Source organism: Brassica napus, chromosome C1 (genome assembly GCF_020379485.1).
Source record: "Brassica napus cultivar Da-Ae chromosome C1, Da-Ae, whole genome shotgun sequence".
NCBI lineage: Eukaryota > Viridiplantae > Streptophyta > Magnoliopsida > Brassicales > Brassicaceae > Brassica > Brassica napus.
Window position 1 is genome coordinate 44,499,173 of NC_063444.1, and position 144,179 is coordinate 44,643,351.

The window sequence follows — 144,179 nt, forward strand, 5'->3', positions numbered from 1 at the left end:
GAGGACAAGCAAAGATTCAAGTCTGGGGGAGTTGATATTCCGTATTTTTAACGGTTTTAAACTCGTTTTGGAGCAATTAAATGGTCGGTTTTAATTAATGTTTTGGTCTATTTGATGCGTTTTGGTGTTCTTAAGTGTAATATGCAGGTTACTAGATAGCTTGAAAGAAAAGAACGCATTCGGGATTTATTCAGAAGCAAGATGGACCGAACAATGGACCGAACGAGAAGTATTGATCGCACAGAGCCACAGATCGACCGATCCGGTCAATGTGGATCGACCGATCCACGGTTTCAGCAACAGATCGACCGATCCGGTCCATGTGGATCGACCGATCCCACGCTCTACGGGCTCTACACGCACAAACGAGCTTTTCACTCCTTTTTACCCACTCCCCTCAATAATGGACAGAAGGACTCGACTTTTGAGACTCAGAAAAGACCAGGGGGCGACCAAGAAGGAGATTTACAAGTTCTTGAGAGAGATTTGAGAGTTTTGTACTTGTTTTGTGTGATTTGTGAAGATTTGTAAAGGAGTTCATCTCAAAACCATTTGGAGAAGATCTTCTGAACCTTTCCTCTGTTTTAATACAATCTTATCATGTTTTCTTCATTAAAATCGTGTTGTTCTTGCTTAGTTATGTGTGAGTAGTCATCTAGTTGGGTTTAGGGGTTCTCATAGGGGATTTCTTGATGTTTTGATTCATAAAACGTGTGTAGACTAAGGGATTACGTTTTGGTTCTTCATCTAATGGATTTCTTACTGCTTGAACTGAATTGATCACTTAGTTCATGATTTCAGATTGTTTGATGCACCGAAAGTGATTGTTTGAATTTCCGAAAATACTTTAGATGAGCAAAGTGTCCTTAACCCTCGGAAGTTGATGTTATTGTGCTTTGTGAACATATTGAACCTGTTCTTAATGCTTGTTTAGAAATTGAAACTCAGCGGAAGTTAGTGTGGAGATTTCTATAACATAGAGAATTAGCGCTACGGAAGTAGGTTAATTCTAATATCGTGTTTGAGTTCTAGACGGTTCTTAATATATCCCTGTGTCTGCCATTAATTGTATCTTGATTAAAAAGAAATCCCTGAGAATTCCCAATGCCCAACGTTTGTTTTAAAATAGTTTTCAAATCGTTTAAATCATCTTTTTACAGCTTGTTTATGTTTTGTTACACTAAAGAAAATTAAATAAAAACCATCAAAATTATATCTTTGTTCGCTGTAGCTATTAACTTGTCTGCAACTCTACGTGTGATCATCGGTCCCTGTGGATTCGATCCCGCATTACTACTGCGTACTTTACTGTGCACTTGCAGTTAGATAATCGGGTTAAAACTCGACACATCATCTACTTTAATTTTAATGGTTCCAGTGACTAACAAATGCCATTTGGTAGCACCAAGATTTATAAAAATAAGCGTTGATGTCCGAGTTCTCCAGAAGTGAACACGCAAAAAGGTTTAATATATCTGAAAACTTGGATACCCATAGAAAGCAAAAGGTTTAATTTTACCTTGAAATTTAAGTTTAACAACACCAAGTGGGGCTTATTGAATTAGGGATTTCATAAAATTTTAGGATTTTACCAAATCTTCTCTTATTGGATTAGGTATTTATGAAAAGTTCTACAAATCCTCCTTTATTGAATGTAGCATTTATAAAAACCCTACTAAATCACCTCTTATTGTGAAATATGGATTTCATCACTGAGATTCATCAGAAGTTATTTTAGATTATTAAAAACTATGATTTACTCTTCAAATCCAATAAAAAAATACCATCTAAAGAAATGGAATTTAAGAAAAACAATTATTTCATATTTAGGACAAGAGAACGGATGAGAGAGAAGCATTACGGCTCCAACATCATCCGCACGTCATAGCTCTAGAACCGCTTCCTCTTCCCCATCCCTGGTCTCCTCGCTCCCCTATCCGGCGTCACCATCCGCGATCTCGATCAACTCTCTACCAAAACCCCGTCCTCTACCTCAGCTTCCCCCAGGGTCGAATGAAGCTTTTTGGAACGATCTTGTATCCGAAGAATAGATACTTGACTCTGCAATTCTTTAGAGGTGGAAAAAACGTCTTATGTGATGACTATTTTGATAACATGAAAATCATGGTGGACTGGGACTAAAGAGGAAAACCCTGAAGAATTCCGTCTTGATTTCCCTGAAGAATTGTCTCAGGCAGAGCACACAATTTAGCACCTTCAACGAGAAAAAAAACTACATAGGCAATCCTCTTATTGGTGGATTACCAACAGAGAGAAGATGTGAAGGAGCACATAGCACACAGCAGAGGAGAAGTAGAAGAGTTGGACTTTTGTTTGAACTCTGCAACCTATCAAAGAATGTTTTAATTCTTTTTCACTGTACGCGCAATCGTTACATGCTATATTTCTTTATATTGTATAGTAATATCATTGATATATATGTTTTCATATAAACCTAACAATCAGATTACTGTTATAAAAGAACTAGAATTTTATTGTATCTCATGAATTTAAATAAGGGCGAAATTTTATACCCGTGGAAATAATAACACTGATATAGAGAGAGAGAGTTTCTTATTAAGGAGAATAGAAGTGTTTTTAGGTATATATACAATTGAACGTTTTCACTCGTATATATAAGCATAAATTTACTGTGCAAATAGTGACAGCAGGCCCCACATCTTTTATATTTTCAACATAATCGGCTCCTCCTTTTTTGAATTTCGTAACACTCCCCCTTGGGGACCGGTGTCACTATCCGCTCTCGCTTAACGTCTTTGTTGCCTTGTTAAAAACCTTTCTCGTAAAACCCAATGGGAAAAACCATAGTTAGGTAAAAGGAGTACAACCACGTAAGCTCCCCCTCGAATAAGCAGTCATAGATCCTTCTGATGACGCATTCCAATGTTATGGATGTGTTTTCTGAATACCGAGGTAGGTAGTGATTTTGTGAAGAGGTCGGCTGCATTGTCGCATGATCGAACATATCTTACTTTGATCTCTTTATTCTTTTCGAGCTCTTGAGTGTATGAGAAGAACTTCGGAGGTATATGTTTGGTTCTATCGCTTTTGATATATCCTTCCTTCGTTTGAGCAACACATGCCGCGTTATCTTCATATATAATAGTTGGCTCTGTATTTTCGTCAATCCCACTGCTTGAACAGATGTTTCGGCTTATTGATCTTAGCCATACACATTCTCTACTTGCTTCATGGAGTGCAATGATCTCAGCGTGATTTGAAGAAGTAGCAACAAGTGTCTGCTTCTGAGAACGCCAAGATATGGGGGTGCCTCCAATTGTAAAAACATATCCTGTCTGGGATCGAGCTTTGTGTGGATCTGACAAATAACCTGCATCTGCAAAACCAATCATTTGACCTTTTGAACTTTTAGGATAAAACAAGCCTAAATAAGTTGTTCCTTGAAGGTAACGAAAGACGTGTTTAATTCCATTCCAATATCTTCGCGTAGGAGACGAACTGAATCTCGCTAAAATATTAATGGCAAAAGATATGTCAGGTCGAGTACAATTTGCAAGATACATAAGAGCTCCAATTGCACTTAAATATGGAGTTTCAGGACCAAGTATTTCTTCATTCTCCTCAGATGGTCGAAACAGATCATTTTCAACATTAAGTGATCTAACGACCATCGGGGTGCTAAGAGGAGTTGCTTTATCCATGTTAAAGCACTTCAATACTCGTTTGGTATATGTAGACTGGTGTACAAATATACCCTTTTGAGAATGCTCAATTTGTAATCCTAGACAATATTTTGCCTGCCCGAGATCTTTCATCTCAAATTCTCCTTTCAGATAGTTTGATGCCTTTTGGATTTTGTTTTGAGTTCCAATAATATTAAGATCATCAACGTACACCGCGATTATCACAAATCCGGATGTTGTTTTCTTTATGAAAACACAAGGGCATATAGGATCATACGTGTATCCTTCTTTTGTTAAGTGTTCGCTGAGACGATTATACCACATTCGTCCAAATTGTTTTAACCCATATAATGATCTTTGCAACTTTATTGCACATAACTCTTTAGGTTTGGAACTTAACGTTTCTGGCATTTTAAATCCATCTGGGATTCTCATATAGATATCAGTATCTAATGATCCATATAAATATGCCGTAACGACATCCATGAGATGCATTTCTAAACTTTCATTGGCCGCTAGGCTCATCAGGAATCTAAATGTGATTGCGTCCATAACAGGAGAATAAGTTTCCTCATAATCAATTCCTGGCCTTTGAGAGAAACCTTGGGCTACGAGACGAGCTTTGTATCTTGTAATCTCGTTTTTCTCATTTCTTTTTAGGGCAAACACCCATTTGTACCCAACAGGTTTTACATCTTTGGGTGTGAACACAATAGGTCCGAATACATTTCGTTTGTTAAGCGAATCTAATTCGACTTGAATTGCATCTTTCCATTTTATCCAGTCATGTCTCTTTTGACATTCATATACAGACTTTGGTTCTGGATCTTCATTTTCTTCATTTATTTCCTTTGCTAAAAGGTATGAGAAAACGTCATCAATATCATCCATCTCATTTCGTTTCCATATCTTTCCATTATGGATGTAGTTGATAGAAATCTCGTGATTTCCTTCAGATTCATGATGCTATATATTGTCGTTAGATTCACAATTTTCTTCGTCCAAAATATTTTCTGTTATTTTGGGAGTATCATGCTTTTCACATTCCTTACGTTTTCTAGGAAGTTTATCCTTTGAACCAATAGGTCTACCGCGCTTTAAACGTGTTCCTGATTCACGTGTATCAACTACCGTTCTACCGTTTTGTGGTATTTTAATACGAGCAGGAGTATTTGCAGCATGTATATGTTGTTCCCATCTTATAAAGTTCTGTTCATGTCTCTTAGAAAATTTTGGCCATGAAAGTTTTTTTTTTTTTTCTTTTTGAAAAAGGGCATAAGGCCATGAAAGTTTGTAGTTTCTTAGATTAGTATTTTTCTTATTGTTTAATTGAAGATTTAGTTTTTTGTTGTTTTTCAAAAACATAAATGGTGATTTGTATAGTATTTAAAACGGAGGGAGTATAAAAACTTACTGCTATAATTTTTCTTAGATTTTATTGTGTCTAAAATTAAAAAAAAAAATATATATATATATATATATATCTAAAGTTTTAGTAATAAAAATATAACTCCCGGGGTTTTATAAATAATACAACAAGGTACCGTAGAGATGAGAAATTTGTTTTTGTTGAAGTGTATGAGAACTTTGATTTTATATGCATAAATTGATTTTAAATAAACATTTTTGTTGAAGTGTATGAGAACTTCTCAAAAGCGGAAACAAAAACAACTTTAAAAACTAACATTCAAGTACTTAATCAGAAATTAAAATATTTCGCATGGAGATTTACATAATCATTTTTAACATAATCATAGTTTGTTTTATCCGTTTGTATTATATACTGTATTAGTTTTAATAATTAAGAAATGTCAAAACAGAAGAATCGATTATGAAGCACTAATTACGGTTTGCGATAAATCTTCAGCAAGAATGTCCAGTCATTTGGGGAGAGGTTGATAGAACTAAATGTGAAGGTGAGGACAATGATCATGGAGAGTTTCGGGCTCGAGAAATACATCGAGGAACATCTTAACTCAGCAAGGAACCACCTTCAAATATTTAAATACAAAGGCCTTGGCGATAAGACAGAAGAAACTCTGGGTTTTAAACCTCATATCGATAGACAGTTCCTCACCATACTTTGCCAGAACGATGTAGTAGACGGCTTGGAAATTAAAACCAAAAATGGTGAAGAGTGGATCAAAGCTAGGCCATCTCAAGACACTTCTTTCCTTGTTATAGCCGGAGCTTCTCTTCATGTAATAAAATTAACCTTGCTTGAGTCTCAAATTTCATCATTTAATATTCTTTAATTATGTGATTAATTAACTTGTATATAATATGGCTTTTTGCAGCTACTATTGAATGGTGGGGTGTTTCCTCCCCTTCACCAAGTGGTTATAACCGGAAAGAAAGATCGGTATGTGGCTTGCCTGTTCTCGCCTCCTAGAGAAGGACTGATCATAAATGCGCCTGAGGAGGTAGTAGATGATGAACATCCTCGTCTCTATAAGCCTTTTGATTTTGAGGCTTACGTGAAATTCAGCAACAGGACCAACACAAATACCAAGGGAAGAGATCTATCTAGTCTCAAGAGTTATTGTGCCCTTTAAACATTTATGATGCCTTCCAATTAGAAAAAAAAATGTCTTGTTTGATCACGGTGGACTTTTCCATTCAATCTCGAGCTGGTTTGTTTGTTGTCTTTACTTTGCCTTGTTGACTCGTGAGCTTGTAATAAATCCTAATAGCAGTACGGCAACAATCTAAACTGGGCCAAATGTAAAAACAATTCTCTCAACAACATGAGTAGTCTTTTTCAGAAAAAAAAACCAACATGAGTAGTCTGAATTAATATTTAGTTTTGTCAGTTTTGGATAATTTAACTTTAATGTTTAATAGAGCTAAAAATAATATGGTCCACCTTCTAGATAATCATTATTATACATAGTGCGTCACATTTTATACTCCCTCCGTTTTAAATACTTTGTTTTTTTCATGAATTTCTTTTATTTTAAATTAGATAACGTTTTCTATTTTCAAGATAAATTTTGTTAAATAATTCATGTATATGATCAATGATATAATGTGGGGGGGGGGGGGGGGGGGGGGGTGATTGGTTAGGATGATCTACAACTATATAAATTACCAATCATGTTTAAACTAGTTTTTAAAGTTAAATTTTTTTTTTAAAGAAAATGGTTATAGAAGCCTTGTTTTTTTTAAGTAAAAATAATAATTGATGTGGAAATTTTATTTATTTTTCATTTAATTTCTACAACTACATCAAAAAAATTTACATACTAAATTCTATGGTAAAATTTTTAGGATGATTGTTTAGGATGTAGCAAAATCTACAACTATATAAATTACCAATCATGTTTAAACTAGTTTTTAAAGTTAAAACAATTTTTTAAAAAAAAATGGTTATAGAAGCCTTGCTTTTTAAGTAAAAAAAAATAATTGATGTAGAAATTTTATTTATTTTTCATTTAATTTCTACAACTACATCAAAAAAATTTACATACTAAATTCGATAGTAAAATTTTTACAACTACATCTGAACCAATCATCCTTGCAACCTATTTTACTATTGGTCAAATTATGAGTAGATGTATAGATAATGATATTTTTTTAAAAAATATAAAAGTAAATATTTTTTAATCTATGTGCCTTTTTAAAATGTATATATTAAAAAGCGGAGGGCGTATTTATTTTCAAAATTGTAATAGGTAATCAATAGACTAACAACAGGTCCAATTAACTAAAAGTTAAATAATGAATCATATACATATTTTTATCAGATCATATATAAATGTATCTTGCATATGAAACGGTTGCCAATTATTAGAATACTCAATTACATTATATATCACGTTGTTATTTATATATGTGTGTATGCTTGGTTGACAATTTCCTAAATACTATGTATGTATAAAACGTACACGAAAGGTGATAATAATTAAGAATACTAATTAAAAGACTATTTCCGGTTTGTGGGTAATGGAATAGCTGTTTAGTGTAAGAAAACAAGAGAAACGAGTCATACATGATTTTGAACTTGAAGTATAGTTCGTAGAAGTGAATCCTTAAGAGTAAGCAAAAACTTAAATAAAATAAATTATGAAGTAAAGATAAAACGAAATATTGGTAATAGAATTATTGTTTTTATAAATAAATTATAAATATAAGATAAAATGATACATAAGCAATAGACTAAGTAAATATGAAAGAAACAAAATATAAGAAAACAAAATAAATTAAATAACAGACAACAAAGAAGTTGGTCGATTAAATATTGTCGACCAAAATGGCAATCCGAAAGCACAATAATTGTAAATCATACTGATACTTAGAATATTTTAATCATATTATTACCTAATTTTATTCAGAAAATGATTTTATATATTTGTTTACTTGATATTAAATAAGTGAATCTTTTATAAATATTAATTATCGTTTGTAGTTAAATATGAATTTTTTTCCACGAATGATATATTAAAGGGCTAAAGGTACACGATTAAATTAAATAATAATTAAATATGTAACTTATATTTATGTTTATTGGTTAATAAATATGTAACTTATATTTATGTTTATTGGTTAATAAATATAAATATGTAAACACAATTAAATATGTAGTTAAATATGTAAACACAATTAAATATGTAACTTATATTTATGTTTATTGGTTAATAAATACAAAAATTAAAATTAAATATAGTTATCTTATTTTCATAAACATGTGATTTTATATTTATAACTATAGTAAAACTAAAAAAATTATGGACCCCTTAAAATTTTGGACCCTGTTCGACCGCTCCACTTGCACGTGGAAAAAGACGGCCCTGCAACATACTATATATAGATCAAAATAACAGTGAGTTTAACCAAAGTAATGTCTTAACAACAATCAAGAAACAAGGATAGTATATAGAGCTGTCTTTCTGAAGATAATTATGCAAACCATAACTTGAAATTGTCTTACAGAATGGCATTGTATAAGATATATATACTACATATAACATGAGTTGGGAAAATGTTCTAAATGATCTTGGTCCAGTTAAAGGTTAAATTAATTAACCAGTCCCTTGCATCTTGTTCAAGCCGTCATATCACTCGTTTACTTCTCTAGGCTGCAGCCCAAATCCGGTAGCCTCGGATCTTTTCATAATCCTCAACCTCCTGCATGACTCTATGAACATTCTGCAAAATTAAAATACCCAAACCAGTTTAAATTTAAACTGTAACATATATTAAGTTTATAATGAAATCTAATCTAAGCCAAGAGATATGAACATATACCCCCAAGGTACATCTCCCGCGAGCATCCAATCTCCATCTTTGTCTTCGTATATGGTAACGTATTCGCAGTTATCACCATCTTTCAAGGCCACTCCTGCACATATGTATATGTAAATATTAATCGTGTGTTGATTATATTGTGATAGTTATAGAAGTCCAATTTCTGGTTTATAGTGTCTTGTTTAAAGACTATTCATTCTAAAAGAAAGAAAAAATGAAATTTAAAACTCTAGTTTTAAGACTAGGCAGGTCATGACGAGCTAACTCAAGATTTTTCTAGTTAGAACTAAACTTAAACCACCTAAATCTGATATTCACCAGATGAATAAGAAGAGACCACAACACTCTTAATTAAGTCTAAAACATGTATTAAGATTTCCATATGTGTTCCTATTAACAATTTCTTGCATTACCTATTAAAACGCTTTAGTTCTTAATCTAATCACTCGTACTATCGATTAATTAGTTATTTTCATGTGACCTAACCACTCTACATTAGTTTAATACGCGAGAATTCATTTACTAACCAATGCCATGGAAACCGAAGAGCTTATCGAGAGCAAAGGCTAAATCATCATAACCTTGGTTTGAACCAAGATCCATCTTCCTCAAGTAAGGTACACCATCCATGCTAACTTTCACATACCCTAACCCCACTTTCGTCGTCGAAACTTCCTTACAGCTGTTTTTCCTCCGGTAAGAGCAAACCGGCGGCCACCCCACCACCTGAGTTTTCACCGCCGGCGTTTCATTAACCTTCTCCACGTCAACACCAGATGAAACAACGCCGCTCTCACATTGTTCACTATTACTTCCGGAAGACGTCATGATCATCTCCGTGAAACCTCTCTTCTTCATCATCTTCTCCGTCACATCTCTCCCCGGAAGTCCAAGTCTCAGCTCCGTTATCTCAAGCTCGAGTCCATCTTTATCCATTTCTTAACTTCTTTATTATTTTGAAATATGAGAACTTTCTTTTCACACACACTTCTCTTCTTGTAGTAATGGCACTACCGCGTCGTGCTTTATATATGTTGCTTCCTTGGTCCACACGATTAAACCGATAAAGACCAATAAGAGAGTGACACGTAAAGTCGTTTGATATCTAAAGTCTTCTTACTCAATTTGTGTGGGGGAGACAAAACGGGGGCAAAGACAGATCAACTGAAGATGCGGTGGTCGGTCACATGAGAGACATAAGTTTGGTGCTTTTTTAAAATTTCTACAATTAATAAAGACAAAGACCGGCACCACAAGGTGGTTAAGGCACTACAAGAAAACAGCGATATTCTGACGGACATTCCGACGGAAAATGAAATCCTCGGAATATACCGAGGAATTTCCGAGGAAATTCCGAGGAAACACAAAATTGGGTTTCTTCGGAATTTCCTCGGAATATACCGACGGAATTCCGAGGAAATTCCGAGGAAAACTGTGTTCCTCGGAAAAAAACCGATGAATTCCGAGGAAATATTATAGCCGTTGGAGAGCCGTTAGGGGATTTTACAAAATTCCGAGGAAATTCCGACGAACTAGTTTTGTCCGTCGGAATTCCATCGGAATTTCCTCGGTATGTCGGCAGGATTTAAACTATAAATACAAGCACTCCTCTTCCTCTTCATTCACTTCATATCTTCATCCTCCCTCTTACTCTATTTACACACGAATTTGATTCATAAAAAATATGTCTTCTTCAAATTATTTTCGTTCTTGGATCGATCGACCTCATTTGGATCCGAACACGAGATTGCTTACGGAAGAATACCAACGAGGTATAACTGAATTCATGGGGTTAGTTCACCGACAACCGGAAGCAAAAACAGGTATGTTAAGATGTCCTTGCTCTAATTGTAAAAATAGAAAGGTTATTAAAGAGTGGGATGTTTGGACTCATCTATATTTGAGTGGGTTTACACGAAGTTACAAAATTTGGTATCATCATGGGGAAACTGATTATGAACATGGTAGTACTAGTGAACCTCAGCCAGCGGTTAGATTAGAAGAACCAATTAGAACGGATGTAGATTATGGTGTAGGTACTGAGCAGATGGTAAATGATCATTTTAGAGGGGAAGATTTACCCAATGCAGAAGCTAGGAGATTTTATGATATGTTGGATGCTGGAAAGCAACCATTGTACGAAGGTTGCAGAGATGGTCATTCAGCTTTATCATCTGCTACAAGATTGATGGGCATTAAAACAGATTATAATTTGGCTGAAGACTGTGTGGATGCGATTGCTGATTTTGTAAAAGGTATTCTACCCGAGGATAATGTAGCTCCTGGTTCATACTACGAGGTTCAGAAACTCGTAGCTGGTCTTGGTTTATCGTATCAGGTAATAGATGTATGCAGCGACAACTGCATGATTTATTGGAGGGCGGATGAACAGCGGGTTACATGCAAATTTTGTGGAAAGCCTCGTTATAAAGATACGAGTGGAAGAGTTCCAGTGCCATATAAAAGGATGTGGTATTTACCTTTGACGGAAAGGTTGCAGAGGTTGTATCTGTCTGAACGCACAGCGCAACCAATGAGATGGCATGCGGAGCACTCAACAGATGGTGAGATCAGACATCCTTCAGATGCAAAAGCGTGGAAGCATTTCCAATCAAAGTATCCCGACTTTGCGTATGAGAGAAGAAATGTCTACCTTGGATTATGTACTGATGGTTTCAGTCCGTTTGGCAAGAGTGGAAGACAGTATTCTCTATGGCCCGTCATTCTTACACCATACAACCTCCCCCCAAACTTGTGCTTGCGACGAGAGTTTTTGTTTCTCTCGATTCTCGTTCCCGGACCAGAGCATCCTAAGAGATCACTTGATGTGTTTCTTCAGCCACTAATATATGAGTTGCAACAACTATGGGCTCAAGGTGCTGAAACATACGATGTTTCGTGTAAAGAAAACTTTCAAATGCGGGCAGTACTAATGTGGACAATAAGTGATTTTCCAGCATATGGTATGTTGTCTGGATGGACAACGCATGGAAGGCTATCATGTCCATATTGTCAAGATAACACTGATGCTTTCCAACTAAAGCACGGAAGGAAAACGTGTTGGTTTGACTGTCACAGGAGATTCCTACCACCTGATCATCCATATCGTAGGAGTAGGAATTTGTTTACGAAGAACAAGAGGGTGTTTGACAGTCCACCTCCGGAAATTTGTGGGAAAGATTTGAAGATACAACTAAGAGATTTTGGTGCAGAAAGGACGCCAGAAGTCGGTGGACATGAGCGTTTTCCGGTAGATGCTGTTGGAGAACTACATAACTGGCACAAAAAAAGTATTTTCTGGGATCTGCCATACTGGGAGGATCATCTGCTAAGGCATAATTTAGATGTCATGCATATTGAGAAGAACTTTTTTGACAATCTCATGAACACGATCCTTAATGTTCAAGGTAAAACAAAGGATAATTTGAAGTCAAGACTGGATTTAGTCGATATATGTGCTCGTTCAGAACTTCATGTTGATGAGAATGGTAGGGCTCCTTTTCCCATATACCGACTTGATGCAGCGGGAAAAGATGCGTTCTTTGATTGGATTTCAAACGATGTGGAATTTCCAGACGGTTACGCATCAAATTTGCGTAACTGTATCGACAGAAAGGAAGGAAAGTTTACTGGCTTGAAAAGCCACGATTGCCATGTAATGATGCAGCGCCTCCTTCCGTTCGCCTTCAAGGAACTATTACCACGAAATGTTCATGAAGCAATTGCAGGGATAAGTGGTTTCTTCCGCGATTTATGCACGAGATCAGTGACTCTTGAAGGTATTGAAAATTTGAAGACTAACATAGCCGTGATTCAGTGCAACCTTGAGAAGATATTTCCTCCCTCATTTTTTGATGTTATGGAGCATCTTGTTATTCACCTGGCAAGAGAATTGGAACTTGGTGGTCCTGTGCAGTATAGATGGATGTATCTGTATGAGCGGTATATGTTCCATTTGAAGAAGATGGTGAAAAATTTAAGTAGGGTGGAAGGTTCTATAGTCGCACAGATGATCAATGAAGAAACTTCAAACTTTGCCGAGTACTACTTTCCAGCAGAAGTTCAGACCAAAAACAGAAGACCTGCTCGGCATGATGATAGAGGCGAACGGGCAACATATCATGTTACGGTTCCAGACATTTTCACAGACGTTGGACGACTTAGCGGAAAACCAAAGGACCGTCGACTTACTGAGCAGGAGCGCAGTCATTTGCAAACATATTTGCTCACCAACTGCGAAGACGTTCTTCAATATGAGAGGTAAATAAATGAGCTTACAAATTTTTATTTTAACAAGTTGAAATTTAAATCTTAATTAATTACATTATTGTCATCATATACAGGATTTTCATGGCAGAAAAGCGGTTCGAGTATAGATACGCCACAGAGGACGAACTAGAAGAAATGAAGCAGAGAGAATTTACTGGATGGATGTTTACTTATGTGAGTGCTTTAAACAAATTAAAATATATTTTATCACATATTTATACTAATTCACATTTATTGATATAATATATATATATGTGCTATTAATAGGTGTCTGCTGGTTTGGCCAGAGGTGAAACATTTGACGATTGGATACGTGAGATGGTCGTTGGACCAAACTTTGTTGTGAAGTCATATCCGAGATTTTGTACTCGAGGATATGCATTCACAACTCAGAAGAGGAGACGTTCGAGTACGACTTATGATGCTGGCGTTTGTTCTGCATCAGGAGATGATGTATACTACGGACACATACATGAGATTTTGGAAATCAAGTATTTGGGCATGGTTGGATTGCGCTGTACTGTTTTCTATTGTGATTGGCACGACAACACTCCAGATCGAGGTGTGAGAACAGATGCATTTGGTGTTACATCAGTAAATTCGAGGCGAAAGCTGCAATATTATGATCCTTTCATTCTTGCTTCCCAAGCCGATCAGGTAATTAAATGTTAATTATTCAGAATGATTCATCATCATGTGTATTACTTTATAATTTTTCTAAATGTTACAGGTTTGTTATATCAAGTACCCCCGGGTAAGGAACAGAGATGATCCATGGGTTACTGTTACAAGACTCAACCCGAGAGGCCGAGTTCAGGGAAGTTCTGAGCTGGAAGACCCACTACAACCAAGCACATCCGGCAACTGTAGTGCAGCAGAAGATTTAGCTGGAGTTGGCCTTGTAGTCGATTTAACCGACTTTGGAGAGGAAGCCGTCGTTCACGTAGAGGATGAACCAGTGATTGGAGAGTTTCACCAAGATCCAGATTCAGATTGATCTGGTGATGATGACTCGGAAACAGACTACCATTGAACTTTTTTTTTAAAGAAATACCGAGGAAATTCCGAGGAACACTTGATATAACCTCTTTCCTCGGATAATAGTTATTTGGTTTATCTAGCAAGGCAAAGCTGAATACGAATTAAAAGCTACACAAAACACAACCAAATAAAACAAAGAAACCATGTAAAAGAAATACGAACTCATAATTAAGAAACCTAAAAAAAACTCAGTTCAAAATTAACAGAAAATAAGACCATAAAACGTTAGAATAGAAAAGAAAATAAAATAGCCGGTGATAGCTCCTACTCCTCGTCTCCTGCTCCAGATGTTCCTGCATCGTTGGGTCTCTTGGACCTCTTTCTTACCCTGTGTGTACCACTCGAACCCGAACCAGAGTTGGATGGAGAGTTGTCCCGATGAACTACATCATCCTTTTGGTAACGACACGGCCTGATACGTGAAATGGCAGCCCAGATCTTGTGTAGCATGTCGTTGTTTGTCTTTATGCTCTGATCTCTCCAATGTTGTTGCTGGCGCGAAGTGGCGTTCGGTGGAAGCTCTTGCAGCTTGTACTGGCTGGAGTCTGATGGGAGTAGCTGATGGGGTTGTGAATCATCTGGAATGGCTTGTGCAGCCTCATATTGTCCTTCTTCATCAACCATGCCCTTGCCTTTGGTCTGATATTTTGGCGTGAAGAAGGATGGCTTGTCTACTAGTGCGGTAGCAAGGGGTAGGAACTCAACTGCAGCCTCTGAAAGTAGAGCAGTCAGGCCGATCTGAGGCAGGTGGCAGTAGAGTGTTTTCTTCGCTCGGTCCTGGAATACGTAGACGTAAGGACCATCCCGATCGATCCTCGAGTGGGGACCAGCTATGAACTCCTTACTTACTAGAGAAATGACATCCAGGTAGTTCCAAGCAATGTTGTTCGATCTGTCCAGTGCTACCTGCTGGTTCTCGCAGTCTACACCCACATGAGCCAATGAGGCGTGTCGCATATCTCAGTACTGGGCTCCGGATAAGTGACTCCTTTGCCTGAGAAGATCTATAAACCCCTGTGCCAATCGTTTCCCAGAAGTTCAACAGCTCTGAAGTCCAATAAAGACCATATGTCCTCTCCCCCGCACTCAATCCAAATAGTCCGCAGAGGTCTGTGAAAGATACCTCATAGTATACTTTCTGCACTACGAATGCCAGAAAACCTTCCTGATGGCTATCATCGGGACGGGTGACGTATGCGGATGCTATGAACTGGCGTACCAACTCCGGATAAGTGGGTTCCTTGAGGTTGCATAGTTGGCCTAGACCCATGTTCTGGAACAGTCCTTCAATGTCTGCTTTGATTCCCAATATTGTCATCGTCTCAGGACATGCTAGTTGTGTAGCCGGAACGGCTACCTTCTTCATGTTGTTGTAGTGGGTGGTATCAGACTTATCCCACTTCTTTGGCCTTTGCTTCTCCAGCTGTGACGAACCCTCTTCTTGTGTGTTTTTCTTTGCTGATGTTTTCGTGCGCTTCATTCTCTACAAAATAGAATCATTGCTCTCAACATGGTTATAATCAATTAAGAACTCAAAGCAACATGAAAATGAAAAGCGAAATCGAGTTGTGATAAAAAAAAACGAAATTGAAAAAAATTCTCTATCCCTAAATCATCTCAAATCATGTTCCAAACTCGTTGATCACAGACAATTGTGTTCTATTCCATGTTTAAACATCTGTTTCATGCATATTTGATCAATGAATCAACACGGAAATAAGAAATTCACAAAACCCAAAAAATTGCTCAAGAACACGATTTCAGAATGTGGAGATTCGCGGAGTATACCTGTCTTAGGGTGAAGACGAGTGTAGGAATCAGGTAGAGCTCGAAAAATCAAGTGGAATAGAGCCCAAAATTGTTCAAATCGGATGATTATAGAGAGAGAAAGGGGGGGGCGAATTATAGGGGAAATCGGAGGGGATGAGAGTTCTAAGGTTTAGATCCAAAAAAGGTCGGGTTTTGCCTTATAATTCTGTTTTCCGAACACGCATCGATCGATGCGTTTTTTTTCTATAACGCATCGATCGATCACATTCTTACGGCCCGGGCCATCTTGGTAATCGATCGATGCGTTTTTGTTCTATAACGCATCGATCGATGCGTTTTTAAAAAAACATACAAGATTTTCCGAGGAAATTCCGAGGAACAATTCAGATTGTCGATCGATCGATGGGATACTCTCATCGATCGATCACAATCTTACGGCCCGGTCCATCCTAGTAATCGATCGATGCGTTTTTATTCTATAACGCATCTATCGATGCATTTTTAAAAAAACATACAAGATTTTCCGAGAAAATTCCGAGGAACAATTCAGATTGTCGATAGATCGATGGGTTACTCTCATCGATCGATCACAATCTTACGGCCCGGTCCATCCTAGTAATCGATCGATGCGTTTTTGTTCTATAACGCATCGATCGATGCATTTTTAAAAAAACATACAAGATTTTCCGAGGAAATTCCGAGGAACAATTCAGATTGTCGATAGATCGATGGGATACTCTCATCAATCGATCACAATCTTACGGCCCGGGCCATCTTAGTAATCGATCGATTTGTTTTTGTTCAAAAACGCATCGATCGATGCGTTTTTTTTTTTAAAATTACGTTTTGAAACCCCAAACACTAGTTCGTCGGAATTTCCTCGGAATATTCCGAGGAAATTTCGAGGAAGAAGAGGGTTTCCTCGGAGTTCCCTCGGAATAATCCGAGGAAAATCCAAGGAAATAGGGTTTTTAAACCGAAAACAACGTTTTGCCGTTTGAATAACACCTATATAATCCTTATTAAGTGTCTTACGTTCATTATGAAGTCAAAAATTTGTTCCTTACCGTATAATTAACACTTTTCCGATTGTATGAACGAAATCTCGCAACATAAGAGAAACACTTATACCTTTTAATGAACGGTAAAGGGAATACTTTCAATTAGTTTTGAAATTTGTTATTTCATGGTTTATGCTCATGTATACAAAGAATCCTCAATGGTATGCATTACAATTGTATAAGAAATGAAATACGGCAAAAAAAATTGATGTTTTGAAACCCCAAACACTAGTTCCTCGGTATTTCCTCGGAATATTCCGAGGAAATTCCGACGGATATTTTACTATCTGTCGGAATTTCCTCGGAATATTTTCATTTTACCGGGCAAATATTTCGCGAAAATTGAAATTAGAATTCCGACGGAATTCCGACGGATAATGTCCGTCGGACCCTAGGTTTTATAACCACGAGCCCCTTCTTCTTCCCCATTTCTCTCTTCTTCCTCTGCGCGACTCCTCTCTTTCTCTCCGGCGATTTCCCCCTGAAATCCGACGATATCTCCGGCGATCTCCCTCTTCTCTTACACAAATCATGTAAGGACCCTATCCCACTCTCTTAGGTTCTATTTGTTAGGTTTTTGTGTAGTTTTGATAGATTTTTGTTAGGGTGATTGGTTAGGATTGTGATTTGGTTGTATAATAGGTTTAGAATTGTGATTTGGTTGAATAATTTGTTTTGTTGAATTGATTTAGAATTTTTTTATAATTTTTTTATTTTTTGTATTTATAAAATCGATTTTTGTATATAAAATCGATTTTTGTATTTTACAAAATGATTTTTCTATATAAATTCGATTTTTTGGATTTTACAAAAAAAAATTTCTATATAAATTCGATTTTTTGGATTTTACAAAACATTTTAAATATCTATAAAACTTTTTTTGTGATTAAATACTATTATTTGGGATTTAAAAATATTTTTCATATATATATATTATTAAAACTATTTTTTTGTAATTATTAAACAATTTTTATTTATTAAAACTATTTTTTGTTTATTAGAACTATTTTTATATATTTATTAAAAAAAATTAATATATATAAATTTTTTCTGTGATTAAATTATTTGGGATTTTTTTTAATAAAAAAAATTAATTTATATATTTCTGTATTTATTAAATATATTTTTTTAATTTACAGGTCTCATGATGATCAGACCCGGCCTCGACAGCGTCGTGGTCGTGGTGGTACGGGGAGCCAGTCTCGGGATTCCAGCCATTTTCAGGATTCCCCTTCGCCCCACAGCTCCAACCATACATCTCCCTCTGCTGCACCCGCTCATGCTCCTCTCGCTCCCGCTGCTGCATCCGCTCCTGTTCCTCCGGGTCCTCCGGGAGTGATGAGGGTTGCGGAGTTGGTTCAACAGCCCGGTCGTGACCATCTTCCGTATCTCACTCCGTATCCACATGGACGGGGTCAAACATGGTAATTAAACATTTTTTTTCTTTAAATTTGGATTCATTATTAACCGTTTGTTCTTTTAATAAGGTTCAACCGATCCGGGAACGGGATCAGCGCATGGATCAACCGTATGATGTACTCGGCCCTCGACAGTGGACATCCGACTTTCACTCACTTCCCAACCGACAAGCAGGTTCTGTGGTTTCGTCAGTTTGCGGTAAGTATTCTAATTTTTTACTTATATTTTTAATCTTTAATATAAATTTTCTACTAATTGTGTTTTTTTTTCAGCAAGAGTTCAACTGGAATTCCGATGAGACGCTCTTTATCTATCACCACTTCGTCCATAAAGTAATGGACAACTATGGGAAGCAGATCCACGAGTGGAAGAAGAAGTGGGAAATCAATAAGGTTCGATTTAATTTATTAAACAATTTTTTAATTTATTAAACTATTTTTTAATTTATTAAACTTTTTCTTTTTTTTTTAATTAAAAGGTCCCAAAGTCGATGAACGACACGGTCTGGAAGGAGTTGTGTGCGCATTGGGATAAGGAGGAGACGAAAGAAACTTCTTCCACCAACTCCACCAACCGCAGGAGCGACCGTAAAGGGAAGGGCATCTACAAGCATAACTTGGGTGCTCAATCTATTGCCACTCTCGGAGATCGCATGGTAAGTTCAACCGCTTTTTCTTCAATTATTTGAGTTTCAGAATTTAAATTTATTGTGCATTTCTTCTAATTTCTAATGTTTCTTTAATTTTATGTTTTTTTTCAAGGCGGAAGAAAATGATGGCGAGCCGGTCGATGATCTCGCCCTAATGAGGAGGGCGTATACCAACAAGAAGACCGGCCAGATTGATGACGGTCTTGTGAGGGACGTGGTCGACCTGGTCCAAACTCAGGTGGTAGACGAAGTGTCTCAGCTTCAAACCGAGGATGACGCTTCGACGGCTTCGACCAACTTGTCCCGGTTTCGAATCAACGAAATCGTTGAATCCGTAAGTTCTTTTTTTTAAAAGTTCAATTCATTTATTTCTTGGTTTAAATTTCTAAATTTGGCTTTTTTCTATTCAGTCGGTTCCAAAGAAGAAGGGACGTTTGTTCGGTTTGGGTCGTCGCACCCGGTCGGTTCCTCCTTCTTCTGCACCACCGCCCTTTGTTGATCCAGAAGTACTTACGGCTCAGTTGAAGGACAAAGATGATCGAATATCTTTGTTGGAGACCCAGATGGCGGCTCAACAGGCGGGCTATGAGGCACAGAGGAGGCTGAACCAGCAAATGATGGAGATGATGCAGAGGATGTACCCGAACGAGGTGTTCCCGGACGTGCCAGACCCGTAGTTTTTTTTTTCCCCAATCTCGAAATGTTTTATTTTTATTTGTGAAACTTTGAATATTAATTAATATGATTTCAATTTTACTTTTAATTTCATATTTTCGAATTTAAATTTCAGAAATTTTATTTTTTCAAAAAAATTAATATTTTTTACATTCCGAGGAAATTAATTATATTTTTCACTAGATCGATCGATGCGTTTTTGAACAAAAACGCATCGATCGATCCGTTTTTTTTAAAAAATATAGCGAGGGACATTTCCCTCGGAATTTTCCGAGGGACAACTCCCTCGGAAAATTCCGAGGAACGGATCCCTCGGAATATACCGAGGGAACAGTTCCTCGGAATAAACCGAGGAAAAAGTCCGTCGGTATACTCCTATCGATCGATGTATATATGTCCAAACACGCATCGATCGATGAACTTCCGAGGAATTATCCCGACGAAGTTCTACCTCGGTATATCCGAGGACTTTTCCGACAAACAAGGGATCCTCGGAATTTCCTCGGAAATTTATTTCCTCGGAATTCCGTCGGAAAATTCCGAGGGATTTCAGAGGAAAAAAGAAATTCCGAGGAATTATTTCCGACGACGTGTTTCGTCGGAATTTCGTCGAAATAACGATATTCCGACGAAATTCCGACGATTTTTTCCCTCAGAATCCTTGATGTTTTCTTGTAGTGAGGGACAGATCCTACGGTTGTGAAAATTTCTTGTGATTTTTCTCTGACCGTTGGATTATTGGAATCCGAATCTTACTTCGATCGACAGGATTATCGCAGGTTTTTAAAGGGATTTTTTGAAAAAAAAGTATTTCGTGGATCCCATAGAAACATAAGAATCGGTTACAGAAAGCACCAAATAAGGATCGATTTTGGTCTGTTTCTTGCACTGTTTGCGTGCTCCACCGACACGTGGCGGTTCGCGATTGGTGCGTTTTTTAATTTTTTAATTTTCTAATCCGACAAAAAAAAAGAAAAAATTAAAAAACCCTTAGTGAGTTTCATGGATAATCATGGTCTAACATCCCATGTGTGTTCTTGTTGTAACTAGTAAATCACAACTACAGCATACCTTTTCTCCTTTTTAAATTAAGTTCTCGCTATTTTATAGTGGAAATAAATATTAAGTTAAGTCTATTTGTTCACATTTCTAATAAGAGTATATGCATATTTAATCAAATCCTACCATTTTGGGATATGTTCGTTATATCTCCTTCCATACTTTTTAAATTGCCAACTAACGATATTTAGCTTAATTATAAGATATTTCAGTAATGATTTTGATTGGTCACCGCAAAAATCTCACATGGGGAGAGGATACACCAAAATCCAAATATAATTTGTATGGATGGTACCATATATAATGCGAGTTTAGTTTTGCACTAGACTAAAGTAAAATTGAATCTAGTTGCGATTAATTTGGCATGTGTTTTTATATTTTGGTTCAGATATCAAACATATTCATACTTTCAACGAAAGTAACTACTTAACTAGCTTTCAAGTTTTTTGTTCCAAAAAAAAAAATAGCTTTCAAGTTTTGGTCTGATTTGTCCCTCTCTCTTTTAAAATTAGTTTGGTTTATATTTGATTGAACTTTTGGGATATCTATGATCAAATTTTGAATCAGTTTTACTTGTAGATCGATCTTATTATATTGTTGATTGGTAAAGAGCAGATCAATTCAGCTAATACGGGTTTAAAACATCTATTGTAAAATCTTATTTGAAGTCTGCATATAAAAAAATTGGCAAAGAAAATTTATATGATAACCATGTGTTACGTCAGGGTTTTTCATGCAATACACGCATTTCCAAAGTTAGTCACAACCCAATGATTTTGAGGGGAGTAAACTAGTTTCGAATGAGTTCAAACTCAGCTAGACCCGAGTTCTTAGGTTGTCTTATTGCTAACTATCTTTTGCTCAACATCCCAATCTAACACAAGAAGTAATCATGGGGTTAGAGATGTCTGCCCTGAATTAGTCGCTGACGTAGTTGCTAAAAAAAGACGTCGTGTTGAGTGGTAAAGACCATGTGGAATCAAGGTGCTGAATAGGAGTCGTGTAGATTTGGAGAGAAAGAGAGTATCTTGGAGATATGGAAAGAGAAATAAACTTGAAGAGCAAGTTTATGACTTAAAAAAAGAGAAATAAGTGCATTCCAAAAAAAGAAAAGTTACACTTGATGTTATGGAAGATGTTCATATCCATGTTGCCTTAGAGACTAGGGTTTCAGGAAGTGGAGAATAATATAAGATAGCTATGGATCGTCCGTAAAGAGACATAGACATAGAGGCTGATCTTATAGAGAGAGAAAAGTTCTTGAGAGTGTTCTTGGGTCGTGCTGAAGCAGTTGCTGAAGTACTGACGACAGAGAGACAAGTTTGAGTAGATTAAGAATCTTTCAGTAGCAGCTGTTATGGTGTTAACAAGTTGTGTAAAGCTGATAAGCAAGTCTTGTAATAGATTGTTTAGGCGATTTCTAGTAACGCAATAGTTGGTTGCTTGTATCTATTTTGTCTCTTGATTTATCTTCTTCATTGCTCAATTGTGGTGTCATCTTTGCACCGATGATGCAGGGACACGAGCATAGAAAAAGAAGATCGACCGTGTGTGTGGGTTCACTATTGTCTACATACTTTGATTGATTGATGAACAGCAACAGGTTGGGCCACGTGAAATTATATGAAATACAACCACACAATATCCCCCATATTTCTAGTTTGTCTACTTTAATTTTAATGGTTCCAGTGACTAACAAATGACATTTGGTAGCACCAAGATTTATAAAAATAAGCGTTGATGTCCGAGTTCTTCAGAAGTGAACACGCAAAAAGGTTTAATATATCTGAAAACTTGGATACCCATAGAAAGCAAAAGGTTTAATTTTACCTTGAAATTTAAGTTTAACAACACCAAGTGGGGCTTATTGAATTAGGGATTTCATAAAATTTTAGGATTTTGCCAAATCTTCTCTTATTGGATTAGGTATTTATGAAAAGTTCTACAAATCCTCCTTTATTGAATGTAGCATTTATAAAAACCCTACTAAATCACCTCTTATTGTGAAATATGGATTTTATCACTGAGATTCATCAGAAGTTATTTTAGATTATTAAAAACTATGATTTACTCTTCAAATCCAATAAAAAAAATACCATCTAAAGAAATGGAATTTAAGAAAAATAATTATTTCATATTTAGGACAAGAGAACGGATGAGAGAGAAGCATTACGGCTCCAACATCATCCGCACGTCATAGCTCTAGAACCGCTTCCTCTTCCCCATCCCTGGTCTCCTCGCTCCCCTATCCGGCGTCACCATCCGCGATCTCGATCAACTCTCTACCAAAACCCTGTCCTCTACCTCAGCTTCCCCCAGGGTCGAATGAAGCTTTTTGGAACGATCTTGTATCCGAAGAACAGATACTTGACTCTGCAATTCTTTAGAGATGGAAAAAACGTCTTATGCGATGACTATTTTGATAACATAAAAATCATGGTGGACTGGGACTAAAGAGGAAAACCCTGAAGAATTCCGTCTTGATTTCCCTGAAGAATTGTCTCAGGCAGAGCACACAATTTAGCACCTTCAACGAGAAAAAAAACTACATAGGCAATCCTCTTATTGGTGGATTACCGACAGAGAGAAGATGTGAAGGAGCACATAGCACACAGCAGAGGAGAAGTAGAAGAGTTGGACTTTTGTTTGAAATCTGCAACCTATCAAAGAATGTTTTAATTCTTTTTCACTGTACGCGCAATCGTTACATGACTATATTTCTTTATATTGTATAGTAATATCATTGATATATATGTTTTCATATAAACCTAACAATCAGATTACTGTTATAAAAGAACTAGAATTTTATTGTATCGCAGGAATTTAAATAAGGGCGAAATTTTATACCCGTGGAAATAATAACACTGATATAGAGAGAGAGAGTTTCTTATTAAGGAGAATAGAAGTGTTTTTAGGTATATATACAATTGAACGTTTTCACTTGTATATATAAGCATAAATTTACTGTGCAAATAGTGACAGCGGGCCCCACATCTTTTATATTTTCAACATAATCGGCTCCTCCTTTTTTGACTTTCGTAACACTCCCCCTTGGGGACCGGTGTCACTATCCGCTCTCGCTTAACGTCTTTGTTGCCTTGTTAAAAACCTTTCTCATAAAACCCAATGGGAAAAACCATAGTTAGGTAAAAAGAGTACAACCACGTAAGCTCCCCCTCGAATAAGCAGTCATAGATCCTTCTGATGACGCATTCCAATGTTATGGATGTGTTTTCTGAATACCGAGGTAGGTAGTGATTTTGTGAAGAGGTCGGCTGCATTGTCGCATGATCGAACATATCTTACTTTGATCTCTTTATTCTTTTCGAGCTCTTGAGTGTATGAGAAGAACTTCGGAGGTATATGTTTGGTTCTATCGCTTTTGATATATCCTTCCTTCGTTTGAGCAACACATGCCGCGTTATCTTCATATATAATAGTTGACTCTGTATTTTCGTCAATCCCACTGCTTGAACAGATGTTTCGGCTTATTGATCTTAGCCATACTCATTCTCTACTTGCTTCATGGAGTGCACTGATCTCAGCGTGATTTGAAGAAGTAGCAACAAGTGTCTGCTTCTGAGAACGCCAAGATATGGGGGTGCCTCCAATTGTAAAAACATATCCTGTCTGGGATCGAGCTTTGTGTGGATCTGACAAATAACCTGCATCTGCAAAACCAATCATTTGACCTTTTGAACTTTTAGGATAAAACAAGCCTAAATAAGTTGTTCCTTGAAGGTAACGAAAGACGTGTTTAATTCCATTCCAATGTCTTCGCGTAGGAGACGAACTGAATCTCGCTAAAATATTAATGGCAAAAGATATGTCAGGTCGAGTACAATTTGCAAGATACATAAGAGCTCCAATTGCACTTAAATATGGAGTTTCAGGACCAAGTATTTCTTCATTCTCCTCAGATGGTCGAAACGGATCATTTTCAACATTAAGTGATCTAACGACCATCGGGGTGCTAAGAGGAGTTGCTTTATCCATGTTAAAGCACTTCAATACTCGTTTGGTATATGTAGACTGGTGTACAAATATACCCTTTTTAGAATGCTCAATTTGTAATCCTAGACAATATTTTGCCTGCCCGAGATCTTTCATCTCAAATTCTCCTTTCAGATAGTTTGATGCCTTTTGGATTTCGTTTTGAGTTCCAATAATATTAAGATCATCAACGTACACCGCGATTATCACAAATCCGGATGTTGTTTTCTTTATGAAAACAAAAGGGCATATAGGATCATTCGTGTATCCTTCTTTTGTTAAGTGTTCGCTGAGACGATTATACCACATTCGTCCAAATTGTTTTAACCCATATAATGATCTTTGCAACTTTATTGCACATAACTCTTTAGGTTTGGAACTTAACGTTTCTGGCATTTTAAATCCATCTGGGATTCTCATATAGATATCAGTATCTAATGATCCATATAAATATGCCGTAACGACATCCATGAGATGCATTTCTAAACTTTCATTGGCCGCTAGGCTCATCAGGAATCTAAATGTGATTGCGTCCATAACAGGAGAATAAGTTTCCTCATAATCAATTCCTGGCCTTTGAGAGAAACCTTGGGCTACGAGACGAGCTTTGTATCTTGTAATCTCGTTTTTCTCATTTCTTTTTAGGGCAAACACCCATTTGTACCCAACAGGTTTTACATCTTTGGGTGTGAACACAATAGGTCCGAATACATTTCGTTTGTTAAGCGAATCTAATTCGACTTGAATTGCATCTTTCCATTTTATCCAGTCATGTGTCTTTTGACATTCATATACAAACTTTGGTTCTGGATCTTCGTTTTCTTCATTTATTTCATTTGCTAAAAGGTATGAGAAAACGTCATCAATATCATCCATCTCATTTCGTTTCCATATCTTTCCATTATGGATGTAGTTGATAGAAATCTCGTGATTTCCTTCAGATTCATGATGCTATATATTGTCGTTAGATTCACAATTTTCTTCGTCCAAAATATTTTCTGTTATTTTGGGAGTATCATGCTTTTCACATTCCTTACGTTTTCTAGGAAGTTTATCCTTTGAACCAATAGGTCTACCGCGCTTTAAACGTGTTCCTGATTCACGTGTATCAACTACCGTTCCACCGTTTTGTGGTATTTTAATACGAGCAGGAGTATTTGCAGCATGTATATGTTGTTCCCATCTTATAAAGTTCTGTTCATGTCTCTTAGAAAATTTTGGCCATGAAAGTTTTTTTTTTTTTTCTTTTTGAAAAAGGGCATAAGGCCATGAAAGTTTGTAGTTTCTTAGATTAGTATTTTTCTTATTGTTTAATTGAAGATTTAGTTTTTTGTTGTTTTTCAAAAACATAAATGGTGATTTGTATAGTATTTAAAACGGAGGGAGTATAAAAACTTACTGCTATAATTTTTCTTAGATTTTATTGTGTCTAAAATAAAAAAAAAATATATATATATATATATATCTAAAGTTTTAGTAATAAAAATATAACTCCCGGGGTTTTATAAATAATACAACAAGGTACCGTAGAGATGAGAAATTTGTTTTTGTTGAAGTGTATGAGAACTTTGATTTTATATGCATAAATTGATTTTAAATAAACATTTTTGTTGAAGTGTATGAGAACTTCTCAAAAGCGGAAACAAAAACAACTTTAAAAACTAACATTCAAGTACTTAATCAGAAATTAAAATATTTCGCATGGAGATTTACATAATCATTTTTAACATAATCATAGTTTGTTTTATCCGTTTGTATTATATACTGTATTAGTTTTAATAATTAAGAAATGTCAAAACAGAAGAATCGATTATGAAGCACTAATTACGGTTTGCGATAAATCTTCAGCAAGAATGTCCAGTCATTTGGGGAGAGGTTGATAGAACTAAATGTGAAGGTGAGGACAATGATCATGGAGAGTTTCGGGCTCGAGAAATACATCGAGGAACATCTTAACTCAGCAAGGAACCACCTTCAAATATTTAAATACAAAGGCCTTGGCGATAAGACAGAAGAAACTCTGGGTTTTAAACCTCATATCGATAGACAGTTCCTCACCATACTTTGCCAGAACGATGTAGTAGACGGCTTGGAAATTAAAACCAAAAATGGTGAAGAGTGGATCAAAGCTAGGCCATCTCAAGACACTTCTTTCCTTGTTATAGCCGGAGCTTCTCTTCATGTAATAAAATTAACCTTGCTTGAGTCTCAAATTTCATCATTTAATATTCTTTAATTATGTGATTAATTAACTTGTATATAATATGGCTTTTTGCAGCTACTATTGAATGGTGGGGTGTTTCCTCCCCTTCACCAAGTGGTTATAACCGGAAAGAAAGATCGGTATGTGGCTTGCCTGTTCTCGCCTCCTAGAGAAGGACTGATCATAAATGCGCCTGAGGAGGTAGTAGATGATGAACATCCTCGTCTCTATAAGCCTTTTGATTTTGAGGCTTACGTGAAATTCAGCAACAGGACCAACACAAATACCAAGGGAAGAGATCTATCTAGTCTCAAGAGTTATTGTGCCCTTTAAACATTTATGATGCCTTCCAATTAGAAAAAAAAATGTCTTGTTTGATCACGGTGGACTTTTCCATTCAATCTCGAGCTGGTTTGTTTGTTGTCTTTACTTTGCCTTGTTGACTCGTGAGCTTGTAATAAATCCTAATAGCAGTACGGCAACAATCTAAACTGGGCCAAATGTAAAAACAATTCTCTCAACAACATGAGTAGTCTTTTTCAGAAAAAAAAAACAACATGAGTAGTCTGAATTAATATTTAGTTTTGTCAGTTTTGGATAATTTAACTTTAATGTTTAATAGAGCTAAAAATAATATGGTCCACCTTCTAGATAATCATTATTATACATAGTGCGTCACATTTTATACTCCCTCCGTTTTAAATACTTTGTTTTTTTCATGAATTTCTTTTATTTTAAATTAGATAACGTTTTCTATTTTCAAGATAAATTTTGTTAAATAATTCATGTATATGATCAATGATATAATTTTGTTTTCTTATATTTTGTTTCTTATAATTTAATTTATAAAATGATACATAAGCAATAGACTAAATAAATATGAAAGAAACAAAATATAAGAAAACAAAATAAATTAAATAACAGACAACAAAGAAGTTGGTCGATTAAATATTGTCGACCAAAATGGCAATCCGAAAGCACAATAATTGTAAATCATACTGATACTTAGAATATTTTAATCATATTATTACCTAATTTTATTCAGAAAATGATTTTATATATTTGTTTACTTGATATTAAATAAGTGAATCTTTTATAAATATTAATTATCGTTTGTAGTTAAATATGAATTTTTTTCCACGAATGATATATTAAAGGGCTAAAGGTACACGATTTCATACAATAATCTCTTACGTTGCAACCGTGTAATCAATAGGAAATATGTTCGTACCAAACCAATTTTATTATGTTAAATATAATAAATGAAGAAAGTAGACTTACTTAAAATAGATGGCTGTTATCAATAGACATCAACAATTTCATAATGATATAAAATAAAACTTCGGGAAAAAAATTTGGGATTGCATCCTATCGTAAATTAGGGCTTTGAATAGCACTTGCGACCATGCCACCTGTGAAATCCTCGAATGATATAAATATAAAGCTGAATTAAAAAAGAACTCAAGGTTTTTATACAAATAATTATAATAACATTATGATAAGACAAACTCCTAAGGTAAAAAAAAGGAAACAAATTGAGCACCTCGATATGAAGTCCAAAATTTCTGGCGGGTCATTATCGAAAAGCATTTGAGATCTTTCTGTGTTTGTAATAAATATGAAGCCCCCTAAGAAAGTAACACATATATTTTCTTAGTCACGCAACACTAACATATAACAAAGTTGTTATTTTCATATTAAGTGAAACAAACCTTCACCCATTCAATTCTCCATAAGCTTAATACACAAACCAGCGGATTAGCATTGGTAGAAATCCAGAAATCATTAAACTTGTCAGCTTCAATTCCATATACCACACACTTAAGCTGTTTTAAGCTATATTTAATAGTAAAGATTGAAAAAAAAAAAATCAAACCGGCAACGGAGTTAAAGCCCGCCATGAGTGTTGTGCTTGCAAGAATGTATTAAGAAGGAGACGGTGGTGAGAAAATGTAGCTAGAAGGCCTTGTATTTATATATGATTGGCGTGTGTATACGGTAAATAATGATTGCTAATCGCCATCTTTATTTGCGTAATTCAAATTAACACTAATTCCCAAAACTTGCCATAATTATTTTCGTAATTCAAATTCACAGCAGATTCAATGGAATATTATAGGAAACAAACAGATATATTGGTCAACGAAAATAAATTTAAAATCAATCAGTGTCGATGAAATAAAGACTATATGATTCGGTTTTGACTTAAAATTTCTATTACCAGAATTGTATAATATTAATGAGTACGTACATATTCCGAGTTAGTGTCATATTTAGCTCAAAACATTCCCAATTTGGAATATTATGAATATCATGCGTTGTCACGCACATAATGCTAATTGACAATGCCCTTACGATTTTTGGAAAGTTATAGTAAGTGAATTAATTTCATAATGGAATGTTAAGAATATATATTAATCGCGTAGTACCTTATTTTTCTCAGTCACGTAATACCTTATTTTTTAATCGCGTATTAAATTAGTTCCAGAATTAAGGCAATATTAGTTTCAATCATGCAATAATTGGAAAATATTTTGATACTAATATTCACATGCACCGTTATTGAGTATCATTTTAAATATTTAAAAACAAAGAAAATTAGGAAACTAATAAAGTTTATTATAAGATTTAAGACAATTCATAACAGATTCTCTCGTAATGACATGATTGACAATCACCATGTGTTTTAGGAAGCAATAACATTCTCTAAGTGTGATATTAAAAAACAATCGCCATGTATTTGTTTTATATCTAAAAAACGTATTTGTGTTTAAACGTTGATACACCGTGTTTACTTCTGTCACTAGGTGATAACCCGCACCCTGTGCGTAAAATTTGTCTTTAAATTATTATCTTATATACATTTAGTAGTTTATATTAGCATAATATAATATATATTTTTCTCTAACTGCGTAATTATAAAACAATTTTTCTAAAGTATAGCATATTTATATTTCAAATTTCTTAGGTATCACAAAAAGAATATTTTCAGTTAAAATTATATAACAAATTAGCGTACGTGTTACATATTTATATTTATATCATTGGAATTAATATTGGACATGCAAATTATGAATCAAATAATTATATTTTTAAAAGTATAACCATATTTGTAGATAATATATGAACTACAAATATTTGAGTTACAAGTTTGTTTTAAATTAGACCTGATATGTGAAATTAGACAAATTGTTAGCATGCCTACTCTAAACGTTTAGCTATTGAATATGAGTAAACTAAGAAGAGTTGATTACACAACATAACACTTTTTGTCCTTCTCTTACAGTGAGAGAAACTTCCCATATGTGAAGCACATTCTGATGGGACCAACATATTGTTTGGACAATTATGCCCTGAAAGGGAAATGCCCTTTTAGACTGGTCGTTATGGGGAATCAGTTGTGTTTCAAGTGTTTTTTTTTCTTTGATCAATCTTTTGAAGCATTTAAGTTTGTAGGTTCATAGATAAAAATATCATATTTATTACATTAAATTATAATTTTTTTCCTTTATATTTCAACATCCAGTTTTGATATATTTTTAAATATTTTAATATTTATATAAAAATGCATGGACATGGATGATAAAAGTGTGGACATGGACAAAAAATGTGCGAAAAAAGACATGGACATGTTCGTGTGACTACGTGGATGAATGTTTGTGGACGGTTATTTGTGAACAGTATGCATAGATATAGACGATAAAAGTGTGGGCGCAAAAGATGTAAACATGGATGGAAAATGTTATTTGTTGATACACCGTCTTTACTTCTGTCATTATATTTGAATTGCATAACAATGTTTAGTCATATAGACGATGAGATGGAGTGGAAAAAACGTAATATGAAATTTTTTGGTACTCTTCTTTTACAACCTATAGATTGATATACACATTTTTATATCTTAAAAAATATTCCAAAAACAGTTTCTTTTCATAATTATAAACACAAAACATAATCAAACAAATTAGTCACAGTTCTGCACTAATATATTTTCCTCAGCCAAAGGAACATACATGGTTTTACTAAACTATATTTTCTTGATTGAAATTCATTAGTTTTAGCTACAGTTTTCATGTTCCAACTTTAATTTGTGCACGTACTTCAATCAAGTATCACGAACGTAGATGATATAACTATCCTATAACTTTCGGCTGCTATACTTAGTTTGAAAAGAGTATACATCAAAATACAAACTGGTAATAACTCAGAGTAAAACACATTAACAAACACGTTATATATTCATGTTAACAAAACATTACGCTAAGCTACAATTAATGAATAAATGTCAAAGAATGTAATAAGTCTAGTAAAGAGAGGGCAATTAATTAGAGAGGGTGATAATGAAATACGGTGTTGTCACCTAGGAAATTGCATTCTTGTTAATAATATATGAGTATAAGGTTAGTCTCTAATAATGCTCTTATTTTAATACTAAGGGGATGTTTAGCATATATCCAAAATATTACATTAAAAGTAATTAGATAGGATTTGAAGGCCTTAAGAAACATTGACAAACCTTGAACCACATGGCACGTATTCAGTGTCATATGAATTTGGTCGATTCATTTTGATTTGATTTCACTTAAATATAAAATAATTTTCTATAAATTAATGATGATATCATCTCCCTGAAGGGGAAAAAAAAACACTTACAGAAAATAGCATTGTATATTTTTGGATTGATCCAACGTATTAGAAACTAAGTTATATATATCAGAAAATGGTTTATACTAATCATAGGTCGTACTAAGTTAGATTGATAGTTTTTCGGTGCTAAATTTAATAATTTCGAGAAATGCTAGTTCAATTTTGTAGTTTTGTAATTTCGTCATAATGACCATGAGCTTGTTGATATCCCATATATATTATTTGTGAAACATTACAATTTTTTTTAAAACACATGTCATCATTAGGATGATTCTTAGAATTATTAGAGAAATATGTTGGTCAATCTAATTATATAATAAGTTTTTTTTGTTAAACTAACCATAAATTCATTATTAATGTCATTTATTATTTCCTTAAATAAAGATTACGGAATTGCTTAATATGGCTAAAGTATATATGAAAATTAATGATTTTGAATAATAAAGATCTGATAAAAAAATAATGTAATCTTCTATCAAATTTGTTTAATTTTAATCTATTAAAATAATTAAAAAAATCACAATAACCATATTATAAAAATTTAGATTTTTCAGTATATGTTATATTGTGAATTTTAAAAAACGACTATAAATTATTAAAACTGTTAAAAGTCTCACATTCAAATTTTGCGATCCATGGTTTAAAATTTTTGTTATGACAAAATACAAATGATTACAAAATCATATAAATAAAAGTCTAATTTAATTAATCACTAAGATTTAAAATATATATGTATATATATCATTCTAAATTAAACTTATAAACCATATTGAATAAATAAATATTTTAATTTCAAAATTACTTTGAATAATTTTTTTTGATAAAAGTTTTGAACTAACATTGATAAAAAAATTTTAAATTATAAATTGCTAAAATTATTAATCCCACAATGAAGATTTTGTTATCAATAATTTAAAGTTTTTGCTATTAAAGATACACATGATCAAAAAAACACATGAGTAGAAAACTTCATTTAATAGACATTAATATTAAAAATATACTGTGTATGTTAATTTCATTTAAATTTAATTACATATCCTATCAAATTTTTTAAAAAATTGTTTGGATTAATAAAATTAATTTATACGTTCGCACCAATTTAGGTATATATGTAATAGTTACTGACTTTTAATTATTCAATATATATTTATTATTTCATAATATGTAAGAATATACAATACATAAAATAATTTTTATATATAATATTTATCCTGCGCAAGGCGCGGATTTTAATATAGTGGATATAGTATTTTCTAACTTTCGAACCCATCATACAGAGAATTTTTTTTTTGGTATTCGAAATATAATAAAATGGAGTAAGACTTAATAATCCAATTAAGGCTACCAACCTATAGTAGTATAGTTTTTTTTTTAAACACATAATAATAGTATAGTTTAAACAAAACTTTTGTGATGAACACATGGACTTCCTATATAATAGCCAACCGAGTCTTCAAAATATTCATATAGAACAAACACCACATTCCTAATTCCAAAAAAAAAAAAAAAAAACTAATGACGATAAGTTCGAAAACCCAACCTCCCCTAACCCTTCCGGTCATCGACTTCTCGATTCCGAACCTCAAGCCGGAAACTCCCGAGTGGAACTCAGTGAGAGACCAAGTCCGAAGAGCCCTAGAAGACTACGGATGTTTTGAGGCCTTGTTCGACGGAGCTTCAGCGGAGCTACGGAAGGCACTGTTCGAGGCCTCGGAGGAAGCTTTCGATTTACCACTGGAGACCAAACTAAGTACAAAAGAATCGGACGAAATCTACAAAGGATACGTTGGTCAGGTTTCGACTATACCTTTATACGAAGGTATGGGCTTTGACGGTGCAGATAGTCCTGAAGTTGTCGATGAATTGACCTACAAGCTTTGGCCTCAAGGCAACATCACCTTCAGGTTCTCTTTCTTATTCTTCTTCTTATCATCTCTGTCTTCATTTCTCGCTAGAAAGTCTATATATGTAAACTAGGCAGTCTCTGGGTGGTGCGGAGGTCCCTGGCTTCACGATCTAGCTCTCGGTAGGGGCAGATCTAGGTCGTGACCCAAGTCTTCTTCTGTTACCTTTGGTTGGTTGTTTGTGAGGTGTGGTCTTGATCTATCCAAACACCAGTTCCGCACCAATCTGTCTGCTTCTCCCTAGCTAGTCTTTGCTTCCTCCTCTTTCTTTTTGTCTCGTCGTTTTCTCGTTCCGGTGGATTTTGCGTTCTTCTTTCTCAGCTCCGCCGAGCTCCAGTTTTCAGCTTCGTTTTCTCTTTTTTTTTTTTTGTATCCAAAGTTTCTGGTTTGCTTTTGTACCAACCCGGTTTAGTCTGGTTTAGACTTATTTTCTTTTTATCTTTTATTGCCATCTATCCTGTACACTAAAAAATAATTAATATGAAAAACCTTTAAAAAAGTGGAATAAATATAAAGCATAGTCGACAAAAATATAAAGCATAGCACTTTGTATTAGAAAAAGTGTAACAAGAGAGGCTTTATAACCAGAATACCCACAGTATTTAGAAGTTTTGTGTACATTATTATAACTAGCGTCACCTTTTTATAATATCAAATTCAAATCTAGCATATTTTGTAGTTTTATAACCAAAAGCATAACTCTGTCGTGTCTACGATTTTTCAACTTTATAAAAGGTAAAACTATGATAAAAATTGATGAAATAAATATACTTTTGTAAATTTGTATTTCTCTTTCTTGCAGCAAGAATGTTCAGTCATTTACGGAGAATTTAATATCATTAGACATGAAGGTGAGGACGATGATCATGCAGAGTTTCGGTCTCGATAAATACATCGAGGAGCACCTTAATTCAGCGAAGAACCACTTTCGTTTGCTTAAATATAGAGGCCTTGACGAAAACACAGAGGAGCAGCTAGGCCTTGACCCTCATATCGATAGACATTTCCTCACTATACTTTGTCAAAACGACGTAGTAGATGGTTTGGAGATCAAAACCAAAGAAGGTGAGGACTGGATCAAAGCTAAGCCATCTCAAGACTCTTCTTTCCTCGTTATAGCCGGAGCTTCACTTCATGTAAAATTAGGCTTCCTTGAGTTTCAGTCATGTAAAATCATCTTTGATTTATTCTATCAACATCATCATCATATATGGGTTTCGTAGGTACTACTGAATGGTAGGGTGTTTCCTCCGCTTCACCGTGTGGTAATAACCGGAAAGAAAGATCGGCACACGGCTGGACTGTTCTTGCTTCCCAAAGAAGGACTGATCATAAATGCATTCGAGGAGGTGGTCGATGGTGAACATCCTCGTCTCTATAAGCCTTTTGATTATAACGCTTACTTTAAGTTCACCTACACCGATACCAAGAAGAGGGATTTATCGGCTCTCAAGACTTACTGCTCTCTCTCTAAAGAGGACTGATCATCCTTGCCAATAAATAAATCTATGTGTATATATGTATCATTTGATCACTACTCACTAGCTAGCTATGCTTGTTTAGTTTGCTCTTGAGTTGGTTCGTTCGTTGTTACATTTATTCTGTCTTGTTGGCGCTTGAGCTTGTAATAAAACCTCGACTTACCGATACTCCAAAATACATGTTTTGATCCTGGAATTAATTAATTGACGGTGTAGACGTTGAAACTGATATGGCAATGTTTTAGTTTCAGATGTTTCCGGAACATTTGACTAATCAAACCCTTCAATTATCAAAGATGAATCCACAAGCATGTATTATACTATTGGTATAATTGTAACTTCACTAATCACTACAAAGGCGATCAATCTCTAGTCTTCTTTGACTGCTTTGTTGATTCACCAGGGGAGAAAAAAAACTCCAAAAACATCTCAAGGCTCTTCTTGAGTTCGTCATCATTGCTAGGCATTTCTCGACTTACTTTACCTGGGATAGCTTTTTAACCTTTGATCATGTGAAAAGCATTGCATCACAACAAACCCAAAAGTATTACAGTAACCTTTAATGTTATTTGAAAGGTAAAAAGATTCAAATATTAGGAAAAGGAGAAATCATGGAAACCTTTATCAAATTAAAAAAGAAAAAAAGAAAAAGAAGTAATGGAAACCGAAGGTAAGATACACTTTGCAACATACCACGGCCATCTCAAACTCTATAGAGACTCTGTTAAAGAAAAAAACAAGGTTCTTTTTAATAATCTAAAATAATTTATATGTTTTTCTAACAAAATATTGTGATAATGTAGCACCAATCTATTTTTTTTAATCTAAATAACGCTATTCTTTAAGTTTGTTTTATGCAAAATCATCTCCAAATCATCAAATTTGATCTTCTCCAAAATATCATTTTCAATTACATTATCGCTATTCCATTTAATCTTTCTTGACACCTCTTTGAGACTACAAATTTTTCAGTTTTTTTTTTGACATTTTTGTATCTACAATCATGAGCCATATTCTATAAAAATATAATAGAACAATAGAACCTGGATAGTGATTGGACAAAAAGCTGTAGACTCTTTTTTTTCTTCTCGTCGTAATCTGTTTAGTACTTCTTCTTTGTGTTTGCTATTTTTTTTTTTGTAAAAGTTGGTGAATAAATTATATACTTCTCTCCCTATTTATAATCACTAATTAATAATAATTTCCTAAACATAATGAAATTAGAATATTAACTTTCTAAACTTACAATGAATATTAAAACAAACACCAACATCTATTTTTTACTTTCCAAAATATATAATTGATATAAATGCTAATTACTCCTTAACTTATTGCATTTTTCTTTGGTTATGTAAACACAATTAAATATGTAACTTATATTTATGTTTATTGGTTAATAAATACAAAAATTAAAATTAAATATAGTTATCTTATTTTCATAAACATGTGATTTTATATTTATAACTATAGTAAAACTAAAAAAATTATGGACCCCTTAAAATTTTGGACCCTGTTCGACCGCTCCACTTGCACGTGGAAAAAGACGGCCCTGCAACATACTATATATAGATCAAAATAACAGTGAGTTTAACCAAAGTAATGTCTTAACAACAATCAAGAAACAAGGATAGTATATAGAGCTGTCTTTCTGAAGATAATTATGCAAACCATAACTTGAAATTGTCTTACAGAATGGCATTGTATAAGATATATATACTACATATAACATGAGTTGGGAAAATGTTCTAAATGATCTTGGTCCAGTTAAAGGTTAAATTAATTAACCAGTCCCTTGCATCTTGTTCAAGCTGTCATATCACTCGTTTACTTCTCTAGGCTGCAGCCCAAATCCGGTAGCCTCGGATCTTTTCATAATCCTCAACCTCCTGCATGACTCTATGAACATTCTGCAAAATTAAAATACCCAAACCAGTTTAAATTTAAACTGTAACATATATTAAGTTTATAATGAAATCTAATCTAAGCCAAGAGATATGAACATATACCCCCAAGGTACATCTCCCGCGAGCATCCAATCTCCATCTTTGTCTTCGTATATGGTAACGTATTCGCAGTTATCACCATCTTTCAAGGCCACTCCTGCACATATGTATATGTAAATATTAATCGTGTGTTGATTATATTGTGATAGTTATAGAAGTCCAATTTCTGGTTTATAGTGTCTTGTTTAAAGACTATTCATTCTAAAAGAAAGAAAAAATGAAATTTAAATCTCTAGTTTTAAGACTAGGCAGGTCATGACGAGCTAACTCAAGATTTTTCTAGTTAGAACTAAACTTAAACCACCTAAATCTGATATTCACCAGATGAATAAGAAGAGACCACAACACTCTTAATTAAGTCTAAAACATGTATTAAGATTTCCATATGTGTTCCTCTTAACAATTTCTTGCATTACCTATTAAAACGCTTTAGTTCTTAATCTAATCACTCGTACTATCGATTAATTAGTTATTTTCATGTGACCTAACCACTCTACATTAGTTTAATACGCGAGAATTCATTTACTAACCAATGCCATGGAAACCGAAGAGCTTATCGAGAGCAAAGGCTAAATCATCATAACCTTGGTTTGAACCAAGATCCATCTTCCTCAAGTAAGGTACACCATCCATACTAACTTTCACATACCCTAACCCCACTTTCGTCGTCGAAACTTCCTTACAGCTGTTTTTCCTCCGGTAAGAGCAAACCGGCGGCCACCCCACCACCTGAGTTTTCACCGCCGGCGTTTCATTAACCTTCTCCACGTCAACACCAGATGAAACAACGCCGCTCTCACATTGTTCACTATTACTTCCGGAAGACGTCATGATCATCTCCGTGAAACCTCTCTTCTTCATCATCTTCTCCGTCACATCTCTCCCCGGAAGTCCAAGTCTCAGCTCCGTTATCTCAAGCTCGAGTCCATCTTTCTCCATTTCTTAACTTCTTTATTATTTTGAAATATGAGAACTTTCTTTTCACACACACTTCTCTTCTTGTAGTAATGGCACTACCGCGTCGTGCTTTATATATGTTGCTTCCTTGGTCCACACGATTAAACCGATAAAGACCAATAAGAGAGTGACACGTAAAGTCGTTTGATATCTAAAGTCTTCTTACTCAATTTGTGTGGGGGAGACAAAATGGGGGCAAAGACAGATCAACTGAAGATGCGGTGGTCGGTCACATGAGAGACATAAGTTTGGTGCTTTTTTAAAATTTCGACAATTAATAAAGACAAAGACCGGCACCACAAGGTGGTTAAGGGACAGATCCTACGGTTGTGAAAATTTCTTGTGATTTTTCTCTGACCGTTGGATTATTGGAATCCGAATCTTACTTCGACAGGATTATCGCAGGTTTTTAAAGGGATTTTTTGAAAAAAAGTATTGCGTGGATCCCATAGAAACATAAGAATCAGTTACAGAAAGCACCAAATAAAGATCGATTTTGGTCTGTTTGCGTGTTCCACCGACACGTGGCGATTCGCGATTGGTGCGCTTTTTAATTTTTTAATTTTCTAATCTGACAAAGAAAAAGAAAAAATTAAAAAACCCTTAGTGGGTTTCATGGATAATCATGGTCTAACATCCCATGTGTGTTCTTGTTGTAACTAGTAAATCACAACTACAGCATACCTTTTCTCCTTTTTAAATTAAGTTCTCGCTATTTTATAGTGGAAATAAATATTAAGTTAAGTCTATTTGTTCACATTTCTAATAAGAGTATATGCATATTTAATCAAATCCTACCATTTTGGGATATGTTCGTTATATCTCCTTCCATACTTTTTAAATTGCCAACTAACGATATTTAGCTTAATTATAAGATATTTCAGTAATGATTTTGATTGGTCACCGCAAAAATCTCACATGGGGAGAGGATACACCAAAATCCAAATATAATTTGTATGGATGGTACCAAATATAATGCGAGTTTAGTTTTGCACTAGACTAAAGTAAAATTGAATCTAGTTGCGATTAATTTGGCATGTGTTTTTATATTTTGGTTCAGATATCAAACATATTCATACTTTCAACGAAAGTAACTACTTAACTAGCTTTCAAGTTTTTTGTTCCAAAAAAAAAAATAGCTTTCAAGTTTTGGTCTGATTTGTCCCTCTCTCTTTTAAAATTAGTTTGGTTTATATTTGATTGAACTTTTGGGGTATCTATGATCAAATTTTGAATCAGTTTTACTTGTAGATCGATCTTATTATATTGTTGATTGGTAAAGAGCAGATCAATTCAACTAATACGGGTTTAAAACATCTATTGTAAAATCTTATTTGAAGTCTGCATATAAAAAAATTGGCAAAGAAAATTTATATGATAACCATGTGTTACGTCAGGGTTTTTCATGCAATACACGCATTTCCAAAGTTAGTCACAACCCAATGATTTTCAGGGGAGTAAACTAGTTTCGAATGAGTTCAAACTCAGCTAGACCCGAGTTCTTAGGTTGTCTTATTGCTAACTATCTTTTGCTCAACATCCCAATCTAACACAAGAAGTAATCATGGGGTTAGAGATGTCCGCCCTGAATTAGTCGCTGACGTAGTTGCTAAAAAAAGACGTCGTGTTGAGTGGTAAAGACCATGTGGAATCAAGGTGCTGAATAGGAGTCGTGTAGATTTGGAGAGCAAGAGAGTATCTTGGAGATATGGAAAGAGAAATAAACTTGAAGAGCAAGTTTATGACTTAAAAGAAGAGGAATAAGTGCATTCCAAAAAAAGAAAAGTTGCACTTGATGTTATGGAATATGTTCATATCCATGTTGCCTTGGAGACTAGGGTTTCAGGAACGTGGAGAATAATATAAGATAGCTATGGATCGTCCGTAAAGAGACATAGACATAGAGGCTGATCTTATAGAGAGAGAAAAGTTCTTAAGAGTGTTCTTGGGTCGTACTGAAGCAGTTGCTGAAGTACTGGCGACAGAGAGACAAGTCTGAGTAGATTAAGAATCTTTCAGTAGCAGCTGTTATGGTGTTAACAAGTTGTGTAAAGTTGATAAGCAAGTCTTGTAATAGATTGTTTAGGCGATTTCTAGTAACGCAATAGTTGGTTGCTTGTATCTACTTTGTCTCTTGATTTATCTTCTGCATTACTCAATTGTGGTGTCATCTTTGCACCGAAGATGCATGGACACGAGCATAGAAAAAGAAGATCGACCGTGTGTGTGGGTTCACTATTGTCTACATACTTTGATTGATTGATGAACAGCAACAGGTTGGGCCACGTGAAATTATATGAAATACAACCACACAATATCCCCCATATTTCTAGTTTGTCTACTTTATTTTTAATGGTTCCAGTGACTAACAAATGACATTTGGTAGCACCAAGATTTATAAAAATAAGCGTTGATGTCCGAGTTCTCCAGAAGTGAACACGCAAAAAGGTTTAATATATCTGAAAACTTGGATACCCATAGAAAGCAAAAGGTTTAATTTTACCTTGAAATATAAGTTTAACAACACTAAGTGGGGCTTATTGAATTAGGGATTTCATAAAATTTTAGGATTTTACCAAATCTTCTCTTATTGGATTAGATATTTATGAAAAGTTCTACAAATCCTCCCTTATTGAATGTAGCATTTATAAAAACCCTACTAAATCACCTCTTATTGTGAAATATGGATTTCATCACTGAGATTCATCAGAAGTTATTTTAGATTATTAAAAACTATGATTTACTCTTCAAATCCAATAAAAAAATACCATCTAAAGAAATAGAATTTAAGAAAAACAATTATTTCATATTTGGGACAAGAGAACGGATGAGAGAGAAGCACTACGGCTCCAACATCATCCGCACGTCATAGCTCTAGAACCGCTTCCTCTTCCCCATCCCTGGTCTCCTCGCTCCCATCTCCGGCGTCACCATCCGCGATCTCGATCAACTCTCTACCAAAACCCCGTCCTCTATCTCAGCTTCCCCCAGGGTCGAATGAAGCTTTTTGGAACGATCTTGTATCCGAAGAACAGATACTTGACTCTGCAATTCTTTAGAGGTGGTAAAAACGTCTTATGCGATGACTATTTTGATAACATGAAAATCATGGTGGATTGGGACTAAAGAGGAAAACCCTGAAGAATTCCGTCTTGATTTCCCTGAAGAATTGTCTTAGGCAGAGCACACAATTTAGCACCTTCAACGAGAAAAAAAAACTACATAGGCAATCCTCTTATTGGTGGATTACCGACAGAGAGAAGATGTGAAGGAGCACATAGCACACAACAGAGGAGAAGTAGAAGAGTTGGACTTTTGTTTGAACTCTGCAACCTATCAAAGAATGTTTTAATTTTTTTTCACTGTACGCGCAATCGTTACATGACTATATTTCTTTATATTGTATAGTAATATCATTGATATATATGTTTTCATATAAACCTAACAATCAGATTACGATTTTATAGTTTAATGGTTTAAGTTTTTGTTAAAGTAATTTTAAAAGATTTTACCATTCCTACCAAATTCTCCTTTTAAATCTCCATCAAAATCCTTGTATTTCAACAAAACCCTCCATCAAAATCCTTAAATTCAACAAAACCCTCTAAATCTTAAAATCTTGAAAAATTTCTCAAATCCCTAATTCAATAAGCCCACCTTAAAACATTTCGTTCAAAAGAAAAAACAACACGAAAACATTACATTTCCAACCGATTCCAACACAAAAAAATTGGGTTCAAATCGATTCCAGTTTGATTCTTTTTTTCGGGTAGTTTTGAATTTATAGATAAAATATCAGATAATTTGGGGTTTTCAGTTTAAATAGATAATTTGGGGTTTTCAGTTTAAATATTGGATAACTCAAGTTTTTGGATAAAAATATCGGACAATTCAGTCAATTTTTAATATTTTGAATACAAACTATCTAGGTAATTCAGTTAATAAACAATATTTTCATAAAATTTGTTTACCTAGAAATTAAATGTAATTAGTATTTGTAGTTATATCATTTGTATTCCAAAAATTCACGTACCCATTTGGTTATCGGTTCGGTTTCAGTTTTTCGGTTTCAAAGATATATAATCTGTTTGGCTATTTATGAAATTCATTTTAATGTTGGTTTCGTTTTTTCAGTTTGGTATGGTTCGTTCTACGATAAATGTTATCAGATCTATGCATTATATTATTTAGAAATTCATTAAAATTTTATTTAATTTCAAAAATAAATCTGCGCTTTCTAAGCGCGGATCAAAATTTAGTTCTCCTTTTAAATCTCCATCAACAACAAAATCCTCCATCAAAATCCTTAAATTCAACAAAACCCTCTAAATCTTAAAATCTTAAAAACCTTCTCAAATCCCTAATTCAATAAGCCCACCTAAAACATTTCGTTCAAAAGAAAAAACAACATGAAAACATTACATTTCCAACAGATCGAGCTAATAAATGCACTTATATAGTCATTATCTCATCTGATCTATTAAAACATAAGTACAATTTAGAATTAACTCTAAGACTTACAACTTATTTACAAATATATGCCATTGGAATCATAACTAAACCTAAACCTAAATTTAAGCAATTATTGTTTTTCCTAATTTGACAAATAATATCCTAAATCTAATACACAATCAATTTCATTATCAAAATAAATTTTAATATATATCCGAGTGATTTAGTTTATCAAATTTATTATTCTTTATATGTGTTTTAAAGCTTTAAGTACTATATACTTCTATACATTTAGGTTACCCTTATTATAACTAACAAGGAAAAACATCCATCCACACATTCTTCAAAATCATAATTGACGATTTTATTGTTACAAAAGTTTGCTATTTATTTAAAATCGTAAATAACAAATATAATAAAATTTTATCACAACAATATTTAAGAATATCTCTATTTATTAAAATTCAATCATTTGTTAATTAAATCGTAATCTTTCTATATATTTGGGTCTAAACTACTTTATATAATCTATCTTATTCTAAATGAAACCATGTACGTTAGATTTAACCTTTAGGTGATACTTTCTATAATCTAGCTAAGCAAAAAATTATATTCATAACAGTATCATCAATGGTATATATTTAGGCAGGCGACTAAATATAGGGAACATATACCTCAACTATTTTGATTGATTTATTACATATATTATACCATTTATACAAAAAATTACTTATAAAAACGTAAAAACAAATACTTGTGCGGTTTCACGGGTCAACCACCATCATCTAATCTATTAAAACATAAGTACAATTTATAATTAACTCTAAGACTTACAAATTATTTACAGATATATGCCATTGGAGTAATGACTAAACCTAAATTTAAGCAATTATTGGTTTTCCTAATTTGACAAATAATATCCTAAATCTAATACATAAACAATTTGGTTAATTTTTGTACTAACATATAGTAATATTAAAATTTTATGTCGACAAATAAAATATTATTGTAAGTTGTTTTCAAAAGCTAGATGGCCATCATCTCAATACACCTTCAATTTATATATCTCGACCATTACAACTTCACAATACACAGATTCATAACACAACAAATGTAAATACAAATTAAAATAGCAATCACTCGACCCTGCAATCGGTTCAAATCTTGCACTCCAACAAAACAGAAGAATGATTAAAGTTTCTGCCTTATTAGTATATGTTTTCTCATTTTGTATTTACATTTTTTATATAAAATTTGTATTTTACATTTTAAGATTTGCTAACCTCCTCCAAACTATTCTTCCTAATAAAACTGAATTTCTTTGCAAATGTCCACCCATGTAACTCTTCTTCTTCACACATATATGTTTTGCATTTAAAAAATGTTTATCAAATTTATTATTCTTTATATATGTGTTTTAAAGCTTTAAGTACTATATACTAATCTACATTTAGGTTACCCTTATTATAACTAACAAGGAAAAACATCCATCCATACATTCTTCAAAATCATAATTCGCGATTTTACAAAATTTTGCTATTTATGTAAAATCGTAAATAACAAACATAATCAATTTTTATCACAAAAATATTTAAGAATATTCTCTATTTATTAAAAACTCAATCATTTGTTAATTAAATCGTAATCTTTATATATATATATATATATTTGGGTCTAAACTACTTTCTATAATCTATCTTATTCTAAATGAAACCATGTACGATAGATTTAGCCTTTAGGTAATACTTTCTATAATCTAGCTAAGCAAAAAATTATGTTCATAACAGTATCACAATACTATTGATTTACGCAGACGACTAAAAATAGGGAACATATACCTCAACTATTTTGATTGATTCATAACGTATATTATACCATTTATACAAAAAATTACTTATAAAAACGTAAAAATAAATACTTGTGCGGTTTCACGTGTCAACCATCAACATATACGTTTAATTATAAATATATATATACCATTTATACAAAACAAAAATTTACTTATAAAAAAGTAAAAACAAACATCCGCTCGGGTGAGCGGGATCAATCTCTAGTTATTAGGCATGGGCATTCGAACACCCGTTCGGGTACAGGTCGGTTCTTTCGGGTATCGGGTTTTTCGGGTTTGGAAATTAGGCCTTGTTCGGGTAGTACAAAATTTTGGGCCGGGTCCTCCCGGGTCCGGGTGGGTTCGGTTCTGATGTAAAGGAACCTGAAAATAACCGAATAACCAATGTATCTGAAACGAGTTCGGATAATAGTACCCAAAGTAACAATATTATCTAATTCGATTCAGATATTGTGTATCAAAACTACCCAAATGTACCAAAAAATAACCAAAAATACTCATTAGATACGGTTTTGTTTGAGTATTTTTATCCAAACTATCATATTTTATCCGAAAATACACAAAAGTATTGAAAATAACTAATATATTTAATTTATAATTTTAATTTTAATTATTAAAACAATTATACATATAATTATAAATAATATTTGTAAATATAAATTTACATTTCGGATATCTTCGAATACTCATTCGATTCTCGGTTCGGATCGAGTTGGGTACCAATTCGTCGGATACATCAATTTAGAACCCATTCGGTTATTTTCTCCGGTCCGATCGGTTCGGAACCCTGGTTTTTTAATCGGTTTCGGGTATGTTCTTCGGTTCGAGATATTTTGTCCCGTCCTACTAGTTATCATTATAATCAGAGTGCTTCAAACATATGTAAAGCTTCGAGTTACCCACAGTGTACAATGTTTCTGTACTTTGTATACGTCGACCGAGATGCTTTATTTTCCCTTTCAAAGTCTAGAAACTCCACCGCTTGCAGTTTGAAAGAATGTCATTCAACATGGAAATTTCAGGCAGTCTAATTAAAACTCAGATCCCAAAAGAAATGCTTTAGTATAATTAATTTTTGAAAGTATATTATACATAAAATCATCTGCGTTTACTCGAGTTCTGATTGGAAAACTTTCATAGTGATTGTGACATGTCTCATGTTTCTTATACGTTGTGTCGTTATCCACGCGCGATCAATATTCTCTTGCTTATGTTTTGGGTTACTTATAATAAAATATAACAAGTCTCAAGAGTCATAATTATGTTCTAACTCTCTTATACATTGACAATACGTATCTTCAACACAAACAAAAACAAGGGGGGGGCATAATTTTGATTAAACGGACGACCAAATATATAAGGTATATTACAAGTATGTTCCCACGTCGATAAGCAGCATAAACTAAACCATGTAACCAGTTTTTTTTTAATTAATAAATCTTATATGCATTAAAAACGCATATATTGTGTATTGCTATTATTGTCAGATTTTTTAAATAATGTAAAGCAAATACATTTGTACAGTCAGAAACAAGAGAATATTTGGTTGGGAAGCATGCACGGAGATTAAAAATCAATTTTTACCATCGTAAATTCTGGTAATAATTTAAGTATGATGGCAGAACAAAAGCATATCGATTTAGAAATAGCAAATAAGTATTTATATACTGTGTTATTTTCATGAAAACAAATTAAAATTAAAAATGTAGAATTACGAATAAACAATTTTTGAAGAAAATTTGCACCAAAAAAAATTATAAAAGAAAACATACAGTATATCATTCTCATAAAAGCAAAGTAAAACATTAAGAACTTTTGATTCTTCTAGAAAATTATAAAAATAATGATTAGTCAATAAACATTGTCTGACAAATTGGCAACATGCTATAAAAGCAAAGCACGAGTGTTTGGCGGACGCATTAGTCTCGGTAATCGAGCAAATACTTATTTAACTCAACTATGTATTGCTAAGATATGTTCGAATATTTCCTTGCATAGTAGTAGTATCTTACAAAAGCTTATTTGAACAGAAAACTTTCAAAATATACAGAAAATGTGTTTTAAAGTATTCGCCAGAGCAAAACTAGGAGTCTTGGCTGCGCTTTCAGTTCGCCAGCTTATTAACCCAAGTTGAATCTGCCGACACATGACCCGTTTCTGTGGTTATAGTTTTGATGACTTTCATTTTTTTTAAATCTCTAATTTAATTATGTTATTACAACAACAAAAATATTATATAGACTATTTTACCGCCGATAATTCTACTACCATAAGTGGCGGACCGAAAACTTATTTAAATCTGGGTCATAAATAATGAGCTTTAATTGTGTAAGTAAAAGAAGAGATAAAAGGAAATAAAAATAAAGTGTCAAATGGGATAGAACTCAGGTTAAGGGGTGTCAGCCATAAAGAAAATAGCCATCAGAGTTGAAGAATTTATATTCTTTAAAAGTAACAAACCTATTTTTTATATTTAAGGTGTGTCAGCTGACATTCTTTCTATGCACATGGATCCGCCTCTGATTAGAATACACGTCTGACTGTACTATTCCGAATTGTCCTATGAAATACATGTCTGAAACGTTCGGCATGTCGAAGATTTCTTTTAACCATTTTATCCATGATGCATATATAGTTTTGACTTTGATTACATAACTGTTTTACTTTTATTATAAACAAAAAACACAACAATAGCCATTGAGAAAACCATATATAACACATGCTAACCTGATGTAATAGTCTATAGCAGAAAATAAGATTTAAAGTACTCTTGATCTTCATCGAATCCGATATGAAGTAACGCTTTTCCCGATTTAAAAAGTTTATCGACCAATTCCATTGTCGAGTAAACTAAAGCAAAAAAAAAAATATATACACGTCAAAGACTTGTATACACAACAAACAAATTGAATGATTAGTTTAAATTGCTGTTTACAACTTTAGTGGCTAAAACTTGTTACTCACCTCGCCGTTTATTAGGAGTTTCCCACCAGATTTTGGACACACTAAACAGTAGAAACACCGCCATCAATACAAAATACAAGAGCTTGTTAGCCATTAGTTAGTTGAAGATATGTTCTATAGAAACCGTAAAGACTAGATGTAAACAGAAGTAAAGAGAAGAGATGATTTATATAGACTTTTGTGCAAGATATGAGCTGATTTATTTATACATCTTCATTGGTTACATCATTATCATTGATGATGATTTTTTACTATTTCAAAACTAATTTTGTCCTTACACTTGCCCGCCAAGACACGGTAGAAAGACTTATACTTTTCTTCTTTTGTGCAAAGACTTGCTTATGTTCCCATGTTAGAAAAGTATTTCGGTTTTTTCTGTCCATTGGACCCAACTTCACTTCTACCAGTAGCGTTTTTGTTTTTTTTTTCTCGGTCTGCCAATAGCGTTTAAGATATAGAAATCAATATACATAAGAAGTAGATGAATCAAAAACTTTAAGATTTCTCTTTTATCAATACATTTGAGTATCAACACATATGAGCTTTGTCTCAAATTTTTTGTCAATTTCATTTTAAAATATTTACTTTAAAAAATATCATTGTACTAATAAAAAGATAGGAAATTCCTTATGTTAATTTGTTGTATTCTCGAAAATTAAGGTAATGAAAACAATGTGACAAAGTAATTTGATATGATCTCAATATATTGATAATTGCTTACCACTTTCACCCGTATGGATGACTTAAGTTGAACTAGATCTTTTTAGATAAATCATAAATTTATACTCAGATATAACTTGAAACCGCGTCGTTTACAAACAATCTCAATCTTTTGTTCACTTTTTTTTTTATCATGAATGATATCAAAGAGTCGGATTCTTTCTTTTTTTACTGGAGTTTTTCCACCATAAAGATATACTATTGATTCTTGGGCTGAGACGTAGCAGTTCATTTTTCTTTAGATGGATATGCTTGAAATCACACGAAATCTAGGATTTACTCAGTTAGATATGGATATGAACTACTTAGAATGTGTATCATTCAACAAAACCAATAATATGTTCTCGAACCGAATATCACAAGCCTACAGAGCCATGCGTAGAAATACAAGTTCACGGCAAGATGAAACACTTCTTGTGGCATGATATCTCTGGATGTGTGGCGATGACATATAGTCTCACCTATAGATACATGTATACAGATTGGAGCTATCTCAGATATGATGGTCCAGTGGAGTCGATTAATTATCTTCTTTCTAATGTTCTCATTGGACTTTATCCGGCTATTCTTTCTTTTTGGGTTGCTTCTTGAGTTTATTAAAATACCAAAACATGGATTTTCTGTTTTGGAGAAGAAAAGGGATAGTTCCATTAGAACCACAATTCGACAAATTTTCATGGATCATTTAGTACATTTGGAATGTAAAGAACGACAAATTTTTTGATGACACTTCTCCAATCAAAATTATACAATTTGTTTCTCTTGAAATGGAATGTTGGAGGAAAGCAAACCCTTTAAAAAAGAGAGGAGTATCTTGATGTCCTCCAAACGAACCTATTGAAGCAACCCCCTTCTATATCTCAAATCCTGACTTGTCAAATTCATGGATCGATTATGGCACATCTAGTTGATTAGGGTGGAATCTTAAGGATCAAATAGATGATGAATCATTTGGATTAAGTGGTTGCAGCAGAAGCATGTCGGCTTGATATATTGAGGTGGAAGGATTGCTCTAGGCAACATCGTATGAGAGAGATATGCAAATCCCCTTGATCAAGATCGAGACCCACTACTCAGATCGATCTAGTAAATACAATTACAAATCTTGTCGACTAATCGACCTTCACCCCAAAGATAAATGTGTTTCATCTGTTGTGTGATAATTTTGGAAGTGTGAGTTTGTTTCTTGTATGTAGGATTTGAAATGTTCGTTCAAATTCACTAGCAAATAATGCTAATTAAGACCAGAACAATTGAGTTTTTCCATGTAAACTAGTATGGTCGGATAGAGTTTTTCTTTGGAATAACCTCTACTGATCAAAACTTGTTTTAATTATACGAACAGTGCACTAAAAAAAGTAAGTAAAAAAGATACGATAAACTCTCTTTTTATTTATAGTAAATAAAGATGAATTTTACCGGGAAGAAAGTAGTAATAATATACATAAAGTATATAACGTAAAAGCATAAATGCAGATCATTATACAAAGACTAGAGACGGTACAAAATAGGCCTAGCCATTTTAACGTGGACCCGAAAACTCGAACCGGAACCGACTAAAAAATACCCGATCCGAAACCGAACCAAAAATTTTCAAGTACGTTTTGGGTCTAAATTTCTTTTACCCGAAAGAACCGGAACCGAAAGGAACCGATCCGAATAGACCTGGATCCGAAAAGACCCGACCCGAATAGACCCGACCCGATAAGAACCGATTTGTACCCGACTTAAAAAAACGTATATCTAAAACTATGATTTTTTTTGTTCTATTTTATATATATTATTTTATGATTTAGTTGAAATATCTTTTGTTAACAATATTTGTTATTATTTTGTAACATTTTTTAAGTAATATGAAGCTTTAAAATGTAAAATTTAGGGTTTAAAACTGTTTTATTTTAATTATTAATAGTTTCATTTAATTTATTTTGTAAAATTTTAGATATATATGACAAATATCGACTAAATTTGATCGCGTTGGATATGCCATGTCCTTTTCAGATACTAAATACCCGAATCCGACCCGGATCCGATATGGACCCGAAAAATTACGGGTATTTTAATTATAGACCCGAACCTATCCGGATCCGAAAAGAACCAACCCTACCCGATCCGAAAATTTCTAAGTACCTATTGGATCTAAATATTTCGGACCCGAAAGACCCGGACCAGAAAGGAACCGGTCCGAACCCGACCCGAAGACCCGAGCGCCCAGGCCTAGTACAAAATTTCAACGATTAGGCCAGGAAGATAGAGCCCAAAAAATGCAACTGATTCCTTAAAAATGTGTGTTGGGTTTCTCGATTCCTCGTTTTCTAAAAGATCACTGCAAACTGATTTCTCCGTTTCATAAATGTAGATTTTGTAGCGTTCATACATATTAAGAATCACATTAAATTACTATAAAAATGTATTGTTTTCTGTAATTTTTAATTTTATATAATTTTTAATCAATAGTAATACAATAAAGTCAATTAATTTTTTTGAATATCACATTTTTTTCATTAAAAATACAAAAAGATTATTTTTGTGAAACAAATTTTTTTTTAAAACATCTAATTTAATAAACGGAGAGAGTATTCGATAGCTATTTAGCAATATGTTTGATTTGAATTCAGATGTTGACACAACAATGTCAGTGGCACTAAATCATTATGCTACATGTCATGTTTAATTATTCAATAGTTAAAACACTCTCTTCTTCCATCATTGCAACAATGAAAATTGCTCACAAATTTTTAACTTAAGAAATTTTGATATGACTAGTATTTTAGTAAGATGGAAAAGGAATATTATATGCGTTATATGGCTCAATCAGTTCTAATATTATAGTTTTAGCTATGTCATATCTGAATTCAAGCATGCTCATTACATTTCAGAATCATGAATGTTGGTTTCATATGTATTATATAGACAGCTGTGGAATGTAAAATTAGCGTTTTCAACAAAATTTAACGATCATTTTTAAAATATGTAAATTATGAGAAATATTTCGCTGTTTCAAAAATTACAGATGAAAATCATTTATTTTTGAAACATTTTCCCTTTATGAAGAAAAACTAAGCCTACTGTAAAAACCAGGCCAATATACAACGAAATTAAAATTTGGGGAAGGAGAGCTATAAATAAACATGCAAATAAATATATCAATGGTACGTTTTAAGAACAGAGCCGCAAAAGCTGCAGACGATGGCTCTCCAAGATCTGCAATAAAAAGGTACAAGACAAAACCTCGTCGAAGTCTTCATGTCAGCGACTTTTGCACCACGACCGCACCGGGAACACGTTCCTGCCGCCGGTTTGCTTGCTTTAATCTTCTTCTTCTGGTCCACCAAGAAACAGAAACACACCATTCTCGTTCCTTCTTCAAAGGCAGTCCAAATAGTTATCTTGTAATCACACAGGATTGTGATTAATTAGATCGGTCCTATAAGATGTTTTGTTGGTGTTTTAGTGATCCACACGCGCTTGGCCTAGAAATTGGTAGTTAAGAATATGCTTTGGACATCATATTTATATAGAGAATATGACATTTGAAAGAGTTTTTGACGTGCATACGCACGTACAACCCCCAACCTCTAACTGAATTCTTCATTTTATTACAATGTTTTATTCACATTCATTTAATTCCTATTTTCAAGGAGAAATGAATTCGATGTACTGTACACATTACATTCAATTTCAATATACAGCTGCCACGTTCAGAATAAAAGGAGTTACATACGCCATGGATGAATCAGTTTGTTCTTATCGGTAATATGGGGCATGAGAATGATCCCATTCTCCTCCTTTAATTTTCTATTTTCTTGCTCTTAGACGTAAAGACCTAGAACGTAATCAAAATCGCACTCGTTAAAAGTCTGCATAATTGGGCTTATAGTAAGCCCCAATGTCTAAATTTTTTTTATTTATTCCGTTCGATTTTTGCTCTGAGTTTTTCAATAAAAAAAATAAAGGAAAAAAGTTTTTCAAGATTTCACTCAAAAGTATGGTTATGAATGGTTAGATCTAGGCTTGGGCATATTTATCCAAAACGGAAGAATCGAACCAAAACACGAGGTGTATTCGGATTTGAACCCTATCAATTATACTAATGGATGCTATATTTCTAGAACCAAAAAATTGAAACCGAATCGAGTGGACATCCGAATATCTATAATGTAGTTTATATATTTATAAATATTAATTATCTTTAATTTAAAAATAAGAAAATAGTTTAAAATAATATTTACAAGTCAAAATACCCAAAATTTTGAATTGCTATCATACTTTTTATCCAAAATATTTTAAATTATCTCAATTATTTGAATTTTTATATGAAACCCCAAAAACAAATATGATATTTAATCCAAACAACCTGATTGTTTTACCTTTTAACCCAAATTAACCAGAAAATTGAAACCGAACCGGAGATTCAAAATTACTTTGGATATAAACCGGTTCCTAACTTTGTTATCCGAACCGAACCAAAAATCGAAATAATCAAATCGAAACTGAACTGAATCTTATAAATACTTTAACGGATCTTAGACCTCTATAATCGAAAAACCAAAAGAATTGAACCGGAACCGAACCGAATATCCAGGGCTATTGCATCATTTAAAGTCAAACTGATTGAACATATATTAAAAAAAAAGATAGAGCAAAATGTAATGTCATTTTCTTGTCCGCTCTGCTTGGTCTACATTATAATTATTGGGAGTCTTAACTGTGTACTTATATGCACACGATTATTCAACTCAGATTGGTCACTTGTCTTTAACTAGTGGATAATTTTGACATAAAGCAAGAAAGTGTTAGGTAATAATAAATTACATACAAATGATAGATAAGTGACTAAACAAACAAAGTTGAGACTAGAGTTACAAGTCAACGACGTGTTAGGTCGCTACCAACTAATCAGGTTGCTCTAATTCGTAAACTATTCTCTATAAGAGTATTTAGATTCTTTTTGGTGCTGTTTTTTTAGTTTTGACGAATTTTTTTATCATAGTTTTGACGTGTTAGGTTGCTACCAACTAATCGGGTTGATGTACAATTTAAATTTCATTAGTTTCCCATGCTCTGGAGTAGATTTATTCCCGATTTCAAATTCGTAATTCCTTCTTCTCTTGAGCATAATTTTTTTATAGCAAATATCTTAGTGGAAAAATGCATGAGTCTTAAATATCACACAGAACCAATAGAAGTGTAACGACCCGGTATCTCTAAACCGGGTTTGTAAATTTATTTGGATTAATTACTGAACCAAACCGGGTGCATTTATATAAATTGTAAGTATCTCCCTCTAGCTAAAACCTAAAGCTCAGCCGCCAGCGTTGAAACATGTGAGTATAGAGAAGTTGCCGATACGTCTCACCACCTACGTTATCTCCTTCTTCTTAATGGATTTCTCTTGGTGTAAAAGGAGAACCATCAGCCGTGTATCACCACCATTGTCCACCTCTTCTTATCGCTGGATCCACCGATCATCACCAACTACCACGGCTCAACGACTTGAGTCATCACAGTCCACCGGAGAGACATGCCGTGATCATTGCCGTTACATCACAACACCACCGTTCGTCAAAGTCGTAATCAGAGGATCACCATTGTCATGATCATCTAACCGGAGGAGGGTCTGAGATCCTTGCCGCGCCGGAACCTTTATCAACCCTCGTCATGACATGGTGGAGATCACCAACCGTTACCATCAGATACATGGCTAAGGAGTGGTTTTTCGAGAGGTTTCTAGTACGATCCAGGGGATTATAAGGTGCGCGCCATGTATTTTGGGATAGATATCGTTTCCAGGAATCTGTAGCAGCAAACGGAATCGAGATCGGAGTTGTGCAGCAAAAGTTATTGCTGTTGCTTCTTGGGCAAGAATAAGCTTAAGTTGTTGCGCTGCAGAGACAGTTCCAACCAGTCTCAGCGTAAAGGTGAAATGGTCAACCTAATCAAAATATTTCAGTCTGGAATTTTGTAGGTAAATAGTTAACTCTTTTATCTATTATCTCCAAGAAGCGGATCGTTATTCCGAATTATATTCTGAGAGTTATACTTGTTTTCGCGAAGGAATCTGCTGCAATCTTTGTTTACGACCAGCCTGGAGATGAAGCCATTTTTGCTTATCAAATGATGTCCGATCGGAGTAAACTCGGTGGCTACGGAAAGAGGACATATATGAATACATTCTGACCGGAGGGATTGAAAAGTTAACGGTCAGTTCTTGAGTTATTCATCTGCTTTCTCTAGGGTTCAGTTTTGCCAGAATCATCATATTTATTTATTTTCAGAGAGTTCTGGAGTTGCTCTATTTTAGAGCCGTCAAGGTCCATTATGTGTTTCGTCAAATTATCTTCAGAACCCGTGGCAAAGGTGAGGGTCTATTCCGTAAATCTCGTACCAGTGTAGAATTCTCTCTATCGTAGTTTAGATTTCGAATCATGATCCGTCTGTTTGAATTGAGTCTTGATTGTTAGTGAGTTCATTCACTGTAAACTGGAACTAGGGGTCTAGAGGATTCAACCGTTGATTGATTGCGTGATGTTAAAAAATGCGATATATATATGTATGTACACATAGCTATGAGTAGGGACTATGTGCGCGGGCGGGGGCTCAGAGATGTATGGGCTAGCGACGCTACTTGATTGTGCGGGCAGGGGTTCAGAGACGTCTGGACTTGCGATGCTACTTGTGTGGGCGTGTGGTGCAGAGACGTTTGTACCATGGACGCTACTTGAGAGGGCGGGGGTACAGATACAAACTGTACTAGCGACGCTACGTGTTATATATCCATATGAGGAGATGCGGGGTGTATGGACTAGCTATATGCTATCATCGCATTGTTTGTGTTGTGTTTGTGTGATGCTTTAGGCGTCTTGTTTGTTCATGTTAGAGCTAAACTTCCATAGTGGAAGTTCTATTTAATCAAGTCAGTGGTTTGCGTGTTTAGCATCCCATACCTCACGGAGTAACTCCCCTGTTACTCACCCCTCTTTCTTCCCCTTTCAGATGAGACTGACGAGCAGGAGTGATTGCTATCGGGCTGGTGTTTTGGGAGTTTTATTTCCTTTCTTTTTCAGACTTGCAGTTTTTATGCATTTACCGATATTTTCGAGATTTATTATGTTATTTGGATTTATGGCTATTTATTGGATTTACGACTTTGGAATTGACTTTTGAGAAGTAATAAATGGATATTTCAGACTTTTTATTTATTTAAGTTATTTTGGAAAATACGGGTGTTACAATTTGGTATCAGAGCGGGGTTCCGTCCCGGCTCTGACCCGGGATGGCGATTTGTTGGGACGTGGTTTCGACTCGGTTTTGACTCAGTTTTAATTCAGTTTAATCGATTTTAAAAGATTTTTGAATCTGGGGATTTGGGAGTTTTAAAAGAAGAAAAATACAACACCTTTCCGTTCAATGACTTTTAATCCAATTGTCTTTTTATTGACGATCGTCATCCGCTCTTTAGCTAACAAGGTTTCAACCAGATGTTCGAGAGATGGATGATGTCACAGTTTGATAGATTTCTCAGGTGTGTATCAGCTTCGTCTGTCGTGTTCGGAGATTGTCCGCATGTGGATATGTGATGTTGTTGCCACCACCCAAACTTCAAGCCATCGCTCCACGAGTTGTTATTGGAGATTATGTGGTATGAGATGTGAGCCATGAGTTGGCATGTGTATGAGTATATTTACTGCCTTGGAGGCATGGTTATTTTGTAAACTCGTGGGGATCACTTTTGGATTGGGGTGCGACAGCTTGCGTTGTGTGATATTGGAGTTATGCTTGGTATGTTTTCCAGTTTTTGGCAGTGTTGATCATTTCAGAGATGTGTCAGTTCGGACAGCTGACATAGAAACGATGGGAGTTATTTATATTGATTGCGGTGTACCAGTTATGCTTGGAGGGCCGATTGGTTCAGAGACTCGTTAGAGATGGAGTTGTGTTTTGCGATATCATTCTTGGGATGGACTTGTTATCACGACATCGAGTACTTTTGGATTGCATGAGGGCAAGAGTTCACATTTCTAGAGTAGAGCAGATTTTAATTGCATACATGCTACATGTAGAGGAGTTATTGGATATGGGGAGTAAATGGATTTTGGTGATCATTTCGATGGTCAACATGAGTTGCAGGATCTTCCAGTTATTCCAGAGTATGGAGATGTATTTGAGGCCTTTAGATGGGCCGTCACCAGCCAGAGGAGATGTTCTTACGATCGAGTTGGAGTCAGGGACGACTCTGGTTTCACGAGTTCTATACCGATTAGCGCCAGCAGAGATGGCTGAGCTGAAAGAACATATGGAAGATTCATCTGACAAGAGATTTATCAGGCCGAATAATTCGCCGTGGGGAGCACCAGTGTTGTTTGTAAAGAAAAAAAATGATGGTGTTTCAGGCTTTGTATCGACTACATAGACTTGAACATGGTAACCATCATATTGATGAGTTGTTGAATTAGCTGCATGGAGGTTCATGGTTTTCGAGGGTTGACTTGGCATCAGGACATCATCAGATTGCTATAGTTAAGGAGTATGTACGGAATGTGGGTTTCCGTATACGTTATGGATATTATGAGTTTTGGTGATATCATTTTGGATCGACGAATGCACCGATAGCATTTGAGAAGCTTATGAATGATGTATTTCCCGAACACTTGGACAAGTGCGCGATTGTACTCATCGACGACCCCATTGAGTTATTCTTGGAATAGAGGGAGCATGATGAGCATTTGCGGATTGTGTATTGATGCATGAGGATCAGGTCATTCCATATACATTGCATTAGTTGAGACCTCAGGAGACCTACTACCCTATCCATGATTCGTAGTGGCTGCAGTGGTATTTGCGTTATAGTTTTGAGGATTGTAATTGTACAGGAAGGAAGTTCAGATTCTCTGGGATCATTGGAGTCTGAAATCTATCTTCATTCATTAAAACTTGTACTTGGATAGTGCAGTTGGATTGATTGCAGGCTACAGTTTGGATATTGCATACCATCTGGTAATGCCAATCAGATGGCAGATGCCTTGAGTAGACGCAGGAACGATGTTTCAGGAACCAAGGAGGTTCAGGAGCTGACTGGGACACTTGCTAGTCTCAGATTGTGTGCAGTTACCGCAGAGGGAGAGACTGCTGGTCTTGAAGCATTGGAGCATGCAGATTTATTATGGAGGATACGCAGATCTCTGGATAGTGATGATGCTTTGGTTAAGCAGATTAAGATCGAGAGTATTGGATATCATAAGTGTTGAGCGGAATAGTTTTGAGCAGGATGTACCTGTACCGAAACCGAGTTGTGTGTTGGACGATAAACTGTTAAGAAAAGGGATCTTACAGCAAATACATCACTTGTGTTTCTCTACCCATCGGGAACACCAAGGGGTACAAAGATATGAAGTGTTAACTATAATTGGTCTAGTAGGAAGAGAGTTGTAGCTTCATTGCGTCACAATGTCAGACATATCAGATGGCTATGAAAGAGGATCTGTTATCTATCATGTTATTTTTGAGCTTGCTTTTGCCGGAGTGGAAATGAGGCATGGTGATTATGGACATTGTTATTGGATTTTAAATCACCATAAGTGGAAAGGATGCCACATGGGTAGTCATGGATAGACTTACCAAGTCAGCCCATTTCCTAAGTAATTAAGAAGACATGCAGAGGTAATCAGTTGGAGCTGACCTACATTATTGAGTTTGGGAGGTTTCATGGATGTCAACATTCTATCGGATTGGGATTCAAAGTTCACGTCTACATTTTTGGAATCATTTTGAAGAAACTTGGGACAAAGATCCACAGGAATACAACTTATTATCAGCATACAGATGGTTAGTCAAAGAGAACTATTCAGACTTAAGAGGACATGCCAAATTTGCATCTTACAGTGGAATGGAAGATTGGAAAGCATTACATCTAGCAGAGTTTGCCTACATCGACAGTTATCATTCGAGTATTGAGATGGCACCATATGAGACACTTTATGGTAGGCATTGTCGTACACCACTTTGTTGGGGAGATACGAGAAGTAGAACCATCAATGGTTCAAGAAACAGTAGAGCAAGTTGAGATGCTTAAGGTTCGGCTTAAAGAAGTCCATGACCGTCAAAGGCTTATGCAGATAAGCGCTATAAGGATTTTGAGTTTTAGGTGGGCGACTTAGTATACATGAAAATGAAGATATTTCAAGAAAGATTTGAAGTTTGATTTGGATGAGTTTGTTTGCATGAAAATAAAGATATTTCTAAGAAGAGTCAAGAGTTGAAAGTGGAAGAAGCTTAAGTTGAGATATATGGGACCGTACCCCATTGTGGAGTAGATTGGAGTAGTGGCTTATAGATTGCAGTTATCAGCAAAGTTGTCAGACTTTCATGACGTATTCCATGTGCCAGTTTTGAGAAACGTTGGGAGAGAGCCATAGCTCATTTTGCAGCTGCCGAGAGAGAAAAAAAATTACATGCACCTTGCCGCCCAATGGATATTATAAATTGGAAAGGGAAAGAGGTTCAGAGAATGATGACTATGTTTTCAAAGTTTGTTGATAGAGGTACAAGATTCAGAAAGAGACTTTGGAGACCGAGAATCAAAACAAAATTGATTATGCAGAGTTTTGTTTTTTTTTCAGGATGATATTGGACAGCCAGCACATGATTTGAATTCGAGGACGAATTCTTTGTTAGTGGGGGAGAATTGTAACGACCCGGTATCTCTAAACCGGGTTTATAAATTTATTTGGATTAATTACTGAACCAAACCGGGTGCATTTATATAAATTGTAAGTATCTCCATCTAGCTAAAACCTAAAGCTCAGCCGCCAGCGTTGAAACATGTGAGTATAGAGAAGTTGCCGATACGTCTCACCACCTACGTTATCTCCTTCTTCTTCTTAATGGATTTCTCTTGGTGTAAAAGGAGAACCATCAGCCGTGTATCACCACCATTGTCCACCTCTTCTTATCGCTGGATCCACCGATCATCACCAACTACCACGGCTCAACGACTTGAGTCATCACAGTCCACCGGAGAGACATGCCGTGATCATTGCCGTTACATCACAACACCACCGTTCGTCAAAGTCGTAATCAGAGGATCACCATCGTCATGATCATCTAACCGGAGAAGGGTCTGAGATCCTTACCGCGCCGGAACCTTTATCAACCCTCGTCATGACATGGTGGAGATCACCAACCGTTACCATCAGATACATGGCTAAGGAGTGGTTTGCGAGACGTTTCTAGTACGATCCAGGGGATTATAGGGTGCGCGCCATGTATTTTGGGATAGATATCGTTTCCAGGAATCTGTAGCAGCAAACGGAATCGAGATCGGAGTTGTGCAGCAAAAGTTATTGCTGTTGCTTCTTGGGAAAGAATAAGCTTAAGCTGTTGCGCTGCAGAGACAGTTCCGACCAGTCTCAGCGTAAAGGTGAAATGGTCAACCTAATCAAAATATTTCAGTTTGGAATTTTGTAAGTAAATAGTTAACTCTTTTATCTATCATCTCCAAGAAGCGGATCATTATTCCGAATTATAGTCTGAGAGTTATACTTGTTTTCGCGAGGGGATCTGCTGCAGTCTTTGTTTACGACCAGCCTGGAGCTGAAGCCATTTTTGCTTATCAAATGATGTACGATCGGAGTAAACTCGGTGGCTACGGAAATAGGACATATAGGAATACATTCTGACCGGAGGGATTGAAAAGTTAACGGTCAGTTCTTGAGTTATTCATCTGCTTTCTCTAGGGTTCAGTTTTGCCAGAATCATCATATTTATTTATTTTCAGAGAGTTCTGGAGTTGCTCTATTTTAGAGCCGTCAAGGTCCATTATGTGTTTCGTCAAATTATCTTCAGAACCCGTGGCAAAGGTGAGGGTCTATTCCGTAAATCTCGTACCAGTGTAGAATTCTCTCTATCGTAGTTTAGATTTCGAATCATGATCCGTCCGTTTGAATTGAGTCTTGATTGTTAGTGAGTTCATTCACTGTAAACTGGAACTAGGGGTCTAGAGGATTCAACCGTTGATTGATTGCGTGATGTTAAGAAATGCGATATATATATGTATGTACACATAGCTATGAGTAGGGACTATGTGCGCGGGCGGGGGCTCAGAGATGTCTGGGCTAGCGACGCTACTTGATTGTGCGGGCAGGGGTTCAGAGACGTCTGAACTTGCGATGCTACTTGTGCGGGCGTGTGGTGCAGAGACGTTTGTACCATGGACGCTACTTGAGAGGGCGGGGGTACAGATACAAACTGTACTAGCGACGCTACGTGTTATATATCCATATGAGGAGATGCGGGGTGTATGGACTAGCTATATGCTATCATCGCATTGTTTGTGTTGTGTTTGTGTGATGCTTTAGGCGTCTTGTTTGTTCATGTTAGAGCTAAACTTCCATAGTGGGAGTTCTATTTAATCAAGTCAGTGGTTTGCGTGTTTAGCATCCCATACCTCACAGAGTAACTCCCATGTTACTCACCCCTCTTTCTTCCCCTTTCAGATGAGACTGACGAGCATGAGTGATTGCTATCGTGCTGGTGTTTTGGGAGTTTTATTTCCTTTCTTTTTCAGACTTGCAGTTTTTATGCATTTACCGATATTTTCGAGATTTATTATGTTATTTGGATTTATGACTATTTATTTGATTTACGATTTTGGAATTGACTTTTGAGAAATAATAAATGGAGATTTCAGGCTTTTTATTTATTTAAGTTATTTTGGAAAATACGGGTGTTACAGCAATGTCCATGAAAAATAACGTAAAGGATATATAACAGAGTCAGTCTTAAGTTTGAAAAAAGCCATATATAAACTAAATAGAAAAATGAGCCATTGTGAATTATTGAAAAACGTTAAAAGCAAAGAAAGTTTGCAGATTATTGTTTGACCCTATAATATATAAAGAGATAAACAGCTGTATTTTAGCACTAGGTTAAAAATATATTTTAGAAATTAAGGATCAGACTGTAGATTCATTGTTTGCCTATTTAATATCACATATTGCTTGCTGACGATATAAGTAGCTAGCTAAGCTTCCCATGGTGGTCACTGATCCATGTGATGTTAACAATACGTACAAAGGTCCTTACCACAATCCACTATTTTGTTCGACAACATTCACGTACTTTATAAGAAAAACTTGCGTAATCATTTCATGAATTTATTGCATCCTTCGGTGAAGTAGGATATATTTCTTGTATATAATCATTTCATGAAAATTATAGAATCAGACTAGATAAAACATCGAATAGAATTTGGATTCAATAGCCTCGGATCTTCGAGACATAACTGCTGTTGTTTTTAACGATGTTTAGTGTTTTAGGTCGTCTAAAACTCAATAGCTATCTCCTCGAATTTCACATACATAGGTCAACATTCAGTAAGATTTCTATTTTTATAGCGACATTCAAAATTAAGGAAATGATCGTTTATGGATAGAGAAGATTGCGAAACTATTGGTATTTTGTAAGTATGTTTTTTTGGACAATGTTTTCAAATGATCATAAAATAGGATTTTCACCAAAAGAGCATATAAGAAGAAAAATGATAAAAGAAGTTTCATTAAAGAAATAAAATACAATTATACTCTTATTTCAAAAATATATAAATATACATAATTATTTAAATAAAAATTATTATTTTCAAATTATACGTTTTTGAATTCGAGTTTTTTATAAACGTTTTAAAAAAAAATTTGAATTTTTACTTTATAATTTTATTTTGAAACTCGAAAAAATTGAGACTATGTTAAAAAATTTCTTCTAAAATTTAATTTTTTAAAATCCTAAATCTCCCTCCAAAATTTCACCCCTTAAATCTAAACTTTAAATCTATATTAGTTAACCTCTTAAATCTCTTTATCTCATGAAACATTTTGGTCATTTTGATATTTGTAGGTTATATTTATGATAAAAAAAAAATTATGATCATTCTAGAGAATTTTATTTTTTTTAGCAACATTTTTTTGTATGTTTGCGAAAGGAAAATAGTGTAGCAAGTGCTTCTTTGGAATGGTGGTATAGCAAGTACGTAGGAATGTGAACTTTAGACTTTCGTGTTTTAATATTTCAAAAAAAAGCATTTAATAAAGCCGGTGGGGGTAACGAAATGCTTTTCCCTTCTGTTTCCCATACTCATGTTTACGTCTGCTTTGTATTCGTCAAATCTCTGGACCCCAATTCTTAAAGTCGTTTGCGTTATATTTTTCGCAAGTGCGAATAATCAGCGGAGACAATATATTATACGTTTAAACAGAGCCGTGCGAGCCTTCTTAGCTAACATAAGCAATTAGAAAATAAAGTGCCTTAGATTTTATAAAAACTATAATTGTAAATACTATTATCATAGAGAAAACACAATGAAAAACACCATCAAACTAATTATTCATTTTAAACATAATTTTGTTCAATTCTTTTATGCAAAATTAGTGACTAAACTTTAATTTTAATTTTCCTAAACAGTTTTTATGGAAATAACTAATCGCCTGATATTTTTTTTTCAAATTTTATATCATTAAAATATTCTATGTTATTTTTTTTTGGTTATTCTACTATTTAAACTATGAAAATCTCCATAAAACTATAGCAATTAATATTTTCTTACTATTTTTACGTAGTCCATATTCAGCTTATCCAAATTACTATAGAATTTCTAACATAAATCCATATACTGCATATAGATTTCTTCTTCTAGGACTAAAATATTATAATTAATACAAATGTAAAAACAATGACTATCGCAAAATGCCCATTATTTATTTTAGAAAATGCTGCCCTAAGCGAGTGCTTCATTTTCCACAAGGGAGGCAAGGCTCTGCGTTTAAATCATTCTGCCTAATGATGATGATTATATCTTTAATTTGTATCCTATTAATATATTGAGTGCGTCGTTAATATGATTACATCAAGATAAAATAAAAACGTTATAAATTTTGAGATGGCCATGGGACATTTTTTAGTTTGGCCGTTTGGTTCCGACTTGGCTCTGGAAAACTTGGTTTTGAAACACTACGGTTGGTTGGGTGCGATCATACCAGCACTAATGCACCGGATCCCATCAGAACTCCGCAGTTAAGCGTGCTTAGGTGAGAGTAGTACTAGGATGGGTGACCTCCCGGGAAGTCCTCGGGTTGCACCCCTTAAAAAAAAGTGTTTCAAAAAAAAAAAAAAACTACGGTTGGTTTGATCGATGACCCGGTCTAAAGCTGGATTTATCCGTAATTTCGGCGATTACCATTTTTTTTTGTCAGCAAAACTACAATTCGGCAATTACGATAAATTTTTTTGTTTGGAATATTAGAAAACGGAAAAGGAATATAGTTGCTGTCTGATCGTAATTACAGAGGAGACTTTTCACGTAAACAATGCCACGATTAACGGAGAATCAACAATATTGATAAATCATTCAGATCGACCTGATAAGCGTGAGAGCGACAAATGTACGGTTATAATTTAGTGATTGAACTTACCCTTGATCCTCTACAAATCTTACGCACTGGACGCTCTCTCATTTGTAAGATCGTGAACAGCTACACAGTGTGTGTTCAGAAAAAAAAACAGCCTACATAACATCCTCGTATTATCCTTTTATTTTTACAAAGTTATCGTACTACTTCACAAAAATAAATATAAACATTTGACTGAAAACTTCTTCAGATACTACGTATCATTTGGTTTGGTCTATTTTAGTACTATAAATTAAATTTCTAAACCATACATTATGACTAGCCTATAAGACCAAATACAATGGTGATACTCCCACATGAGTCCTTAATCATATTTTAAGCTCATTTTTTTTATTTTTTTTTTTCAATAGTTAAGGATTCGGATCTAAAATACTCGTCCAATGGTGATCCCGAAGAATGAGTCCTTATGAATAAAATAATATTTTTAAAAAAAAAAAATTAAAATTGAAATTTTATTAATTGCATTATTAAAAAAAAAGATACAATGATTTAATAATATTCCAAAGAGAATTAATTATTAATCTTGATTACCAAATTTATTCCAAATATTTTCGATCAAATCATTCTTCAATCGATCATGAGTTTGCCTATCACGAAGATCATTGCGGTCGGGAAATGTATCATTGAACAATGTAGGAATTTCGTTTAGGACCTCCGAAGTTCTGGAAGATTCTCCTTCTTGAAAATCTGAAATATTAACCCGGTTTGTATAACCATCTCGTTCATCTTCAACTATCATATTGTGTAGTATGATACATGCTCTCATAATCTTCCCTATCTTCTCTATGTCCAATGTACGAACCGGGTTTTTCACAATCGCAAACCGAGCTTGCAATACTCCAAATGCCCGCTCGACATCTTTTCGGGCTGCTTCTTGCCATTTAGCAAATAACGCTTGTTTGGGACATTGAGGGAGTGTGATAGATTGGATAAATGTTGACCATTTTGGATATATACCGTCTGTGAGATAGTATGCCAACTTATACATGTGTCCGTTGACCATGTACCTTACCCTCGGAGCTCGACCTTCTAAAATATCGTAAAAAACAGGAGACCGATCGAGGACATTAATATCGTTTAAGGTACCTGGAAGACCGAAGAAAGCGTGTCATATCCAAAGATCTTGTGAAGCTACAGCCTCTAAAACAATCGTCGGTTTTCCGGATCCACGTGTGTATTGTCCTTTCCAAGCGGTTGGGCAGTTTTTCCACTCCCAATGCATACAGTCAATGCTCCCGACCATCCCTGGAAAACCGCGTTGCTCTCCAATATAGAGTAGTCGTTGAAGATCCTCCTTTGTGGGTCGTCGTAGATACTCATTGCCAAATAATTGTATAACTGCGTCAGTGAAATGATGTAAACAAGAGTGTGCTGTGGTGTCAGCAAGTCGGAGATATTCGTCAACCGAGTCAGCCGCTGTACCATAAGCAAGCAGACGAATAGCCGCCGTACACTTTTGAAGTGATGATAGACCCCACCTCCCGGTTGCATCTTTTCTCTGCTGAAAGAATATAAAGTTCTGCTTGAGGGCTCTGACAATACGCAGGAATAAATTCTTTTTCATACGGAAACGTCTTCTAAATATTTGTGCCGAGTATGTCGGGTCTTCACTGAAGTAGTCATTCCATAACTGATCATCTCCTCCTTCACGGTCTCGTTCAATATAAGCACGGTTCGCCTCATCATCGGGTTGGTCCTCCACTATGTCGTTGTAGTAATCTTCAACGATTTCATCAACAAGTTCGTCTATTCTTTCGTCTAGACCATCGGATGAAGATGATGACATTTTAAGAAGTCCTAATATGTTAAATATCTAAATAATTAATTTAGAAATATTAGGATTATTATAAAACTTTAATTTTGAACTTTTTTTAATAAAATTTATCATATTTGGAATATTATAAAACTTTAATTTTGAACTTTTTTAAAAAAAATTTGTCATATTAGGAATATTATAGAACTTTAATTTTGAACTTTTTTTATAAAACTTGTCATATTACTAATAATAAAAAAATTAAATTTTGAACTTTCATTTGATTCTTTTAAAGACATTTTTGGGTAGAAACTTCAAATTTTTAAAAATCCATTTTGGTTTGTGATTTTACTAACCGTTTGTGATCGACTTGTATGGTTGGCACTGGTCTTGAAATTATTTTGCCTGCGTTTGATATGTTAACACAATTTCGAAAAAAGACTTGTAGTATTCATGTTAAAACATAAATTAACAAAGGCAAGATTATGAACACAAGATTATTAACAAAGTCTAATATATAACACAATTTCAAAAAAAGACTTGTAGTATTCATCTTAAAACTTGTCATATTACTAATAATACTACAAGCTCAAACTTACAAGATTATTAACAAAGTCTAAACAAGATTATTAACAAAGTCTAATATATAACATAAGTTTTGATACAAAGAGAAGCTAGACTTGAACTTGAACTTACATATGATCCGAGGAAAACAATGAGAGTAGATTACAAACTCTCTGAAAACATGAACTTGACTCTCAAGAGGAAACAAGTTTCTACTACACCGCAAAGACTACAACTACTACTTATAATACATATGCTAAAGAGAGTGACCCGTGACTCATACAACTACACCCGTGCTTCCTACTCCAACACCCGTGACTTCTACAGCTACACCCGTGATTCCTACTCCATCACCCGTGAATCCTACTCCATCAGATAAAGACCAAATGCACCCGTGACTCCTTCCCACATGCGAGTAACCTGTCAAAACAGAGTGACAAGAGTTAGTAACCTGTCATAACCATTAAAAACAATCAGTAATATGATATATCTACACAAACGATCAAGTACACAAACAGTTCTACCTCAAAACCAAGATTGAAAATAGATCATATCATTTCGGACATTAGTTTGAGCATGAGGCTGTTTTCCATATCTGAGAGAGTTTCTTTCTTAGCTAGTAAACGATCAAGAAGCTTTTGTTTAGACAGTTTTTCCTTAATTTCTAAAACCCCTTGTAGCCTCGACAACTCCTCCTCCCTGCCACTCTTCTTCTTCTTGGTACTAGCTTTCGCCGCTTTAACCCCAGGAGGTCTAACTTCTGGTTCGACACCTTGGGCTTCTTCTGTATCCACCTCCACAGCTTGTTTGCGCTTCTCCTTTCCAGCCTCCTTAGCAGGATAGTGGGAGCACCATTTCTGGTCGTATCTCAGCTCCCTCCAGCAGTGATCCATGGTGAACTTGTAGCCGACCGTGTTGAAGAAAATGTCCAAGGCGGTTTTCATCACATCATCATCGTTTTGCCCACTTCTCTGCTCCCTCAGAGCCGCAAACCAACGACAAGGAACAAATACAATATCAAAAACAGTTAAGAAACGACAATCCATTGAAACCCGATACGGTTTCAATCCGTATAAGACACAGAGAGGAGATCCGAGACCGATACAAACCAAAAACGTTTCGAAACCCTATCTAAACCCCCAAAGAATCCCGAAATTGATTTATCCCCAAATATTTTTGAAACCCTAATTTGAAAATTTTCTCAAATCGGTCGAAATCCGAGAACCAAACCCTTAATACAGAACAAACAAGATGGAGAGTGATCTCTAATCGATAAATCTACGAGTTAAAGCTTCGATTTACCTTACACGAGCCGAGGAAGAGAGATCGAGCAAAATCGTCTCGAAATCGCCTTTCTCTCGAGAAGAAATTTTTTTTTTCGGTTTGGCTCGAGATTGATTTTTTTTTTGACCCTACACAAACCAAAGACAAAATCGTCCCACTCACCACGTGACACGTTGCTAAGGATTGAATCCTTAAGTCCGCTGCGACGGACCAATCCTTCGTCGATTTATCGCTAATAATAGTATTTAATTACAATTATGCTTAAGGATTTGTCTTATGGACCGGGTGAAATCCGCCGTTGTACATGGTCTAACTATTTGGGTTAAAATTTAAATCGTGCTATTTTCTTCTCATTTATAGTTGTAATTCTATAACTAGGGTCGGTTTCTGATCAAGCATGATAAAACATTCGTTTCAAGCCTCTGGAATTAAAAAAAAATATATATGGACATAGACTCTCCAATTTTATTTTATAAAAAAATTTGATCCCCAAAATTTTGAATTATTTATTAAGTCGTCTACAATTCCCAAAATTTCAAGGTTGTTACCTATCAAGTAAAATGATGTAATTCTGTCATTTTACCACTTATATACAACTGCCAGTAATTTATGTAAACCAAATTATATTTTTTTTGCTAATTATGGAATAAAAGGAAATATCATCAATTAAGTCATCTTAACTTAAGTACAGAGAAATAAAATATCATAAATTAAGTCAAAGAAGACTGGTTGTGTACGTGTGTGTTTGAAGTTTCATTTGGTGAATTTTATGTACTACATTTAGATCCTATCTTCGAACACCGTACGTGACAGAACATTTAAATTTCTTAAAACAAAGTACATGGAGACCATGTGTAAAAAATAAGTTAATTTTTTAAAAACAAAGTACATAGAAAGTTAGAAACCATGTGTAAAGAAGAAGCGCGTTCTAGGGTTACATGAGAATTCAAAAAGAGACAAACTTTAAAGTATGTATGCATGATAGGCCTGGAACTTTTATCCGAGATCCGGATTCGATCCGAGATTCGATCCGGATCCGATCCGAAATCAGGATATCCGGAGGGGCCGAATCCGGATCCGGATAGTAAAATGTTGGATCCGTCAAAGCCGGATCCGGATCCGGATATTTTAATTTTTTAGTCCGGATATCCGGATCCGTAAGTTTTATTAATAACTATTTCAAAAATAGTAATATCTATATATAAAAATTAATTTTATTTAATATACTTTCATTTTTATAATAGTATATATAAATTTTATGTAAATTTTGTAATATTATACATAGAAATAATTAAAAATATTATATATTTTTTTATTTTTAAATTATTGTTAATATTTTATATATATTGATATTATTTTTTATTTATTTTAAGGATCCAAATGCGGATCCGGATATCCGCCGGATATTACAATTTTTAGAAAGATATCCGACATCCGGATATCCGAGAACCCCGGATCCGGATAAGGATAGTAAAATTATGGATCCGCCGGATAAGGATCCGGATCCGGATACCTTAAAATTATCCGGATACCCGATCCGTCCGAGACCTAATGCATGATACATCTTCAAGATAATGTTGTCTTTTATAAATTTAGATATTACTATATTGAAATATCTCACTCTTATTCAATTGAATAGATATTAAAAAGTTTTTATTAAGCCAGTAGAGCTACCAATCAGAGACGGCGTGAGATTGAAATCCTAGTAGATATTCTAGGATTATCAGCATGCACTGTGTTGCGTAATTCCAGATCACCCTTCAATATTCATCCCTAAAAACTAGTAACATGTATATCTCTAAATAACGTTTACTATATATCGATCTAAAATTTAGTGTGAAGATGTACAAAATATATATTTTTATTTAAACTTTTGTTGCTATATAGGAGTGTATAAATAATGTTGTTCAAAAAAAAAAAAAAAAAAAAAAGGAGTGTATGAGATATAGTAATATGTATATCTCTAAATAATGTTGCTATATAGGAGTGTATAAATAATGAACCTACTCGCATGAGATATTTTAATACTTGACCATTGGCACATTCATAAACTACATCTACAAGAGGCTAACAAACGCAAAAGGTGCCTGTATAAAAATAATGAAATTAAACAAGAAACGAGTTGAGCATGATATTTGGAAGGTTTTTAGGCTGAATTTTTTATCGGAATATAAAAATCCGTCTTTTAACTTTTAACTGAAAAAGTTAAAAACTGGTTTTTAAATAAAAATTTATTAATAGAATTTATGACTTTTTGTTAGCAAAACTCTAAATTAATTTTTTATTTAAAAAAAAAAAAATGAGAAAACAGTGGGTTGAAAAAGCAGAAACCGACAAGCATAGAGTGAAAAGAAAGCGCGTGAATATGGGAAAAAAATCCCTTTCCATAATTCTCTTTTATTAGTCGTTGCCATTTTTCATCTTCTTCTTCTTCTTCATAAGTTCACTCTCTCACCATGTTCTTCTGACGATGCTCTCATCATCATCGTCCTTGATCTATTCTCATCTCATTCACCACTTCAGTTGTATTTGAATCATCTCATTCACCACTTCAGTTGTATTTGAAAGTCAGTTTCAAACTCCTGAGATCTATTTGTTTCCCCAAGAAAACAGCTTGTTTTCAACTCCCGTCGTGTCTGAAGCCTCTAGTACTTGTTCTTTCCTTTTCTGTCAGCTACAGTTTCCTTATTGGGAGTTTGTGTCACGACTCACGACGACCTTATAGATCGTTTGATCGGAACCTAGAAATATATCAAAATGGGTAAAACCGCCGGGAACAGAGACTGGGCTCAGATCTACGCTATATACGGTATTGAACAATGGCAGACGCTCGTCTTCCTTCTCTTCCATGCCTTCGTCTTCTCCCTCCTCTCCGTCCTCTTCCTCATCTACTTCGACCAGATTTGCTTCTTCCTCGACTCCTTCTTCCTCTCCGGCGCCGCCAGACTAGCCGCAGGGTTCACCGGCGCAGTCACCGCTCTTTCCGCCGTGTGCCTCCTCTTCGCCGCCGCTAATTTCCTCTACTCCGACGTTCCGCTCCAGTACAAGATGGCTCAGCGCATGGTCAGCTCCGTCGGCGACTGGTCGTGCGTCAAAACGGCTCTCGATCTCGGCTGCGGACGCGGCATTCTCCTCAATGCCGTCGCTACTCAGCTCAAGAAAACCGGTAGCTCCGGTCGGGTCGTCGGGTTAGACCGGTCCAAACGCACCACTCTCTCAACTCTCCGCACCGCCAAACTCGAAGGTACACTTCCAAAGTCAACTCTCTAGTTTCTTTCAAATAAATGAAAAAATAAATAAAATGATAATAATAATAATTGTCGTTACACAACCTGTTCATGTTTTGAAGTTTGCTTCTGTTTTGTAATCACTCAGGTGTGCAAGAGTACGTGACTTGTCGGGAAGGAGACGTGAGGACGTTACCGTTTGGGGATAACTACTTCGACGTGGTGGTCTCGTCGGTGTTTGTGCACACTGTGGGGAAAGAGCACGGTCAGAAGTCGGTGGAGGCTGCGGCGGAGAGGATGAGGGTGTTAGGGGAGATAGTGAGAGTAGTTAAGCCTGGAGGCTTGTGCGTGGTGTGGGATCTCTTACACGTGCCTGAGTACGTGCGGAGACTCCAGGAGTTAAAGATGGAGGATATCCGAGTCTCTGAGCGAGTCACGGCGTTTATGGCTGCAAGCCACATCGTGTCGTTCCGTAAACCTAGCGAACTCGTCGCCGGACCACGTGAAGTCCGGCTCGATTGGAGATGCTGACGTGGATTTTTAAAACGGCAGTGTCGGTTGGTTATATTATCAAACGGCACGTAGTACAAGTCGGGAGGTTGGAAACGATGATTGTGATTATACTGTATTATTTTAGTTACGAATATTAAAACTTAGAAATTTAAATACTGGGGAGGCGAAGCGGAACCAGATTAGCTTGTTAATGGCCGCGTTTTGATCTTTGTATTTATTTATACAAACAATACTATTAATATAATCAGATCTTTATTATGGTGCTGAATCGACCATGTTTGAAGGTTGAGTGAATTTCAAGACTTGCTTCTTCCTCGACTCCTTCCTCTCCGGCGCCACCAGATTAAAACTGGGGGAGGCGAAGCGGAACCAGATTAGCTTGTTAATTGCTGCGTTTTGATCTTTGTATATATTTGGGTCCCTATATATTTATACAAACAATAGTATTAATATAATCAGACCTTTATTATGGTGCTGAATCGACCATGTTGACTTAATTAGTGTAGGATTAAAAAAAATAGACCATGTTTGAAGGTTGAGTGAATTTCAAGATTGTCGTCTTGTAAAATTCGTTGGCCATTAAATGACATGTCTTTTTCATATTACATCGATGTGATAGATGTTCCCCCACATTATTAATTTAATTGTACGTTTGGGCCAAGGCTTTTACACATTCATAAGCGAATCCTCATAACGTCGCGAGTTGTTTAATCAACGAGTGAATAGATAACATATCATAGGAGAACATAAGGCCGTTTATATGTCATTTCTTAGGCTCATTGGAAGATATATCGTATCTTTTGAGAATCCATCAAAAGAAAGCCTTATGGTCTATTTTAGATTCTGATTAGCACTTGATTGATCATTGAAGTTACGGACTCAGTTCATCTGGATTGCCATTTTTGCCTCCTCGGCAATATTTGAACTACCCTAGGTGAGTCCTGTTTTATTTCTCACTGTTGAATTAAATAAAGCAGCTCTTATGTGTGGGAACAGTAGGTTAGCTGGAAGAGGAACTGTGGAAATCACCATTGAGAAAAGTGATGGTTCAACGTTTCAAGCTGAAGCTGAGGTAGATCAAAGAAAGAGTGGCTACAATCTAGGTATCAAAGCTAAATGGGATTTTAAATAAGGGTCAGTTACTTGTGTTTTACGCAACAATCTCTCTAGCTGTTCTTTTACGAGACAATGCTTTTACTTATATTATCTGATTTAGGTTGATATCGATGGTTATTCAGCTCCAGTAACAGCAGGGAATTCTGCAAAACTGGTTAGGTAGTTTACTTTAACTTCAACTTTTGCTAACTATACAATCTTAAACCTAAGAGGCTGTACTATGTACTCTTGAGTCTTGGGAACATGTGACACCCCAAAGCTGTTGCATCTCGCGTTGTCTCAGGTAACCAACGGTGCATATGATAGAGCCAAACTCAATACAGTGAATCAAGCTGGTATCAAAAGTTCTACACCCTTTCTTCCACATAATAGAGTACAAGTATAACATTCCGATTTGTTATATATAGTAGTGTATATTGATAGGTTTATAAAAATTGATTTGACTAACTATATCATAAATTTTATTTAATTTTACGGTCATACGTCCAAAATTTTTTGTGAGCCTTGGGCAGTCAGAGAGTTATAACAATGTTATTGGTCGGTTTGTTTCAAGATATCTGTAAATGGATCTCAATCTTAGTGGATTTCCAACATTACTAGAACAACAAAAATTTCAACTTTTTATTTACATTCAAACCAAAAAGAAAAGTTCTCAGTTATGAGAGTATCCAAATTTTAAAATCAAACTGAAGACATTCTACAGAGTCTGCTAGGTGTTGGTCGGAAATTCAACCACCGGAGATTCATCCGCCGGATCGGAGGCGTCAAAGCTCTTCGCAACACCTCTCTGCTTCCGTCACTCGGCACCATAAACCCATGCCTCACGCACTTGGACGAGCCAGGCCGTCCCGAACACGTGCAAGCCTGTCGAACTCTCAGAGCCGAACCGTGACTCCTACGTCTCACCCGTGTCGTCTCTGATATTTCACGCATCTCTGCGCCTTCTCCTGATGGGATCCTTCTCATAACCTGCATCACTTATTAATGATTTTTGCAGAAAAAGCTCTGTTTTATGAATTGTGTGAGAGAGTGAATGAATTCTCTTCTGTCTTTATATTTAAATGTGAATTGACTTCGTTTTCAATCTTTGTGTGATGGAGAGGTTGGTCTACTTTCAAATTCTGGTTGCTCAAGTTGTCTAAGTTTGACCAATTCAATCTCACCAACAGGTCAACGGTGAACTTCTGAAGAACAATAAATTAGAATATTCAATACTTTTGTCATGAAAAGAGACATGCTTTCCACCCAAATTCTAATTATTTAATTAAATAACACAAAGGCCAAAAGCTTTCCAAGTTGTTTTTTTGGGTCCAATCTACTTTAGACCATAATTGTTAGAAAATTTTGTGAGGTCCATAAACTTTCTAAAATCTTACAAGAGGGCCATCTAATTTCAATAATTGGTATTGTCATTTTTTTATCATATTGGGTGCAAAATGGCCTGCACAACCTGGATCTTTGGACCTCTCTATCTTTTGTTTTCTTCCATGGTACCATTTTGTGGTAAAGTGGTGTGTACTGTACATTTTGTTTTAAGGTACGTTAAAGAGTTGTATCCTTTTGAAACAAGAAACATATGAATCTGATCCGAGCTGCTACCTCTTCCAGTAAAACCTTGTGATCATAAGGGCAGAAGTACCAAGTTCGAGAAATCATTTAAACTTGCTTTAATTCTTGACCCGTGGAGATTATGGATTTTGGTCTGGAGCTTCTTAGCTTTCCCCTATTTATTAATCCTGGAGCATTACAATATGTTTTCGTAGCCACGTGTCATCACGAAAATGATTATTATAATTGTTAGAAAAATAAGTTGGTCTATATAAACATATACTATGTTTTTTATTAAACTAACTATCAAATTAATTAATAGTGTACAAAATAATATTTTTTCTTTCCTTAAATAAAAGATACATAATTACCTAATATGATTAATATATATATGACAATTAATGATTATGAATAATACATATTTGATAAAAAAATTTCTAACCTCTCTCTTTTTTGTTTAATTTTATACTATTAAAAGAAATTAAACAATCACCTTAAGCATATAATAAAAACAATTAGATTTTTTCTTATATGTTATACTAGGGGTTGGCCCGCCATACGGGCGGGTGAGTGAGTTTACAATAAAAGTATTTAATATTTTAATTTTATAAAACATTTTAAAATAATAAATATGTTTTATAATTTAAAATTATATTGTAAATTTTATTAAAATTTGTTGGTTTGAGTTGAAAGAATCACTAAAGGATTTTTAGTGTACATAAAACTATTAAATAAAAAAGTTTAAGGAAAATGTAATGATTTATATTTGTTCTTTTGATTTTTATTTCACTTTGATATATTTAAAGAAAATCTAAAATAAAAACAACTGATACATTTCTCTAAGAGTTTCAAATTTTATATTTACACTAATTAATTTCACACGATATTAATTAATCCATTTCCAAGATAAATAAATTTAAAATATAATGTAATGTACTAAAATTAGAAAAAATATATTTTAAAGTACTATATAAATCGTTTCAATAATGTCATAAATAATAATTTGTACATTTTATTTAACAACAAATGAAGTTTTATAATATATGTTTGTTTCACTTTATATTCGATTTTAAATTTATAATGAAATTTTATTTATTTAAAAGATTTTTTTAGTTATCTTTTTTTTAGTTATGTTTCATAAATTATTTTAGTTATCTTTTGTAAATTATTTTAGCGTTTGTTGAACTTTGTCTTATAACAAAATTATTTGTTGGAAATTTTGCTCTTGCTAATTGACAATATTTTTACAGATTAATAGTTTTATAAGTTAATAAAATATCAAATTTTAAATTGAAGTTTACTTGAGTTTCATACCAGATTATATCATATAATTTATTTCGAAAAAATTAGAATGAACCAAATCGTATTTAACCAAAATAACTAAATGTAGTGTAACCATTAATAATTTGAAAATCAAGATGAATCAATCCTTTAATATTTTTTGTGTTGGCTGTTTTGGTGTTTTTGTTTGTTTGGGTCATTTTTTACGTGCTAGTATTAGTACGATGTTGATAAAAAAAAAGTATTAGTATGATGCTGTTGGAGATCTAGAAAGTTGAATTGTCGCGGATGCTTTAGGAAGATTTTTTAATGCCTTATATTTTTAGTTTGTTTGCCATAGTCCAAAGTTACCGATCACGTTTTTTATAGCTTCAGTTCTCGTCTTCGTAATTTTTGAAAAAGAAGCTGTAGTTTAATTAAAAAAAAAATGTAGTTGAATTTCATTTATTATGAAATCTGAAATAAAAAATCGAGACCATGGAAATACATATTGTGCTCAAATTATTAAAAAAGACAAATTTATTCATTTTCTTGTAATAAAAGCATGTGTCATACCAATTGTCTAGGTTTTGTTTATAACTCAATGTCTATGATCTTAATTTGTCCCTACAACATAGGTTTTTAAAATTTAAATGTAGACATGAGTAAAAAAATATTCGAAGGACATGGTATGGAGTTAGAGTTACCATTAATATGTTTTATTTAATGATTTAGCTGAGAGCATAGAAATTAAAAGAAAATTATGTAATGTAAAAAAAATATATAATGTGAACTTAAGCTTGTAAGAAATAGAAGGATTATAAGGTAGATCACTTGAGTAACTACTCTGTGCGAGCCTTCTTGAGTGGGCAACCAGCTCCTGGAAGCTGTTGTTCATCTGCAATGATCCTGCCAGAATTGAGCTCATCACTTGCTGCTTTTGCTGCAGATGGACCCCTAGGGTTCATGGGGAGGTCATTACGTCAAGTGTTCTGGTCAGTGGCACTTGTCTTGTCACCATCTAAGCAATTGCAGGAAACTTATATCGTCACCATGCAAATCGTCATCAGGATAGTTGTGCCCACCCTGTCAATGATTTTTTTATGAATTACAACGCTTCATGTATGTAAGGAGGAGTATAAATTTCAAAATATGGTTTACATGAATCGCAAATGTTGCTGTGAGGGGACGCTGATGCGGTCAAAGATACGTGAAACAGTGAAGGTCTGATGCTAACTCAGTTAGCTCCAACTGGAAAGTGAACGTTTTTCCAACAATATTTTGCAGAAATTGTGGAACCTCGGCCCCTACAGTCTCCCACACCAACACCCTGCAAAAAGAAAATGTCTGTCAAGGCATGTTTCTTTATAAATAAAGTCTAGGCGATAAGATGTGGCCACTCAAGCATACCATAAGTTCACTGATTTCCGCCGCACGCACATTAGTCAACCATGAAATTTTGGCATAGAAAACAACAAACACTGCAGACTCTGTACCATCTGAAATGCACAGCTCCACACAATATCTTCAAGTTTTAAATGTTGCAAATGTCTTAGCAGGATATGTTGGTTGGCTTAAATGGTTTGTGCGATGTACACAAAATGTAGTTAATGGTCTGCTTATCTGACAACACCAACAGAGGTTAAGTCACTACATGCAGGAAGAGATCCCATTAGAGCAGGGTATGTAGCACCAGCCACTGCCCATTTCAATCAACTCACTTTTTTCCAGTGCACAAAACTCGGTAACCTGTGATGCAAGGAAGTGAGGGACATTAGTAATGAGACATATGCTAGAAGAAACAGTTAGGGATTTAACCTGTGGGGTCGAGTTAACCACGTATGCGTTAAGCTCAAAGACCGTCACAACTTCAATTTTCTTCACACCTTCATAGTTGGTGGAACTTGTGGAGCAGTTCACATCACCAACACCCAAACTACACATATAATTTTTATTTTGTGTTTTAATTGTGGTCTTTGAATAAATAAGATATAACTTTCTGATTGACGATCGAAAGACTTACTCGGATAAGTTCTCACTTGCGTTTGTCTTTGTCGAAAATAGAAATGAGTGCCAGAAGTTGCATTCAGTAAGAGGCGGCCTGGAAGATTGACAAAGATAGTTACAGATCACTATGGAACTGTAAACTTGTTTTAAAATAGCTGCCTCCGACGAATTTTGAATTAATGCTGGTGGCTACGATCACCTTAGGCTCGACGCCAAAAGATATCATTGAGGGAATATAGGAGACAAACCTGCTCATCAGTTTATGAGAAGAAACTGAAAGATCTAGTATTTATCATCAAGGAAATTAGAAGAGACAAACCTTTGCATCAAGGAGGAGCATGTCAAAACCCCATTAGCTCCCCTCCCTCCCCTTCTTCACGTTTCTTGTTTCCCAAAAACGCAGCAGGCGCGTGACCACAGTTTCAGAACAGCGACCGCACTTCAAATCAGAAAGAAGTATATGGGATGACACCACTGTCGTAGGTTATGTTTGAAAGGCAGCCGCTGCTGATTTCTTTTTAGTCAATGTTTCCCGTTTGCTTCCCTAACTCTGTTAAATATTCAAAATTTCTCTGAGCTTTCTCAGCTGCATTGTCTCTTGCTTCAAGAGCTTTGTGTAAGTGTAGTCTTTTGCTTTTGCACCCTATTCAGCCCTCTTTTAATCATCCCCACAAACATTTGATAAGATTACAGACAGAGATATCTTTTCAGCCATCTTATACTAATGCTACAAACTGATCAACTTCTTAGTCATAGTTCTCTTCCTGCATTTTATTATACACAATGAAACAAATTTAAAACAAAACCCTTTATTATGCAATGTGTGTAATTAATAACTCAAAAAGAATCTACCACTAACTAACCTCTCTTCCATCCTCATTGTAATCTCCACCATTAACCTCTGGCACTGACTCGTCTAATTCCTCATCTTCCTCTTTAAAATCACAACAAATCAGTGATTGGTGAACGATGAACATAACAACCAATCTATAAACAAACACTTGATTGAAACATAGTTTACCAATTTTTTGTTGCAAGGTTTCAGGTTCTTCTCGTAGTCAACCCTTGCGCTTTTTAGCCTTAGCAACATGAGGTTCTTTCTCAAGAATTATTGTGAAATTCAAGTATCATATTTAGTTTAGAACATTAAAACTGAGATAAAGTACATACAACATCTATAAGAATTTCCACTTGTCTCCAGAAGATTTTCCAACTTGTTTATCCATACAAATTTAAAGTTAGTATGCCTTTGAAGATGAACCTAAGGAGACACTCACAGCAACAACGAATTTGTTCTTGGGAAGCTTTTTCTTGAAAGTCTCACGGGAATCTTCACTTTAGATCATAAAAAGACAGCGTCAGTATTTACACATAAAATTGAGCCAGAAAAAATAATGGAAAACCAAGAAAAATCCATCATAATCAAATTAAAAAGGGGAATAAGCGCAACAGGTTTAGTATGTTCATGTAACTATTCAAATACTTCCGACATCACAATAACAATCAAAGGATTCTACCCATTTAACCTGTAACAGATTTCGCAGTTTCCAGATGAAGAACTTTTGTACAGAGGAAAGTTAAAAGTTTAATACTTTTCAAAAAAAAGTTAAAAGTTTAATCCCTAGAAACTACTGATCAGGAAAAAAAATTGAATAATTGAAAGGCCATGATTACATGAAAACGAAGAATGAACTGGCTGGCCTTTGTGGTTTATTTGGAACCTTTGCAGCAGCTTTACTACGGCATGTTTTGCAATATTACCTACAGAGATCGGAATGCAATATTGAGAGGAATCGAGAAGGTAGGAAGTGGCTTTATTGATTGAGGAGGTGGTGGGGAAGATGAACTTAAAAGCACATACTGAGAGAAATTGAATCGATAAGTAACTTAGTCACTTGGAAGCTGGAGAGACGTTTTCAACATCGGTTAGGCAGCGTTGTTGATACAAATAAGAGAATATGACTCATCCTCGTCGAATAGAATTAGATGGTGGTGGGCTTGCTTTATTTTTCAGTGCGGGCCAAGAGCAACCAGAAATCTATTAGAATAACGAAATGAAAATATAACTTTTGGAGGATTGTTTACTAAGTGACCACGTGGCGTAATTAGCCCCCATCCTCTTTGGTGACGTGGAAGGCTGTGCGCAGAGCACAAGCCTACTTTATATATATATATAAGATTTTGAATTTTTAAAAACGACTATAAATTACTAAAAATGGTAAAAGTCCCACATTAAAAATTTTGTGATCAATGGTTTAACTTTTTTTTTGTTCAAGCAAGATACAAATGATCATATATCATAGGGGTGGGCGTTCGGATACACATTCGGGTTTGTATCGGATATTTCAGTATAAAAGTATAGAACCCGTTCAGGTATTTCTACACTTCGAGTCGGGTTCGGGCATTTTATGTTCGGGTTCAGATAGTTTGGGTCAGGTTCGGATATTTAAATTTTGAAGAAAAAATAAATAAATTATCCATTGTTTAAGTTTTTTGTATTTAAAATATATTTTAACTTAACTGTTTTCTTAAAAATTTTAAAAGATTAAACTATTAATAGGTTTGGAGATAAAAATTTAAAAATAGAAAGACACTAATTTCGTTGTTGTTTTAAAATTTTAGATGCAACTTTTGTTAATGGAAGAAACAAGAACTTGATATGTATTTTAAGTGAGTAGCAAATGATTTTGTCCATAATTATATGTATATTATCTAATTTTAAGCAATAAGAATCATTAATATAAATATTTTGAATAAAATGGGAGAAATAAACTAGAAATATAGAGTTAAGTATACTTATGTTTGGTTATCTTCGGATATCCATCCGGGTTCGGATATTAACCGTTCGGATTCAGATATTACTCGAACTGGTGAAATACGTAATTTGTTTTGTTGTTCTAATTAGATGATTTTTAGACCGATTTGTGAATATATACTAGACAAATATTTATATTTTGAGTCTTCACTTATATTCTATAACAACTTGATATATTAGATTTGAACACTAACCTGTTAATATAGTTTGCCGGTAATTTTTTTTCAAAATTTTAATTCTCGGATATGTATATGGAATGAAACTAAATTTTAGAAATGTTCATTTTTTAATTGACATTTATGTAATTCACTGAATTCATAAAAGAAGTTAAAAAATAAACTTAACTCATATCAATTAAACAAAGATGAGAACGAAAGCACAATTCTATAGATGTAGAAAATGAAATCACTTATGGAGAGTCAATAGTAAACAAATCGAGAGCAGAAAACCTAATCCCCTTTCGTCATTATACAATCGATGTTGCCTATTTGGTTTTGGTGATTTGTGTCAGCCGCAAAACTTAATTTTCTTTTGTGCATATGAAGTCTTAAAAATAACTAAAATGAGATGTAATATGTTAACTCTTCAATAACGATGATATATTTAAGAGACCAACATTTGTATTCATCATTTCATAATCGATAAAAATTATAGTGTTGCAAAATGTTAAAATCATTTCATAAACAAATATTATTATAAGAACTCACTCCGCGCGCGCATGCGCGGATTATCATCTAGTACAGAGAACATATGAATCTATCAGTCAGCCAGTCCACGGCAATATGAATGTATATGCGCATCATTTGCAGGATGCTAATTAAATACAATAAGAAAAAAAACATCAGTACATATGATAAACTAAAATATTCGAATGTGATAATCTTGTATTCAGTTTCTTGTTACTAGAAGTCCATGAATTTCATCATGTTGTAATGATGACTCGATATACAACTGAAATTGTGAATAAGAGTGTTATATCATCCTCATATACAATAATAAATGATTCTATTAAATAGGTTTTGGAGGGTTTCTAAAAATTCACTCCTGTCGTAATCAAAAGATCGTAATGTAGCCAATAGAGAGTTGAAGACAGCGTTAGTTCATATTCCCCGATCTGTCCATCTTTCATCCTTGCATTTCCACTCCACCAACCAGCCCTTATTTACCTTCATTAATATTTTATCCTTGCTTTTATACATATATAAAAAGAAAATCAAATCAGAATCTATGGAAAAACTGCACCTCTCATGTTTGCAAATTAATCCAACAGATGACAAAAAAAAAAAAAGAATCTATGGAAAAACTTCTACTCCACATATTTATGTATATTTTTGTGTGTGGCAGTAATAAAATAACATTTTGGTGTTTATGAGTTAAATCAATCGCACTAGTTAGTAGTTACATACTAGTGCTGCCACTTTAGCTCTCTTTTGTTTTTACCTTTTTGTGTTGTTTACGAATGTTTTCAAAGTAATAATAGTTGTATTTTTTGTGTGGAATAACTTAATTATCTTATTGATATTGTGCGACCCATTACAATAAAATGTCACGGCTGTCTTGATCTTCATTGTGCATTTGCCTTGCATCTTGCTATATTCCTATATTATTTAGCTTGCTATTTCTATTTCTACTTCTACAAAATATTTCTTCCATATTCGTTTTTTTTAAACACCTTATGTGAAAACAGCAAGATATTACGTACGGTTCCTTTGGGAACAAGCTAGTACAAGAAGATAAGATAATATATAGATATTTTAAGAATTTGATTGAGCATGAGAGATATATATTTTGAATGGGAAAACAAATGATCATGGAAAAATATGGCAAGTGTAACCTGAAATAAAATTAAAATGTTTACCAAAATAAGTGCTAATGATGTCAAAATTTCTGAAAGGTAATTTGTACATATTATCTAGAAGAGAATGTAATTAAAGGCGGTTTTAATCACTTGGTTTAAAGGCAATGATTCATTTTGCTGATGTAGAAGCATATGGTCCATCGCTGGCCACTTGCAGCATTCTTTTATGCATACATCGTATGCCTTTCCATATCTTTCTCTTCTCTTTTTCTTAAACATCCAATTTCTTGATTTTAAGAAATTCTGAAAATTCGTGGGCGACTAGTTCTATGAAAGGGAAATATAACAACTGGTATCATTTAGTCAATAAGAGTTTTTTTAAGTATGTATCGTACAATAGTTTTATAATATACTTTATCTGTTTCATAATATAAATAGTTTTAAGGAAATATTTTGGTTTCAAAATGTAAGCAGATTTCACATTTCTAGACAATTTTTATATTTATTGGGTATAGTGTGACCAATTAAATTATATAGATTTATTTATTATTGGTTCAATTATATATAATTTATATATTAAATGATATTTTTATAAAAATAATAGTTTTTCTAATCTTTGTGATTTTAGATAAAACTATTTATATTATATTATCAAACAGAGGGAGTATGTGTGATTTTGTGTGTGTGTTTATGTGAATTTATTTTTCTAATAAAAGTATCAGTAATACTTCCATTGTACAAATATAACCGTGATCAATATTTAATTATAAGTTGTCTATTAATAAGTTTTGCTTTATATTAACGATTTAAATCACGACATGTAGGCTGGCAATATTGGAGCTAGACTATCTTCGTCCGACGGTTCTCAAGATACCCCGAAGATGTTATCTCCCGTCTGGCAATACTTTAAGACGTTATGAGACGCGTAACTTGAGTTGTGCGAAAGATACCGTTGCACTGACTCATCGAACCTAGCAGCTGCATGCACCAGCCAAATATTACGTGCATTAATTATGTTCGCTAGCAATTTTTTTTTTTTTTGAGAATCATAGTCTCCAATGGGGGGGGAAGGGGGTTCTACCCAAAATAATAGACCACATACGTACATACATATATACAATATATACTTATACACATATGAATTTTTAGAACTCCAATGGGTAGAGCTCGAAAGTTGTTTTGATACTATTTTCAGGTGGCAGATACACCTAAACTGGGATCCGATCATCAAATTAAACTCTTTATATAAAATACTCCGATCCCAAGGAAAGACAAACCCTAAATAATATTGTATAGTTTTAGTTAATTACATCCAAAGTGTTCGAATGCTTCAAACGTCAAAAGTATATATTTGAAATATTGAAAAAAAAAATATTGTGCATGCATGTGCCCTCAATAACTTTGATAATTTTTCAATGATGTAGATTATTTAATCCCCCCACGATAAACAAATATTTTGCAAAACATAGTGGCTAAATAAAGATGTCAAAACTCATGTCCAACTAATACTTGCTACGGTGCTACCTATTACCGGTTATCATTTTATTTACCAAAAAATAACAAATAAAATCTTTGAATTTAACTTTTGATCAACCCACGACGGTTGCCGGCTCTCTATTAAGAAAATAAATCCACCTTGAAATCCGTGATTTATTTTTGGTATGCTTGTAATCTAACTGTATGACCTATGATTAATGGAATATATTTTGCGATTTTTTCTCCAAAAAAAAATATATAATGTCTAAATCTAAGTTCTGAGCAGGCTGACAACAAAATATAAGAGAAAGTTATGAGTAGAAAATGACACCCACACCTGAACGTATCTGGAAGCATTCATAATTAGGGGGTTATTTGTTCAAATCAGATAATTAATTCTGACCAAGTAAAAATTTATTACAGTTTTAAGTAAGATAGTTATGTAATAGATTTTTTTTAGTAATCTAACTTTATTTTTAGATTCTATGGAAGTGTTTATCTTAAGTGAAATAACTACGTCAGTCTAATAAAATTTCAAGACTAGTTTACATAAATAAAACAAAAGCAAATTTATATGTCTCAGATAATAATAAATATCTCTTGTTATTATTTACAGTTGCTGTGTTTATTGAATATTGCTTGCAAAAGATTACGGGTTAATAGAATACAAATAGCTGCTGCTTACAAAAAATATAATAGTTTCTTACAAAACTTAGGACTACTGTTTGGTATGAATTTAATGATACGAAAATATACATAGAAAACAAATAGAAAAAATCACAATCAGTATAATATAATACTACATTATTATTATATTTATAGCTTTACAAGCAAATATTGTAATTTCTTATCATTGCGATTGCCTGATGCTTATCATTACTTTTAATCGGTTCAGCAAGTTCAGGATGTTTCCAAAGAAGATTGGTTTTCACTATTTTTATAATATAATGTCTATATTTTAGTGTTTACACTAACATATACTCTAGGCCACTTTGTAGTTTCAAAAGAAGTTTGGATAAAGCAAGTCATGGGCTTGACATAAGAGATAAAATCTATATCATCAACCAGAATAACATCTAGTATGAAACAATCATAAGAAAAAAGTATATCATATTCTATTAAAAATAACAATTTATATTCAAATCCAGTTACATATACCTGTTTAATGTTAAGATAATTACATTAGTTTAGCGGATTTTTGGGGATAAATACACAATGCTTTTAACTATAGTAAAATTGAATTGGTAAGTGAAGAAAACTCACAGTTGCACAACTATTTTTTTATTTTCAATCATTTCCTTTACAAGTAAATACACTCTCAAAATATCATTGAGAACACTATATATGCATCTACACAATCAATATATAAACATCTAAGTATATGTAATCTTTACATTGCAACATTTAAATTAAAGAAAACTGTATATTCTTTTGTTTCTATATGATTTTTGCCTCACTTCTGCCACTCTCTTCCTCTAACCCCTATGCCCCAATTAATTAACCCAAAACATATACACAAATCTCAAATTATATAATGTAAATGACCCCACCAATCGGAAAAGAATCGTACTCTGCAATTCCGACACTTGTCACCAGAGCTTTTTTTCACCCACACCCGTTTAAGAAGAGTACCAATTTAAACCAGGTAGTTGGTACGACGTCGTCCTGAATAATCCATCCCCTAACACACCACCTTGCTGCTGCATGAATGGCGGTGGCTCCTCCACCATCGATGAAGACATGTTCGAACAGTCTCCTCCTCCTCCGACGCCGTGAAACCGTTTGCTCGGAGATACTTCCTGCTCTTCATCCGCTACAGGCCAATACGGAACCGGAAGAGCTCGTTTCAGATTCGCCATCATCATCATCGGTCCAGAGGAAGAAACAGGGTTCAAACCGTTACCAACAACGTCGGCAATGAGATTACCATTACAGACATTGAGATTGACTGCATCGGCTCCGTTGCTGCACATCATGCCGCTTCCGTCGTAAAAACCGGGATCACCGTCGGAGAACATCCCGTAACCACCGGAGAATCTTCCCGGGAAGAAGTTCATTGATCTTGAGACACTGTGGTTGAGTCCTGAAGGGATTTTCCTGAAGATGTAGTCGATCATATCATGATCCTTATCGTTATCAACGTGTCGTCCCGCGTTGTTCTTCTTGTAGATTCGACATAGCACCCAGTCGTCAAGCTAGGTAACAAATAATCAAGAAATTGTCTATAAAAAAAAAACAAGAAATCAAGAACTCACATAAATTTCAAGAATATATTAAAGATCGATGAATCTTTACCCTTAGGGAGTTTTTCTTGTTGCCGTAATCACATCCTGGTGGTCTGTTGTTTGGTTTGTTGTCGATGAGACGGTACTCATGCATGATCCAGTCGCTTTTAACACCTTTTGGTGGTTTGCCACTGTAAAAGACTAGTGCCTTCTTCACGCCGACCTTTTGGTTCCCGTCTGAGGCAAGCACCGGTTTATCCGTACCCGTAGCTTTCCAGTAACCAGACGTTGCTGCTCTGTTTGGCCTCGCTCCGTTCGGATACTTCCGATCCCTAGGACTGAAAAAGTACCATTCCTGCTCTCCAAACGATGCCTTAGCTGCAACAACAAAAATTCCAAAAAAAAAAAAAAAAAGGTTAGATCATACGTCACACAGATAAAAAAAATAATAAAAAATGTTTGATCATACGTCACACAGATAAATGATCTCTGGAGAAAGTGAAAACGTTTAAAGAACTCATAAAAAATAGATTAAAACTTGGATGATCATGATGATGATGAGATGATCTTTACCAGGAAGTTCCCATGGATCGAACTTGTAGAGATCGACGTCAGCGATGATGGAGACAGGCAAAGGAGCGGAGGCGGCTTTGCGTTTAAGGTAGTGAACGACGAGCTCTTCATCGGTTGGATGAAAACGGAATCCTGGAGGAAGGTTAGGCTGCGGCGGCGGAGGACCACCGGAAGAATCTGTACTCTCCATTACAAGAACTTTCTCCGTGGTTGAAAATCTAACACAAGAGGATTTGCTAGTTTATAGGATTGTAAGAGAAGCTCATATCAAAGATTATTCCCTTTCTTTTTTTTTTTTTTTTTTTGCTTAGATATTTGTTTTTTAGGTCTGATGAAAAATGCTTCACAGAGTCGGCGTTACCATTCTTTTAAATGGCAGCATAAAACGCCAGTTTCTGGGGGCTTAATCCTCTGTTCTTTCTCTTATATATATAAATACACCCGCGCGTAGATTAGGTTAAAATTGCAAAACAACATTTTTGTTTACTACTATTACAAGATTTAATTTACCTAAATTAAGTAACTAGCTTCAAAATTAATCGAAGGGTTAAGTTATTATTATATATATGTAACTCATGAGACAATATATAGAATTTTGTTGGTAGTATGGAATTAATGTTTGTAACTCTTGCAGCTTTAATTTTTTTGTGGAATCTCTTATTTTAATAAATATCTAGATGCTTTACCACAACGATTTGTGTCAATGTAATAGATAAGAAGTATGAAAAATTCACAATGATACACCATCATTAAGAAAATATATATACAAGAGAAGACAGTTTTTGGAAACGATTCTAACATTACCACATACACTAGATAAAAAATCGATAAGCTCACACAATTAATGTTAATCAGCGATATTGTAAAGTACAAATTTCCCCAGTATTTCAGCCGATTTTAGTGTGCATTGGTTGCACTAAAGGATCCGAATGTGGCGACAATGCGACACATATACAAAGCCTGACTAATCATGTCGACTCTATGTAATTACTAAACTAACCAGGGTCGGAGGTTAAATTAGTCATTTCGACTAGATAATAGTATAGTTTAACCATATAATTAAAATTAAAAATCTATATTTTATCTGCGTTTATATATAGGCTCCTCAAGACGAACTACGACAACGAAGAGGAGGCTGCTATTAACATCGAAAACGATATTTGTTGCTATTTTTTTTATTTTCCTTTTGACAGGGGAAAATATATTAATATATATGAAAATGAAAATAGCAAAATATATCGCTTTCTTCTAGCAAAAAAAAGAAAGATATATCGCTTTCGTTAGTCGATGACAAATCACAGTACACATAAGTCCAATAACCTATATATCCTGTTATTATGCATAACTATAATTTATAAAGATCAAATTTATTGCAAAATGAATAAATAGTTGGGCAAATCTCATAGAAATTCTAAAATATGTTTTTAAGACCAAAAAAACACACAAAGATAAAAATGACTAAAAAATGTTTCATTAAAAAGTTAAAAGATTTTTATTCTTGCTTTATATATTTTGAAAATATGTTTTTTTAATTTGAAATTTTTCTTTTGATTTTTCTTAAAAAAAGTTTATTTTGAAATTCAAAGTTTTTTGAAACTTTTCTTAAAATTGCTATTTTAAAATTTAAATATTTGTTAGAAAAACATTAGACCTCTCCCCCCAAAATTCCATCCCTCAAATATAAATTCTAAGTATAGATTATCTAACCATACAAATACATTTTTTTTTAATGAAATATTTTGATCATTTTATTTTATTTTTTTAATGAAATATTTTGATCATTTTATTTTTATAGTATATTTATAATAAATATATTTTAGTGGTATCCTAGAGAATTTTTTGAATTGTTTAATAATTTTATAAATTTCATTCTGTAAGCTATAGCAAAAATTAGGTCATTCTGTGTGGGCACCGTTACTTGTTAACTTCCAAGTGGAAAGTCGACACGTGAGATTCCAAGTGGTAGCGATATTCACACGTGGCAGTCGGAGTTATGGGACCCATATAATCGCCACAGAAAGTAACGAATTGATGACGTGGAAATGGATGGCTGGGTGGGTGTGGGAAAAAAGCTTTACGTTTTTTTTTTTTGAAACTCAAAAGCTTTACGTTTTAGATGTCATATGTCATGCTTTTGCTATTGAGATAATCGCACCAATAGATTTTTTTTGAAAAAAATATTAAAATAATATTTTATGAAACAAACAAATCGGCCCATTTCATGTGATTTTTAAGTTTTTATTACTTTATTGTTGATTTATTAGTATAATTTTCTTTTTCCAACGTCACATAAAATAATTATAACCATGCATATTTTTGTCTTTCGTCGTTCACATGGATGCAGTCAATACGAATCTGTAAGAATCGATGACAAAAAAAAAAAAAAAAAACCATGCATATTTTCGACCACCAATATACTTACGGTGTGGACATTTACTACTTTTTAATATAATACCCTTTTTCAACATACAGTCATACACTCATACATAATCAGACTCCTAAGAGGAAGCTTTTGTATGACTTTTCAGTTTTAACTTCTGACCATGAGAATCCTACAAACATAACTCATATTAGATATTTTATCTCTGAAAAGTGTTATTTTGACATATTAATACAAATTAAAAAATAATTAATATATATTTGTTTTATGAATTAAATTTATGTAATCAGTAATATTTGAGATAAATAAAATTATTATATTTTACAATTATTATTAAACATAATATAAATATAAATTGTATTAGAATTCTAAAATTATATATTTTTTGTATAACAAAAAAAGTCAAAATGACACTCTTAGTGAAACAAGGGAAATATAGTTTCTTTTGGTAACATTAGTAGATTTTCTAGATCAAGTTTTAATACTTCCTGTGATGTTATTAATAGATTGCTTCCTTTGTGTTTCTTTTGTTAATGTATGTTTACTGAGAGAATTATCAAACAAGGATGAATGTTCTAGTTTACCTTCCCTTTATGTTCTAATTGACATATATCAACTGAATTTAATGTAATTCTTATTTATATTGACAAGTTCAAATTATAAGGTGAAGTTAGGTTTGACCAAAAAGAAAAAAAAAATTCTGAAAAGAATCCGTCGGAGTACTATATATATATATATATATATATATATATTCATAATATATATTCTCATATCTATATTATTATTTGAAAATTGAATTTGATTATTTGTTATGATCTCCATAATTTTAGGATTAGTCATATTTTATATTTAGTTATTATTAATAAAATATTATTAATATTGATAAATAATTTCGTGATTTAGCAGATAATTTATCATTATCTTGAGAATAATTAAAATATTCTATATATATAATATCATAGTTAAACTTATATTACATTTACTTTAGTAATATTAAATACTACATATATGTTTATGTTATATTTGGTTTAGTAATATTAAACCGATTCAATTTTGATATATATATATATATCATCACTTAAGATAGAAGGAATCATCTATCTTTCAAGATAAATTTCTTAAGACAATCAAAATCACTCATTGTGATAATTTCTGGAAATGTTGACAAAGAATTCAAAATTGTTTATACTATTATTTGCGAAATAATTTTTTCACACTAACATTAAAATTTAGAATGTTTAAGTCTTTACTAACCTTAATAAATAACTTTATTATATTTTTAGTATATAATTACCCATAATTTTTTTTATTAATTTGACTCTCAACATTATCTAAAAGATTATCTAAAAAGATTCTATATTATTATGTTATCAAAAATATTTCACATCATAATATTTTAAAATAAATATAATTCTATGTATATATTTTTATGTATATATGAATGTCTTCAAATTTATTTTATGTAATAAAAGATATTTTATTAAAATATATAAAAAAGTTATTGTATATAAAAATTAATATTTAGTTAATTATTGAAATTTTCAAAAGCATATAAAAATTTATTATAACGGTTTTTGAATTGTTAATATATCTATTTATAATTTTTTTAAACTATTAAGTCCGCAAATGCGGACAAAACACCTAGTTATAAAACAAAATAAATATTACTATACATATATATAATCCACATGTTCGTGTAAATATTTTTTTAATTTTTTTGCTAAAAAATATATATTTTAAGCTTTAAATTTTTTTACTAAAAGTTTATACTTGATATATTCAATTTTTTTATAGTTACAAATAATTAAACGATAACATTAAATTTTGGTGGTATTGGTCTATTATATACTCATACAATTTGTCTCTTAGACATTTTCGTTTTCAAAAAAAAAAAAAGGGAAAAAAAAATAAAGAAACGAGAAATGTGGACCATATTTTACACACGTTGTACCAACTCAAATGAATGCTTGCCTCTAATTAGTCAATTGAATCACATCATTTCATAGTCACATCCATCAGTTCGATAGTCAAGAGACATCCCATTTGCATTCACAGAGATTTCTAGTGCTTTACATGGTTGCACACTAATTTTTCTTTTTCTAACTTTCACAATCTCAACACAACCACACAAATACCAACTGATCCCGATAATTTGGTACATCTCGAACCCATAGTTATAAAAATATTTAATCTGAATCTATTAAATAAATAACTACAAAAAAGATATTATCCAAAAGGACACTTGTCTAGTTCTTAAACTATCTCAGCATCAACATATGTCTGATTCTCTTTCAATGGAATGATGCAGAGCCGTGCTTCAAGTGTATCCAAAAAGGCTTTCGCCTAGGGCCCCCAAAATATATAGTTTTTTTAGGGCCCCAAATTTTCAAAAATTATTAGTAGTATATTGGTTTAAGTTTGCCATTTATTATTCAATACAAATTCAATTATCTACATTGCTTTTTAAAAAAATGAGTATTTTATTTTATTGTCAATTTTCCAAATTGAAAAAAAAAATATATGTTTTATATGTCAAACTCCTAAATAAAAAGGAAAAAGTGCAGTTATACTTAATATATTTGGCATTGCCACAAGATTACAAGAGACCTCTTGAAGTTTTGAACTTCTTGAAAGGAAGGGAAGAGTGTTATCCAAACTCATGGATTGCTTATCAAATATTATTGACGATTCCAGTTTCTGTCGCCACTGCTGAAAGAAGCTTTTCCAAGTTAAAGCTAATAAAGTCTTATCTTCGATCAACCATGTCACAAGAAAGGTTAAATGGTCTAGCAATTATATCGATCGAGAGAGAATTAGTTAGGAATCTAGATTATGATAATTTGATTAAAGAGTTTATTGAAAAAGAGGGAAGAAAAATTTTGTCTTAGTTTTTTAAAGTTATTGTCTTAATATTTTTTTTTCAAATATATATTGTACTATGATAAAAAAAAATTTATAAAGGGGCCCCAGTTTTATATTCGCCTCAGGCCCCATTAAACCTTCGCACGGCTCTGGAATGATGAGTAAGCAAATAGCTTGTACTATATGTCTGTGTACGTGAAAGTTCAATGAATTAATTAAAAACCAAGTTTCTTCTTTTTTTCATTTGTTGTACGATCAAAACAAAAAAAAAGCTAATAATCAAATACTCTCTTTCTCTCGTAAACAAGAATGAAATTAAATACTAGGCTTCATTTCACTCGATGTTTCCAATATTATTAATTCACATCACAACACGTTATCAGCACGAAACTCTAACCAACTGAGGCTTATCAATCCAAAAATTCTTAAACCAGTCGAAGTAGTGTTTAAATTTATGTAGTTCAATATACTTAATTTATTTAAATTTTATTATTGTTCCGGAGTGAGAGGCTAGGTCTTTTCCATTTATTTTTCGGGATGATAGCCGCTGCCTTTCCCGATTGGTCGTTATGGTAGGCTATGCCTTCATGATCAGAGAAACGTGTGGTAGGCTTTGCCTCCGTGAATTAAAAAAAAGGTCAAAAATGGCAGACTAAGTCTCCTCGGACCTTGAAAAAAGTAAAAGTCAAAATGGTATACCATGTCTCATCGGACTTTGAAAAAAAATGATTAATATGGTAGTCTATGACTCCTTGGATCATGTGGTAGGCTAAGTCTCCAATTTTATTTATGTTCTTTAAATTTCTGCAGTTAATTTAGGCTTTTAAATTATGCATTTAAATTTCAGTCTTTATATTTTATATTATTGTTTTATAAGTACGGTTATCATGTCAAATTCGACAAAGCTCGAAGTAAATGCCCTTTTATATGATTTGGGTAGTGGGTGCAAAGATGCACCTGAGAAAAAATGAGCTTTGAGAAATCATCGATAAGTTGAAAACTATATCGGATGAGAAAAAGATAAAGCCATGATAATTTACACCACTTTAATGATGGTTTATAAGATGAGGTGTATCATAAGAAAAGATCTAAAAGATCTTTGATAATAATTAAATCCTTGAAAGAAAAGATTCACTAAATAGTCAGAGTTGATGTAAATCCTCTGAATAAACTGAAAAAAAAATGAAATCATGATACTACACCATCAAGTCGGTACTACTAGAAAAGGACGAGGGTGTGGATGCGGTTGAAACCGCTATCGTGGTCGTGGAAGAGGACGAGGAAGAAGATTCCGTCCTTATGAAAATAATGGAAACTTCCACGAAAAATGAAAGTCGTCGGGTGATAAAAGGAAAACATAAAAGGTTTGATATAGATACGGCCATAAAGAAAATTGGGTATGTAGTTGTCGTACGCCAAATATTTAGCCGATCTATATCGAGAATCAAAAATAAAAAGAGAAAGGTTAAACTTCGTCTCTTATGAGACCGAACCATATTTCATAGCTTGAATACTCATCTTGATGATTCAGATTTTATGGTTGGTCCAGAAAATAAAAATAAAATATCGATGTGATATGAGAATTATCTTCCTAAATATGATTTAGAGATTTAGGATGAAGATAGATATACCTGGCAAATATTGGGTCATCGTACATGACTACTAAAGGTAACAAATATCTCTCTTCTCTCAAAATAAATAAGTATAGTATCTAGTAATATAAAAATTACTATTGGCTCTAGAGGAGCTTATGATGAAAAAACATGCATAAGAAAAAGATGGCAAAATTATAAATGAGTGGTAAACCTGAAGTTTACTGATATATAGTCATCTCCAATAATGTTATCAACATTATTGTGAAATGTTGAAAAACTAGAAGTTTTTCACATATAGCATGTCAAGAAAATAAAGGAAACCATCATGGGTGATGAATCATCAAACAAGTTCACTATATGTGATTTTTTTAAGCAGACCCCAAATTAAGATCTCACTCTAAAGAATTTGAAACATAATTTATCCCAAATGGGAAAACTGAATATGTTATTGGTTCTAGAATGTGATTCAGTACGAGATTTTAGACATGGAGTGTCATTATTTCGAAGGGGAGAATTAAAGAATCCTAGTGAGTGGGACATTGAGAAATAATGTTCGCACTTGAAAAAAGAACTTGATAAAGTAAATTCAAGTAAGATGATCTCCATGATCGGGTGTAATGCAGTTGTGCATGTAATAAAGACATATACAATCCAAAAGGGATAAAGTATATGGATAATTAGAAATATGTTTGCAAGTTTGCTAGAAGCATATGATAAGCTGATGGAATGAGATATGTAAAATGGATTATAATGAAAAATAGGATAATCCATTTACAAAATGTCTGCTAGACATTTTGATGAAATAATGATATCTCATATTTCAGCTGAAATTCTCCAATAAGAAAATAGTGTCCTAAAAGGACGCTATATGAGTCTATGGCACGCTAGAGACGTGATAGTCCATTTTGGTTCCAGAGAGTCCTCGAAAAGGAGCAAATATATGAATAGAGGATGAATCTCGTGAAGAGACCGTTGATATGGTTAATATTACAGTCAGGTACTGGGTAAATCATTGATGATGATAAAGAGATCTCGATTAACAATATCAGTACGAATAAAAAGATTGAACCAAAGAGAAAATAGATTGTCGACAATAAAATGAAAAACGCTATATAAATAAGGATTATGAATCTACCTCTACGTATGAAGGCAGAGTGAATTGATTGGCCATCAATTCGATATAAAGCTCGTTAGAAAAACGAGAGATTTTTGGACCAAAAGTCCAAGATATATATTTCTCCAGAGAATGAAATGATAGATGACCTTGAGGTATGAAAAACGGCTTGTTCCGAGGTCATTGGAGAACATTTTAAAATAAATGCAGTATATTGAAATGTCTGGCAGGAAAAAAATGACTTGAGTTGCATATTGATATTTAGTAGTCCCTGGAGAGTTAACGATGCTTTCGGGAATGTATAAAACTCTGGAATAGTCAGAACAAGCCACATATATAAGGTATCTTGAACCAGTAAATGGTGATATATTTACGGCACGGTTTGCCGATTGCCATTTAAAGAGGATGAATTTCCAGCGTTAGGGGGGGGAATTAAAGAAATTTCTAAATAGATTACATGGTGTACACATTTGTTGTTACACTTTGGTCCCCCTACGAATCAAAGAGAGATGGAAATTCAAGAAATTGTGCATTTGCATAATTTGGCAAACCAGTTAACAAATGTGTTCACAGATACGACATGATATACCCGCTGAAAATGTTCCATCAAGAGTTGATGTTCCTAAAGAACAAACTGATGGTAACAAAATGAATGAACCTAGGGTTCAGTTAAAGAGGAGGAGACTAGCGGGTTCTAAAGATAAAAATCCCCGAAAAAATTGTTGAGCAAAGCTGAAAGGTTCGGAAAAAACCTAATATTGAAAGATATCTGAAGGAAGACATAAGTGGAAAGGTTCCAGAAGAACCTGATATTGAAAGATGTCTGAAAGAAGACATAAGTGGAAAGGTTCCAGAAGAATCTGATATTGAAAGATGTATGAAAGAAGGCATAAGTGGAAATGTTCCAGAAGAACCTGATACTGAAAATGTCTGAAAGAAGGCATAGATGAAAAGGTTAAAGAAGAACCAAATAAAGATATGGATCCAGATGACGAGAAGAGAACAGAAAAGTATGAGATTTCCATCAACTACGCCCTTGATGAAAAGTAATAGATAAAAGATATTGATCATGAAAATGATGATCCTGATCCAAGGTCCATTTTGGAATGTTAAAATACATGATTGGGAGGAGTGGTAGAAGACCATTCGAATTGAATTATTCTCCCTAAATAAAAAAAATGTCTTTGGACCCATAGTCATAACGCCTGAGAATATAAATCTTGTTGGGTATAAGTGGGTATTCGTGAGAAAAGTAACACGATATAAAGCCTGATTAGTTGCCCAAGATTTTTCTCAGAGACCGGGAATTGATTTTGAGCAAACATTTTCTCCGGTAATGGATGCAATTACGTTTAGATTTTTAATGAGCCTAACGGCGTCTAAAAATCTTGAAATGCATTTCATGGACGTTGTGACTGCATATTTGTATGGATCAATCGTTGGATAACGATATATATATGAAACTCTCTGAGGGATTGAAAATGCTAGGGGCATTGAGAGAAAAAATCTAGGGAGATTTTTTTCGATCAAGTTACAGCGATCACTTTACGGATTAAAGCAATCCGGACGCATGTGGTACAATCGTTTAAGTGAATATCTTTTGAGTAAAGGATATGTGAATAATGCGATATGTCCATGGGTTTTTATAAAGAAATCGTCATCTGGCTTTGTGATATTTGATGTATATGTTGATGACCTGAACATAACTGGAACTCAAATGGAGGTTGATGATGCTTGAACTCATATGAAAGAAGAGTTTGAAAAGAAAGATCTCGGCAAGACAAATTTTTGTCTTGGGCTCCAGATAGAGCATCTCCGAGAAAGAATAATTGTGCATCAATCAAATCATACGGAAAGATTATTGAAACGCTTTTGTATGAATAAAACGACTCCTTTGAGTACTCCAATGGTTAATAGAACTCTTGATGTTGAAAGAGATGTTTAAAAAATCCTGGTAAGATCTTATATAAATAAGTACTTTGAAGATGGTAATGGTAATAAAGCATATATGAGCTTATATATCTTGCGAGTTGTATTTGATTAAATATACTTTTAGACATTAATGTCTTTGCGAGATATAGCTCATTTCTTATTTATGTAAATTAGAACGGCGTCGAGAACATATTCATTCTCTCCAAGGTACGTATTGATTTAGGATTGATTTATCCTAGAAACCCCGAGTTTGTTATGATTTTGCAGATACATGATATTCATAAAGTCAAACACAAACTGACTATGTTTTTACAATTGGTGGAACCGCGATCTCTTGGAGGTCCCAGAAACAAATTCTTGTTGCGACATCTTCGAATCAAGCAGAAACAATTGCGCTTCACGAAGCATGTCGAGAGCGTATGTGGCTTTGGACAATGAGTCACCACATACAAGAATCAAGCGGAATAGTTAACAAGAAAGAGCCGACGAAAATATTTGGAGACAATTTGGCTTGTGTCGCTCAACTCAAAGAAGGCTACATCAAAAGCGACAGAACAAAGCATATTCCTCCAAGATTTTTCTCGTACATACGGGAGCTCGAGAAAAATCAAGAAGTGGACATCGAGCATGTATGGTCATGCGACAATCCGGCTGACTTGTTCACAAAAGCTCTCCCGACTACAACATTCCGAAAACGCATTTATGGTATTGGAATGCGGGATTTGCGTGACCTGTGACGAGAAAGCTAGGTTCACTATTCTCAGGGGGAGATTACGGCAATGTACTCTTTTTTTCTTGTCATGGTTTTTGTTCCAACGGGTTTTTTTACGAAGGTTTTGATAATCAAGGGGGAATGTTAAATAGATAACTACAAAAAGATGATTATCCAAAAGGACACTTGTCTAGTTCTTAAACTATATCATCATCAACACATGTCTGATTCTCTTTCAATGGGATGATGAGTAAGCAAATAGCTTGTACTATATATATGTGTACGTGAAAGTTCAATGAATTAATTAAGACCCAAGTTTCTTCCTTCTCTCATTTGTTGTACGATCAAAACAAAAGAAAAGCTAATAATCAAATACTCTCTTTCTCTCGTAAACAAGAATGAGATTAAATACTAGGCTTCATCATCATCATCTCACTCACTCGATGTTTACATAATTATTAATTCACAAAAGAATCAAATATTTTTCATCTAATAAGAGAAGATCTAAATTAATTTATAATACACAGAAAAATTAGTTTAGTATTAATTAATTTTGAATTTGAAATCTACGATAGTATAAGACTGTGATGTAAGATGTAGTTATCAATCAAAAACTAGGTGTCCTCCTGCACCATGTGCAGTAAAAAAATTTAAAATATTTTTAATAGATAAATATAAATTATATTTTAAAATAAAATTTTATTAATATTGTAAATTTTATTTTTCGTATCAATATTTTAATATAAATTTGATTTAATTAAACATAAAATTATATTTAAGAATATGCATGTATATATTTAAAATTATAATTTTAGATTGATTTTTCTATCTATTTATTTTAATTAAATATATTAAATAAATTTGTAAAAGTTGCATAATTACCAAAAATTAAAATTAAACAATATTTATAAAATTTGTAGATATATAAGAAAATAATGATTTTACGATTAAATTTTCATAGTTTTCTAAAAAAATTGTATACATTTTTAAAAATTTTAGTAGTAAAATTGTATAATTTAAAAATATATAATTAAATTATATTTCGAAATTTATAATGTCATATTTGAATATATTAATTTTAGTGATGATTTATGAGTTATTCCCATATTCTAAAAATATTTTCAAAAATAAAAATTGACATTAAATGTAATATATGAGTTATTGCCATATTTTAAAAAGTTTACCAAAAATATAAATTAACATTAAATGCAATTGTCCATGTCATATTAAGATATAAGATATGTCATCAATTTCAGTAGCCATATCATATTTGTTTTGTTAAATTGATTGTAGAAAAAATATGTGACAAAATCACTTTGCAAATATAATCTAGGGGATATAAATTCATTTTGAATGTAGAAGTAAGAAAGTACCAACACTAATATATAAATGACGACATGATATTCTATCTACAAATTAAGTCTGAGTTGGAAACTTACGAATCTTGACAAATTTTTCCAATTATCTATACTATTAAAATTCTTAAGTAAAATCTACTTAAACAAGGTTTTAGAACATTTCATTCGACTTAACTATTTTTTTAATCTTACTTTATATTTTTCTAACTATATAAATACTTTACATAATTTTTTCTAATTTAAATGAACTAATTTATTATTCTCTCATAATCTATTATATAACTACTCTAACAATAAATCTTCATTAATATAGGACATATTATTCAAACATATTTACACGCGACGTGACATATAGTTCCATTAATAGTATAAAATTTTCAATGGTTTGGTTATGTTTAATATAAGTTGTAATGGAAAATCTTCTGGTGTGTAACATATTTTTTTTCATTTTTACGGTGAATTTGGAAACTAAAAACTTTAATGTCAACTATGAAACTATGAAACATTAATTTAATTAATTGCATGCGATCAATTATTAAGATTTGATCTTACACTCTTATATATGAACTAAATGATTAATCTTATCATAAAAAATATTAAATGGGTCTAAACGGGTTGGAGATTTAAATGGAATTAGAAAAAAAGACTGGTTTAAATAGAACATGTTTATTTACTTTACAAATTCTAACAATGCATATGATACGTTTTATTGAATTTTCACAAATGTAAAATATCTTGCGCTTTAAATCAGATAGTTTAGGCTGTTTCAAAAAAAAATACAGGAAAATAATTCACTATTAATTATTTGAATAAAAAATATTCGAGTCATTAATTTTTTTTTGCATAACTTGGTTTATAAATAGTATTTTAGGATATTTAGTTATTTAGAAATTAAATATAATTAATATTTGTAGGTATATAATTTGAATTATAAAAATTAAGTACTCATTTGGTTCTCAATTTGATTTTTATTTTCAGTTCCAGAAATATAGGATATACTCGGTTATTTATGAAATTGAGTTTAATTTTGTTTTTTTTTTCAGTTTGGTACGGTTCAGTGCATCTGGGTAAATGTACTCAAACCTGTACATTATCTTATATATAAATTATATAAAAAAAATTTATATAATTTCAAAAATAAATCCGTACTTTCTAACCACAGATCAAAATCTAGTTTCAACCTTATAATTAATCTCTCCAAGGCCCAAGTTAATATAGACCCTTATAATAAGTGAGATGCTAGGGAGATTCGAACAAACGATGCATATTATTTAACAATAATATATGTAGGTTGGTAAATTTCACTCGGGTACAAGGTATTTGGTATCTAATAATGGTAACCTAACTTCAAACTTTATACTGTATTTCAAATTTTCCTCATTAAGAGAATTTTTATGCAGAAAAAACGACCTACTTTCAAACGATCCAATATGTGAACTTTTGTAACCATAGCTTTCATCATGTGATATTTTTATGCCATCTACACAAATATCTAAACCAAACTAGGTGCCATATTACACGGTCATTTGTGAGCCAAAACATAGGAAGATTATCAAACATTTTGATATTATTTTACCTAGCTAAAAAACATTTTGATATTTGATTTCACGCGTCTTAGCTGGCCGTTTGCCAGTAGTTTCACTTACTATATTAAACATATATGCAGTTTGCCTTTTTCGAAAAAAAAACTTTTTCAAAAAACATATATGCAGTTTGGTATTGAAATTACATATGTCTTATATTTGTTTCACGATCATTAATATAATATTCTAGCCTATGAGATGTAGTTTTGTCTTGTGATTACAACGGTCCATATGTGATGTCTTGATATCATCATAACCGAGCCAGCCAACACAATCTCTAACTCCCAATCGTTCAATGTTTTTTTTTCAATAAACATAGAACTTTATATACGAATTAGGTTTCTAGTCAATGGTCACTCGAATGATTCAGTTGTTATTAGATTTTGTAATTTGTGCATCTTACAAAATTAGTTTGTCTGAATTCATCCTTATATATTATATATATACACTCGTTATTCATATTAATTAGTTAAGAATGGTATTAGAGAGAACACATGACTCCTATGAAACCAAGAAAAACTACAATTGTCTTTTGTTTTATATTTATAAAATACAAAACGGATTTGCAAGAGCTCATTTTGCATGACCCTTTTAATTATTATTTTTGGATGCATTCTCTTGTATGTGTGTCCATGATTAAATGCAGTTAATTGGTTTATACTTTTATTCAATATAAATAAAAATTATATGTATTTAGAATACTTGATATCTTAGTCGAAAACAGTTCAAAATCATATACAAGATCTTTACAAATATATAGAATTTTATAGTTATTGTGGGAACCGAAATTCACACTGTCGATTATAATAAATAATAATGGAGGAAAACCGAGTGAACCCGTTTTTCCTTGAAAGTCCGAATTCTCTGCGTAATCACTTTAGAACGATAAAAAAGATAGATAATCGGTCAGAAGCGTTTTATTGAATAGTATGAATACAAGATTTCTTGAGAGGAGTGGAGATATGGTAACTATCGGAACAACATGACAAAAGGCGGCCAAGACGTCCTAAGCCTTGCCGTGCTAGTCTAACCACCTGAGCCCTAAGTTCTCTAAACTAGCAGGAGTTCTCTAAGTCTAAATTCTCAGATCCTAACCACCTGAGCCCTAAGTTCTCTAAACTAGCAGGAGTTCTCTAAGTCTAAATTCTCAGATCCCTTTTTCTTCTGCTCCTGCTCTCCTTATATAGTCGCTCTAGGTCGGTGGCCCATCCTTCGCCTTCGGGCCCAGGTCTATCCCTTTCGGGAATATTCCATTTTTCGTCGATCTTGATAGTTATCCTCGAATCTTTACATTTATCCTATCTCTGCGAGTTAGGACAAACCGTCATAACTTTTATGGGCTCGAATCCCTTCTGAGAGCGTAGATGGGCCTCTAGACCAGTCGGGATCCCTGCGGACCGTTCCTAGGCCTTTTGGCGTTTATACGATTTCTCGGTTTTGGTCATAAAACTTCGAGAATAACTTTAATCAAAACGAAACGAGAAGTATATGGTCCCGAAGGTCGGATATCACAGCTATACGGAAGATACGGGAGTCGAAGTAAGTCGGACAGGCCGAGATCAGGTCGAGCTCGCCGGGATCAGGTCGAGCTCGCCGGGCGAGCCGACTCGCGTGGCGAGCCGACTCGCGTGACGGCCGAACTCGCCGGCGAACACAACCACGCGACGGTTCAGCTCGCTGGCAAGCTGACCGGCGAGCTGACCTGCGTGACGGTTCAGCTTTTCGGCGAGTGGCTTTTGTGCGGGATTCGCTCGTTCGTTCATTTCTGATCTTTCTTTCAGTGAATGTTTTGCGAGAAATCCGCGAATAAAAAATAATCATAGCCGTTGATTTCGAAATAACCGTTTTTGACCCCAACAGTTTGCTCCCCAGCCCGTATGACTCGGAAACGATTTTACGGGCGAGTGATATGAATTAGAAATCGAAACCTTTGGCTCAGAATATTTATTGCGGAAATCCACGTCACCCTCATATCCTTATAAATAAAAACTCACCACTCCTCATTCTTCACACATCTCTTTCTCTCACATTCTCTTTTCTTCAAACTACCTATCAAGAATGTCTTCCTCCCCAAGTGAAAAGAAAAGCTCTGACGTCGAGATGGATGAGGCCAACTCGGCACTTCCGACTCCGGCCATGCACGAAGCTACTCCAATCTTCATCGCCGGGTTTTTTTCTTTCAAAGAGAGACTGTCCAGACGCAGTGCCGAGAAGGAAGGGGGTCGTACTCAGCCTGAGGTGCCAGCTATCCTTTCTTCGCCTGCGATGTTGACCTCGACTGGAGGAAACAAGTCCCCTGGTGATGCCACGACCCTCGCAGAATCGGCCGTGGTTCCTGTTCAAGTTCCGGAGGTCTCGGTTCAACCCTGGGACTCTTCGACCAAACCAGTCCCAACTCCTAAGGAGGAGAAGGCGACGGAGTTGATGCCTCCACCTTTGGATAGGAAGGAGATCGTCCTAGGGCTTCCCGCGTCCAGTGCTGCTCCTTTGACCAAAAGTTGCAAGAGGACCGGCGCTGCGACCGAGACCGTCAAGAAGAGGAGATGTACCGCTGGCGCGGAAGGGGAGCCCTCAGGACCTTTGTCGCAACATCGTGCCAAGGTTTGTTTTGACTATTTTCAGCCTAAGCCACCTTGTTCTACGATTATCCTGACCCTTATTTCATGTATAGTTTGTATCCCTGATTGACGGGATGCTCAGCGACTGCGGATCAGAGATAGAGCGTTCGACAAGGGGTCTGGCTGAATCGCGAGAGGCATTGAAATAATCCGAGGCCGCGTTGAAATCTACTGAAGCTGCTCGTGCTGCTGAGCTCTCTCAGCTGGAGGTACGGGTCAGCGATCTCGAGCGGGACCTCGGAAAATCGGCGAGTGCATTGTTCAAGCTGAAGAAAGAGAAGAAGAGCAAGGCTTCCAAAGTCCGTCGTCTCCAGCGTGAAATTCAGAACCGAGAAGAGTCGAGGACTGTTGTTTCGAGGGATGATTTTCACGCTCGCCTGACGAGGATGGCTGTTCTGTTCGATTCCCTCATGGCAGTCCATGAGAAGGACCTGAATCTGGCGAGCGTCGAGGGAAGCCTGAACGAGATCCACCTGCTTAAAGGCGACATGGTTCCCACTCTGGACTCCGAAGAAACCAGGCTGTTGTCTCGCAAGCAGGAATTGACGGCTTCCAACGGGGACTTCGACTCGATCCTCTCTCAGCTGCAGTTCGAGTGCACCCTCACGCCGTGTTCGGGAGAGACCGAGGGGCATGGCCCCGTTGCTGAAGAAGGTGGAGATGTTGCGAGTGGGAGAGGAGATGACGAAGCGGCCGAGGGAGGCAATTGCTGTGAGGTTGAGGATGAAGGTAGTGCTCCGAGAGGTGCTTAGGGTAATGATCCTTTCGGGGATTTTTTTTTTATTTTCTGTTTTGGCATGTTTGTGAGGCCACAGTTTGCATGTTTCGGGACTGGCCGTTGGTGGCTTTGAATCTCTGCCCTTGTTAGGGCTTTTTGTATAATGCTTGGCTCAATCTATAAAACCTTTTCGGCTTATTATAAATCGAGAGAACTCCGGGTTTTTCGAAGTTAGAGGGTGAAGGAGTGAGTTGACGTCTCGTTCTTTGCCCCCGGACGATCACCGTATCCATAGTCTGTTGTGCGCATAGCTTTTGCTATGTGCGAGGACTCGTGAAAACGTATAGACTTATGTGAAGAGACAAGTTTTGGGATCTCATATCGGGATGTCGATATTATGCCTTTGAGATGTCAGGATCCAGCAAGAATGGGTTTAGGGCAAGACCTAGGTTTACTTTCGGACTAAGGCTATGCGATGACAAGTCGGCTTTTGTTTTGCCTGTTTGCGATTTCTACCTGATTCATACCGATATAAAGTCCGCGAAGTGTTATCGGCTTATATGACTTGTCTTGGCATGAATCGAGCTAGTTCCAAAGGCCGTTTGGAGGTGCTGGCCAAAATTTTGGATTTTCTTGTATAGCGCGCTATGGTATCCTTGTCGGATGTAAGAGAGCTTATCCTTTCGAGGGCGGCTAGTGTCTTTTTAGGACGTTAGGGTTCGTTTGTTATGATCAGCAACAAAGAAGCGATGCCATTTTAAAGGCATTTCACCGTTGGAGGTATGTTGATTTTGGAAACAAGAGTGTTGTTTCCATAAGTGTTGGAAAGACCGTAACTTCAAGCGTGTTGTGACGTCTCGCAGTGCCAGATGTTAATCTTTTTAGTTTTGAGCCGCGTTTTTCTTGTGTGCTTTTTACCAAGGATGCTCTTTTTTTATGAGCATTCGTGGGTTTGTTGGTTTTAGCGTGATAGCTGATTTAGGCGTTCTGGGCGAGGTCTGGACCGCCGTTCTATCTATTTGTCGGATAGTAGGCTTAGCGATTGTAGCGTCGCATTTTTTTTTGTAAAAAATTTCGAAAAGATCGACTTTTTGAAAGTTGTGGGAGTATACGAGTATACGTACCCATTCCCCCCCTTTTTTAAGATGGGGGAATAGCTGAACTCGCTGGGCGAGCTGCCTACGTACCCTTTTTTCGGGGATCAAGCCATCTCGTAGTTCTTTGGATCTACTTTACGATTAGTGATAGTATTTCTTAAGATGCATCGCGTTTCAAGTTCTTTGGTTCTTGACGTCCTGCATGTTTGCGATTTGGTATGATCCTGGTCGGACTACCTTTATGACCTTGTATGGACCTTTCCAGTTTGCTCCCAGTTTTCTTGCGTTACGTTCGGCAGTGTTTTGGAAGACTTTGCGAAGGACCAGGTCGCCTTCTTTGAACCTGCGATGGCGAACGTTTGAGTTGTAGTATTTTGCGGCGGCATGCTGGTAATTTTGGATTCGTATGAGAGCTTGATATTGCCGCTCGTTAATAAGATCGAGTTCGTCTAGCAGCATTGCGCTGTTAAGATCTTCTCGTTTAGGGAGGAATCTTCTCCGTACTCCGGGAAATTCTACTTCCGCGGGGATCATACATTCTGTTCCGTAAACGAGGGCGAATGGGGTTTCACCCATTGCCCGTCTCGGGGCTGTACGATGCGACCAAAGAACTCCTTCGAGCTCTTCTGCCCATCGCCCCTTTTGGCTTCTAAGCGCTTTTTTAACCCGTCGAGGACGGTTTTGTTGATGGTCTCTGCCTGGCCATTGCATTGCGGATATATGGGAGTCGACTTGGTCAGTCGTATCTTCCACTTCTCGCAGAATGCTTCGAATCGGGTAGAGATGAACTGAGATCCGTTGTCTGTCACGATTTCGTAAGGGACCCCGTGTCTGGTGATGATGTTCTTCCATACGAAGTTCTTGACTTGTACGTCTTTGATACTTGCGTAGGAATCTGCCTCTACCCACTTTGAGAAGAAATCCGTGAGGACCAAGAGGAAGCGTTTCTGCTTCGAGTTGTGTAATGGCCCGATGATATCCATGGACTATCGCATGAAGGGATACGGAGACGAGATGGACGAGAGGGCTTCCGCGGGTTGATAGATTGTCGAGCGTGCCTTTGGCATTTTTCGCATTTCCGTGCGAATTTCTCGCAGTCTTTGATCATAGTTGGCTAGTAATAACCATGGCGTTTTATTTTTACGGCGAGAGATCTTCAGCCGGAGTGGTTCCCACATGATCCGGAATGAACCTCCTCCATTATTCTTCTTGCATTTTCTCCTTCGGCGCAGGTCATGAGTGTGCCGGAGAATCTCCATTTGTAGATTTCTCCTTCTACCGTTACATATCGAGCGGCCTAGGTCTTAATTTTGCAGGCCGCCCATTTCTTAGTGGGAAGCGTTCCGTTGATTATGTATGCTCGGATTGGCTCTAGCCATGGGCTGTCGCAGCCGTATTCCGACTGATCCACATTTTCTTCTGGTGAGTCTTCGAATTCCTCTGCATTTTCAATTTGTGCTAGAATCAGATTGGCGACCACTAGTGGTCCGATGCTTGGGTGTTCGATGAACTCAATGGGGATTACTCGTCTTAGTCCACAATCCGAAGTTGATGCGGGTGCGGCCAAGGCATCCGTCTGAGTGTTTTCCGAGCGAGGAATCCTAGTGAGGGCGAAGTGGCTGAAGTCTCGGGAGAGGTCTTGGATGAGTTTTAGATATGCATCCATTCTTTCGTACCTCGCTTCGTATTCTCCGCTGTACTTATTTGCGACTAATTGAGAGTCACAGTAAGCGAGAATGTTGCGGATCTTAAGCCCATGGGCTAATCGTAATCCTGCGACGAGTGCTTCATATTCGGAGTCGTTGTTCGACGCATGAAATTCCAATCGGAACGACTGTTCCAAGACTTCGCCGGTCGGAGACGTGAGCCGGATTCCGATCCCGGATCCTTGTTTGGATGATGATCCTTCGACGTGAAGGATCCAGGTTGAGTCCGGTTCTGTGTTTGTCATATCCCGTGTGGGCAATTCTACCAAGAAGTCCGCTAGTACTTGAGATTTTGCGCAGGTTCTTGGGCGGTACTCCACGTCGTACTCGCTTAGTTCGATTGCCCATTTTGCGAGTCGTCCTGACTGACTCGGACTGTGCAAGATCGTTCGCAGGGGGAAGGTGGTGAGGATTATTATGGTATGCGATTGAAAGTACGCCTGGAGTTTCCTTGCCGATGTCACAACTGCGAATGCTAGTTTCTCCATCAGGGGTTACTGGGTTTCAGTGTCCAGTAACGTTTTGCTTATGTAGAAGATTGGTTTTTGCTCATCGCGTTCCTCTCTAATCAAAACGCCGCTTACCGTTGTTGTGGACACTGCGATGTACAGGAACAAGGGTTCTCCCTCCACTGGTTTTGCGAGGACGGGAGGAGTGGCTAGGTAACGTTTTAGCTCTTGGAAAGCTTTCTCACATTCCTCCGACCATTCGAACTTCTTATTCCCTTTCAGCGCATCGTAGAAAGGAAGACAGTTATCCGTTGAGCGCGAGATGAAACGGTTCAAGGCCGCGACTCTTCCGGTTAGCCTTTGGACTTCCCGTTTTGTCCTTGGCGAGACCATCTCTATTAACGCGTTTATCTGCTTAGGATTGGCTTTGATCCCACGACACGTGACTAGGTACCCGAGAAATTCTCCTGATGCCACCACGAATCTACACTTTGCAGGGTTCAGTTTCATGTTGTGGGCGTTAAGTTTTGCAAAGCACTCCTCCAAATGGGAGACGTGGTCGTGCTCGTCAAGAGACTTTATGAGCATGTCATCGATGTATACCTCCATAGTCTTGCCGAGCTGTTCGGAGAAAATTCGATTGACAAGTCGCTGGTAAGTGGCGCCTGCATTCTTTAGACCGAAAGGCATTACTTTGTAGCAATATGTTCCCCGATCGGTGATGAACGCAGTTTTCTCACGATCGTCGGGATTCATCATGATCTGATTGTACCCGGAGAAGGCATCCATAAATGATAAGAGTTTGTTACCTGCTGTTGCTTCGACCAGTCGGTCGATGTGTGGGAGTGGGAAGCAATCCTTTGGACATGCCTTGTTGAGATCGGTAAAATCGACGCATACTCGCCATTTGCCGTTTTTCTTTTTGACCACGACCGGGTTAGCGAGCCAGTCTGGATACCTAACTTCTGTTATTGATCCGACCTTCAGGAGTCTTTCGACTTCCTCATTTATCCCGGTGGCATGCTCTGGTCCTAGCTTCCGCCTTTTTTGTTTGGCGGGTTTGTAGGTCGGATCGATGTTAAGCTCATGACACGTTATGCCGATATTGATCCGTGGCATATCTTATGCGGCCCAAGCGAACGCATTGAGGTTCTTTTTGAGACAAGCGATGAGCTCTGTCTTTAGTGGTTCGCGGAGGTTGGTTCCAATCTCGACGCATCGTTCCGGAGAGGATTCGTCGAGGCAGATCGAAATTACCGGTTCGCAAGTCGGTTCGCGCTTCCCTTCTAGGGCTTCGGCCCTTTGAGATTGCAAGAAGACTTCCGAGTCTTGTTCCGGGGCGTTCTCATCGAGAGTCAGCTTTCTTTTCTTTTTATGGGAAGTTTCGATCGCAAAGTTCTTTCTTTTTAACTCGGCGGCAAAACATACTCGCGACATCCTGCGGTCTCCTTGTATAATCTCGACTCCACGAGGGGTTGGAAACTTAAGGCACAGATGGAATGTCGAAGGGATCGCTCTCATGGAATTCAGCCATGGAGTACCGACGATCGCGTTGTACGATGTTGGGCGGTCGATGACTAAGAATTCTGTGACTTTGATGACGCTCCCGGATTTAACAACGAGGTCGATCGAGCCGAGAGTCATAGTAGCATTTCTCGAGAGTCCGAATATCGGGCTGGGTCTTTCCGTAACGGTGCACAGATCGATCTCCACTCTTTCGAGAGTGCTTTTGTAGACAATATTGGCCGAGCATCCGGTGTCGATCAACACTCTCGCTACGTCGATGTCCTGGATCGTCAGCTCGATGACAAGGAGATCGTTGTGGGGTTTGGCCTGATCGGCCGTTGCCCGGTCCTTGAAAGAAACAACATCGTTAGCTGCTGGAGCGGACATCCTGTGTCTTTTATCGTTTAGTGATTTTTGAGTTAGAGAATTCGTCAAACCCCCCCCCCCCCTCCTCCTTCTAGTGCCAAGTTGTGGGAACCAAAATTCACACCGTCGATTATAATAATTAATAATGGAGGAAAACCGAGTGAACCCATTTTTCCTTGAAGGTCCGAATTCTCTGCGTAATCACTTTAGAACGATAAAAAGATAGATAATCGCTCAGAGGCATTTTATTGAATAGTATGAATACAAGATTTCTCCTAGAGGAGTAGAGATATGCTAACTATCGGAGCAACATGACAAGAGGCAGCCAAGACGTCCTAAGCCTTGCCGTGCTAGTCTAACCACCTAAGCCCTAAGTTCTCTAAGCTAGCAGGAGTTCTGTAAGTCTAAATTCTCGGATCCCTTTTTCTTCTGCTCCTGCTCTCCTTATATAGTCGCTCTAGGTCGGTGGTCCATCCTTCGCCTTCGGGCCCAGGTCTATCTCTTTCGGGAATATTCTATTTTTCGTCGATCTTGATAGTTATCCTCGAATCTTTACATTTATCGTATCTCTGCGAGTTAGGACAAACCGTCATAACTTTTATGGGCTAAAAATAGAAAATAATTTGTATAATAATTTGAGTAATGAGAAACACTTGCTTCGGAATCTCAAATATGAGAGATTAAAGTTATTTATATCATCCACCACCACACGCACCACACGTTCTATTGATGTAGTGATCACTGAGTGATTCATGATTTGTTAAAAAAATATTTGTAATTGATATTTTTAAAGTAATAAATATGTATATATAGCTTAAACGATCTCACGTGTCTTTGTATAAAAGATGAAAATGCAAAAAAAAAAAAAAAAAAAATGTAACACGATGTTGTATTACATACAAGTAATATAAGCATGACCAATTCAATCAAAATTTTAACACAAATTTCAAAACAGTCTAGTTTTATTGTTTGACATATGTAAACAAAATTATTAGGTAAGTTCTTACTGATACGATTTTATATTACTGTATTTCACATGTGAGATTTTTGTACATCTTCTCATAATAGAATTATGTTTAATACATACAACTTGACGTAAATCATACATAAATATTCGTTGGAGATAGGGTTCAGGTTAACGGCCAAGATTAATTATGCTTGATGAAAAAATCAATCAAGTAGATTAAGACTTGATTCTCATGAAGTTTTACTTTATTTTTTTCTTTCTAGTTTTTGTTTTTAAGCTTGATATGGAAAGTGATCAAAGACCTCCTCAATTGTCTGCTTTGTTAAATATGATTAGTGAACTTCTTAACCGACTGAAAGGTGGTCATACAAGCAACGGTGGAACAAACTACGACAAAAAGTTGTATAAATTTTATGTATTTTATCTCAAATTCCATTGTTAAATACTATTCCCTCCGTTTCATTAAGATAAAAGTTTTAGAAAAAAAAATTGTTTAAAAAAATAGATTTTTTTATTGTTTTCTATACAAAAGTTACAAATTTCAATAAAATTAATTGGATTTATTGAAAAACTATTGGTTAAAAAACATTAGAATTTGATAATTTAAAAAAATAATGCATGATTAGTGTGTTTTCTTGATATGTGTAAACATCAAAACATCTATCTTTAAGAAACGGAAGGAGTATAAGATTTTTTCTTCACTGTTAAAACATACATGTACTTAGAAAAAATCATATATGCTTTTAGTACCATATACATAGTTGATTTTTTTCTTCAAAATCATATATGTACATATTCCATATATAATAGATTAATTTCATTAAGTATATGAGCATATATTTGTTTACTTATATATATGTTTATATTACAATTATATAAACCGATGTACCAAATAGATAGATGTTCGTGTAGAAAATACATAAATCACTAGTGAACTCAAAAATCATGTAGGCATCTCAAATAATCTTATCATCTCATCTGTTTTAACCTTTTTAGCTTTTAGATTTATCACTCTTTAAAGCTATTATTGATGAGAAAAAATATGGACGTTTCATCTTATTTAAAATACAAGTTGACAAACAAAATAGTGTAATCTCTCAAGTATCACTGTCATATATTGCAAGATTATATTCCCGATGAAAATATTTTTTTGTTCTTGAACAAAAATAAGAGAAATTGCGTTTGTTGAGATCCAATTCACAGGCCCAATAAAGGACATTACTTAATGTAAAATATATAGGTCTAACTAGTCCCAGTTTCGGGTCTTGGCCCAATACGTATATAAATACAAAATCAATGTTTTTGTTTAATTAAATAAACTAGATTTTTATCCGCTAGGATAAAATTTTAGTAAATTTTTATATAATCACATTTTCTCTTCGTTTAAAAGAGATCTGGACATAAAATCTGTAACCCAAAGTCCAACCAAACTCAAACCAAAAAAACGTGATCAGAACCCAATCCAAAATATAAGAAATTCCATAATAAGTCTTATAGTGTGGTACATCAAATAACCGAATCCGAAGTATTATTAGCCGAACCAGAATGGAAAACCCAAAAAACCAAAAAAATCCAAAAACCGACCAAAATTCTAAATCAATCGCAAATATAAATATATGAAACATAAATATGTACTTCAAATATTCAATTCTATATTTATTTTGAAATTATATATAAAAATAAGTATTTAAATCTTCAATGAGTACCTTAAATATCCAATCCTATTTCTTATGTTTTGCTTTTCAGTTTTGGATTTAACTTCGGATATATCCAAACCCATATAACCTAAATCGGAACAATATATTGTTACTTTATGGATTTTAGATGTGATACGGTTTAGAAGTAAAACTTATGTGTTATATCCGAACTTGTTCTGTACTTAAAAATTTAACAGAATGAGACCTAAGATGTGAAATAAATTAGAATCAAAATTCCAAAAACCCAATCCGTATCGCAACGGGTACCTGAACACTCAAGCATAACTTTAAGTATGTTTTATGTTTTGTTCAATTAATTTTATCTTTGATAAATATTTTATATGTGTTGGAATAACCCGTAAAACGATACTCATAAAAATATCAATGATAACATTTTCCATCATATCATTAAATATTAACGACTATCACTATTTATTTTATCAAATACACACACACATATATATATATATATCTAATTTTAATACTTTATGTATAAAAAATTATATTATTATGTATTTGGTGAGGGTTTTATTGAATTTGTTTTTTTTATTTGAATTAAAGTACAACTGTATATATGAATTAGTAGGCATATATAATTTTTTTATATTAATAAATAAAATATAATTGATTATTTACTTAAAATTAGTGTTAACATAAATTGAATTCATTATTAAAAATTGATTAGTTATTTAGTTCCTTAATTTTAGGTTAGGGTATATTGTTAATAATAATTAAGTTAGGTATAAATAGAAATAATAGAAAAGATAGTTAAATGTAATGGACCAACCTAAGACTATTTGTAAGTTTATAAAAATAGGATCCTAAATTAATAGAATAGGTATGGTTTTAATAAGAGAATTTTGGCGACATGTACATAACAAACCCAAAAACCAACAATATAACCATAACATTAACTAGGCTACGATATTTATGAAATAATTTCTATATTGCCCTTTTTTACATTCACCGCTTTCGTTTAATTAACTTCATAAGTTTAAAAATTACTTATTTGAGTTTCTTAAATAACTATAAAAACCATAGATTTTTTTTTCTGTTTATGAAAAGTTTTGAATTTTGTAAAACTAACATATATTTATAAATTGTACATATACAAGTTATAATAAAATGTTTGTGTATTCTATTTACGAGACATAGAATAGAATTAAAATTATACAATATGTATTTGTTGTACTTTTTCCTGTATTTAATTTTTCAATCTTCATCTCTATTCTTTTCCATCTTTTCTTCTTTCTATGTATATTTTTTTCTTTTTCTCTCATTTTTTCTTTATACAATATATAATGCTCAAATAATAGATTGTTGTATTATATTTTATTTACGAAATATAGAATAAAATTGTAATTATACTTTTTTTTTCTTTCCCTCTCTCCCTCTCCCTCTCCCTCTCCCTCTCCCTCCCTCCTTCCTTTCCTCCCATATACGTCTACGTACTATACTATATGGCCATCACATATAGAATAACAAATTGTTTTAATTTGTATTATATCAACCAAATTTGCTTTTTCATATACTATATCATGCTAAACCATCTGTACTATGAACAACTATACTTTTTATATTATACATTAGGTTTATTCCATTAAACATCTACAAATAAATAATATAAAGAAAATTAAATTCTTTTCTATTGTTAAATTTCTGTTTGAGATATCTATTCTATATAGATAATATAAATAGAATGGTATATGCTGTTGCGTGTGACATACAAACGCTCACGCGCTACGGAGGACTTCAATGTCTATTTACGGGGTAAAAAGATACAACTCCTAAGTCATGGCTATATTCTTAATTGTTTGGTCTCCTATGAATATACACCAAAAAAGACCTTTATAATAACTAGTAAACATGGCCTGACCAAATTTCGAGGACCATACAGAATATAGTATGAAAGTGAATATTTTTTAACTGATTAAAGTTCTATTTTTGTATATACTAGGTTTTAAAAATTTGGAGATCTAAGGATGTTTCAGTTGGTTGTGCCTAACATGTGGCATGGTCAAACGAATGAATAGCTTAACGTACAAAATTCTTGAATTTGGACCACAACTCGTTTCTAATCAAAACTAGAGTTTGATCCGCACGTTCATGCGGATATTTTTCATTTTATAAATATATAACTTTGATATTATAATAAATATATGATTTACATTTAGTGTTATATATGGAATAACTCTATAATCTTATTGTTTAAGTTTCTCATTCGTCATTATTAATATATAATATATTTTTTTTGCATTTTATTTTCTTATTGATTGTTATTACATATATATATATATATATATATATATATATATTTGAGTTTTATACATAAATTATAATCTGAAATAATCAAATATACAATCTCCTTTAATATAGTTTTTAATTTCTACAATTTGCATACAATACGTGTTCAATTTTATTTAGTTATACTGTATATGGATATTTGTTTATGATAATTTATATTTTCATGTTGTGTTTAAAAGTAATACTTTAACATCTATCATTTTAGTATTTTGCGAGATTTTATAAGTAGATACATTGTTATGTTTAAATAATATAGCACTATTATTTTAGTAAATTGTATACATAGTAGTATCTATCATATTAATTTAATATTTTTTTTATCAATATATGATATTATTTTAAATTATTAAGTTTTCTGATTTTTTATTATTAAATTGAGATTTTAAAATACTATATTGCTTTGGAATTTTAAAACATAATTGTTTGTGTAACATTTTCAAATATTATATTTTAGCATCTATGATTTACCTTTTAAAAAATTTAAAATATTATAATTTTGAGTTTTATTATGTATTTTAAAAAAAATTAATTGGTCAAAAGAAATTTATAAAGTTACACAATTTTTTTTTAGTATGAAAGATTATATAATTTTTGAATTCTTTGTTACTATATTAATTCAAGATTTTATAAAAAAAAAAATATTTGAATTTTGGTAAGATTTTTTATATTTTTCTCAACATATTTTGTTATAATTAAAATAAATATTAAATTTATTAATAAAATTGATTTGTCATTAATATTTTTAGTTAATTATTAAAATTTCAGATTTTTCTGGTAACCTATTTTGTAAAGTAATACATGAATTAAAGATTAGTTATATACTATTATATTTTGTATATAGTTATTTATAGATAATATATTGCTGTGAGTTTCAAAAAATGATAATATATATCGTTGTAAATATAAAAGTTTAACATATGTTAATAAATTTTTAAATGAAACTGTCTTTTTTAATCTGTTTTTTGTCATAAAAAATCTGTTAATCTACCGATGTAATATAATTTTGTTATATTTAATTTATAGAGAACATTTATTTTAATTTAATATAGACTATAATTATAAAATTTATATAGTAGCATATAGATTTTTTTTATTTTGCCTTATGATAAAATTTTGATTATAATTCATTTATAATAATATTACATTACTAATTACGAAATTATAATGCATTATTTATATAAGAAAATATTAAAAAATTTGGTAAGATTTTGTTAGATTTTTTCTCAACAGATTTGATTATAATTAAAAGTAAAGTTTAAATATATAATTAAAATTGATTTACTATTATCATCTTTATCGATTATTAAAATTTAATGTAAATAATCAAATATGTCACATTAAGTAGTTAATTAAATGGTCATACTATGACTTATCAATAGTAGATAAAATATAAAACTTTAAATTAATAGTGTTGATGGTTAAAAAGTATTATACTCAAAGCTTTCGTTTTCATGTATTCGCGATAGAATTTGCTATTCCGATGGGTTGTGTAGAGCTTCGTCCAACAATATTGGTATGTAGGATATTTTATTTTTTGGAACGTGTAACTTTTTTTTGTCCCATTTTAACTAATACAGTGGTAGTCTACTAGTAGGTGAATTTTGAAGAGTTAACCGACTCAGTTTCAAAGTAATTTTCACATAATATATCCATACGGTCATACAAATATAAAACTATCACATACAAAAAAACAGGTGAATTCCGACGAAAATATGAGAGAAACCAATGGAAAAGCGACGATTCGTTTCGTCGGTATATACTTCATCTGAAATTTGTCGGAAACATTTCCGACCACAGTGATAAACGGAAAAATATTTCCGACGAAATCTCTTGGAAATTTCCGACGACAGAGTTTCGTCGGAATTTTCCAACGAAAATTATTCATCGGAATATTCCGACGGAACATTTTCCGTCGGAAACGTCCGACCACAATCCGGTCGGAGATATCCGACAAATTTCCGATGAAATATGTTTCGTCGGTCTTTTTTATTTATTTTATTTTTTTATAAATTGTATTTAATAAAATATTTGTTGTGTTAAAATAAAAATCTAAAGAAATGGATTTAAAATAAATATTATAGAAATTTTTTTTAGATAATTAAAAGCAACATTTAAAAGTTTTACATAATTAAAACAACACTTAAAAGTTTTTAAAATAGAAAAAGAAACTAAGAAAATTCAGCAGGAAACAAATGCTTCATCTTTTCCATTATCTCCTCGTTTGTCTTTTTTGACCCGCTAATTCAGCAAGAATTGTGGCGTTCTGCATCTTCGGCGCCACAATCCGATCATCTGTGTTCTGCAGATGCTCTATAATCATAGGATCAGGAGGAGCAAACGAAGCTTGTGAAGAGGAAGATACAAGAAGAGGCACGCCGAGCCAAACCAACCAAACGACCTTTTTTCTTTGGAACCGCCTATAAAAAAATATATATATATTAATAAGAAAGTTAATATAGTAATGCAATGGTAAAAAAAAATTACATGTTCCACCATTTGGTTTATTCGAGCTCGGGTTATGTTCGCGGATGCTGCAAAGGAATCGTCATCTGAGATAGGCTGAGAAGCAAGCAATGTTTCTTTTTGGGTTTGCACAAAGTCTATGACTTCTTTGATGACGAGGTTCGGAATTTTCCCCGTCTCCTTGTTAGTACACACCTCTTTCATGACATCAAGATGATCAATGGGATTACCCGCATTTGCTTCAACCTAAATACAATATTAATCAATATATATATAAATAATTTTTTAAAAATATATATAAAACTTACAAGTTCATCTTCCTAAGAAGACATACTGCAAGCACCGAGGTTATGGACATAAACACCTTTCCCGCCACGATCGCTCTTGCGGTTGGCTGAGTTTTTGATTGATTTGTCTATAGTCTCCTGGTCCACCCAATGCTCCTGCAACTCTAGCCAAACCGTTGGGTTGATGTATTTTGGTGTCTTCCCCTTGAGCCATAGCTGCTTCCACTCATATATCTGCTTCGTATAAGTGTATGCCGTCTTTTCGTGGAAAGCTTGACGGACAGTTTTTGTGAGGCCTGACTCCCAATTGAAATGTTCTGCCAAAAAACGAAGTAAGATAAAATATATTAAAAAATAAAACCCAAAAAAAAAATTAAAATTTAGAAATTACTGCAAAGTTACGGAACCTCAAATGGCGCTCGTCGTCAGGCATCACATTGTAGGTCGGATATCCCTTGCGGAGCATGGAACACATCATCTGGTTAATGCACCTGGTAATGCCATTCTTCGACTTGTTGAACTAAAAAAAAACAAAGATTTTGTTAGAAATAAAATTAAAAAAAAAACAAAAATTAAACTAAAAATTAAAAAAAGAGAAAACTGTACCAAGTTGTGTATCCTTGTGGATACGGATGGAGCACACAGAGATGCTCTCGGCCGGGTTGGAGAACAAGGAGCTCAACCTGCATGGTACCAGGCTCATATGGAGCAGCGGGATCAGCCGGTGGAACAAATGGAGGAGGGAATGGAAAAGGAACAAACGGGACTGAATTTTGCTCATGCGAAGAGCCCGAAGTCTAGGAATGACTCCCCGAACGAATCCGACCTCGGGGTGCAGAACGACGTAATGGTCTACTACCACCATCCTCAGACCTACGAAAAAAATAACATTTTTGAAGATCATATATACGAAAAAATAACGATTAGAAAGGAATATTCATTTATTTAGTTTATAATAAGTTTGTATACAATAAATTTTTAATAAATTATATATATATATATATATATGTATATGTATATAATAAACAGTTTTAGTATTATATGTTAAACTATTAAAACTTTTTATAAAATATAATAAACATATAAATTTCCAAAAATATACATATAAACCAAAAATTCTATAAATTATTTGAAGAGTCATTTTTTTTATAAATTTTATAGTTTATATAAATAAAACAAACGGTATATATATATGTAAAACTTTTTATAAAATATAATTAACACATAAATTTCACAAAATATGCATAAAACTCTTAAAGTGTACAAATCTAACATGCAAAACCTAAAATCTACATATAAACCACAAAATCTAACATGTTGATTCCTATAATTATCCATTCAATCCTAACTATTCACATTCAATTCTATATTAAAACCTATAAATCTAACATCAAAAACTATTAAAATTGAAATTGAAAGAGGGTTTAGATGACTTACATGATTGTGGAAGGGGATTTGAAAGAGAGATTTGCCGGAGGGAGAGAGATTCGCAGTGGTAGAGGGATGAATCACCGGGAGATAAGTGAGTTGAGTTGATCCACGGAAATGAGGAAGAAGAAGAAGTGTTGGGTTACGTCTTTAAAACGTAGCCGACCGAATTCTGACAAATATGCGTCCGTCGGTTATATTTTGTCGGAATTCCGTCGGTATTTAATTTTACGCGGTTAACCAAATGAATTCCGCGAAAATAGTTCGCGGAAGTAAAAATTTCCGACCGGTTTCTGACGAAAAAGATTCCGTCGGTCAATTGGAGTCGATAATTCGTTGAAAAATCGGAAGTTTCCGACCGAATACCGACGTTGTTCTCCTTTCGTCGCTTTTTTCTTACAGATTTCCGACGAAAGAGTGTATAGGGTTTCAAAACATCAATAAAATGCTCTAATACCAAACTCTTCTAATAAACATATGGTTTTAAGAAGATTAACTAAAAAATATTTGTTTAACTCGATATCATACAAATTAAATATGTACGATTAGATTTTGGAATATCTTTGTTGTTTAAGTATATAAGTGCTAATGAAAGATGTTATGAATAAGTTGATAGATGTACATATAGAGTTTTAAAAATTGAAAAAGTTAAACCGTTTTGAACATTATAGTACACACTTAATATGTGTTATTTGGTATTTTTGTATCCACTTTTACATTTTATATGAATTATTTGTATTTAAAACTATATTTCGTCGGAAAACAGTGAGTATTTTCCGACGGAATTCCGACGACGTCTCGAGTTTCGTCGGAATTTTGTCAGAAATTTCCGACCGAATATCGACGAAGCTTTCATTTCGTCGCATTTTTCCTACAGAATTCCAACGAAAGAGTGTATAGGGTTTCAAAACATCAATATAATGCTCTAAAAAAAACTTTTATAATAAACATATAGTTTTTAAGAAGATTAACTAAAAAATATTTGTTTAACTCGATATTATACAAATTACATAAAACTTTTATAACTCCAATAACTCACATAACTCCAATAACTTATTAAAAAAACTCCAATAACTCACATAACTCTAATAACTTATAAAAAAACAACTCCAATAACACACGTAACTCCAATAACTTATAAAAAAACAACTCTAATAACCCACATAACTCAAATAACTTATAAACAACAACTCCAATAACAAAAATCTACTCAGAATCTGTAGAATCTTCAGAATCTTAAGAATCTTCGTCAAATTCTCCAACCTCTGCCTCTGACTCCGGGTGCACAACAGCCTCATCTCCAAACTCGGATAATCAACAACGAGTGCACAACAACATCATCTGAAAAAGCAAACGGAAGGAGGCGCTGCATCATTACATGACAATCGTGACTCTTCAAGCCAGTAAACTTTCCTTCGCTTTTATCCACGCAGTTACGCAAATTTGAAGCATAACCGTCTGGAAATGCCAGTTTATTTGTAATCCATTTAAAGAACTCCTCTTTTGCAGCTGCATCCAGTCGGTATATGGGAAAAAGAGCCATACCGTTCTCATCAACGTGAATTTTATAACGAGCACAAATATCGACTAAATCCAGTTTTGACTTCAAATTATCCTTCGTTTTACCTTGGATGTTTAGGATTGTGTTCATCAGATTGTCGAAAAAGTTCTTCTCAATATGCATGACATCTAAATTATGTCGTAACAGATGATTCTCCCGGTATGGAAGATCCCAGAAAATACTCTTTTTGTGTCAATTGTGTAGTTTTCCAACAGCGTCGACTCAAATATTTTCATGTCCACCTACATCTGGCGTCCTTTCTGCACCAAAATCCCTTAGATGTTTCCGCAAACTTTCCCCACTAACTTCTTCAGGTGGACTGTCAAACACCTTCTTGTTCTTCGTAAACAAAGTCCTACTTCTACGATATGTATGATCGGGTGGTGGAAGTCTCTTGTGAGAGTCAAACCAACACGTTTTCCTTCTGTGCTTTAGTTGGAAAGCATATGTGTTATCTTGACAATATGGACATGAAAGCCTCCCACGTGTTGTCCATCCAGATAACATACCTTATGCAGGAAAATCACTTATTGTCCATATAAGTATTGCCCGCATCTGAAAGTTTTCTTTGCACCAAACATCGTATGTCTCAGCATCATGTGCCCATAATTGTTGCAACTCATATATTAGTGGCTGAAAAAACACATCTAATGATCTCTTAGGATGCTCTGGCCCGGGGAGAAGAATGAAGAGAAACAAAAACTCTCGTCGCACGCACAAATTCGGCGGTAAGTTGTACGGTGTCACAATCACTGGCCATAGAAAATATTGTCTTCCATGCTTTCCAAATGGGATGAAACCATCAGTACATAATACAAGATAACCATTTCTTCTCTCTTGGGCAAATTTTGGATATGTTGATTGGAAATATTTCCAAGCTTTTGCATCTGAAGGATGTCTAATCTGACCATCTGTGGAGTGCTCTGCATGCCATCTCATTGGTTGGGCTGTGTGTTCGGACTAATACAACCTCTTCAATCTTTCCATCAAAGGCAAATACCAAATCTTTTTGAATGGCATCAGAACTCATCCCTCCCTCGTATTCTGATAATGAGGTTTTCCACAAAATTTGCATATATCTATGTTCTCATCCGCTCTCAAGTAGATCATGCAGTTGTCGATACAAACATTTATCACCTGATACGGTAAACAAAGACCCGCTATAAGTTTTTGAATCTCGTAGTATGAACCCGGTGCAAGATTATCCTCTGGTAGAACACCTTTAACAAAATCAGCAATCGCATCCACACATTCTTCAGCCAGATTATAATAAGTCTTAATGCCCATCAATCTAGTTGCAGATGATAAGGGTGAATGATCATCTCTACAACCTTTATACAAAGGCTATTTTCCTGCATCCAACATGTCAAAAAATCTCCTCGATTCTGCATTGGGTTCTTCCCCTCTATAATGATCATTTACCATATGCTCAGTACCAACACCATAATCTACATTTGTTCTTGGTTATTCCAACCTATCAACAGGCTGAGGCTAGTACTACCATATTCATAATCATTTTCCCCATGAATATACCAAACCTTATAATTCCGTGTAAACCCTCTCATATATAAATGAGTCCAAACATCCTATTCCTTTAAAATCCGATTATTATTGCAGGAAGAGCATGACATCTTAACATACCAGTATTTGCTTCCGGTTGTTGTTGAACAAGCCTCATGAATTCTCCAACACCTTCTGCGAATTCTTCCGTAAGCAACTTGGTGTTTGGATCCAAATGAGGTTTATCCATCGAAGAACGATAATAATTTCCATAGGACATGATTTTTTTGTTTTGGATTTGTAGTAAAGAGAGTGAAGAGATAATGAAGTGTGAATGAGGGGAATGATGGAGAGCACATATTTATAAAGGAAAGTTGCCGACATAACCGATGGAATTCCGACGGAAAAGTATCATATCGTCGGAAATCTGTCGGAAATATTTAACGGTCAAAAGATTCGTCGAAATTCCGTCGGAAACCGAACGGCTAAATAATTTCCGTCGGAATTTTGTCAGTATATACCGACAAAATTCCGACGAATACGAAAAATTCAAAACATCTAAAAAGATCGCGTAACGAATATATATTTTTCTCGGACTGTGGTCGGAATTGCGTCTAAATTTCCCGACAACGTTTGTTTTGTCAGAGTTTCATCGAACATTTCCGACGAAATACCAAAAACTGGAAAATTTAGCATTTCGTAGGTATTCGGTCAGAAATTCGTCAGAAAATTCCGACGAATTTCTCTACCGTCAAAAAGTCTGTCAGAATGTTCTGTTTTTTCTTGTAGTGTATACCTTCGGCTTCATTTGAATGAGAAATGATATATATCCGTGGATTTCACAGTCTTTAGAAAATTCGTTGGCTCCATTTTATACGTGTAAAACCCCAATTTCTTTAAAGAAAATTATCCTTTTGTCCTTTTAAAACTTCAAAATTTCCATTTCCAAAAAAAACTTAAAGTCTATGAACTCCACAAGATTCAACTGAATGGATATTCGTATGTAGATTGGTTTTGTTTTTCATATTTCACTAAATTAATTGATTACTTAGATAAATTAATAAAATGTAGTTATCAATTATTATGATAATGAGAAAATCTGCATAGATTTAGTTTACGCCTAGGGACGCTCCCAGATTTTTTTTTTTAAAGAAGAAGAAAATCAGCCTAGACGAGTAAAAGCGTTGTTTTTTGTTTGAAACTTGTACGGCGTTAACCGTTACTATTTTAGTAAAAGAAACTATTCCATGATCGTCAAAGAAGCTGCCCACGTTGAACCACACGTGCAATTTCGGGAAAATCCAAACAGTCCGATCTTATCTCCAAACTCCAATTGGTCTTTTTTTTTTCAATTGGTCTTTAAGATACCATCACTATCCTATTCCCATTTAACAGTACACATCTGTTTCGATCATTAGCTCTAAGCTTTACGGCGTACAGGCTACAGCTGTACATGACTACTTCAAACATTGCATCTTGGTATATTTCATTGTACATAAATATATGCACAAGTATCTCGTGCTAAATTGTTTTATGTCATATAAATAGTTTTTTTTTTCCTAGTACAAGAGATATACTAGTGGTTTAGGCTAGACATCATCACTGATGAAGATATGAATTTGGTCATGTACTGTAGCTATTGTTAGCGTCAGCGAAAGATAACAAATCATCTATTGTTTATTTTGACGGCGTTTATAACAAACGATGAAAGATACCCATCTACATGTTTGTTTGTTAGTTACTAGTTCATGGATATATATATATGTTAATGAATAACGCATAAAATTTATAGGAAGAAAGTTTTTTAAGTGTTAGTATTAATTAAGGATTTGTCGTATATCTCCCAAATTTGTGTCTCCCGGATGTTCATAAACGTCGCTAAAATATGTTATTGTTGCTCAAATAGCTGGATAAGTTATAATGAAACGATCCATCACCACTTTTTTGCATAAAAGTGAAACGATCACGGTTTCTTGTGTTATCGTTATTGTTTTTTTTTTTAACTCAACATCAACTTATCATTAGCCAAATGTTTTGATACAAACAATTGTGACCTCAATGCCTCAAGAGGCTTTAACCACAATGTGATATATGGAAGTAGATGTAGCATCATCTAAGATCACTTATTTGGATCCTACATTGCTTCATCTAACTACCTATCACTTTGACCACCATGGAAACAAATTCACTTTACCAAAATGATAGAAGATCAACTGTCCCTTAAACCACTAATTACACAGGCATTGACTAAAACTGAAAATAGACTTAACAGATGAATTCCAAACTAAGACCTTGCTGGAGATCACCACTTAATTGACATTCAAAACTTGGATCATACCAACTCAACGCCAAGGCGCATGCTTCACCCTCAAGTCCCGTCCAGATATCAGTCGTACCCCAGCCTTATTATATGGATTCCAAGCCAAAAGAACCACATAATGAGAAGCTACCTTAGTTGCAGATTTCTTTTCAAACACAGAAACGGGTTCCCCACCAAACTGGTGCGTAAACTGCCACACAAGACCTACCATCACGAGTTCCTAGTCTTGACTTCAAAACCGAGCCGCCGGAACAGAGCGAAACAACATCTCCAAGAGCATGAGTTTCAGTTCTTCCGGAATGAAGAAAAGACGGGTTCAGATGTCGAAACTAACCGGAGCTCATCCACTAACACCTGCAAAAGAACACTACAAGAAAACAACGGTATTCTGACGGACATTCCGACGGAAAATGAAATCCTCGGAATATCCCGAAGAATTTCCGAGGAAATTCCGAGGAGACACAAAATTTAGTTTCCTCGGAATTTCCTCGGAATATACCGACGGAATTCCGAGGAAATACAAATCCGTCGGAATATTCTTATGGAATACCGAGGAAAAACGTATTCCTCGGAAAAAACCGATGAATTCCGAGGATATATTATAGCCGTTAGAGAGCCGTTGGGGGATTTTAAAAATTCCGAGGAAATTCCGACGAACTAGCCGTTTCCGTCGGAATTTCCTCGGTCTGTCGGCAGGATTTCAACTATAAATACAAGCACCCCTCTTCCACTTCATTCACTCCATATCTTCATCCTCCTTCTTACTCTCTTTACACACGAATTTGATTCATAAAAACATGTCTTCTTCAAATTATTTTCGTTCTTGGATCGATCGACCTCATTTGGATCCGAACACGAGATTGCTTACGGAAGAATACCAACGAGGTATAACCGAATTCATGGGGTTAGTTCACCGACAACCGGAAGCAAAAACAGGTATGTTAAGATGTCCTTGCTCTAATTGTAAAATAGAAAGGTTATTAAAGAGTTGGATGTTTGGACTCATCTATATTTGAGTGGGTTTACACGAAGTTACAAAATTTGGTATCATCATGGGGAAACTGATTGTGAACATGGTAGTACTAGCGAACCTCAGCCAGCGGTTAGATTAGAAGAACCAATTAGAGCGGATGTAGATTATGGTGTAGGTACTGGGCAGATGGTTAATGATCATTTTAGAGGGGAAGATTTACCCAATGCACAAGCTAGGAGATTTTATGATATGTTGGATGCTGGAAAGCAACCATTGTACGAAGGTTGCAGAGATGGTCATTCAGCTTTATCATCTGCTACAAGATTGATGAGCATTAAAACAGATTATAATTTGGCTGAAGACTGTGTTGATGCGATTGCTGATTTTGTAAAAGGTATTCTACCCGAGGATTATGTAGCTCCTGGTTCATACTACGAGGTTTAGAAACTCGTAGCTGGTCTTGGTTTATCGTATCAGGTAATAGATGTATGCAGCAACAACTGCATGATTTACTGGAGGGCGGATGAACAGTGGGTTACATGCAAATTTTGTGGAAAGCCTCGTTATAAAGATACGAGTGGAAGAGTTCCAGTGCCATATAAAAGGATGTGGTATTTGCCTTTGACGGAAATGTTGCAGAGGTTGTATCTGTCTGAACGCACAGCGCAACCAATGAGATGGCATGCGGAGCACTCAACAGATGGTGAGATCAGACATCCTTCAGATGCAAAAGCGTGGAAGCATTTCCAATCAAAGTATCCCAACTTTGCGTATGAGAGAAGAAATGTCTACCTTGGATTATGTACTGATGGTTTCAGTCCGTTTGGCAAGAGTGGAAGACAATATTCTCTATGGCCCGTCATTCTTACACCATACAACCTACCCCCAAACTTGTGCTTGCGACGAGAGTTTTTGTTTCTCTTGATTGTCGTTCCCGGACCAGAGCATCCTCAGAGATCACTTGATGTGTTTCTTCAGCCACTAATATATGAGTTACAACAACTATGGACTCAAGGTGCTGAAACATACGATGTTTCGTGTAAAGAAAACTTTCAAATGCGGGCAGTACTAATGTGGACAATAAGTGATTTTCCAGCATATGGTATGTTGTCTGGATGGAGAACGCATGCAAGGCTATCATGTCCATATTGTCAAGATAACACTGATGCTTTCCAACTAAAACATGGAAGGAAAACATGTTGGTTTGACTGTCACAGGAGATTCCTACCACCTGATCATCCATATCGTAGGAGTAGGAATTTCTTTACGAAGAACAAGAGGGTGTTTGACAGTCCACCTCCAGAAATTTGTGGGAAAGATTTGAAGATACAACTAAGAGATTTTGGTGCAGAAAGGACGCCAGACGTCGGTGGACATGAGCGTTTTCCGGTAGATGCTGTTGGAGAACTACATAACTGGCACAAAAAAAATATTTTTTGGGATCTGCCATACTGGGAGGATCATCTGCTAAGGCATAATTTAGATGTCATGCATATTGAGAAGAACTTTTTTGACAATCTCATGAACACGATCCTTAATGTTCAAGGTAAAACAAAGGATAATTTGAAGTCAAGACTGGATTTAGTCTATATATGTGCTCGTTCAGAACTTCATGTTGATGAGAATGGTAGGGCTCCTTTTCCCATATACTGACTTGGTGCAGAGGGAAAAGATGCGTTCTTTGATTGGATTTCAAACGATGTAGAATTTCCAGACGGTTACGCATCAAATTTGCGTAACTGTATCGACAGAAAGGAAGGAAAGTTTACTGGCTTGAAAAGCCACGATTGCCATGTAATGATGCAGCACCTCCTTCCGTTCGCTTTCAAGGAACTATTACCACGAAATGTTCATGAAGCAATTGCAGGGATAAGTTGTTTCTTCTGCGATTTATGCACGAGATCAGTGACTCTTGAAAGTATTGAAAATTTGAAGACTAACATAACCGTGATTCAGTGCAACCTTGAGAAGATATTTCCTCCCTCATTTTTTGATGTTATGGAGCATCTTGTTATTCATCTGGCAAGAGAATTGGAACTTGGTGGTCCTGTGCAGTATAGATGGATGTATCTGTATGAACGGTATATGTTCCATTTGAAGAAGATGGTAAAAATTTAAGTAGGGTGGAAGGTTTTATAGTCGCACAGATGATCAATCAATAAACTTCAAACTTTGCCGAGTACTAATTTCCAACAGAAGTTCAGACCAAAAACAGAAGACCTGCTCGGCATGATGATAGAGGCGAACGGGCAACATATCATGTTACGGTTCCAGACATTTTCACAGACGTTGGACGACTTAGCGGAAACCAAAGGACCGTCGACTTACTGAGCAGGAGCGCAGTCATTTGCAAACATATTTGCTCACCAACTGCGAAGACATTCTTCAATATGAGAGGTAAATAAATTAGCTTACAAATTTTTATTTTAACAGGTTGAAATTTAAATCTTAATTAATTACATTATTGTCATCATATACAGGATTTTCATGGCAGAAAAGCGGTTCGAGTATAGATACGCCACAGAGGACGAACTAGAAGAAATAAAGCAAAGAGAATTTACTGGATGGATGTTTACTTATGTGAGTTCTTTAAACAAATTAAAATATATTTTATCACATATTTATACTAATTCACATTTATTGATATAATATATATATAAATGTGCTATTAATAGGTGTCCGCTGGTTTGGCCAGAGGTGAAACATTTGACGATTGGATACGTGAGATGGTCGTTGGACCAAACTTTGTTGTGAAGTCATATCCGAGATTTTGTACTCGAGGATATGCATTCACAACTCAGAAGAGGAGACGTTCGAGTAAGACTTATGATGCTGGCGTTTGTTCTGCATCAGGAGATGATGTATACTACGGACACATACATGAGATTTTGGAAATCAAGTATTTGGGCATGGTTGGATTGCGCTGTATTGTTTTTTATTGTGATTGGCACGACAACACTCCAGATCGAGGTGTGAGAACAGATGCATTTGGTGTTACATCAGTAAATTCGAGGCGAAAGCTGCAATATTATGATCCTTTCATTCTTGCTTCTCAGGCCGATCAGGTAATTAAATGTTAATTATTCATAATGATTCATCATCATGTGTATTAATTTATAATTTTACTAATAATTTTCTAAATGTTACAGGTTTGTTATATCAAGTACCCCCGGGTAAGGAACAGAGATGATCCATGGGAGACTGTTACAAGACTCAACTCGAGAGGCTGAGTTCAGGGAAGTTCTGAGCTGGAAGACTCACTACAACCAAGCACATCCGGCAACTTAAGTGCAGCAGAAGATTTAGCTGGAGTTGGCCTTGTAGTCGATTTAACCGACTTCGGAGAGGAACCCGTCGTTCACGTAGAGGATGAACCAGTGATTGGAGAGTTTCACCAAGATCCAGATTCAGATTCATCTGCTGATGACGACTCGGAAACAGACTACCATTGATTTTTTTTTTTAAAGAAATACCGAGGAATTTGTTTTTCCTCAGAATTCCCTCGGAATATTCCGAGGAAATTCCGAGGAAATAGGGGTTTTAAACCGAAAACAACGTTTTGCGATTTGAATAACACTTATATAACCCTTATTAAGTGTCTTAGACTGATTATGAAGTCAAAAATTTGTTCCTTACCTTATAATAAACACTTTTCCGATTGTATGAACGAAATCCCCACAACATAAGAGAAACACTTATACACTTTAATGAACGATAAAGGAAATACTTTCAATTCGTTTTGAAATTTTTTATTTCATGGTTTATGCTCATCTATACAAAGAATCCTCAATGGTATGCATTACAATTGTATAAGAAATGAAATACGGCAAAAAAATTGATGTTTTGAAACCCCAAACACTACTTCCTCGGTATTTCCTTGGAATATTCCGACGGAATTCCGAGGAAGATAAGGGTTTCCTCAGAATTCCCTCGGAATATTCCAAGGAAATTCCGAGTAAATAGGGGTTTTAAACCAAAAACAACGTTTTGCGGTTTGAATAACACTTATATAACCCTTATTAAGTGTCTTAGACTGATTATGAAGTCAAAAATTTGTTCCTTACCCTATAATAAACACTTTTCCGATTGTATGAACGAAATCCCCACAACATAAGAGAAACACTTATACACTTTAATGAAAGGTAAAGGGAATACTTTCAATTCGTTTTGAAATTTGTTATTTCATTGTTTATGCTCATCTATACAAAGAATCCTCAATGGTATGCATTACAATTGTATAAGAAATGAAATACAGCAAAAAAAATTGATGTTTTGAAACCCCAAACACTAGTTCTTCGGTATTTCCTCGGAATATTCCGAGGGAATTCCGACGGATATTTTACTATCCGTCAGAATTTCCTCGGAATATTTTCATTTAATCGGGCAAATATTTCGCGAAAATTAAAATTAGAATTCCGACGGATAGTATCCGTCGGACCCTAGGTTTTATAACCACGAGCCGCTTCTTCTTCCCCATTTCTCTCTTCTCCCTCTGCGCGACTCCTCCGGCGATTTCCACTGAAATCCGACGATATCTCCGGCGATCTCCCCCTTCTCTTACACAAATCATGTAAGGACCCTATCCCACTCTCTTAGGTTCTATTTGTTAGGTTTTTCTGTAGTTTTGATAGATTTTTGTTAGGGTGATTGGTTAGGATTGTGATTTGGTTGTATAATAGGTTTAGAATTGTGATTTGGTTGAATAATATATATATATATATATTATATAAATATCTATATTTAGAATTTTTTTATAATTTTTTTATTTTTTTTGTATTTATAAAATCGATTTTTGTATTTTACAAAACGATTTTTGTATATAAATCCTATATTTTGGATTTTACAAAATGTTTTTTGTATATAAATTTGATTTTTTAGATTTTACAAAACATTTTTAATATCTATAAAAAAATTTTGTGACTAAAAACTATTATTTGGGATTTAAAATATATATATATATATATATAGTTTAAACTATTTTTTGTTTATTAGAACTATTTTTATATATTTATTAAACATTTTTAATATCTACAAAAAAAATTTTGTGATTAAAAACTATTATTTGGGATATTTTTTTTTAAAAAAATATAAATATATATATATATATATATTATATAAATTTCCATATTTATTAAACATTTTTAATATTATTAAAACTATTTTTGTAATTATTAAACTATTTTTTATTTATTAAAACTATTTTTTGTTTATTAGAACTATTTTTATATATTTATTAAACATTTTTAATATCTATAAATCTTTTTTTGTTATTAAAAACTATTATTTGGGATTTTTTTTTAAAAAAAAATAATTTATATATTTCTATATTTATTAAATATATTTTTTTTAATTTACAGGTCTCATGATGATCAGACCCGGCCTCGACAGCGTCGTGGTCGTGGTGGTACGGGGAGCCAGTCTCGGGATTCCAGCCATTTTCAGGATTCTCCTTCGCCCCACAGCTCCTACCATACATCTCCCTCTGCTGCACCCGCTCCTGCTCCTCTCGCTCCCACTGCTGCATCCGCTCCTGCTCCTCCGGGTCCTCCGGGAGTGATGACTGTTGAGGAGTTGGTTCAACAGCCCGGTTGTGACCATCTTCCCTATCTCACTCCGTATCCACATGGACGGGGTCAAACATGGTAATTAAACATATTTTTTTTCTTTAAATTTGGATTCATTATTAACCGTTTGTTCTTTTAATTAGGTTCAACCGATCCGGGAACGGGATCAGCGCATGGATCAACCGTATGATGTACTCGGCCCTCGACAGGGGACATCCGACTTTCACTCACTTCCCTACCGACATGCAGCATCTGTGGTTTCGTCAGTTTGCGGTAAGTATTCTAATTTTTTACTTATATTTTTAATTTTTAATATAAATTTTCTACTAATTGTGTTTTTTTTTCAGCAAGAGTTCAACTGGAATTCCGATGAGATGCTCTTTATCTTTCACCACTTCGTCCATAAAGTTATGGACAACTATGGGAAGCAGATCCACGAGTGGAAGAAGAAGTGAGAAATCAATAAGGTTCGATTTAATTTATTAAACAATTTTTTAATTTATTAAACTATTTTTTAATTTATTAAACTATTTTTTAATTTATTAAACTATTTTCTTTTTTTTTTATTAAAAGGTCCCAAAGTCGATGATCGACACGGTCTGGAAGGAGTTGTGTGCACATTGGGATAAGGAAAAGACGAAAGAAACTTCTTCCACCAACTCCACCAACCGCAGGAGCGACCGTAAAGGGAAGGGCATCTACAAGCATAACTTGGGTGCTCAATCTATTGCCACTCTGGGAGATCGCATGGTAAGTTCAACAGCTTTTTCTTCAATTATTTGAGTTTCAGAATTTTAATTTATTGTGCATTTCTTCTAATTTCTAATGTTTCTTTAATTTATGTTTTTTTTCAAGGCGGAAGAAAATGATGGCGAGCCGGTTGGTGATCTCGCACTAATGAGGAGGGCATATACCAACAAGAAGACCGGCCAGATTGATGACGGTCTTGTGAGGGACGTGGTCGACCTGGTCCAAACTCAGGTGGTAGACGAAGTGTCTCAGCTTCAAACCGAGGATGACGCTTCGACGGCTCCGACCAACTTGTCCCGGTTTCGAATCAACGAAATCGTTGAATCGGTAAGTTTTTTTTTTTAAAGTTCAATTTATTTATTTCTCGATTTTTATTTTATCATCAATTTATATTATTTAAATTTGGCTATTTATATTTCAGTCGGTTCCAAAGAAGAAGGGACGTTTGGTCGGTTTGGGTCGTCGCTCCCGGTCGGCTGCTCCTTCTTCTGCACCACCGCCATATGTTGATCCAGAAGTTCTTACGGCTCAGCTGAAGGACAAGGATGATCGGATATCTGCGTTGGAGACCCAGATGGCAGCTCAACAGGCGGGCTATGAGACACAGAAGAGGCTGAACGAGCAGATGATGGAGATGATGAAGAGGATGTACCCGAACGAGGTGTTCCCGAACATTCAAGACCCGTAGTTTTTTTCTTTTTTTACCAAAAACTCGGAATGTTTTATTTTTATTTGTAGAACTTTGAATTATCTAATATGTTTTCAGTTTTAATTTTAATTTTATATTTTCGAATTTAAATTTCACAAATTTTAATTTTTTAAAAAAATATTTTTTTTAAAAAATAATTTTTTTTAAAAAATATTTTTTTAAAAAAAATTAATTTTTTCGAAATTCCGGGGAAAAGCACCCTCGGAAATTTCCGACGACCTTTTCCTTGGAATAAGTCGTCGGAATTTAAAAAAAAAATCCGAGGGAATGTTTCTCGGAATTTTTCGAGTCCTCGGAAATTCCCGATGCAAATTCCGAGGAAGATTTCGTCGGAACTTCCGAGGACTGGACCATCGGAAATTTCCTCGGAATATAACGAGGAAGTCCTCCCTCGGTATATTCCGAGGAACTTTCCGACGATCTAGTGGTCCTCGGAGTTTCCTCGGAAATTCAGTTCCTCGGAATTCCGTCGGAAATTTCCGAGGGATTTCCGAGGAAAAATGAATTTCCGAGGAGTTATTTCCGAGGACTTTTTTCGTCGGTATGTCATCGGAATAGCCGACGATTTTTTACCTCAGTATGCCGCTGTTTTCTTGTAGTGGAACACTGAAGCTCGGAGGAGAGCGACGACGGCATAGATTAGACATCTACGGAGGTACACGAAGCGACAAGGGGAAATAGCTTCATCCAAAATCCAACCCTAAAAGCCGACCTCCGACAACGACACCTTCCTGACTCCACTCGTTGTGACTCCAAAAGCTCGGAAACCGCACTACACGGCCAGATCTGAGATCTGAAGAGCCGAAGAAGCTAGAGTTCACACGCATCTCGCTGAGGGGAAGGGACGTTAACGAAGGCAAAAGGAAAAAGAGAAAAAGAGAAGGTAAAGGGTGACTCTCCGACGACGACACAGCTACAACGCCGCCGGAGAAACGCGGCGGCTAGGGTTTCTACTGACTCTCTCTCTCTACCTCTCTCTCTGTTCTCTCTCTACGCCATTTAGTCCTAGTCTATGGTTTTCTGTTTGTTATCGTTATTGTTTGTCGACCAATTATCAAATATCGTATTTGAGTACAAATGATATGCAAGTGGAACCTACGCCTAACACCCCACCCCACACCCCCCAAATAATTACAATTTTTCTACACTATATTTACTTAATTAATCTGATACACAAAAATAAATTGTCTTTTTTTATTATGTCACCGTTTCACAATTAAATAAACCCGAAAGCATCATGTTGTTGATCCGAGTACCCGAATCCGTTTACCGGGTCAGCACTGAAACCCTCAGCTTGTTGCTGCGTCTTATTGTCTTCTTCATTTGTCTTGACACTTCGAAAATAACCACCACCGTCGCCGTAACGGAGACGAGGAACATTATGACTCGGTGTAAGTTCAGGGACCGAGTCATGCCCACCATAGGTTGGCCAGTCAAAGCTTGGTTCCCTAGATAAATTAAGAAACCCGGTTTTCTGTTCGATTAAGCTCGGTCTATGACTATGGTGAGGAGGTGCGTTTGATGAACCGGCCGCAAATCCCAAACTTCTGTTATCGATCTCATGTAACGACTCGAGAACATCATTGTATTGATGAGAGCAAGATGACGTCGACGAATCATTGTTGCTGTATTCTCTTCCACTTGTCATTGGATTACTATAAACCTGTTTCTGTGCGCTTGATTGCTTCTTGTATATTCGGCATAAAACCCAATCATCAAGCTGTGAAAAAAAATATTTTCTAAATGATATTAAATAAACAAAACAAACTAATTTAGTATATTTTATTTTTGAGTTTACGTACCTTGGTGCTTCCATATCTACGAGAGGGTTCGATGAGACGGTACTCATGCATGATCCAATTAGTTTTGGTGCCTTTTGGTGCTTTTCCTACATAAAACACCAAAGCTTTCTTGATCCCAACTCTTCTTCCCTCAGTCGATATAACCTTATCCGTACCGGTGGCTTTCCAGTAACCTGACCCGGCAACCCGGTTAGGTCTCGACCCGTTAGGATACTTCCTATCCCTCGGGCTGAAGAAATACCATTCTTTTTCCCCGAATAACGCCTTACCTACAAAACCAAACAACAAGAATTAGATAAATTACATCTACCTATAATTAGACTCTTTGGGTTAAACCAAGGCGGTTAAGGCAACGTACTCGGTAAGACCCACGGGTCGAACTTATAGAGATCGATCTCGGCTATGAGCTGGAGAGAGAAGTCATGACCGGCAGCTTTTCTGCATAGATATTCAACCATCAACTCTTCGTCCGTCGGGTAAAACCGGAAGCCCGGTGGTAAACTTAGTTGGGCCAACGGGTCGAGTTCTTGGATACCCATTCTCTTTTCTTTATATTCTCCCGGACAAATAAAGTATCTACACCTTTCTGATACGGCGTTGAACTTTCTTGTTTTTTGTTTTGTTTTGTGTATTTTTCACATTAAAGATTTTGAAACTCTGCTACGTGGGAGTGCATATGTATATATATAATATACGTAGAGAGATTCAACACCGCCGCCTAATCTTCGTTAACGTGCAGCCTCGATATGGGTCCCATATCTTTGGGTTTATCATGAAACGTGGATCAATTTGAGTGTCGTGATTTATGCCATCCCATGGGTTCGTTGAACCAGAAACCTATCCAAGAAAGTTGATTATATTATTACGTATTAGTATTACTTTGACCAAGAAAAATAATAATAGTACTTTGTATTACTACTACTTTGACCAAGAAAAATAATAATAGTACTTTGTATTACTGACAATTTAATTTATTACTTTGTGTGTACGTGCGTGTGACTGTAGCCGCCTTGAATGATTTTTACCGTTTTCCCAAGTGTTTTATTTATGCTCTGGATCAATATTCAATTATTCAATATTCAAAATCAAGATTAGCTGATTGTTTAAGACTTTATTTTCCTGTAATTTACGCGGTATATTTCTTTGACAATATACGAAAAGTACAAAGGATTCTACTTCCTTTTTAATGGGTGTGTGCCAAATTATTTGATTTAGTCAAGAAGAAAAGACACGTGTAAGTGAATGACGGGGTGTGAGTTCACGAGATGGTAACATGTAGAGCATTTTCATACGGATTAAACTACGACGAATTGACATGTGTTTTGTGATTATAGGTTGAGTTAGGCGAGATATTTTCCTCGTCAAAAAGCCATTACGGATGAGCGAAAGACGAACACTAAACACAAGCCAATGATGTAGACTCTCCACTTTTCTCTAATATTATTAATCAGATTGTAAAGTTTTTGGTTGACTGCAACATCAGGTCAGTTTGTAATATAGGTTCGAGCAAATTATCCGAAACCAATTAACATTAATTTTACTACTAGCTAGGGTGTTAGGTTTAAAAGAAAAAAAGGATAACATATGTATCTTGAATAGCTTTTTTCTCTTAGAAAATTATGTGGCTTTTCTTTCATGATTTTCTTAACAATTCACTTATATATGAAATATGTATGTGAAAACTGAAAAAAAAATGAACTATCAAAGTTTTATTTTATTAGAATCTTGTTCACAAGTACATGATGCCATAAACAGGGCCGTGCCTGGCTTTTTCTAGGTTAGAAGCATAAAAAATTTTTTGGCTCTTTAGTTTGTTTTAATATAAAATTTTTAACCTAAAATAAGTATAAAGACAAAAATAATACAAAGAATGGTACTAAGCTCTTTGAACTCGTTACCTGACCATCTATATCAACGCACTCAACCACTGAACCAATGACGATTTTAGAATAATTGGCCCCAAAATAATATTTAGTCTAACCGGCTCTGAAGCAAATGCTTGATCTACTTCCTATCAGACACGGCCCTGGCTATAAATAATTCAAGCGAATAGAAGAATTAATGAATTAGGGTTTCTTTTACTAAAAATCTTTCGTGTCACGGCGCATCTAGTGTAAATTAGTTCCATTGACATTGTTTCTCTTCGAATAAAGATCCACCTAATGATAGAGAATGGACTGGTCAAAGTTGTTTCTCTTCGATGGTTTCTCGTTTTCACGATGAGATCATGCATATAGCATAACGTGAGTGTCATGCATATAACATAATGTGTACACACTGGAAATTAGGCAAAAAGAAAACACTGCATAAAAGAATCTGATGACGTGGATTTCAAGATGGTTTAGGTTACAACCTCTTACATGCGGGTGTAAGTAATGGCTGGTTAAATAAACAACGGCAAATCTCCAAAATAACACCTTTCTAAATTTATATCACAAAAATAGCACTCAAAAACTAAAATGACCAAAATAGCATCTTTCTAAGTTTATCCTTTGAAAATTTTAATTTTTTTATTTTTCAAAATTTGAAATCTTATCCCCAAAACCTCATTTCTCAACTCTAAACCCTAAACCCTAAACCCTAAACCCTAAACCCTAAACTCTAAACCCTAAACCCTAAACCCTAAACCCTAAACTCTAAAATTTAAACCCTAAACCCTAAACTCTAAACCCTAAATCCTAAACCCCACCCTTTAACTCTAAACCCTAAGTTTATGACTTTTAATAAAACATTAAGTGCTATTTTTGTGACTTTTGACCTTGAGTGCTAGTTTGGGAACAAAAACTTGATTTAGTGTTCTTTTTGTCTTTTTCTCAATAAACAATGACAACACCAATATACCGTTAATGAATTTCCCAAATATTGGCTAGTTTTATATTAGGGAGAATTTGCTTCCTAGCCAAGTTTCAAGTCAAAATTGAGAAAATAGCTTTGATTTTGACATTATTAAGTTGATAATATTTCATACATTTTTTGTCTGGTTATGTCCTTACCATTTTCAAGTTACCAGTAACAGTGGGAACAAAAGATGACGTCAACAACTGCACATATGGTCAGTAGAAATTGAAGTTGAAGATGGTCCATTCAATTAATAACTACGATGCCCAATTAATCAAGGTAAATAACTATCTTTGATAAGGCTCAATTTTTTGAGTTCTTCTGGCTTTTGTTTCCGTAAGAGAGAGATAAAATACAAACAGAGTTTACAGAGGAAGATGACAAATACTGAAGCGGTTTCGGCGACATTTTTTTTTACATACAAAACAATAGAATAGAACATCCATAAATAGTACAAGATAAAGAGTCTATTTTATTTACAAATAGTATAAATGCATTATTATAAAAATACACTACGTACTCTAGTATATTAGGTAAAGTGTTAGATATTGAATTATAATTTTTTTGTACACTATAGCGTGCAATTTCCCTTTATATATCACTAGGATTCAGACCCCGCGGTTCGCGGAGGAAACAGTGTTACACTACAAATATAATTTAAAACAATATTTAACTTAGTTTCTGATCATAACAAGATACATGAATTGCTGCATCCAAACTAACATCACAAGCATAATGCAAAATTCATTGTTGGTTTCTTTCATCTTCTGTTTTGGTATGACAAAGAGAAATATTATTAAACTGGATCCTTAACCATTCAAAACTCAAAGCATATATTATACACTAATATGTAGATTGTTATAATAGAAGATATTATGTTTGTATTTGTAATTCAATGATTTGTAACATTCTATATTGAATTTGATCTTAATTAAGTATAGTTGATATGTCTTGGAATTATACATTGAAGTTTTTTTTTGCTAAAGAATTATACATTGAGGTTGACAAGGACATATTGTAATTTGGTTCTTATCAGAATTCTCATCGAAACTTTTTGTTATAGTCTATCCACTTATTCTTCAAGTCCAAACTTTCCCACATAAATGCATGCACCGATAGATGAGTGTCCGGCTATTTTCTTTATCAAGTGTTTTGCTCTCGCATAGATGCCTCGTTTAGAACTTCCCAACAATCTGGATCAACTTTCCGAAACCCTGAAAAAATTGTGCATAAAGAATTAAACAGACCACACAAAGGGTGCATTCCATTGAAATAATATAGGAGGGTTTATTTAGAAATATTAATCTTTAAAATATTATATTCTTCAATAACTATTATTCTAGAGAATGAATAGCGTGATGAAATATGTATACAATAGTGATGATTGGCTGGGCTTTAACTTAAGACTTTAGCTTTACTTATTTTTAAAGCACTAATCATAACCAATCATGATGTAGCTTTAATTTTAAAGTTAAAACCTTGCTACAGCATCTACGGTCTTTTTTTTGTTCATGTTTTACTTTTTTTTATTAAAGCAACTCTTAAAGTGCTTAGGAACTGTAATATTTTTTTACAGCAAAAAATATAAAATTACAACAATAAAGCCTACAGCCTAAATCCTACACCTACATTCCTACATCTATAATGTATTTAATTGCAGTAGCAAACTAATATGGCTCAACGAAACTAATAATATTAAGTATATGTGCATTTTCCTAAAATTACGTAACAAAACTAATATGTTTTTGCGAACACATAGGGTGTGATTGGTAAGAGCTGTGATTTTTTTTGGCTGTAGAAATATTGTTGTCACCTTTTTGGCTTTGACTCTAGATTTTTAACTTTTAAAAGTCTTTAAATTTGGGCAGTAGGAATAGGAATTTATCTCTGCAGAAAAATTATAAACACATAAATTTAAATAAGTGTTGTGGACTAAAAAAAAGGGCTTTGAGCTTTAAAAAAAATATAAATCAAGATTGGTGTTGATTTAAAGCTGTGGATATAATTGTGGCTGTGGAGAGCAACTACAACAATAGCCAATCACATCCATAGTCAGTTTCTTCAGTTTTGACTTTGAGACCTTTTTACACTTTTTTTCCAAACGTTATTTGCAATTCTTATATATCAATTTTTCCAGCCAAAACATCAAATACAAATTATAAAACAATAAAAATTGAAACAAATGGATATCAATACTATTAAATTAGGATCATGACCTATTAATATATGTTGAGTCCAACATAAAAATATATTGCATTTAAAATATAACTGTATAACATATAATATAATTGCATCTACAAAAACATAACTACCTTCATGTTAAAGGGAAAAAAACGTAACCACCCCTATAACCACTTAAACTCCTATTTTATAGGATATGTATATATCAATACTGCAACAAACAACAAATATCAAACTCCTATTTCATACCTAATTATATGGCCAATATACTAAATTTAAATTTATGATCTACAAAATATATTTTTAGAAGTAAATTTAAAATTACTAAAACTATTTAAGTCAATATATTATTATGAAAGTATTATTTATAAAAATATATACTTATGAAAAAATCAATTATAAGAAAAGATCTATGATTGTCAATATGAGACATCAGCATCCATCCATGCATGGTGTTCTTCGCTTAATTTTTAGTCTAAACTCTAAGGATGACGGGTTTAACAGGTTTTAAATAAATTATTCGATTAAATTTTTTGTTATTAAATGTGATTTTACTTAAAGTTAGTGAAAAACATATATATTAAACCATATGTATATAGATAAATATATATATATATATATATATATGTATTTAACAGAATATTTTAAAAATTATTTTTATCAAACATTTTTCAAAAACTTTTTTCGGGTTTTGGTGCGGGTTAGATTTGATATTGGTTTTCGAATTTAGCACTTTAAAACCATTCGAATATATATATGTAATGTTTAATGGAATATATTATTTTGATTTTCAAGTTGATTACGAAATATTCTTGACTGATTATATTAGGTAACTAATATGAAAATATAATATGTTGCATACTCCAGGAATAAAGTTTACAAATTATTTTTGATATGTATATAGCATAAATGTATAGTTATGCAATTTAACATATTTAATATAGTTACTAAATTAAACTAAACTAAATTAATATAAAACAAAAATATGATTACAAAAAATATCATAAATATAAAAATTAATAGAAACAAAAAAACAAAAATTACAAACCAACAATATACCGCAGATCAAGATCTAAAACATAAAAATATGATTACAAAGAAACATGTATATGTTGGTTAACTTTTAAATTGCTATTATTTTATTAAATTGATTTTGTTTAAAATTTATACACAAATTTGATTACAAATAAAAACACAAATACAAATACAGAAAAAAAACAAATTATAAAACTTAAATTTCTAAAAAATAATTAAAACAAAAATATATCCGCATTTTCAAAGGCGGGTCAAAATCTAATAGTTGAGTCCAACTTAAAAAATCTAATTACATTAAAAATACATTTTAGTCTATATATTTTGTAACCACCATTTCAGTTCCATAATAATAGGAACCCACTAATCGTTCTTTCTTTTGCTAATAAATATAAACACTACATTTTATCAATTACAATTTATAAAAACAATCTCAAGGCCCCAATAAAAACATAATAAAATGTGCTATTTATATTTGGTTTACTAAAAAGGGTAATGAACTTACATACGTACACAGAAAATGATGATGGGGGCATGAAGCTAAACCACAAATATGTTTAAAAAACAAAACAAAGATCAGAATTATAAATGGATGCAGTTAAAATGAGAAAATATATATAATAATTTTGCCAAGAAAAAAACACAATATATACTTTTTAGTTTTGATCACCTTTTTCTTCATTAAAATTAAACGATATGGTAAAAGCATTATCAAAATTTAAAGAATCACAAATCATATAGTTTATTCAAATTATGTACCATTAAAAATATATAAAAAATTGAATCATTTTAAAACAAATATATTCAGATTTATATGGATTTTTATCCGGTCAACCACCGTCCGATTGCGAGTTAGTAACAGATTTTATGATTTTTACGGATTTATCTGGTTTTTAAATATCAAATTTTAACTAAATCTGAACCATACTATATACGGGTCCCCGAATTTACCAGTTCGACCGCGGGTCTAGATCGAATACAAAAACATTGGTAAAAACTATTAAAACCCCTGCAAATATATATTTTTGATTTAGTCTAAAATATACCAACTAAATCTTATGTCTCATCAATTCAATAAATTTAATTATTATAAAATACATAAGAAATATAAAATAATGTTGTGAGATAAGAATATACATACAAAATCTCAAATAAAAAGAATTGATAAATTATGTAATTCTAAATAAAAAAATATACCCACCCTTTTAAAAGGCGGGTCAGAATCTAGTATACTATTAAAGCATCATCCCTACTATGATTATGCCATTGATTTTCAACTTTTTACAATGGTATGTCATTACTTTTAATTCTAATATAAATATTTAATCTATCAAAACAAGAGTATACAATTGAATTTACCCTAGCTTTTCCTTAATATTTACATTATCATGCCACTAAAGTATTAAATAACTTTAACTTAAGTAATCATTATCCTTTTCTATTTTATTAAATTATTTCCTAAATCAAGTTTAGCTAAATTTTTGTGTTCAAGATATTTCCTAAAATGATTTAGCTAAATTTTAAGAAAATTCAACTTTAAAAATAATTTTTAATAATATTATATAATATTTTCCAAGTATCATATAATCCCCACACATTTAGCTTGAAAGGCTTAAAATATATGTATTTTGATATTTTCAAAAATATATGTATAACTATTACTGTTACCATTAATTATTTTCAACAACAAAATCTATATATGCTAAGATTAAATATTTTGAGTTACTTGTAAAATAATATGGATTGTTTATATTCATTTTTAATCCATCTAAATCTCGCTTAATATATATATCAAATATTTCTAAAATCTAATCAATTAAATAGGAGTGCAAAATTGAATTTACCCTAGCTTTTTCCAGTATTTACATCCTCATGCCATTAAAGTATTTAAATAACCCTAATTTAAGTAATCATTGTCTTTTGCTATTTTATTAAATTATTTTCTAAATCAAGTTTAGCTAAATTTTTGGGTTTAAGATATTTCCATTTAGCTAAATTTTAGGAAAATTCAAGTTTAAAAATGATTTTTAATAATATTATGTAATAGTTTCCAAGTATCATATAATCCCCACACTTTTAGCTTGTAATTCCTAAAATATATGTATTTTGAATTTGTGTTAAAAAAAAAATATATGTATTTTGAATATTTCAAAAATATATGTTTAACTATTACGGTTACCATTTATTATTTTCAACAACAAAATCTATATATACTAAGATTAAATATTTTTGAATTACTTGTAAAATAATATGGATTGTTTTATAACCAAATATTCATTTTTAATCTATCTAAATCTCGCTTAATATATATATATATATATATATATATATATATATATATATATATATATATCCAATATTTCTTAAATATATTTTTAACCTTTTCAGTTACTATTAATTATTGTGAAAAATAAAATATATCTATATTAAGATTTAAATATCATTGAATTTCTTGTAGAATAATATTTATTGTTTCTGAAAATATTCATTTTCTGATATATCTAAATCTTGTCATATGACCTATATTTAATCAAAACAATTTCTTGTTAAGAGAAAAATTACACAAACATATTAATGAGTCAAAATTTGTCAAAGGTTTAGTACATCGCACAAGTCAATATTTTTTACAGCATGTAAAATATTTAATTATTATGTTTATAAATATTTTGAAATAAGATAAATATTTAAAATATTAACAAATAAACATTTAAATTATATTTATGTGTATAAAAATGAAAATAAGTACCCGCATGGGTGTGCGGATCAAGCTCTAATTATTTATTTAAAATAGAAAACTGCATATTCCATATATTTATGGTAACTAATCTTTCCATATTTTTGTAAATAATAATAATTCTAATTTCTATGCAATCTACACTTTTTATTTAATTTAAATGTTTAATACTCTAACCGTTGGTGGTTATACTACAATAAGTTTTATCTAATATACTTTTAAATTAAATATAATTATTTTCTAAATTGATGTTACATAAATTTCCTAAATATATGCGTTTACAAAACTAATATTTCACATAAATCCTAATTAACAAATTTTAACTATCTTTAAATTAATATTTAAAAACTTAAAATAAAGTTGACCTTTCTAAACAAACCTATGATTAATAAGTATACATTTTTGCAATTTCTTATTTTTTTTTATTTATTTCATCAAATATATAAAATATTTATCAAGTTGAAACAGGTTGAATAAATAGATTTTTTATTTCTATAATGAACTAACAAATATGTCAATAATTTTACTACCAAAAATAATTCTGCGCTTTGAAAGTGCATATAAGAATCTAGTTGTAATTAACCGGAGTATATAAGCTTCGAGAAAGTTTTAGTTTTTTTATTTTTTTTTGGTCAAAAAAGTTTCAATTTAAAAGACGTGTCGAGTACTAAATTTGTTTACACAATTGCTTCTTCTCATTTAATATCCTTTACCCATATATTTTTTTTTTTTTGATGACTCTGGTGTCCGGATGACCCGTAGGACTCCGACTAGCGCCCAAAGACCGTCCGGTGAACCCCCGTAGGAGCCGCCGGAGCCCGCCGAGGGTCATCCAGAGGTGCTGGCCAGCCACATGTAATTGGACCAGTGGCCGCGCGCGTGTGAAGTGTCCGTATTGGGCCCGAAGACCCTCAAGAGCAACATCTGCCAGCGGTGGCCCTCGAACCCTTGACCTCCCGAAGAAGGGGCAGAGAGCGAGATAGTTCAACCACCACTGGACCACTAACGCGCTGTTACCTTTACCCATATTTACATAAAAGAATAGAAGAGCAAGTCTTTTTGTTGTATGGTAATATTCTTACATGGAAAGTTGGTTATCTCAGTTTTAGTTACTTCATTTTATTTAATGTTGGTTTTTTTGTCAACTTGATTTCATTAACTTGAACGTTGTAAAAAAAAGAATTCATTAACTTGAATTATTAAGGGAAGCCTACAAAAATATAGAGATTTATAATTAGAGTTCAGCTTCTCCCAACAGAAAATATTTATGTGATAGATATCCACTTTGCTCATTATAAAACTTTGGAAATGAAATTATCTCATGTTCACTACCAACATAGATAGATGGTATCAGACATATGCATACATATATATGTTGCAATGGTACCTCACCAAAGTTTACAATCACCAAATGCTATAATCACCAAAAATTACAATGGTCCATCACCAAAAATTACAATCACCAAAAATTGTAATCACCAACAATTGCAATGTTTCATTTATGTCAGATCATATATGTTGGAGTTAGTTTTTATATTTCATATTTACATATGAAATAAAAACTCTGCTTATGTTTTTCTGTTTCCTATGCACTTGTGAGCTTAGCTACTGATGTATTTGTTGTCTTGTCAAAATTTTCTTCTAACCCAAGTCCAAGTACACTTGGCGCAAATCTTATAAATACAGAAAATCTACATGATCAATTATAGAAACCACTTAATTGTACGGGCTGTAGTCAGAAACTTAATTAAACAATCATACAATTACATATGCTTGGAAGAATTTAGAGCTAATATTATATAAGAACAAACCATATAGCTCTTGACTCTTGAGTGTGTACTAAACCAATGTTGTTAAGTGTAAACATATCCATACAAGGTTACTAAAACACAGAAAAAATAGAGTTATCCAATAGCCAAAAGTGTGATGATACACAACCAGTATAAAAGGAGGTCCCATCATCACAAGCCAAACCAAATTCGTTACAAAACTTACATGTTCTACCAAATCATTAATTAAAACTCTTGACAAGCTTCAGGTCCTCTGCATAGTCTAGAAAGGTGAAAAAAATCAAAACCCTGAGACTCTTCCATCCCTTTGATTCCAATTTAACGATAGTATTTTTGATATTGTAGTAGATAACGTAGGAAGAGTGCGGGAACACGGTCATATTTGTACCAATATATTCAACAAAGCGTAACAATTCTCCAACCATTTTTTTCCACATCATGTATCTGTAGGCCACTCCTGCTTTTCAAAATCTCCTATAACCAGCAACTCAAAACTTCTACTTGCTCAATGCGAAGCCACACCCTCGGGAGAGAAGTGAGCCTAATTTGCCATTGTAGTTTATCAGATGTATGTGACATACTGCTCCCTTGATAGTAGTTTCCACTTCAATATTACTGAACTCATCATGCCTACGGTCAGAGCAAACTATTATAGAAGCTTGTGTCCACGCATGAACAGCTGGATAATACAAAACACCATTGATACACATTCCATTATGAAAAGAATGATGTGGGTATGGAACACTTCCATTGTATGGAGCGCACAACAGACAGTCACTGATGGTGTGACAGACTGGCCTAGGGAAGCATGAGTTACATCCATCCCATCAATGATGGTAGGCACTTGCGTTACTTATGGCATTGCTGGTGAGCGCTCCATAGTTAACATGGTATTCGGTCCACCAAGCTTGGCATTTATCTTCAGGAAAACATTGGTATCCACCTACTATCTATACAATCAATTAGTTTACCATCTAAAAACATAAATTCTCTTCGTTTGAAAAATCAAACGAATTTAGTTGTAAATACTATTTCTATTCATTGCCGTCTCTTTAAAAGGGACGCCAAGTCAGATTGCAAAAGTACCTTCTCCCTAACGAATGACTTGTATTGAATTGTGGTTTATTGGTAAGAATGTGGGCGATTAGCGTCAGTGACATGAATTGTTAATGCTTTCTGTTTAACTTATTGCCGGAGTGATAAATAAAAGACGCAGCAACTAAATAATCAAACAAATCCGGTGATGCTGTTGTCCCTAAAAGACCAGCGATACTTTTCATCTTCCTCTCTGTTCCCACAGAAAACACACAACAAATTGAGTCCTTCTAGAGAAATAGTTTGGAAACATAACGAAATTGATTTGTATGGAAAAAAAGAGAGACAAAAAGAACTCACAGAAACTCATCCGAGACAGTATTTGTAGAGAAATAAATCAGAAAATACAGAAACTCAGCAGAGACAGAAGAGTTAAAAAATCTGACAAGGGACGGTAGAAAAAAGAAGATCGTCGGAGGAGGATGGCAAAGAAACAGAGAGATAAGAAGCAAGGGAGATAATGGGAGAAAACCACAAATAAATCTAGAAACCTAGTACAATCTCTTCAATATATAACAATCTGAAACGACGCGACACTTGAGA

At 34.1% G+C, this 144,179-nt stretch overlaps 12 protein-coding genes, 2 long non-coding RNA genes and 1 other non-coding gene across 20 annotated transcripts; 5 read left to right on the top strand and 10 right to left on the bottom strand.

Annotated features, from left to right (window-relative positions):
• Positions 1-5,590: 5,590 nt before the first annotated feature.
• On the top strand, positions 5,591-6,220 carry LOC125580058 (probable 2-oxoglutarate-dependent dioxygenase AOP1). The gene is made up of 2 exons (XM_048744021.1): positions 5,591-5,866; positions 5,963-6,220. Exons 1-2 carry the CDS (start codon positions 5,591-5,593, stop codon positions 6,218-6,220), a joined length of 534 nt encoding a protein of 177 aa, XP_048599978.1.
• A 2,327-nt stretch (positions 6,221-8,547) lies between these two features.
• LOC125580949 (auxin-responsive protein IAA19-like) lies at positions 8,548-9,914 on the bottom strand. 2 transcript variants are annotated; one of them, XM_048746248.1, is made up of 3 exons: positions 9,440-9,914; positions 8,913-8,991; positions 8,548-8,813 (listed from the first exon to the last, which is right to left on the bottom strand). In XM_048746248.1, exons 1-3 carry the CDS (start codon positions 9,846-9,848, stop codon positions 8,723-8,725), a joined length of 579 nt encoding a protein of 192 aa, XP_048602205.1. In that variant the 5' UTR covers positions 9,849-9,914; the 3' UTR covers positions 8,548-8,722. The 2 variants fall into 2 exon arrangements, with proteins under 2 accessions (XP_048602205.1, XP_048602204.1); XM_048746247.1 differs by having other exon boundaries at positions 8,913-9,006; positions 9,440-9,911.
• Positions 9,915-26,754: 16,840 nt separating this feature from the next.
• LOC125580059 (probable 2-oxoglutarate-dependent dioxygenase AOP1) lies at positions 26,755-27,384 on the top strand. The gene is made up of 2 exons (XM_048744022.1): positions 26,755-27,030; positions 27,127-27,384. Exons 1-2 carry the CDS (start codon positions 26,755-26,757, stop codon positions 27,382-27,384), a joined length of 534 nt encoding a protein of 177 aa, XP_048599979.1.
• A 5,772-nt stretch (positions 27,385-33,156) lies between these two features.
• Positions 33,157-35,251, top strand: LOC106416694 (probable 2-oxoglutarate-dependent dioxygenase AOP1). Its single transcript, XM_013857612.3, has 3 exons — positions 33,157-33,602; positions 34,405-34,738; positions 34,826-35,251. The coding sequence occupies exons 1-3, from the start codon at positions 33,214-33,216 to the stop codon at positions 35,084-35,086; spliced, it is 984 nt and encodes a 327-aa protein (XP_013713066.1). The 5' UTR covers positions 33,157-33,213; the 3' UTR covers positions 35,087-35,251.
• A 1,473-nt stretch (positions 35,252-36,724) lies between these two features.
• On the bottom strand, positions 36,725-38,110 carry LOC106417632 (auxin-responsive protein IAA19-like). Of its 2 annotated transcripts, none has more exons than XM_013858410.3 (3): positions 37,617-38,110; positions 37,090-37,168; positions 36,725-36,990 (listed from the first exon to the last, which is right to left on the bottom strand). In XM_013858410.3, the coding sequence occupies exons 1-3, from the start codon at positions 38,023-38,025 to the stop codon at positions 36,900-36,902; spliced, it is 579 nt and encodes a 192-aa protein (XP_013713864.2). In that variant the 5' UTR covers positions 38,026-38,110; the 3' UTR covers positions 36,725-36,899. The 2 variants fall into 2 exon arrangements, with proteins under 2 accessions (XP_013713864.2, XP_013713863.2); XM_013858409.3 differs by having other exon boundaries at positions 37,090-37,183; positions 37,617-38,107.
• Positions 38,111-40,649: 2,539 nt separating this feature from the next.
• On the bottom strand, positions 40,650-48,452 carry LOC111211690. The gene is made up of 2 exons (XR_002662632.2): positions 47,309-48,452; positions 40,650-47,194 (listed from the first exon to the last, which is right to left on the bottom strand). It is a non-coding gene; the product is annotated as an uncharacterized LOC111211690 (long non-coding RNA).
• Positions 48,453-50,986: 2,534 nt separating this feature from the next.
• On the bottom strand, positions 50,987-51,536 carry BNACNNG30320D. Its single transcript, XM_013858549.3, has one exon. It carries the CDS (start codon positions 51,379-51,381, stop codon positions 51,175-51,177), a length of 207 nt encoding a protein of 68 aa, XP_013714003.1. The 5' UTR covers positions 51,382-51,536; the 3' UTR covers positions 50,987-51,174.
• An 11,504-nt stretch (positions 51,537-63,040) lies between these two features.
• Positions 63,041-63,159, top strand: LOC125581090. The gene has a single exon (XR_007318801.1). It is a non-coding gene; the product is annotated as a 5S ribosomal RNA (ribosomal RNA).
• A 972-nt stretch (positions 63,160-64,131) lies between these two features.
• Positions 64,132-65,272, bottom strand: LOC106417128. Its single transcript, XM_048744023.1, has 3 exons — positions 64,711-65,272; positions 64,289-64,572; positions 64,132-64,218 (listed from the first exon to the last, which is right to left on the bottom strand). Exons 1-3 carry the CDS (start codon positions 65,270-65,272, stop codon positions 64,132-64,134), a joined length of 933 nt encoding a protein of 310 aa, XP_048599980.1.
• Positions 65,273-69,391: 4,119 nt separating this feature from the next.
• Positions 69,392-71,085, top strand: LOC106418536. The gene is made up of 3 exons (XM_048744902.1): positions 69,392-69,610; positions 69,643-70,331; positions 70,463-71,085. The coding sequence occupies exons 2-3, from the start codon at positions 69,845-69,847 to the stop codon at positions 70,843-70,845; spliced, it is 870 nt and encodes a 289-aa protein (XP_048600859.1). The 5' UTR covers positions 69,392-69,610; positions 69,643-69,844; the 3' UTR covers positions 70,846-71,085.
• Positions 71,086-72,499: 1,414 nt separating this feature from the next.
• LOC106418537 lies at positions 72,500-73,101 on the bottom strand. The gene has a single exon (XM_013859259.3). The coding sequence runs from the start codon at positions 72,916-72,918 to the stop codon at positions 72,625-72,627; it is 294 nt and encodes a 97-aa protein (XP_013714713.1). The 5' UTR covers positions 72,919-73,101; the 3' UTR covers positions 72,500-72,624.
• Positions 73,102-75,390: 2,289 nt separating this feature from the next.
• Positions 75,391-79,259, bottom strand: LOC125580452. Of its 4 annotated transcripts, none has more exons than XR_007318169.1 (9): positions 78,620-79,259; positions 78,433-78,519; positions 77,780-78,093; positions 77,622-77,692; positions 76,775-77,522; positions 76,570-76,687; positions 76,162-76,500; positions 75,913-76,081; positions 75,391-75,837 (listed from the first exon to the last, which is right to left on the bottom strand). It is a non-coding gene; the product is annotated as an uncharacterized LOC125580452 (long non-coding RNA). The 4 variants fall into 4 exon arrangements; XR_007318170.1 differs by having other exon boundaries at positions 77,780-77,837; positions 77,929-78,093; positions 78,433-78,696; XR_007318167.1 differs by having other exon boundaries at positions 77,780-77,854; positions 77,929-78,093; positions 78,433-78,696.
• Positions 79,260-84,332: 5,073 nt separating this feature from the next.
• Positions 84,333-85,835, bottom strand: LOC106418539 (NAC transcription factor 56-like). The gene is given in 3 exon segments (NM_001315936.1): positions 84,333-85,042; positions 85,143-85,450; positions 85,646-85,835. Coding segments are annotated over 3 exon segments (1,074 nt in total). The 3' UTR covers positions 84,333-84,466.
• A 21,056-nt stretch (positions 85,836-106,891) lies between these two features.
• Positions 106,892-107,662, bottom strand: LOC106417131. The gene has a single exon (XM_013857985.1). It carries the CDS (start codon positions 107,660-107,662, stop codon positions 106,892-106,894), a length of 771 nt encoding a protein of 256 aa, XP_013713439.1.
• A 23,669-nt stretch (positions 107,663-131,331) lies between these two features.
• LOC106416792 (NAC domain-containing protein 55-like) lies at positions 131,332-132,672 on the bottom strand. Its single transcript, XM_013857690.3, has 3 exons — positions 132,325-132,672; positions 131,967-132,235; positions 131,332-131,884 (listed from the first exon to the last, which is right to left on the bottom strand). The coding sequence occupies exons 1-3, from the start codon at positions 132,503-132,505 to the stop codon at positions 131,381-131,383; spliced, it is 954 nt and encodes a 317-aa protein (XP_013713144.1). The 5' UTR covers positions 132,506-132,672; the 3' UTR covers positions 131,332-131,380.
• Between the last annotated feature and the right edge of the window lie 11,507 nt (positions 132,673-144,179).

Excerpts from the sequence above, each read along its gene's own strand:
- LOC125580058 (XM_048744021.1), top strand. The coding sequence starts at position 5,591 with ATGATCATGGAGAGTTTCGGGCTCGAGAAATACATCGAGGAACATCTT. Across the intron at positions 5,867-5,962 it reads TAGCCGGAGCTTCTCTTCAT|CTACTATTGAATGGTGGGGT; the intron begins GTAATAAAATTA and ends GGCTTTTTGCAG.
- LOC125580949 (XM_048746247.1), bottom strand. The coding sequence starts at position 9,848 with ATGGATAAAGATGGACTCGAGCTTGAGATAACGGAGCTGAGACTTGGA. Across the intron at positions 9,007-9,439 it reads CTTCGGTTTCCATGGCATTG|GAGTGGCCTTGAAAGATGGT; the intron begins GTTAGTAAATGA and ends ACATATGTGCAG. Across the intron at positions 8,814-8,912 it reads GCGGGAGATGTACCTTGGGG|AATGTTCATAGAGTCATGCA; the intron begins GTATATGTTCAT and ends TTAATTTTGCAG.
- LOC125580059 (XM_048744022.1), top strand. The coding sequence starts at position 26,755 with ATGATCATGGAGAGTTTCGGGCTCGAGAAATACATCGAGGAACATCTT. Across the intron at positions 27,031-27,126 it reads TAGCCGGAGCTTCTCTTCAT|CTACTATTGAATGGTGGGGT; the intron begins GTAATAAAATTA and ends GGCTTTTTGCAG.
- LOC106416694 (XM_013857612.3), top strand. The coding sequence starts at position 33,214 with ATGACGATAAGTTCGAAAACCCAACCTCCCCTAACCCTTCCGGTCATC. Across the intron at positions 33,603-34,404 it reads CAAGGCAACATCACCTTCAG|CAAGAATGTTCAGTCATTTA; the intron begins GTTCTCTTTCTT and ends TCTTTCTTGCAG. Across the intron at positions 34,739-34,825 it reads TAGCCGGAGCTTCACTTCAT|GTACTACTGAATGGTAGGGT; the intron begins GTAAAATTAGGC and ends TGGGTTTCGTAG.
- LOC106417632 (XM_013858409.3), bottom strand. The coding sequence starts at position 38,025 with ATGGAGAAAGATGGACTCGAGCTTGAGATAACGGAGCTGAGACTTGGA. Across the intron at positions 37,184-37,616 it reads CTTCGGTTTCCATGGCATTG|GAGTGGCCTTGAAAGATGGT; the intron begins GTTAGTAAATGA and ends ACATATGTGCAG. Across the intron at positions 36,991-37,089 it reads GCGGGAGATGTACCTTGGGG|AATGTTCATAGAGTCATGCA; the intron begins GTATATGTTCAT and ends TTAATTTTGCAG.
- BNACNNG30320D (XM_013858549.3), bottom strand. The coding sequence starts at position 51,381 with ATGGTGTGTTTCTGTTTCTTGGTGGACCAGAAGAAGAAGATTAAAGCA.
- LOC106417128 (XM_048744023.1), bottom strand. The coding sequence starts at position 65,272 with ATGTCATCATCTTCATCCGATGGTCTAGACGAAAGAATAGACGAACTT. Across the intron at positions 64,573-64,710 it reads GATGGTCGGGAGCATTGACT|GTACCTTAAACGATATTAAT; the intron begins GTATGCATTGGG and ends TCGGTCTTCCAG. Across the intron at positions 64,219-64,288 it reads TTGCGATTGTGAAAAACCCG|TTGAAGATGAACGAGATGGT; the intron begins GTTCGTACATTG and ends ACAATATGATAG.
- LOC106418536 (XM_048744902.1), top strand. The coding sequence starts at position 69,845 with ATGGGTAAAACCGCCGGGAACAGAGACTGGGCTCAGATCTACGCTATA. Across the intron at positions 70,332-70,462 it reads CCGCACCGCCAAACTCGAAG|GTGTGCAAGAGTACGTGACT; the intron begins GTACACTTCCAA and ends GTAATCACTCAG.
- LOC106418537 (XM_013859259.3), bottom strand. The coding sequence starts at position 72,918 with ATGCAGGTTATGAGAAGGATCCCATCAGGAGAAGGCGCAGAGATGCGT.
- LOC106417131 (XM_013857985.1), bottom strand. The coding sequence starts at position 107,662 with ATGTCCGCTCCAGCAGCTAACGATGTTGTTTCTTTCAAGGACCGGGCA.
- LOC106416792 (XM_013857690.3), bottom strand. The coding sequence starts at position 132,505 with ATGGGTATCCAAGAACTCGACCCGTTGGCCCAACTAAGTTTACCACCG. Across the intron at positions 132,236-132,324 it reads CGACCCGTGGGTCTTACCGA|GTAAGGCGTTATTCGGGGAA; the intron begins GTACGTTGCCTT and ends TTGGTTTTGTAG. Across the intron at positions 131,885-131,966 it reads GTAGATATGGAAGCACCAAG|CTTGATGATTGGGTTTTATG; the intron begins GTACGTAAACTC and ends TTTTTTTCACAG.